Source organism: Sinohyriopsis cumingii, chromosome 19, assembly GCF_028554795.1.
Source record: "Sinohyriopsis cumingii isolate HCF-2022 chromosome 19, ASM2855479v2, whole genome shotgun sequence".
Classification (NCBI taxonomy): Eukaryota; Metazoa; Mollusca; class Bivalvia; order Unionida; family Unionidae; genus Sinohyriopsis; species Sinohyriopsis cumingii.
The window spans coordinates 37,798,188-37,942,366 of NC_142979.1; the positions used below are offsets into that span (position 1 = coordinate 37,798,188).

Below are 144,179 nucleotides of genomic sequence, written 5' to 3' on the forward strand. Positions count from 1 at the left end.
TCAGTAAAATTACACCTCGACTTCAAGACAAGATTAGTGAAATGGCCCACTGACAGGTTAAGTATCCATATGTTTGCCACAAAACGAGACCTACGAACGCGATGAGCAGAGGTGTAATGTATGATCTCATAGAACGTTATTGTTGACATTTTAAGTATGAATTTTGACACAATATAAGAGACACAACACAATGGATGTTTAATACCTTTGAATGCTTTATGTTGTACATAGATAAATATCCAGCTCTAATAGGGCGCGTACACATATTTGCCAGAATCAGTACAGAACATAAAAGCTTATTTTAACATAGCAAATATAGATGATAGATGCATGGTTAATGATGTAGAATCTGCAGTAAATATCACAACTGATCACATAGGCCATGAAAATTCTGGTTAAATAGGCTATGAAGTTCCTCACTACCCTTAGTGGCATGGACCAACGTTGTCCAAAGAGCAGAGCCTGACAAATCCTGTCACAGTCTTTAACAAATACTCGTGACGACTCTACTCAGCCCTGCACGCTAAATCAGGTCTAGGAGCATGTCGATCTCGATCGTCTGTCCCGGGACTTTCGTAATATTGAATGAGGTATCATCCTTTCTTTCCCTACACTAGTCCCTTCCCGTCAGCAACTTTTATGAAATACTGATTTTGTCTGCACACACACACACACACACACACACACACACACACACACAGCGCGTAAGTAGGTACTAACTTCACATTTCATATGAAGTTATAATCTTTAATAGTTTATAAAAAAGAAACGCAGTAAGCTTAACAAACTTTTGCATAAACACGTAGGCAACAAAATGTAAATTGTTATTCTGTCCAATAACATTAGCGTGAGAATAATTAAATATTTTTGTATGATCCTTCAGTGTGAATATTATCGTCATATTTATATTGGATGGCTTGAAAAACCTGGGCGAGATATTGCTCCAAGTCTCTCCACTGTCAGATAGTATATCCATCAACTCGTTGATAGAATAATAACTCTTTCTCATCCTTCAGCATTCCCGACATGTTTAAGACGTGGTAATAAATGGCATTTTAATTCTGAACATCAGTATATTTTCTCGCAACAGCAACCCATCTGATAAAACAGCCCAATATCGATTTACAATAATTCATTTTTTTTCTTAGTGACAACAACGTCATATTTATTAATAATCACTGCCTCTTCACTATTGAATTTGTGTCATCGGGTTTCATATTTTCCACATTATAAATAAATCGTAATGTCATTTCCTCTAGGTCTATCGTGTTATATGAAACACGATCATTGTCAGATACTAACGAGGGAGAATGAGGTGTGGATGCAAGAACCCCACCTAAGTGTTCTGCAAATATAGTTTACAATACATATTAAATAAATAAATACAAGCGACATTTAATACACTAAAAGTTTCAAGAAATATATTTTTTAAATTAAAATAAATATCACCGTGCAGTTAATGTTCCTTTTATTTTATTTAAATATGAGGTCGTCGTCATTTCCCAAAAGTCTAAACAACTTGTTTAATGTAGAGAGCCATACATTTTTGAAGTTTTCTTATTAGATAAAAAGACAATACAGATTGACATAAAATAAATTACCTGAATGTGCTCGCTAAACTACCACTTGAAGCAAAGTCTCAAAATGTTTAAAATCATGTGATCTAAAATATCTTACAGTGCATTACATAGTAACTTCAGTTTTCCTAGTAAAATATATTTTTTTGAAATTACGTCTTGCTGTTTCTTATTAATTTTATAATTAACCCTAATTTTTCTTCGGATTCAATTGACTTCCACAAGCTTTCATTGCATGAAAATCTTCATTATAAAATTTAAGTTAAGCATCTTAATCTTTTCATCTTCTATTTGTTAAAGTACACTATTTTAAATATTATATTTAGTTTAGGAAAAAAGGAAAATTGGTGGTGGAAAAGGCGACTACTGGATTTGAACCGGATTAGCTCGGATAGCCATGCAAATATATTCGTCGATCAGCGAAGAATAATCGAATTAACCAGTTTCATAGTTTAGAAATATAAATACAATATTAGGGATTACCTTACCATAAATACAACGTCATATCCGGAATCCATGACAAATTTGCAAAAGTGTCCCTGAGTCCAGTATCAGTCAATCCTGACAATGGCCAATCACATCAGCGTAAACATGACATACGAAAATTTGATGAAATACTCTGAGCTGGGTTTTCTAGCGTTTCTCGCTCTGCATCATAAGTCCTTTTCTGGCATGAGCTGGTCACATATTTTGGATCGGGCACTAAAAAATCGTATGGTTCTGATACTTGGAATGTGCGAGCAACTGTTATTCACTTGGTTTTGTCTACCCTCAAGCAATGATATAGAAAATATCCTAGCTTATTTACATTGCTTTGTTTGCCTAACGAGTAACGTTGTCCCCTGCTGGATTCCACCTTATTATCTTTTATTCTAATTTATATTTTTGAAAGATAATTTTCAGTTATTGATCATTAAGATACATACACAGAAAAATGCCGTGTCAATGTCTCATTAAGATACATAGACAGAAAAATGCCGTGTCAATGTCTAATTAAGATACATACACAGAAAAATGCCGTGTCAATGTCTCATTAAGATACATACACAGAAAAATGCCGTGTCAATGTCTCAGTAAGATACATATACAGAAAAATGCCGTGTCAATGTCTCATTAAGATACATACACAGAAAAATGCCGTGTCAATGTCTCAGTATCACATATTTTATCTGATCGCAAGGAATTGCATCTTATCGATTGTGCTGAGACAGTTCTTTCAGGTTTCAAGTTGTCTGACTTACTTCGCTCGGATGCTGGGGATTTTCTAACCATATTTTGTGTTTCCTTTCTTTTCTTGTCAAAATATATATTTTTAAGCTCGGTGGTACTGTTAAATAAAAGATCATCAAAGGGACTTTATCTTCTCTTGCTTCCAAGTTTGAATTTTGTTTCGACTAGGGTTCCTGAATAACTGCAGTTTGTTTCTAGCATGGCGAAAAACTTACTTAACTCACCCATCATAAGATGATGTTTGTGTGACTCGATAGTGATGTTGTTTCTCAGCTTCTTATACAACTGTCTTAAAACAAAGTTACAAAGTCATAAAATACTCGACCTCCACCATTAATACTGGCCGCCATGTAAAGCCTATCATGTGCTGAAAAATGGCGTTAAACCCTACAACAACAACGATTAAAACTATTCAAACTTTAAAAATAAACTTTAACTAAGGAGTGCAAAATGTTGTCCGCTCTAGGGTTGCAGTAGAGTTGGTCTTATTCTTTCATTTAATTTACAAATAAAATCCACTCATTCCTGGTATAAAAAAGTTTTATTTGATAAACTTTTATTTATATCACATATTGGTTCAGAAAACAATTGACCGATGTTTAAATAAAAGGCAAACTATTATGCACTATTTCCGAAATAAATTACTTCTATCACAGCATCAGAAGCCCGAGTCCAGCGAGAGCACCACGAATCAAGCCAAGGGAGGTGTCACGATATATGGTTCTTTCGGAACGCCAGCCTCGCACACGTCGTTTATTTCTTGGAGAAATCTCATGTCCTTCACTCGAGGGTCCAACTAGATTCCTACCAAATTGATTCCCTGAACGGGTTGCAACATTGCCACATATAGGGCTGCTTAAAAATTCTCTCCTGCTTGCCTCTGGTGTAAGTTGTCCTCCAGCTACCCCTACACCGTTATGCCTAGAGGTCCACAATCCAAAACTTCGTCATGCTCCTCCAGCCGATGAATGTTCGTAATATCGCTCATGCCCGTCTAATCGGTGATTCAAGTTTGTATCACCTGGAAAAAGTATTACGCATTGGTTCTCAAGTTGTCTTTCAGCATCAATATCAAAGCTGTCGTGTGTTCTTCCAAGTATTGGAACTCTGTGGTGATTGACTATCTAATCCACCGCTTTGATGATGTCCCTATCCTCTCTTACCCTAATTCCTTCTCTACCGAAGTTCCCGAAGGGTGATTCGTTTTGAACACCAAGATTTATGAACATTTGGTCAGGGTTAACCAATCCTTCCGTTAATGGATCTCTAAATGGACTAAAGCTCCCAGAAATTGCTTGTGAGCACATAAGGTCATTCCCGTTAATAACGTCACGTTGCCTGGTGTTGCCCACATAGTCCGCAGGAAAAATGTCCATTATTAAAACGTTGTTGTAAAAGTTTTGCAGTATATCGTTGCTTTTTATTCTTTTATAACATCCGACTGCTTTCTTTGAAAAATATCAAGAAAAATATCAAGAATCTTATGCTCTTATCCATTTTAGTCATTTGAATTTTTTAAGTTTTAGTCTGTTCATATTTCCTGTTAGTTGCTTTCTGATGGGTTTGTCCAACATAGTTCGCAATTAGCAGTTAGTGCATAGAATGTGTCCGCACTTTTGTATATCATTATAATTGATAATAATTTCACTTTGTATCCGCTTTTCTCAGTTAGCCTAGCGACCACATTTAGTTTCGTTTAATTAGGTTGCTATGTTTGTGCATATTGACCACATAAGCTACAAATGACGATTAGCCCAAATTTATCACAATATTAAGAGCATGCAACTTTTGATAACGAAACGATATTACAGCAATTATCGAATGAAGTTTCAACATCCTTGTGGAGTGCAAACCTGGAAACATAAATCAATGTTTCCAAGACAAATTTAACAATGTTGTCAAGAGCAAAAATGAATGATCTCATTAATTTCACATAAAAGAAACTTTCAGATGTAATAGATTTCAAATATCTTCGCACACATTTTTCAATATTGATTACAAAATCTGTGTATAATATTGCTGAACACGTCAAAATGATTATGCTGCATTTACTGATATTCCATGGGATGTGTAAGATTCTTTTTGATAATTAATTTTAAATTTTTATGGCGCTGCAAGTACGTATTATATTAAATTTCTGAAGAAAAATATTTGAAAAAATATGTATGGGAAATGTAATAAAATCTCTTACCTTACTGCACCAATAGCATTATCGCGATCTTGTCTCCAAGTTTTATATCAACTTCTACACGAATACAGCTTATTCACTTTTTTATGTCACTGAAAATGCCTAAGTATTGTACGCAGAGGCAAAAGAAATCGATGCATTTAGACAAAGATTGTTAGTTTCCATTGCATGTAAGTATATAAGAGATAGAATGGTTAAATTCGCAAACAGACTACCTTAACGTTTTACTAGCAGCATATGCAAGAACCTTTAAATAGGTAATATGATTGTGATGAATTACATTATTTGTTTTAATATCGAGTTATCACAACAAGGATGAAAATATTATCATGTATCTATCTAATACTTCCATAAGCACGTACATTGTAAAACACAAACGAACCAATAAAACTTTCAAACTTTTCTAAATTCGTTTCATAAAAATTTCAATTTTCTGCCCCTTCTGTAAAATTAGATTCATTACACAGATATATTTGCATTTTCAAATTAAATTTCCGTTTCTGATTTCATTTATCGTTTTTCTGTTATTGTCTAATTGTTTATATTCAAAGATGAGAGAAAATTGTTGAATTTCGAATGATCTCTCAAGCAGCAGAGGGGGCGAATCCGACATTTTGTCCAATCGTCATTTGGCTTAATTAATACTTTCTGCAACTCAACGATCTAGTGTCGTCAGCGCCTGGTAAAAAAAAAAACGACGTCGTCGTTGGGGGATCGTCCAATCGTCATTTGGTTTAATTAACACCTTCTGCGCGCTGATCCCCAGCGTCGTCAGCGTCCGGTAAGCACATCGACGACCGCGTCGATGTCATCGCCCCCTCTGCTGCTATGATCTTACAAACAGAGTGATCACTAACTCCTCCTCCTGTAGATCAATTAGGTTATTTGACTGATCGGTAATTCTAAAATTAATTCTCGTTAAAAACCGATCATGGCATCACATATAGACCGGATTAATCGGACTCTCAACGATTAAAAATCCCGGAGGGGCTGTTGGTGAAAATGAATAAAGGATATACCCCTGTTGAGCCTGATTTGATTGCTTGGTATCCACCTGGTAACTCCCTTCGATAGCATCACACACTAGATTGATCGCTATCACCGATGCGATATTTACGTTGTATGGAGCAATATGCCTACCATCATCTCCGTTATCGTGTCTGAGGATATGAGTTGATGGACTGAGAAAATCATTAAGAGACTTTCTTAGTTCTGGCGCGTTGTATCCTGGAAACCTGAAATCGGGTAAATCGGCTTCTGTGATATTATACTCGGTTAGGAATTGTTGTTTATTATCAGCTCCGCTAACGGATATTATCTCGACGATTCGTTTGTTGATATATTCCATGTCTGATATAGGTTGATTTAACACCTCAACGTGTTTTCGTGCTTTTGTTTTCTGTAGTTGTTCTAGTTGCAATTGGTAATTACGATTAATCTCGGCAAACACATCAGTGATATCATTTAAATTAAATATGGTCTCGATGAGCGATTCAGGAGTTTCCCTATGCGTAAAATGCCATTCAATGGTATTTCTGTCTTGAAATAAAAACCTGCCGTATGGGGTCGCTTTTTTCATAATAGACAATTTATCTCGATAACTGGGATTAATCTCATGATACGATTGCTCATTCGTGTACAAGTCTGCGGCGATTCCATGAGGTGGATTCTCAGGCCATCCTAGTATGGTTCTTATTGAACTGTTATAGATATCAACCATATACCCCGGTGTGCTTATTTCAATCGTCGACGATAACGTCGGTTCATGAACCGTAATAGCGATTTTTGATTCCTTTCCTGTGATCGATTTTATCCTGCGTTGAAATTCTTTATTGATTTGTTCTATTTGGTATGACCCAGTTGGTATTGTAACCTCCTCCCAGTCTGGGGTCCCATTGGGTTTATTTGTCCGTGCAAAAACCAGCGAGTTATTAGGTTGTTGTCCGTTAAATGCGTCCGCTCGAATATTAGGCCAACTGTGATATATTCGCAATTTTGCCAGCGCTATTTCCTTTACTGGAACCGGCGATGGGAAGTTCACACTGAATTCGGGTTTCGTTGACGTTATCGATATCATACTTGTTTGTACCGGAGTGGTGTTCTCCGCGATCCGCTGAAGTAATTGAAACCCTTCGGGGTTCAGCGACATTATTATTATTCGTTGTCTTTAGTGTCTAATTTCAACAACCAGAGCCCATTGAAGTGGTTCCGGCTTCCAGTTGAAAATCCTCGATTTTTGACATCGCGGAGCTATACAACTGGACCATCGTGGAGAATTCAACATCGGATACGAACAAATTATCAATCTACAACGAGATCAACCCGGATAATTTCGAGTACGCGTCGGATACTATTTGATGTTTTACTGTATACTCGTTGAGTTTTTTCTGAAAACACGATGATATCTTCCTAGTGATTGCGTTGGCGACTCCAGCAACTGTTGTCATTGCGGAGATAGCGATTGGAACAGCGATCGGGGATGTCGTGGTCACCGTGGATAAAATAACACCGGTACCGGCTACTATACCCGACACCGAGTACACGACCGCGTCGATGGCGGTTATTTTTCGGCGGTATTTTTTTATTTTTACACGGTATTGTTCGGAAAGCGTTTTCAAGTTCGCGGAAAATTCTTTTGCGGTATCGAATCGATATTGATGTGACGTCGGTGATACCTCTGATTCAATTTCCTTGGTGGTCATTTTTATTTTAAAAGAGCTAGTGTTTTTAATTACTTAGATTCGCTACAAATTCCACATACCATGTAATGTTTGCCCCGGCTAGATTTCTATCAACGGCATAAATTGTAAACCGTTCAGTTGCGCTCCTGTCTATAATTGTTGATATTGTATTGTTAAACCCGGATGAACTAAACGATAATATATTAAACTGCATCATTGAAACCAGTGTCAATCGATAAATACCCTTAACAGTTGCGGTAATATTTAATATATTCTGTGTAGGAGTCCAATCAAATGATCCATGCCGAATTGTGTATACTGTGTTGATGATGTTCTCATGAGGGTTTTTTATTTTTTCGAATTGCTCTGCTACTCTCGGTAGTCCGTCTTTAATCGCTTCAACATCAGCTCTGATTGTTCTTATTTCCTGTGCATACCCGTTTATATTAATCTCGTTCATTGTAATATCAGTTTTGATTGTTTCTATTTCCCGTGTATTCTCGGTCATACTTTTTTTGTTCGCTGCAACATCAAGTTTGATTGTTTCTATTTCATATGTATGCACGTCTATGCCTTTTTTGTTCGCTGCAACATCAGTTTTGATTAATCCTATTCCCCGCCAATACGCGTCTGCATTTTTTTTGTTCGCTTCAATATCGGTTTTGATTGTTCCTATTTCCTGTGTATGCGCGTCCACACCCTTTTTGTTCGCTTCAATATCAGTTTTGATTGTTCCTATTTCCTGTGTATGCGCGTCCATATTATTTATGATCGTTGTAACATCAGTTTTGATTGTTTCTATTTTCCGTCCATGCGAGTCTACATTATTTATGATCGTTGCAACATTAGCGCCGATTATTCCTATTTCTCGTTCATGCGCGTCTACATTCCCTTTGCTCGTTGCAACATTAGTTTTGATTGTTTCTATTTCCTGTCTATACGCAGTGATATCATTTATAGTTGTTGTAATCTCATCCAGCTTGGTATTTTTTTTACCAAAGAATTTATCAAAGTTGTCATCGATCCTGTTAACATTTTTTCGTAACGTGTAAAATTGGCCCGACAGCGTTGTAAACTCTGAAATAGTATTTTTTATTGTTGCAAGATTCGGTTCGGTTACCGTCGGGGTCCCAAAAAAACTAGCGGTAGTGAGTTGTATATCGGTGACAGATTTTTTCACCTCGGTGATAGATTTTTTCACCTGCGCGTCAAGTTCGGTCACCGATTTATCCAACCTTATAAAACCGTCTTTGACTAATGTTATCGCCGATGCATGTTCACCCGGTTTGAGTCGTCCGTCGCCGGTATACAACGCGATAGCGCCCTCGGCGGCATCACGCTGTCGTATTAAAACGTCATTCAGCGACACATTACCGGATTTCAATTTACCCTGGCGGTCTTGAAATACAACTATTTCACCTGGGTCAACACTTGTTAGATTCAACGTATCAGCGATTTCATCCTCAATTAGTTTTTTTATGTCATCGGTGGCGGGCGTTTCCGTGGACTTTTTCAGCGCCGAACCGGTCGTCCCCAGATATCAATCATTATTATCTAATGTAATTGTCTCTAAATTTCCCACTAGTGTATTCGTTTACAACCACATGAGGTGGTTTCCGCGATGATGAAATCGCCGCGAGTACGTTCAATACCTCACGGCCACATATCGGCGGGTCACTTAACTGCTGTGTTGGTAGCGTGGAATAAAAAACCCGGGCTGAACACGCCCGGGCTGAACACGCCCGGATATACCGCATAAACTCTTTCGGCGGAGCTAACCCGTATGAATCAAAATAGACGATCGCACGCGGATCAATCGCGTATGCAACCCAATGAGTTCCCGCTCCGGAGGACCCATCGAGGTTAATTATGCCGGTTTCAATATTTCTTGGCGCCGCCGGTAATTGATCCCTCATAAAAACACCTCTGAAGTTTTTTATCGCTAACGCGTTTGCGGCGTCTATTAAATCAAAATTAGACATGGGAGTCATTGACTCCTGCGTTAATAAACGGTTCCCGGTAGTCTTAGACCCTTTCCCGAGTACCATGAATACGGGGTTCCCGGTAGTCTTAGACCCTTTCCGGCCACGGATCGTTTTTCTTTATAGCCTTTCCCGGTTGCCTTCTTCAATGCCATCCCCGCCGCGGTACCAACGGCCCCCAACGCCGCCGCCTTAGCCACTGCTGGTGCGGCCGCGGCAATCAACGCTGGAATCGCAGCTAACAGCGGAAATATCCCACCGGTCTTTTCCATGTTTTTAATCGCTGCGGCCGAAAAATCTATTTGAACACCCTTTTTATTCTTCATCGCATCATTGAAATGTTTTATTTGACGCGCCGTCAACGATATCTTATGATTACCACCTGCCATCTGTGACGGCTTCAGCGTTATTGTGGTCCCGCATTGTTTAGCCGACTTTGATCGTAATTTCTTGACTTGACCATCAGTCAACTCTACACTTACGACACTATACGACATTTATTGTAAACGCGTTTTGTGCTTTCAATTACATGTTTTCCACTGGCGCATCAACGATTCTCATTCGCCCACCAACACCTTCTAGCAGCATTGATTTATCGCTGAGAATGACAGCAACCGCTCTATAATTAACACCACCCGGGGCTATACGAGCTCGGAAGTGTATATCAACGACGGATTGTCTCGTTAAATCAAGATGTTCCAGCGAAAAATAATAAATCGGATACAGGTTTTTAAAATCAAGTTGTGATATTTGCAAACCAGTGTCGACGTTTTGATCACGACCCATGTATGACAGCAATCGATGATACACACGTGCGATATGGTTGTCGCCGTAATTAAGCTGTATATCCTCGGATGGTTCCTGTTGTCCGTTTATTCTCAGCGAAACATCCCTGACTCCTAATTGATCAAATATCATATGGCTGTGTTCTTGACTGCCCAATCGTTCCCTATTCTGTAGCGCTATGAATATATGACGCGGGGCTGAAACACCCTGTTTTGATGCCAGGTGCCATGTAAACGTATCGGCGACGTTATCCTCTTTAGCATCAGTTGTTACCGCTAGCCAACTCAACAACGATTTCCCTCCCTGTTCCATAAATGATAACAATCGTGCTTCCGTGGTAACTGATGGAGTTAACACCGGCATCCACAATGCCATTTTAGTTAAAATGACTTTACCGGCAGCGACGCAAGCAGCACGCCATATTGCATTGTTATCATCACCCCTTCGCGTCAGCGCGATTGTATGCTTAGCCCCATAGATAACCTTCCTGACATTTCTGCAGAATCCAAATATGTGATGGAGTGGAATCGCGCATGAAAACTGTCGGCGTGGTCTTTTCAGCATCAATATTCGTGCTGCAAATCCCATATTGTAATTATCGTTAAGACTTTTTATAATATTGAAATTAACGTTTGGTTTTACTCTGCGGTCTGGGTTATTTGCTTCAGCCTGATCAATTGCGGTATCTTTTTCCACCAGCACGTTGACGTACTGAAGATGATCAGCGTTATCGGCGGAGTCCTTTGCGAACATCATAGATGGGCCCGCCGATCTTGTATAATCATCCGAGTATCTCGCTAACCCAATTATCGTTGTTGCAACATCAACCTCGCGTTCTATTGATTCAATTTCTCGCCCGTCAATAAGATATCTGGCGCTCTCAAATAACGCCATGATACCGTTGTTGACAAAGCCAACTCGAACACGATTGTCATCTGCGTATGGTGCATTATCGGCAGCATTTGTCACAAGTTCTCCCTCGATTTCGATAAACGCTTCACACGGCAAAAAATATTTACTGGTATCTTGGACTTGAAGTTCAATTCGCGATCGTAGGTCGGGTTGTGCTGCATAATAAGAATAAAATTGATAATCGCGGACAGAATCATCCCTGCGCACTGGGGCATCCATATCAAACGCGGGATCAGCGGTACGCGCAAACATCTTATTATTTATCATGTTGATGTTTTCAATTGCGATTTTTTCGTCGTAAATTCTTTGAATTCTGTTTAAGACCACTCCCCCGCTATTGCGTTCATGAGCGCGTTGGTTGACGCATCGGCGGATGACTGAGCCGCCAACGACTCTAGTTTTTCTTCCACGGCGTTATTTATTACTTTACTGACATTTGCAGGCATTACTGTCGTTGATGGCATCACCGGTGGTTTCTGTTTTTTTCTCCTCACCAATGACATTAGTTTGCCCCGCGCGGCTGAAAGCGCCTTTCCGGCAACATCTCCAATGGCACTAATACCCTTATCACGAATAACATCAATAGCCTTCATTCCTAATTGTTTGGCTAACGGCGCCACTTTTGGAGCCATTCTTGTAAATAACCCCGCAATGGTGCTACCGAGACCATCTCCATAGTACGCGCGGTAAACAGGCAATCGCGAGTTTACCACGTAGACGAGTACTGGTTTATCATGGTTGTAATGTATGATCATCTTTATTATAAAAACACCAGTTTTCCAATTAATCATCCACGAGTTCGTCTATGAGCGTTCGATATGCATTAATGTCCATAATACCGCCCGCAAATAAACGCTTGCAAATATCAGCGGCCTCATTGATTATTTCCGGAGAGTTATTTCCGGCTCGTTTTCCTCCGATTAGTACTTCCAGCCGTGATATATCACTGAGAACACTACCAGGACAGGTAACGCCGTAGGATTCTTTACCAACAGGGTATCCTTTTCCTTTTTTTTGTGTTCTACTCTTAACTTTCCCGAGGAATTTGTCGTAATCGGGATCACCACGATGTGGTAATGCATCTTTATGTTTACTCGCTAAATACACTATTCTTGTCCAGTTCTCCGTCGAGGTTATTTTTTTCTTGTAACCTTCATTGATATACTCATCTCGAAGGCTCTTAGGTGATGTTGTAACAACAAAATCAACTAATTCTTCATCGTCGTCGATGTCTCTAATTTGATCTATTGCGGACTTTTTAAGAACATTACGGGGTATATACCCCTCTTTCTTTTTTTCTTCCGGTGCTTCTTTTTCTGGTATTTCTTCCGGTATTTCTTCTTCTGGTTCTTTCGCAGTGGCACCTAATTCTTCTTCGTCGGCCATTGTAACATAAGGTTCTTGTGGTTCCGTTATAGCGAGTGGTGGCGGCCTCCGTGTTGTAGCAGCCGCTATTTTTGCAGGGAGTGTTTCTAAAGACCTTTTTGTTTGTTTTGTCTCTGCCGCTATCTTTTCAAGCGCACCAAGAACGGGTACAGTTGCCGCCGTAACATCCTTAGTCGCTTTGGTTACCGGGGCAAAGAGTTGTTCGCTTCCAACAGCAAAATCAGTTTGCATTTGTTGTCGCGTTTGAAGTTTCTCTCTCACTCTGTCTCGTAACGGTATGAACTTTTTAAGCGCCGCTAGCCGCTCTCTGGCTAGCCGAGTAGTAAGTGATTCGCCTACCATTATTGCAATTGCTCCGCAATTTCTAATTTCTCGCCGAGTGTGACATCGGAGGCTCCGTCTATAATCCTTCTAATGTTTTTGATCTTACTAGAAATCTCCCGGCGTCGTTCATAAACACGTCCAAGTTTTTTTCGTATTATTTCAACGGCAGTAAATAGTCCAATGAATGCATTTGCGTCATTGTGGTACAAGTTTTCATTAATCGTATGTTGTAATCGTTTTATAAAAAAATACTCGCGGGCCAGGGTAAAACGCCCCCGTTTCGATTGTTCGTTAATAATCTCATAATCGGATAATATTTTTTCACTGTCGAGACCATCAGATAATTCAATTCCTTGATTTTTTAATTTTGAAATCTCGGCTAATATATTATTGATGTCTTTGATATTCATTATTCTTATAAAACATCTTATTTTTAAATAAAAAAAAAATTATTTTACAAAATGACCCCCGTGTATCAACCCCGAGGTGTGTTAACCGTAGAATAATTCATTTTCTTTCGGAACAGACGCGTTCGCACTGTCATGGCGACTTCGTCAGCGCCATGGGCGCCGGTGGCCTTGTCACGGTGACTTCGTCACTCGCTAATTTCTGTTATATATGAAAATCGAATTCTGTGCCCAGTCTTTTTTGAGATCGCTGAATTCTGTATTCCTTCTGCAACAAATCGTACTGCGGGCATACAAATATCAAAATATCTACTGGCTTCATTCATCGACTGAAATATTTTTTCTTCGTGCGTTGTCGTATCAAATGACTTTACGGGTTTTGCTTTCTTTGGGTATTTACCAGTTTGGCCTTTTTTGACATTCTGACTTTGCGAGATAGCTTGTAGGTTTATAAGAGAATTATCAGTCTTATTATTATTAATATGATCAATCACAAGCCCATTCTCGATTAATCCGTTAAATGCTTCAAATACCATCCTATGAACATAATAATTCTTCTTTCCGGCACTAAACATCAAATACCCCTGATTATTTACGGTACCAACCGGCCTCTTCAGTCTGCGGTTTCTGACAACGCCGTCGCGAGATGCCTCGTAATTGACGAGCAAAGGGTGAGGTCTGAACTCTTGGTCCATTTGTATAATAATACTACTTGTCTAATTTATTATTTGGTTTAATTATAAATCTTTCAACATAGTCTTGGGGGGTTTTGATGACGAAGTCGGCGGTGGGGTCAATGACGGCGTTTTTAATTCGTTTGTCGTAATAACGTTTTAACTCTCTGTATCGCTTTCCGCCACAATTAATACACAACTGCGATTTTCCTCTTACACCAACGTGGCAAACCAAGCACGGGAGGGGGCCAAGAGAACCATTACGAACGCTTTGTAAATGATACCCGCAGAATTCACCTCTGCATGATTTATTGCACGGGGTTGTCGACCCAATCATCAACCATTTGCATTTATTCATTATACTATATTCTTTTATTTAAATACTTGTTTTAATTATATGGATGAGTTTGAGAGATTAGCAGCAATTAAGCCCTGGAAAAATATTAAATTCAATCTCGATAGAGTCCTCAAGGACACACCAAAAGCGTTAATAAACGATAAAACCCTGTTGAGTAAAACACGCGATTGTATCGATGAATTCAAGCGTGATGGTGCATCTCATAGTTGGTCAACATTTCGAATTGATGGCGTTGTTGATGCTACCATGAACGACAACCGCGCAGCAACGATAATATCACAACTTGACGGTAAAAGGTATTTCTTCAGAGTAAAATTCATTGTCCGGGTGGAATCAGGTGATTGGATCATACGTGATAAATTTGAACCAGTTCTCAGCGACAAGAAAACAGTCATTGTCAGCCGCGACTCCAAGCCGGGGTTGTTAACCGGAATTGACAGACCATACTATGAACGAGCGTATCCTGAAACAGCAGTTGTTTATGGAATATACCCGTTAAATAAGAAACCTGATATCGGAAAACTGAAACCAATGAAACAGTCAACTGGGATAAATTGTGTAGCAGAACGAATAATAGAGCATTTTACAAATGCATGTCGAGGAAACAAATTGACTGATTTACGACGTAGCAAAATCAACCAGTGGGAACTAACCGTAAAAGAGCGTGGAGCAACCATCAGCGACATAGCGAGATTAGAAACATCGCTGAGATTTCCAATAACCGTTACAACGATAACCGGTGAAGTATTATACGAATCGAAGTATAAATCAAATGGGGCCCCAATCAAAATTATTGATCATAACGAACACGCATGGACGCCCGCGATCACAATATTTCCACGGGATAGAACAGTAAAGTATATCCCGGGGGAATTTATACAGGATGGTTTTCTCGCGGAGAGGAAACTATTTGATGCTATTGCCTACTTGTGTAAAAACGACCCTGTATCAGTGTGGTTACTTCGCAGCGCTGAAAACGATGCGGATACCTTTGATCAGTTTGTAAGACCAAACGGTGAATTATATCGCACTGAAGCATTTCACAACAGGATGAAAAAAACCGCCATAGAATTTGAGGAGCATGATGAACAACTGCTAACAAATTGTTTTACGATTGCATCGGTTGCGGCTCATGTTGCAGCAAAGAAAAATGCGTGGAGCCCAACGCGCAGGGAATTTCTACCGGATGTACAATCCAGTTGTTTGGAATACTATCACGGTGGACTATGGAACACTGAATACAACCGCGACGCTATGATTTCCGTTGATATGGTTGCCTGTTATCCAGCGAGTTTTCTCGGGTATGGATCCGCCGCTGAGTATTTCAAACGATTTGGACACCCCAGACATGAAATGACTCGTGTTGCTATTAATGGACCACTGCCTGATTTTGATTTAACCGGATTCGCTCGCATAGTATCATTTGAATTCGCAGCAGGACTTCATCGCTGTTGTTATATTTGGATCGGTAGACACATGAATGAAAAGAAGTGGTTGCCAATAGCGCTGCTACGGTATATGATTGATTGTAAAATGCTAGTTTCGTTGATTGTCAGTGACGCGATTGTATCATATCGAGCGCAGACTGAAGTCTGGTTACCAGAACCGGAGTGTCTAGATAGCGTAATTGACGAGTCCAGAAAACAGATTGATGCCGACGAGGAATATATCATCGAATGGTCCAGGAGGATATTCAACCAACGAAACAGAGAGGCAAAGATCTCGGTAGAAGAATAATCGGTAAGTTCACACAAGGTGGAAAAAACTGCGACTACAAACGATATTGCTCACGGCTGATTATAGATGACGCAGAATATGATTTCGTAATCAAGGACGCAGTGGCAAAAAATAGATACGTGAACTGCAAAACAGCTTTCTTGTCCAATGGAACAAGGTTGGGTACAGTTGTTACCTACAGCGACGGAGACAGCCCAGCATATCCACATTTGAGGGCGTCTACGCTGGGTTACGCCGCTATCAATTTATTCTCGATGATAAATAAATTTCCCGACACCGCGGTTAGAGTAGCCGTTGATTCATTTTATATTAACGTAAAGTATAAGGGAAACATAGCCGAGTTTACTAGTCCGGACGAGAGTTGGGGTACATGGAGAATTAAAAAAGAAATACGACGCGATTATTTCCCGTCAGCGGATGTCACCGTTGAGAACGACTACTTACGCGGTGATAAATTGTCAGAATGGTCTAATGCACCACCGTGCTCTGATCCAATTTGTAGGCACAAGACGGTTTATTTAAGCGGCTGTGGCGGGTCAGGAAAGACGACTCGGGCAATTGAATTATTTCGAACGCGGGCAAGTATAATCGTGCTTACACCGACCCATAGACTAGCGCGAGAGATAAAACAACGAAATGTTGACGCCGTTACTTATTACAGCTTTTTTCGATACAGCGGCGGTGAGTGGACTTCTGATCGAATGGGGGAAAAATTTATTCCTGAGGTTATCATCTGGGATGAGATATGTACTGTTTCGTTAGATGTTTTACGAATGTTTCTTGATTGGTTGCTGCTCGCGAATACAGCGGTAATCATGTGTGGCGACCATGGCCAACCACCACCATTTGTCGGCGAGGGTCCACATGATTGGTTAAGCGGGTTCGTGGACTATTATGAAGAAACCGATACTGATTACCGGGCACTTGATGAACAACTGCGCGAGGTTAAAAAATTAATCAGATTACAGCCGGATAGAATTCAATGTGAAATAATTCGCGAGGTGATTCCGGAAACGCCGTTAAATGAATTTTGGGAAACATGGAGACCAAACGATTTGATTGTAGCGAGTAGAAAGATAGTCAGGGACACACTTCAGCGGAAGTTGTTTACGTTGCATAAGGAAAAGTTTCCAACGCGTCCAGTGCCGTTATGTTATAGACCCGCGGATACACGGCGACAGAACATTGAAGTTGAAATCCCGGCCCCGACAGCGTCAGGGACAAAAAAACAAATTCTCGTGCTGAATGATATCGTGCTCGTTGATATCAGCGTCGTTGAGGACGCGCTACGTGCTGATAAATCCCCGTGGACGCTAGGATACGCAACAACAATACATTCCTCGCAGGGACTGACTATCACGGACACAATTGTTTGGATGGTTGATAATCGCATCGAATGGTCAAATCTAGTCTATCTTGCAGTGTCCCGAGTACGAAGGATAAATCAGCTTCGAAGAATTGTTATTGACGGAGTCAGTGACGGAGTCACCAACGACAACGACATCATCGATGCAAGCGTCATTGATAGAAAACTCTCGGGTTACCGCCAACAGGATAAAAAAAAACAGCGGCGTTTTGATATTGATGCCGAATTAATAATTGCGTTACGACAACAACAGAATAATCACTGCGCGAGTTGCAATTGTATAATGAGTTGGCGCTATTCGGATAAAGACGCTCGCCAATTTACCGTGGACAGGATCGATAACAGTCTCGGTCATGTCAAAAACAATGTGAGGTTGACCTGTCTTGAGTGCAATAGACGCAACGGCGCTAGTTAAGACCACGCGGGGGTAATTGAGTATCGTCAGGTATCACTTGTAGTTGCTCGCGTGTAAACCCGCGCTGAGGAGCAGTTGAATCCAGTCTATAGATCGGTGGTCTACCAGTTGATCGTGTTATCGTTGATATGTTATGTGTGGTAACACTCCAAATAGGATCAGTAGCCCTTTTTTTACCGCCTTCAAGCTCTCCTGGTTCATACAGATATCTCACGGTGACATCGCCGAGAATCGGCCTGGAAACGCTATCTATTTTTGATCTTCCGGGTATATACTTTTCTTTAATCGCGTCGCTGGGCTTCATGTTGATTGCTCGGGTAATCTCGTTATTTAACGCGGCAATCACGCCTGGCAACCTTTTGACCCATTCACGAGATCGTTTTCCTTGGATGAATTCCTTCGCGTATTGATATCCAAATAACCGTTCAGCAAGAGTCCGATTGAATCGTTCAACAATTGCCTGATCACGATGTAGCGCAGTATGACCTCGTCGTATCGCGACGCTATGATGTTTCAGCGTTGATAAAACAGCGCCGCGAAATTCACTACTAGGATCAACTTGTAATAGATTTGGCCAGCGCAGAGGGCCTCTTCGATAAATTCTTTCAAACGCACCGGCTACTTCAGTTGCCGACTTTGTTTTTAACGGCTCCGCTTGTTTGTATCGACTCGCAACATCAACTATGGTTAACGCGTATTTGTAACCGTTGTCATGCGGCAAAATAGTATATCAGCCTGATGAACTTCATTAGGTACGCTGACATCAAAGCGCGAAAAGTTGATTTGTTTAGGCGGTGGTAGATAGATTTGCCATATAGCCTGTTTGGATAACCAATTAGCCGCAGTGGCCCTCGTTACTTTTGCAGCGCTTGCAAGCTTACCAATTGCGGCCTTCCCCTTCCAGTATCCTCTCGGAGAATAATAGATGGATTCCATGTTGTTATTATAAACGCTAGCGTTTTCAATTACCAGCGCGAGAAGCCCCGCTTCCAATCATTAATTTACCTTTCATAGCCGATTTTACCAACCATGAGGCCAATTTTTCTTTGACGGATTTATCAGGAATAGCATTTAACGCGTGAATTAATTTTACATCCGCAATATGACGCTGTTGCAGATCGCTACTTTTGTAAGCAACATCATGAGCATGACACGCCTTATCGATAGCATTTATTGGATACTCACCGGGTTTGGGTTGATTTTGATCATCGAGTCTGATATCTAATCGTGTTCCGGGGCCACAGTAGCTATATCCTGGGAGGTGCTTTTCTCCTGGATACTTTGCCCACGGGGTTCCGGGGAGTTTTGATAACTTGGCTGCAATATCACCTCCTCGCTTTTTTTTAAAACATCCCCGGGTTTAATAGAAATAAATCTAAATTTCTTTGTACCGCATTGTACACACTTACCAGTAAGGGCCGATCTGTTATTTCTTGTTGTAGCGGTTGTCATATCATTTGTGCCAGTACGTACTCTACACTTCACACAATATAGATCCATAATTTATGTATAGAGATATGAATATAATTGATTTTTCGGCAACTAAAACAAGAGAACCAGTTAAGCATGTTGCAGCGTTACCAAACTCGATCCGGATGATTATCATCGGACCATCTGGATCCGGCAAGACGCAATTGTTACTCAATTTAATAATGAGATGGATGAAGTGGGATAAATTGTATTTGGTTGCTCCTAGCGTAGATGATCAACGATGCTACGAGGTGTTGAAAGATTTCAACGAGAATGCATCAGCTATCGCTGAAAAAAATGTTATTGAGTTTATTACGGATATCAATGATGCACCAGGTATCGATGATATTGATGGCGACGTTAACAATCTAGTCGTGTACGATGATGTTATGTTAGACAATCAAAAAAACCCAGCTAGGATATTTTCCAGAGGCAGGCATAAAAACACTGACGTGATATATGTCACTCAACGATACACTCAGATTCCAAAAGTAATCAGAGACAACTGTAATATTCTTGCTGTGTTCAACGGCGTCGATACACACACGCTACGAAATATTTGGCAGACATGGTGCGGCGGTGACATGGACTTTAATATTTTTCGAAACTTTTTTAGTCATGCTCAGTCGACCCCACATGGATTTGTAACGATAAATTTACATGACCCTCGGACACGATATCGTATCGGACTCGACCAAATATTCGGTTAAATTGTAAGATCATAAAGATCTTCATTGTAAATAACCACTTAGCAGCAGAGGGGGCGATGACATCGACGCGGTCGTCGATGTGCTTACCGGACGCTGACGACGCTGGGGATCAGCGCGCAGAAGGTGTTAATTAAACCAAATGACGATTGGACGATCCCCCAACGACGACGTCGTTTTTTTTTTACCAGGCGCTGACGACACTAGATCGTTGAGTTGCAGAAAGTATTAATTAAGCCAAATGACGATTGGACAAAATGTCGGATTCGCCCCCTCTGCTGCTTCTCATGTTTGAATTGTAATTTAGGCCATTAAAATCTTTTAATATATACGTTTTTGGGGGGTTTTTCCTAGTTGTGTGAGAAACACATGAATGAGTAAAATGGAAAACATACTAAACTGTGCGTTGACTAATCCGAGAAAAAAAGTCCCACTTAAACATAAGTACAGTAGGAGAGATTGTAACCAATGAAGACAAAGAGGAGTTGGCATAAAAAAATAATAACAGACCATAAAACACTTCTAATTTATGTTTCCAGTAGCGAAAGCCAATTGCCGATACCCAAAAGAAATGTGCAATTATTTCTATGTTTGCTTCCTTTGGGTTTTCTCCGTTTTTTTTTTTAATTATTGTTTAGTTTTACTACTAAATTATTGACAAAAATGTTTCCAACGAGGCACCAAAGTCAGAACACACACACACACACACACACACACACACACACATATATATATATATATATATATATATATATATATATATATATATATATATATATATATATATATATATATATATATATATATATATATATATATATATAGTTAAAATGCCATTGGAGAAACCATGGAGCAAAGCGGCAGGCAAATTGTTCATATATTATTAGTTAAATGGGTATTTTGTAAATAGAATGTATCAAATTTGTTTTTCTTGAAGGTCGCAGACTGCTCTTATCAAACGCACAAAGAAAAGGTATGTTATTGACGGAATGTTCCATTCTGTCACTAGTTTTGAGATCCAACATATTTCTGCAAAGGAAAGTATTTGCCCAATTTACGGCCGGTTATTTTCTGGACCATATCATTGTTTTTAATTACGAGACTGTTATTGATATTATTATACGCGTATTATTTTTTTTTCCTATCATTTAACGTCGTTTTAAGTCCAATTACGTACAGGGTTCATATCAATTGATGCACCCAGGTAAAAAGTAATATTGATGAAGTCATTTCGAACCGCGTTGTAAGTGCTGATTTTACAAAACGGAGTTAGCTTAAATGTGTTACTTCCATGCCGCACAGTATGGCCAACAGCTTAATAATGTAAATATTTCTGGGAATGAATAACTTCTTTTGTATTATAAAAAAACTGAGACTAGGTCTGATAAAAGAGCTTGAAAGTAACAATATGCTGAAAGAAGAATCTTAATATCTGTAGGATAATTGAATTTGAATATAGATACGGAATACTTTTAAGAAGATATTTGTAATTAGAATAAGTTGAACAATTGTGTATCTGTAACAAAAGCTAGCCCCTCAGTCCACGTGACACTAACGGAAATTCCTGCAAAATTTACCAACGGTCAAAATAGGCAGATAGGTTTAGTCGGTCAAATGATCGAATGATTGGAGCGAGGGAAAAGAAGGAAAAAGTAAATCAGCAAGGAACGATAACTGTATAACAACAATTTATTAAAAGGTAAATTGTCGACATATATAATTTTCAACGTAGACACACGGATAAACATAGTTATTCTCGTTTTATAGCTACTTTGTCATGGATAGATAGAATTCCTACAAACATATGAATCAAGACACTCCTGATTAAGAATTTTTAATTTGTAACCATTAACGGATGAATGCAATTAAATAGATATAGATGCAAGTTTCTTTGTAGATATAGCCTGCTACGTCACTGTGTTCGCTTTGTTACTGAATATATTCCCGTTTTGCATATATTTGCAAAATGAGGCAAAAGAAAATAATCGACGAGTTGACAAAAAAATTACGTTACAAAAGTTCGAAAGAAATAACACTGAAAGGCTGTTTGAGGTTATTTAAAACAAAGCGGATCCATTGATTTGACTTTGTAAACGTTATTTCTTGGCATTGTGTTAGGACGATTTTGTCTCCTAATCCTTATGCAATCACTATTTTATTAATAGACAACAAAATATTGCCCATACACAAATTTATTGTAAAGAAATATGAAACCTCAGATAAATAGTGTCTGATCTATCATTAGCTTATCAAGGCTTTGAATTTCATTCCACATAGTTTTCGGTATCGTTTCTTTAATGATCACAGTTATTGCCATTTAGTGTCAAGAAGAGAGTTGCTCCAAATTGTCAAACTTAGGGTGAAAGAACCCATAATGCCCTTACATATCATATTTTTTGACACCATTTGTAAAAATTAAACTAATTTTTGCCAAATAAAACAAACTCATCCAGCTTCGCAATACCTAATGAATTTATTTCTGCCAGTAGATATAACTCCTGCGTAATTCATTTCATGTTGCTTCAGTAGGAATTCGAAGCCAGGGAGGATATCAATATGATTGATCAAGTTTTGTCATTGATCTTTGTCTGTCAAGTACTCTTGTATTTAGGGCCCTAGAATTATCCATCTCTTTTGAAGTTCCGTGTGATCATTTAAAAGCAAGAAGGATATATCTCTCTGAGGTGCATAGTTAGTTTAGCGTTCCATATTCTTTTGTTTTCATATGGCGAACCCGCGATGCTTCAGGGTTACCTCAAGAAAGTGAAGATCTTAATCATTACAACAAGCCAAGTTGTCACGGTAGCTGTAGTATGACTCGGGGCAAGACACTTAAAGGTGCAGAACTTAATCCTGTACAAGCCAAATGGTCTCGGTTACTGTGGTGTGACTCGGGGCAAGACACTTTTATTTCTTGATGTGTCGTTAAATGCCAATAAAACCATCAGTCAATTAACCTATCCCTTCTCTTACTGTCAATCAATTAACCTTTCCTTTCTCTGTCAATCAATTAAAATATTTTTTATTCGCTTTCGTGTTCTTTGTTTTATCCTTAGCCGCATAACGCTATCACCGAAGTCATAACTGGCATCATCGTTTTCTTCTACTTTCCCATCTGTTGCATATTTCTGTACCATTTATTTGCTAAATATTACTCCATCTGTTCTGAGTTTTTCTTTTCTGTAATTCATAGGTGATCGAAAATAAAATAGTTTTCTTTATTTCTGTCCTTATTTTGTCTCTAATTGTAATCAGATACTTTCTTGTTTCCTCTATTCCTTTCACAGCATCCAAAAGTATTCGTTACTGTATTCTTTTGACATATTTCCTTTCAGTTCTTCCTCATGCTTGTTGTTATTTTTTGTTATTGATGATGTGGTTGTTGCGCTTCTTCTTCTCATTATTATTATTATTATCATTATTATTATTATTATTCCTCTTTCAAGTTCATGAACTAGGAAAAGGTGACAATCCTTTTAGAGGATACGTGAGTATTCTTTTTATTAGATCCGGTTTTTGACGGATATGTGTTTTGGGACTGTTTTTACACTTTATGTAGTCGAGTTTTCCCTTTGTTGAACTGGCTTTCTCATACTTCCACAAAAAGATACAATGTAATAAATGCAAACAATGCCCGTCAAATACCCCGTAAATTCAACAGGGTCGCTTACAAATATAGAATACTCATCTCTCAGGGTGTGAAACAACTAGATTCCTTTTAGCTGAATGCTGACTGCTGAGAATTCAAAGGGCTGCATCTAGATAGCTGAGGTGTTTCGTTAATAGTAAAGTTAAGCTATACCAGCCAATGAAAGAGGTGTAAGTACACGTTCTTCTTTTATATTTGTGGAACAGATGTAAAGAAATAGACAAAATGATTTATTTCTCTTTAAATATGTGTGTGTGATTTGAATTTCTAACGTAGCTTTAACAATTTTTCAGTCATACCGCTACAATGTCTGAAGTGTGGCAGTTTATAGTGTTGTCTAGCACTGGGCATCATGCCGCAGACATATAGCATGATGTCCCACCCAGTTATATTATCCTGACATCCTAACATTAACCTCATAATGCTGGGCGCCAAGCGAGGCAGCTGTTAGTATCATTTTTGTAAGTCTTTGGTATGACTCGGTCGGGGATCGAACCCACGAACGCCCGCATCCGAGGCGAGCGCTTTAACCACTAGGCCACCGGAGCGGTTACCCTTTAAATATATGTAATTGATTAAATATGTTGAATCAAGTAACATTCTAAACAAATCTTTCATTAGAACTTTTTCTATATGCCAAGCGATTAATCTGCCGTCGTTCAATTTCTGAATTGATATTGAATTATGCCCTTTTATGCAATTATTGTACAAAGCTTTTTAAGATTGTCCAATTGTTTAAACAAATTTAAATTAAGAATTATTACTTTTTCAAAATTGTGATAAATTAATAGCTTTAAAAAAAATAGAACACTATAGAGATCATGGCACATTTGTAAATTGCACATTTATTGTGTATTGATTTATTCGCCACTTTTCTGCAAACACTAAATAAAATATAAACTTTCAATTCCATAGATAGATAGATAGATAGATAGATAGATAGATGCAGCAGTAAGAACAAAGAAAGGTCCAGGCTACTTCATATAGAAATAAAATTATTGCTAAGAAATATTAATGTCCAAAATCATTGCAAGCAAAATATTTTAAATCTGACTTAGCAAAACTAAGCCAGATGTTTAACGTATTTTGTACATATGGAAAACATTGGTTTTACTTTCAGTATATCTATACCATGTACATATTATTGTGGATACATTGTGTATGTAAATATGACAACAAAATGTTTTGAGGAAAATACAATCCAGATGCGTTGCTTAGGATACGGTTGAGAAGAAGAAATACCCGAATATATTGCATACAAAATACTTTTAAGTCCGGTTTAGCCAAACTAAACCATTTCATTAAGAATGTTTTTTTTTCCACCCACACCAATAATGACATACGTGATCAAATGCAACACATTTGTTATATATAGTCTTGTTGTTTAAACCTGTTGAATAGATAGTATCCGAACAGTGAATCAAATATGTTTATTTTAACAGTCGTTCCACTTCCCAATTAACAATGTCAATTACCTTTAATAAAACATCATATAAATCATTAAAGAATGTGAACATGAGCAAGATGGGTTAATAAAAGTCAATTATCTCAATTCAATCTTTGTTTATCCTGTTAGTTACTTTCTGATGGGTTTGTTTGAACATATTGCTTTATACAAGTGATCAGATAAACAACATTGGATGCTGCAATATTGGTATCATAACGCATCTTAAATGTTTCTTTGGCATTTTTGCTACTGAAAATAATAATTTTGATTAACGAAAGAACAGTGCTGTCATATGGGTCTATTATATGTAACTGACTAACCTTGACTTTTAAACCTTTGACAACCTTTACTCATTTGGTATTGCGATATGCTATACTTCAAAACTTTTGACATTATGTAATAATAATTAATTAATGTAATAATTTCAAGTTAATTTTTCAGACTTGATAGACATATTTATATTTCATATTCGCCTCCGGTTCTTAATTATGTTTCTGTAAATATGTTTAATTAATCCATTCAGCTTCAGTGCGTCATTATTTTCTTTATCGAATATGTAATGCACATAAAAGGCGGCATAGGAAATAGTTACCTATCCCTTCTGGAGTATGAATTCATCCACTCTGTGACTGTTTACCTTACCACCTAAACAGTATCGACCCACGCATGAAATATGTTCACAAAAATAAGATTTTTTTCTATTACAACGATTTTGTTGACATTGAGATATACAAACTAAATTTGTAAAATTCGCTGCCCCAAAGTTCATGTAAAAGTTAGGAAGTTCCTTTATCGATATAGTAAATGCTGCTATAGTTGCATTGGTACAGAATGGAATAGACAGCGTTTGTCTATTTTAAAAAATATATAATAAAAATCATTTTCTCCTTTGTGAGTAGATATACATAAAAACGTCATTCGTGAGTGGAAACATTTTGCGTTCTCACTTATTTATATGGAAAAAAATGAGTGAGTTTGGCCCAAACTACTACCCTCAATAATGGACAAAGTTCAATCACACAATGCAAATTAAATATACATAATATATAATCATGGACAAAACCCAATCCACAAGTAAAAAAAAAACATATCACTGTGAAGGACAGCTAAGTGACTGGAAAGGATGCAATTTGAACAGATATAAATAGTAGAATATTTACGTTTTGCCTTTGCTTAAAAGTATACACTCCATTAGTCCCTTCATGGACTAATAGATGGGAAGTTATATTATAATCTACGGACTCCATGAGAAACAGAAATTATAAACTATCCATTCATAACAGAAACATAGATTTGTTGTTGGTTACTATAATATTTCTATAAATAAATACAAGGCATTTACCAATTCAATAACAAATGGAAAAAAATGAATATTTTAAAAATGATAGTTTCGACAGCATTATGGTTTATAACAGTGACGATGTCACAGAGGGAACGACAGCAAATGGCGACAGTAAAGAAAGTATTAAAGCAGATTATGTGGAACATAATTAAAAAGTTAAAATCGCACTGAGCAGCTATTACATATTATATAATAGACAACAGTGCTAATTTGCAGGATTCAGTCCCCTATTCTAATACAATTTGTGGATTTCTGAAACACTATAATGCACACATTTACCTTGACCAAAGCAATAACGCATAAACTAGTTCAATGTTAAATAATCTACTTTATTAGAGGCCTTAGCCGAGAACAGAAAATAATTTCATGGCGCTTATAAATCATGCAGTGATATCTGCGACTAGATGCAATTACAGAACAGTACTACTAACGGATTGAGCATCAGTAGAAAAGGTGAACAAATGATTTTTACGATATGCGAGTAATATAAGGTTTTCATATCAGATGAAGAATAAAAAAGGATATATGCATACACAGGAAGTGTTCTGCCTCAGTGGGATATCACAGTCGGCGACTCGGGCTTTATCGCTGAATTAATGACAATATTTAAGGTGTCGAAGAAGCTTATTCATTAAAAATCGGACAAGAAAGGTGTCACACTATCTCAAAAAATTAACAGTCGTTTAGAATTCGACAAAAATCACGAACTTTACGCGATTCTGTTTTATTAATTGATGTAGTTACTAGTAGGTATATACAAACATGTGCTGATCAGGTAAGAATCTGATGTAACAATTTAATATATTAAAAGCATGGACAGAAACAATTGACATTAATGAACATGTAAAAACAGTGTGGATGTGGAAGAACCAATAAAATTGCAGATCTGGAGAAAACAGCATGTCAGAAACAAAAATATTTTAGATATGTTGGACTTGTTAAAGCAAACGATCGATTAATTCCATTGTCAAATGCTATTCAAACAGAGCAAGGGCCACGAAAAGTGGCAGATGAATTAATTAACATTCAACAACATTACAACCGTTAGAACATACGACAAAAGATGTTACATATGCTTTAGCCGGCGATTTATAAAAAGTGCATGTTACAAATGGTATATATGGAATTTTATATGGGATTAAAGATAAGCAATTAACATGATACTCATATAGAAATCTACAAAGCATAAGGACTAATAAACATATCGTTTTTTTAGACTGGAATGTACACTCCTGGAGAGACTATTTTTAAAAATGGCGGCATTATAAATAGGTGTTACTCTTGTAATACAGCACAACAACGTTTCGTTAAAGTAAACAATTTCTTTAAATAAATAACAACATTTGGCTGCAGCCAAAGTATTCATGGAAACCAATAGCTAATGGTGTAGTATATGCGGCAAGCAACGTCTGTTCAGTCTATGCTAATTAGATGGGGCTTTAGCAATAAAGAAATTGACACGCAAGGCATGCACACCTACTACTGAAAGCAGCATAGTTCCATGAAGACAGATCCAAGACACTAAAGCAGGTGAGTGAAAGAATGATAGAACAATGTTTGATGACTCAGTGGTTAAGAAGCCTGGATGATGTATTACTCGCTTTGCAGCTACCCATTAGGAAAATAACCCAAACAAAGTAATAAAGTCTTGAAGGGTTGTAGAACCGAGACAACCCAAAGTTAATTATTTCCATCGGCCTTGTTATTAACAGTCAAACTACGAACACATATTCATCACACTTATGATTGGTTTCAGTGTGTTTAATGTCTTCATGTTTTTTTTTTTACAACGGTCCACTCTGTAGAGGTTGATTCATAGCGCTGTTTGTTGGTAAAGAAAGGTTCATGCGTTTTATTATCATATAAATACGAAAGACTACAACGTACAGCAAATACATACCTCTTCACAAGCATGAAGATAAACTTTATTCAACCAGACACCTCCGTACTAGACTTCATTGTACAACTCGATCAATTTTAACCACGAACAAATGTTCTAATGGAACCTTTGCCATTTTCTAGACGAAGGCTAAAGTGTCAAACAAGTTAAAGGGACTTAAAGGGATATAAATTTATGTTACAGAATCGATGATTTTCCAGTTTGAATGACTATACCATATTCATGATATAACTTGTAAATATGTACGGTTATCTGATAAAATTAGAATAAATATAACTAAACACGACATTATGAGAGAAAACTGAGAAAGTTAAGTCCAAAGAAGATGAAGTACAAAGCACTGGAAAAGCAACTGTTCGATCCGTAGTCTATGCTTAAAGCCTGTCGAATACCATTTGACGTTCGCATTGAAACATAAATTTGTCATCTGTAACCGCTACCCTTCAATAGGACTTCGGAATTAGCATACATATTTCAGAAGTCTCGTACGTGTTAAAAGACTGTAACAACGACCAGAAACTGGGAAAAGTTTTTCTCCAGTACAACACGATTACGTTGGAATTTAATGTACAATCAATAGTCCTGAGAGGCGAAAACAAAAACAACTTTGCGATATAAATATGATAAAGTAGTGTGTTGCAAGAGACAGCCAGTATAATCATGCAGTAAATTTAATTGAAGCTGCTCCATGCAGTGAGGATTTAAACGATTTAATGCAATGGGACCGTTATGACCAGAAACTTTCACATCTGCAACAACAAGAAAAAAAAAAACGAATTAAAACAGCTATTACTTGTATATAAGCATTTGTTTCCAGATGTTCCAACACAACCAAAAAGGAATCTATCATGACGTTAAAATTGTATATTCCACAAATGTGAAACAGCATCCGAACAAGAGGAACCTTTACAAAAACGAATATTTGAAAAAGAAAATCAGTATTCGCTGGAGAATGATTTCATTTAACTGAATAAAGGTGACTGGAGTTCACCATGCATTCTTGTACCGAAACCAGATAATACTTCCCGCATTTGCACCGACTATAGAAAGGTGAGTTGTGTGACTAAAACAGAATCATTTCCATTGCCAAGATTCGATGACTGCATTAATAAAATTGAAAATGCAAAATATGACCTTCTAAAAGCACTCTGGCAAATTCCACTGACGGAAAGGGAAAACGAAATCTCAAAATTCGTAACTAACGATGGACTTTATTAATATAAAGTGATGCTATTTGGGATGAAAGCTTCTCCATATAATTTTCAACATGATTAAATCTGGTCTAGATAACTGTGATGCTTACATGGATGATGTCAATATCTACTACAACCCATGGAAAGATCAATTGGAGACGATTTGCAATTTTTTTGATAGATTCATTGATGCAAATTTGACAATTAATTTATCCAAAAGTGAGTTGTGCGTGTATTACATTTCTAGGACATATCGTGGGACACGGACAAGTTAAACTTATAGATGTTAAGGTAAATTTTATCTCATAATTCCCTGTGCCTATCAAAAAAAAAAGCAACTGATGCAATTTTTGGGTATGACTTGATATTATCGGAAACTTTGCTACAATTTATCTATGACTGTTGAACCCCTTGACAAAGTGGTTAAGCAGGAAAACCAAGTTTCAATGGTCTGAAAAATGTTAGGAGGTGTTTGAAAAGTTAAATATCATACTTAATAGTGCACCATTTCTTTCAGCTCAAAATCTCAGTCCATTAATTAAATTGTCTGCTGATACAAATGATGTTGAGGTTGGTGGCGTATTCATATTGTAAAGGATAAAATGGCGTAGATCAGCCAGTGTGCTATGCTTCTTAAATCTTAAATAAGCTCCAGAGAAATTATTCTACAATCGAATGTTTGGCTTTAATACTGGCTTTGCAGCACTTTCAAGAGTTCAGCTCCTTTTCGATTATTGTATTTAGTATTTAAAACCCCCTTACTTTCATTGGCAAGATGAAGAACAAAAATCATAGATTACTAAGATGGAGTACGATGTTGCAGGAATATATTGACAGACACGTCATGGGAAAAGACAATCTAACAGCAGATGCACTTTGACTGTCTAGAAATATTATTTTGTTTCGTGCATACTTTGTGTCATTCATAAGATGTCATCTTTTGTAAATATTTATTATATACATTTGAATAATAGATCACAACATTATATGAGGGAAGGTGGTGTGTATGCCTAATTTGCATTGTTTGCTTGTTAGTGTTTTTTATTGTTTTATTTCATGATATGCTGTGGGTTATCTAGAACTGTATTTTGTAGCTGACCTTGTCCAACAACAGTTACAGTTTGGTAAACAACATTGTTTAACTGTTTCTGACTGAAGAATAAATACTAGAATTATTATCCTGGTCTGAGTCAAAGACATTGTGTTTACCCTCTTCTTTATTATAATTTTAACAACGGACCATTTAATTATAGCTGCGATTTTATGATATACACATTAGAAAACTTCTAGAATGAAATTTTCCATTAGGTAATAGCTTTCTTTTAAAAATTGATAAACTATGACCCAGGTCAGGTTGAGGTGTCTACATTTTTTTACTGGAAAAAATATTTTTTCTTGCATTAATATCGGAAGCAGAAATCGGATTAATCCTGTGTCCAGTATCTCATTTGGGGATAATCATTTATTCAAATAATTTTTAACCGTAAATACAATGTATTCATGGAAATAGAGACTTGGATTTATAGTGAAATTCAAATATATATTCTTGGATTTTAATCTTGCGATTCAACAAAAGACTGCTGGCACATCATTGCTAGTCAGGCCATTAGAGGCACATCAATACTTTCAGCGTTGGAATTATTTTGAAATATCATTAAATTATATTTAGAACTTTAATCATTAGCACATGTGTTAGAAATGTTATGATGTTTTGGAGGGATTTAATTCGCAATACCGTAAGCTACTTTTTGTATATTTGTATTTTAAGGAAATAAATTATTTGTTGAATTTTACAAATTGTGTTGGTTTTCGCTCTCTTCTGTTAATTTGTGTAAGACCATAGAAACGTAACAATATGATATCCTGTTAATTCCACCTCATACTTTAACCCTTTGCAGAGTGGAAGATGTGGTATGGACCTGATGTGCTCTTCTGCATGTCGTAGGGTGTATTAATGGAGGTACTACATGTGATGGCTCAGTGGCTTTGGTGCGGGTTTGAATTCCACCACTGGATCTCGGGTCAGATACCGTGGCTTCTCGTTGAGCAAGATACTTCTCACTAAATATCCTACTTGTGTTGCTATGCCTTAGCACATCAATCGTATACTTTAATACATGTTACACCTTGACATATTCGATATCACAACAAAAAGCATAGGGTACAGTTCATTCGTTTTGATAATTTTTAGTTTATATATGAAATCCCTTTATGCCTTATGTCTACCTAATTATCCCCCCCCAATTTATCATTGAATCTGGCCTTCTGATAAATTTACTAGAGTACAGAAAGACAGAAACATTTGTTTTATAAAAACTTTTATTAATATCTTCATCGGTTCTGAATAAATATATTTGTTTTTTTGTGGTGACGCCGGTCTTAATAAAAATGTATTTTATCGTTACGACCCTTTAAATGTTAATAGTTTTTGGTGACTCCATCAACGAGGCTCCCAAAGGGGCAGCAATAAGACCGTCTTATTGAAATACGATGAACATGTCAAGATGTTTTTGTCTCCATATTTCATTTGTTCTCACTGATTTAATGTATAATATTTTCTCTGTTTCACTTCTGATATCGCCCCTTCCACTATTTCGTAATATTTACTCATGTATATCAAAAATTCATTTTCAAATATGTTCTCTATTTTTACCCGACATTATACCTTTTATGTTTCAAATCAATGACTGTATCCAAGCTGTCTTTGGTGTCCTGGGTATCTTTCGTGAAGTAATTATTTCTCCTCTACACCCAGAAAAACGTTTATATTCTGCATTTATAGAACTTTAACTCATTCAGGAGTGTGATACTACTGTGTAAATGATAAATATAAATCTTAAATATCAATTCTTCAATCCTGTCAAGTGTCATATATGTTACATTTTCGCCGTATTTTCTTTATAAATTTTTGTTAACAACGTGAACAATGCGTGTCATTATCAATTTTACTCCCACATAATATGTTAACTTATTATGTTCCAGAAAATCTTAACACACTTTCTGTATCCTCTGTGTGAAATGTTTAATAAGTTTGATCTTTGCATCTACTTGAAAATTCACGAAAGCAAATTGGTTGTTTCAAATTATCATTATTATTCCCAAATGGCTCACGATCATTAAAAATTTAAGCAGATCCATGTTGTAGCCACAATAAGATCTATACATGTTGCTATTTCTGTTTAAGGCATATCTGAGTCGTTTGCTGACAATTTTGTTGAATAACTCTAATTTCCTCTACTTTATTATTTTCTCTTTTATAACGTATTAAATGTGGTTGCAATCTTTTTAAACTTGCTTTGGTATTGGCAACATAGGTACGTAAGTTTTATTTTGATTTATTTGAATAAGAAAATGTCTAACATGTATATTTATTTAAGAAACATTTCAATATATAAATATTTTGCATTTGTTTTATCACGCTACAGTGCAGCTGTAATGTATACTACGAATCAGAAAGAAAAACGAAGGCATCTAGGAAATTTAACGTGTGCACTATATATTGATGTATGTGGCCGTTTAATGTTAAATTCTCGTCGATACTTTGGATATGAGATACGTTATAGTGGATATCTTCCTGGCATCACTATGTTTTCTATCGCCGTTGTAATAAACGTTATGCGGCAACTGTTGAAAATAAAACCAAACCGACAAACAAACGAAAATATAGAACAACTAGTAATGGTTGGTCTCGACCTCTACTCTTTACCAATGCAAAATTAGTTACAAAATATGTAAATCGTTCAGCACTTTGTAGTATAACAGTTTTCTTTGCTAATTCTAAAACGCACTGCAATATCTCCATATAGTCACGCTGTCAGTTACGCTATGAGAAGTCGGTCGGTTACGCTCGTCATAGGCTTTGCCTATAACATGTTATCAAAATTACATCAAAATTTAACTTGTCGCATAACCGGAAAGGGATAAGCTATATTACGGTAAGGTCCATTGATGCTTTCACATGTGAAGAGCTAGAAATATTCCAATATGCTATACATCGGCAAAGCCATCGATCGCGGAAAACGAGAAAGCATCCATTACAAGAGATATAATAGGAAAAAGTCGGTAGAAGCAGAAGTTTCTAACATCATACTTTGAATACTGACCGTCCCAAGCATTTCATTTTCTTTTAACTGTCATTCAATATTTTTTTTTAGAGCACCTTTATAATCGATTACAATTCTAATTAATAAGCAATTACAATAGGTTTTATACACAGTAGTCATTTAATCTTTAAGCGCATGCCCATTACATTCAGATTTATTGATTTTCAAAGATATAAAAAATATTCAGATACAACTACTGTGTCGCACCACGAAATATGAATCAATGTCTGACAGTTGGGTCATTATGTCTCGGTTAGTCCTTTAATGAGGGAATCTTTAATTTGTAGTACATGTAGTGCTCGTGATCGGAACACCACCTCCCTCCCTCTCTCTCTCTCTCTCTCTCTCTCTCTCTCTTGATCCGGTGGCCTAAGTGATTGTTAAAGCAAATTTATAAATCTAAATCACACACACACGCACACGCACACACACACACACGCACAACTAAGTGGTTAGAGCGATCGCAATGGATGCGGACTGTCCTCGCCCGAGTCATACCAGATACGTATTAAAATGATGCAAGCAGATGCCTCGCTTCGCGCTCAGCATTAAGAGGTTAGTGCTAGAACTGGTCGTCCTGGTGTCAGGATAATGTGACTAGGTAGGACATGATGCTACATGTTTACGGCAAGATGACTAGTACTTGACATCCCTATAAACTGCCATACTGCAGACAACGTTGCGAAATTATTAAAAATCCAACGATCTCTCTCTGCACTTGCCTTTTTTGTAATGAAACTGTATATGAAGTGTGTCTGTAACGGATGGCACGAGATGCATGCATATTCATCAGTTTGTGATGTGATCGTACTTGCGATCGTATCATTATATAACTGTGTACACAATATGTGTCAACTAAAGTGTCTTGGCGATCTGTGGGAAGAGAATATAGTAATGAATTGAATAGAATATGATCCAGTTTACAGTACAGTAGAGCTTTATTTTCTTTTTGAATTTCAATCTTTTGCGATAGATGTATAACACGTTATACAAAAGATCATACACACGCAAATTTTGAATTGGTTGCTACGAAGATTATGAGATAAATAAATGCATTTTAAATATCATGAATTAGATATTGCGTCGGACGGAATACATTGTTGATGACATACACAAACTACTATCGTGCATCGAATATATCAAGATCCTATTAAAATATATGCACATTGGAGTTTATAAAAAAATAACTCTGAAAGAAGTAAACGGTTACACAGGTAAATAAGTCATTTATACGAGAAATACTCAAATACGATTGCACACATATATATGAAGAAAAAAAATATGAGTAACAGATACGGCAAAATTTGAACATGCTAGTTGGGCATTGGTCACGAATCAAGGTGCGATTTAGCTCCCCTGAAATGTTCATAGTTGTCCTAAAGACAAAATCAAGTGGTGAAAACTTGGGTGTTATTTACAATTAAACACATATCAAACAGAAAGGATTGTACATTTCATTTGCCGTATGTGAAGCCTTAATTGCATTTAAAAGCCTATTCCATGGAATAACTTGAAGATAACATCAATGATCAAAGATCGCTGACTTTGTTCGTTTTTCCGGTATTAATGACATGACCGGTAATGATTTAATTTACAATCATTCGTTAATTTGAAACATGCATATTTGTTATACATACACACATGTACATGCGTAATACGGGTTCCGCAAGATTATACAAACACGATAAGTTATAGTGATTACATGAATGTTAAGTTAGATGGACCTAATCAATATAACAATCGACCAGTGAAGCAGTCAATCTCAGAGAGAGAGAGAGAGAGAGAGAGAGAGAGAGAGTGATGGTCATTTTCTTAATATACTGGACGGAATATTACACATATCACAAGCATGCCAAATAATCCATGTGCCCATCAATAAATTCATGCATCAATCAGTCAATCAATCAAGCAATCATTCAATCATTCAATCAATCAATCAATCAGAGGTTACCTATAGTCCAACAATGCTACTTCAATCTAAGTCAAGTACCGTCTGATTAACGCCAATACAGTTACAATCTTGTCATTTGGAATACGAGTCTAGATTGTTCATCAAAACAGCTCATCCACACGGATCCTGATGCTTCACTTTCTTTCATAGACTTGAATTTCTCAAAATATTCTAATGCAAACTTCCGTAATTATTAAATCGAAATGATAAGCAGATCATATACATATCTGTTTTCATACTTTCCAATGATTTTGGGACAATAAAATAAATATTTTTGTTGATTATATCGTCTTTTAAAAAATAAAAACAAATTAGTGTCCGTATCGCAGCAGTTATATTCGAACAAAGTTGCCTTTGCCTATTCTTTAGTATTTTTTGGCGTCGAAGAAGACAATGAATGTTTATTAAGGCCGACAATAAACTATTTGAAATCCAACAATTCTTCAATAATTTACAGATTATTGATTGTTTTGAAATAATACGGACAAAGCAGAATAAAAATAGAAGAAAACAAAACAACAACATTAAGTACATACTCGTAAATAACTATGCTCTAATTGTAGTGTATTACCGCACAGTAACACAAGTAACCAATGAAATTAGAATAAAGTGTCTTGTCCACGGACAAACTACAATAACCGATCAGCGCTGATTCGATGGTAGAATACAGTTTGTATAGTTTTAATCTAACTAGTCTGACATTATTCATAACGAATGTCAAAATATCTTTGGACAAAACATTTTTATAATTTTCATTGATTCATCATGATAATATGAAAACATTCAAAGCTGAAAGCAAAAAATGCAATTTTCTTCCGTGCCATACATGTATACGTATATGTATGCAGTCAGTAATTCTAATATCTTTCCCTCTTTTTGAAAATCAATAATATTTCAAATCAAACACACCTACTACGGTGTGCTTTCTTCCAGTGACATATATTCTAATTACGATGAATGTCAGGCACGTTGCCCCTATCATCACAATTGTCTTAGTCCTAGTATTTAGTTATTTATCGAGTACAGTGTATTTAACAGTACCACCATTACCAAGGTGCAGAGCCTGCAGTCAACCGGAAAACTTTCTTAGTCCCAGTGATACCCACTATTATTATTATTATTATTATTATTATTATCTTTCTTACACGAAAATATGCACAGGGACTATGAGCAGATGCATTAAACTTATGTAATATTTTTCTCGATTTATAAACTTTGCAGTCCATGCTCGACATCAGAAATATATTTCAAGTCTGTAGAAATTTATGAAATAAAAGCTATTATTTCACTTTTGTGTGTTCATATTTCTTTTGCAACCTTTGCTGTGTTCCTTTCTGCTAAAACCTACTCCAAAAACATTTTAAAATATATTTACACATAAATAGCATTCTCTCTCTCCCTCTTGGGACTAAAAATGTACGATGGCTCATGTATTTGAGAATATACCTGTCGAATACACACTTCTCATAGCCTTAGAATATTTAACATTTTCGCTGAGCTTTTTTATGTCAATGTTACATCAATGATTTTTGCTTTCCTATAAGTATGGGATTCTAAAATTGTATATTTGTTTCGAAGAAAAAATCAACACACAAACACATACATACATACATACATACATACATACATACATACATACATACATACATACATACATACATACATACATACATACATACATACATACATACATACATACATACATACATACATACATACATACATACATACATACATACATACATACATACATACATACATACATACATACATACATACATACATACATACATACATACATACATACATACATACATACATACATACATACATACATACATACATACATACATATACACACCTAATTATATGAGCCATGGAGTTTAATTCACAGTATTTAACTGATTAAAACAGGCTCCATGATATTCGGAACATTTCAGGCATTATGGATTGTTTAATTCACAGTATTTAACTGATTAAAACAGGCTCCTTGCTATTCGGAACATATCAGGCATTATGAATGGGTGGGTGGTATATATCTTCTAGACCTTCCACTTCAACATGGGCAATCTTCGGCGTGGAAATCGCATAGTGTCCTTCTGAAGTGAGCTTTGTGTTCTTCAGTATTAATTTGGATACTGTCCGATTCTGTGCGATGGCACTGGCGAGTTTCTTGCACATTTCCGTTCGAAGTTCACACTCGCTGAGGTCAAGAGACTTAATGGACTTGGTCAGTTTCAGGCAGTCAGCAAGAGCTGCAAGCCCGGGACGGTCAAGTTTCGCGCCACACAGTTTCAAATGACGTATTTTGTCGCACATTTTTAGACCCTGAAGTATTGCTACAAACTCTGTACTGTTCAGCCTGGTAAAGCTCAAGTCAAGCACCTGCAAACTTTTGCTGTTCTCCAGTTTGGCGCTAAGCTCAGAAGCACACATTAGGTTCATCACGCATCCCGTGAAATCAAGGCTCTCTATTGTTGAAGGCATGTGATGAATCACGTGGTACACAATGGCCGCGACCTTTCCACGTAGAAAAGATAGTTGTTTGAGTTTGCTCATATTCTGACATGCTGACTGCAGTGTTGCCCATGTGGCAGCGGTAATCTGCTTGACCTGACGTCGCGTCATATCTTCTAATATTATGGACTCCACACTTTTACTTTCCTTCAAGATTATATCCAAATACTTGGATATCAATTCCAGGGATAACCAGTAGCATTTCAATGAAGTGATCTGCTCACATGTACCGATCGCAACCGCCAGGGTTGTCAAGATCTTCATCTGGTGAAGAAAGAATGGATACAAGTTGATTTCAACTTCACAAACTGTGCTCGCCTTGCATTGTAAAACATACCAAAGGCCTTTAATGCAGTTATGTTGAATCATGCTTTCTCGGCGGATGATTAGCCGCTGGGGAAGGGAAGCAGCGATTACCTCACATACGTCTTCTCTACCAAGGCACTCAGCAAGGCTTTGAAGACTCTGGGAGAAATCTTGAAGTTCGCCCCGAGATGGCTTTTGTTTTAGTTCGATGTCAACAGAAGAAGCTGTTTCAGACACATCGGACGGTGCGTAGCGGATGCATCGTGCGTTTCGTGCCGCAAATTCTGTGAACAGGGTTTTGAGGAAGGGCGTGTCATAGTCTGATCGGTACAGAGCGCACAGGAAGGACATCAACTGGAAAGAAGAAAGGACTAATAGGTTAAAGGGTACGGTTACGATGTTTAAAGAGAGAGAGAGAGAGAGAGAGAGAGAGAGAGAGAGAGATTCAAACAAGATAAATAGACACTTAAAGTCTTTTGTTTTCATTAAAACCCTTTAAGATCCTTATACAAACGGTCGTCTTCGAAGTTGATTTAACTTTCCATATATTTAGTTTCCAACACTATATTGCAAACTAAGACAGCCAATGGGTATGTGAGAAAGCTGCAAGTACTTCTGTAGGTCGGTGTTTCTTACCGGGCTTATTCCCGGGTTCTTCCTCCACGAGCTTTACTAACACGTATAATGTGCTGATAATTAATTTGCGTGTAAAGTTAGTAGATTAATTCTTTTAAACATTCCAGCCTTAAACAAACACAAAATGCTTAGACATTTCTTTATAAAAATTCCTGCAGTAATGGTTTATTAAATTTTTTTATTTTTCTCCAAAAAGATAGTTTTTGCAGCATTAAAGACTTCTATTTATTTGTGACGATTTGAGCAGTACTATTTAAAATGACGGTTATTAGGAATGCATTATTCTGACCAACACCTCCATGATCCTATTTGCGTTTGTTAACGGCTAACAAATTCAGGTCTAAGGTATTCTATTGCAAATTCCTCGGTCTTGACACTGAGATTAACCTACAGTCCCTGGTATTGCGAAACGAAGTATGACCTAATAAAAAAGTCCTCGTATATCAGTTTTACTCAAGTGACAATGTGACCTATTCCTTTAACCTGTTAAAGGTTGAAGCGTCATTTTGATTGATGCAAGATCTATTTTGGCATACTATCGAAACTTCCATTTATCTTACTTTATCTAACCTTTGTAAAGCAATTAGTCATTTGAGTCATTTAATTAGCCCCCTGTCAAGGTATTATAGCCAATGTATAATTTTACGGATCAAAGAGAGAAAGAAAACGGTAACATTGAGATGTGCGTCTTGTCCCTACGATTGTCAGACATAGACCTACTCTCAATGGTCGTATATATGCGCGCAAATGGCATACACCAAGATATGCAGTCGTTTTGATTCGCCTGCAGATAAAGGAATAAATTGTTAGTTTATTCAAGATTTCAAACAAACAGCATTGGACTTGATCTGTAGAGGCATTATTCCACAGCCGATTTGGGTCTATGGCATTTTCAGGTGTAATTAAGAGGTATGTATGTGACTTTGTAAATGATACCGATCCGTTATAAGACATATTTACCCGATACTTCAGACGACAGTGGGTAGTATTTCTACAGTCATGTTTATCAATGTGTTTTGGGTAAGCATACATATTATTGATATTAATTATTTATCCAAGTGGCACGGGGAGTCATATGAAATATGGTAATAAATCTGGTTCGGTTTCAAGTTACTGGTCTAGATCTGGCCATTGAAGCGCGAACTTATTGGAACACTGCGCCTTCAATTTCGAGGAATCCCCGTGTGTGCTTGCCCATGTATTTGTATGTCTGCAGGTCTGTCGATATGTATGTATGTATGTATGTGTGTATGTATGTATGTATGTATGTATGTATGTATGTATGTATGTATGTATGTATGTATGTATGTATGTATGTATGTCTGTCTGTATGTATGTATGTATGATACAACACGAATTCCGACTGCATTTGGAATAAGCATGAGTATTTCTATACAAAAGAGTTAAATGGGACACGATGCACGTAATGCAAACACATATACAATTGACATTAGTGTAGGTAGGTTTATATAGTATATATGAACAGCTGCCAATATGGTAACGGGATCAAAGTTAGACTGACATAAGCCTAATGTACCATCATGTATAACTTTAATGTTACACTAGATTTACATTGAATCAAACTGAGTCATTTAAAGGCGTATAGAATGCACGCTAGTGTAGAAGTGTCAAAATAGACCTGATCGAGCTACTACTGTGTGACACACACACATACACACACACACAAACACACACACATAACATTGCGAAGAATTCATGATACTGTATTACTTAACTAACAAGCTCAAGTTAAAAGCAATGGAAACTACAGAAATATAGAAATATACCGAATGAATTCAAAAACATTACACACAAAAAACAAAACCAAAAAAAAAAAGATAAAGTGTACGAGAAGATTATTTTAGTTTCTTTGTTATTATCATTCTCTGTATGGCATTTACTCCACATTTTTTTGGATATACTATTCACCAAATAATATACAAATCTAACTAACTTACTATGACAGTATAATACTAAAGTTAAAATATGGGGCCAGAACTAGTGAGCCACTCACAACGTATTGTGTAGAACGTTATCACCAGAAACTGCGGCGGTCTTATGTCCGTCTCCTTGATGATGGTCTAATATCTGTCCCCTAGATGATTATCTTATGTCCGTCCCCTAGATGGTATATTGTCCGTCCCCTAGATTATTGTCTAATGTCGGTCCCCTAGATGATGGTTTAATGTCTGTCCCCAAGATAATGGTCTGATGTCTGTCCTCTAGATAATGGTCTAATGTCTGTCCCCAAGATAATGGTCTAATGTCCGTTGCCTAGATGAGTGTTTAATTTCTGTCCCCTAGATGATGGTCTTTTGTTCGTCCTCTAGATGGTATATTGTCCGTCCCCTATAGTATGGCCTAATGTCTGTCCCCTAGACAATGGTCTAATGTACGTCCCTTATATAATGGTCTAATATCCGTCCAATAGATGATAGTCAAATGTCAGTCCCCTAGATGATGGTCTAATGACCGTCCCCTAGATGATAGTCAAATGTCAGTCCCCTTGATGATGGTCTATTGTCCGCCCCTAGATTATGGCTTAGTGTATGATCCCTAGATGATAGTCATATGTCTGACCCCTAGATGATGTTCTAATGTCTGTCCCCTAGACAATGGTCTAATCTATGTCCCCTATATAATGGTCTAATGTCCGTCCAATAGATGATAGTCAAATATCAGTCCCCAAGATGATGGTCTAATGTCCGTCCCCTAGATGATAGTCAAATGTCAGTCCCCTTGTTGATGGTCTATTGTCCGTCCCCTAGATTATGGCTTAATGTCTGTCCCCTAGATGATAGTCATATGTCTGACCCCTAGATGATGGTCTAATGTCCGTCCCCTAGATTGTGGCATAATGCCCGTCCACTAGATGATAGTCATATGTCAGTCCCCTAGATGGTGGTCTAATGTCCGTCCCCTAGATTATGGCCTAATGGCTGTCCCCTAGATGATGGTCTAATGTCTGTCCCCTAGTCAATGGCCTAATGTCTGTCCCCTAGATGATAGTCATATGTCTGACCCCTAGGTGATGGTCGAATGTCTGTCCCATAGATGCTAGTCTAAGGTCCATCCCCTAGATGATAGTCAAAGTCAGTCCCCTAAATTCTGGCCTAATGTCTGTCCCCTAGATAATGGTCTAATGTTTGATCCCTAGAAGATAGTCAAATGTCCGTCCCCTAGATGATGGTCTAATTTCTGTCCCCTAGATGATGGTCTTTTGTCCGTTCCCTAGATGATCTATTGTTCTTCCCCTAGATTATGGTTTATTGTATGTCCCCTAGATGATGGTTTAATGTCTGTCCCCAAGATAATGGTCTAATATTTGTCCCCTAGATAATGATCTAATGTCTATCCCCTAGACAATGGTCCCCTAGTTGATGGTCTAATGTATGTCCCCTAGAGGATGGTCTAATGTATGTCTCCTATATAATGGTCTAAGATCCGTCCAATAGATGATAGTCAAATGTCAGTCCGCTAGATGATAGTCTAATGTCCGTCCCCTAGATGATAGTCATATGTCTGACCCCTAGATGATGGTCTAATATCTGTCCCCTAGATTATGGCCTAATGTCTGTCCCATAGATTATGGCCTAATGTATGTCCCCTAGATAATAGTCATATGTCAGTCTCCTAGGTGATGGTCTAATGTCCGTCCCCTAGATTATGGCCCAATGTCTGTCCCCTAGATGATGGTCTAATGTCTGTCCCCTAGATAATGGTCTAATGTCTGTCCCCTAGATGATAGTCATATGTCTGACCCCTAGATGATGGTCTAATGTCTGTCCCCTAGATAATATTATAAAGTCCGTGCAATACACGATGGTCTAATGTCCGTCCCCTAGATGATAGTCAAATGTTCATCCCCTAGATGATAGTCAAATGTCAGTTCCCTAGATGATGATCTAATGTCCGTCCCCTAGATTATGGCTTAATGTATCTCCCCTAGATGATGGTCTAATTTCTATCCCCTAGATGATAGTCATATGTCTGACCTCTAGATTATGTCCTAATGTCTGTCCACTAGGGGATGGTCAAATGTCAGTCCCCTAGATAATGGTCTAATATCTGTCCCCTAGATGATAATCATATGTCTGACCCCTAGATGATGGTCTAACGTCCGTCCCCTACATGATGTTCGAATGTCTGTCCCCTAGATGACAGTCTAATGTCCATCCCCTAGATGATAGTCAAATGTCAGTCCCCTAAAGTATGGCCTAATGTATGTCTCCTAGATAATGGTGTAATGTTTGATCCCTAGATGATAGTCAAATGTCCATCCCCTAGATGACAGTCAAATGTCCGTCCCCAAGATGAGTGTCTAATGTCTGTCCCCTAGATGATGGTCTAATGTCCGTCCCCTAGATGACTGGCATTATATAACATAAAATTCAAATGGAAATAACGTCATCGTTTTTCAGTCAGATGGTATGAAAATTTCAGTACAGTGTTTGTACTTAGCATTCATGCTACTTCAAATCAGTTTAATTGCCAAAACGATTAATACTACATCATTTTAGTTTAATTGCCAAAATGATTCATACCACTTCAAGTTAGTTTGCAAAACGATTCATGCTACTTCATATTAGTTTGACTGCCAAAATGATTGATACTACTTCATATTAGTTCAATTGCCAAAACGATTCATACTACTTCATATTTGCCAAAACGATTGATACTACTTCATATTAGTTCAATTGCCAAAACGATTCATACTACTTCATATTAGTTTGATTGCCAAAACGATTGATACTACTTCATATTAGTTCAATTGCCAAAACGATTCATACTATTTCATATTAGTTTGATTGCCAAAACGATTCATACTACTTTATATTAGTTCAATTGCCAAAACGATTCATACTATTTCATACTAGTCTCGTTGCCAAAATGAAGCAGATCTGATTTTGTATAAGTGCTATACTATTGATGAGGTGTGTTTATCTCTACCCTGGCGATAGAACCGTTTTTACGCAAATATACCTATGTCAAAATGGATGCGTTTAGTTTCTAATCTGGTCCCCAATATTGAATTGGTGTAGGATGCTAACTTTGAAGCAATAAAGCCCAAAATCCTAATCAAGGACCTTAGTTTATACTGAGAATCAGAGATAACGACTCAGATCGTGTGCACGTAGTGTATTTTGCACACACAAAAGAAAACACCTTTCGGTGCAACGATGAAGTACCAAAACGGATATAAATGGAGACCAGTACATTTTGTGGAGGAAGAATCCGAGTAGACCGCCGGGAAGAACCAAAGTCCAACGGGAAGATACCGGCAAGTTTTCACACATGCACACATTGACCGGCCGAAACAACTGGAACCCACGCCAACAGAGGTGATACAATGGATTCATAACAGCGAGCACATTATAGCTACTCAGCCACCGAAGGCCCTTTTGGATGAGATGGATTCGCGCGACTGACAGACATGGATAGCATCAACTGAATACCGGGAAGTGAAATGAATGCATTGTCTCCTTACCTGTGCGTATTTCGGTGATCTAATCATTCTGCGCTCCTCAAAGACCCGGAGTACGTCTTCTAGAACACAGTCAGCTAGATACTTGGCGGCGAGGAAATCTTGTACAAGGCTGCTTGTAAACCTCAAACCCTGTGGCGATTTCTTAAACGCACCAAATCTCAGAACCATGTTAGTTTTTGTCTCCTTGAGAACATCGTCTTCAGTGAACACATTTCTGTTGTTCATCATAGAAATAAATGCGAATTCATCTAAATGTACTGCCGCTTGCAACACCTCGTCGGGAAATTCGAAACCTAAGATGTCGATTTTTTGCTTTCTACAATAAAGTGTCCCCATGGCAATACCATATTTCTCCATTAGGTCAGTCAAAGTTTTCACATCTCTCAGATTTATCTCATTTCGCAGGATACTGTAAACTTGGAAAAGCAGTACACATACCTGAGGTGACGACAAAAACGGACGTAATTCCCAACTCTCGTCCGCTATCAGAGAGTACAATTTCTCAAAATTGTCATGATCCAATCGCGACAATGTAACGCAAGTCCTGATGCATCTTTTGATGTTGCTATCGTTTAATCCCATATTAAAAATTTTCGTGTCTGGGACAAAATCGTTTCGACAAGAAAATTCAGGGGTTCCGGTAACAATTACGGTACCATTCCGAAGTTTCCTTCCAGACAAAATGTCCGAGAAGTCGACACTATTTGATTGATCAATGCCGTCTAGGATCATAATAACTTCACTAGAATGTTCTTCTATCGCTGACCAAAAGTCAGCAAGGTTTAACTTAAAGTTCTCAGGGAAAAGTGATCTGTAAATTGCTTCTTCCATGCTCCCATTGAGAGTGTGTGCATCGACACATAAAAGGATATTAAACTTGTTTTTGAAGTAGTTCCCCTGTGTGGCCCAAATGTATGCCAACCATGCACACAAGGTCGATTTACCGCTTCCGCTATGACCCTCTAGCAGAAGTCGCTGACCTCGACCATTTGATGATGAGGGAGGAAGAAAATCACTGGCATGCAACCTTTTCCTGCAATAATGAACAATCAGAGAATTAATAATAATAATAATAATACTTTATTCTTATCGCTAGGTTGTGTGATATTTTGTCGCCAATCGGGAGCAACTTCTTCAATTTCTAACATAATTTTATTCTGGTATAAACCAATGACAGATAATGACTTTGTGCTTTTGTCAATAATGTCATAAAAATAATATTAGTCTTAGACTTAAATGAGCAATTTTAATCCAACATCTGCATACAATCCATTCTGTCTGTCTGTCTGTCTGTCTGTCTCTCTCTCTCTCTCTTGTTATAAAGACAATATACCCCTCCATGTCGACAATATCAAGCGGAGCGTAAATATCTCGGATGCTGGCATGGTGTTTGTCGTCCCATGGGAACGGGTAGATACGTGTCCACATGTTCTTGTAATGATCGATCAAAGCCTCTTGCATTATTCTAACAACATCTGTATAAAAAAAAATTATTTTAAATATTTTTTTCGAATATTAGAATTAAATGATAAATGTTTATTTTTTAAAAGAGTTGGTCTATGAAATACTACAACTTAATTATACTGTAACTACAATAGTACAGCAAAGTATATGGATTCTTCAGTATTCATGATGGTGTCTATTTTCACCTCATGTTGGTATGTATCTTTACCTCATGTTGGTATCTATTTTCACCTCATGTTGGTATCTATTTTTACCTCATGTTGGTATCCATTTCTCCCTCATTTGGTGTATATTTCCCCCTCGTGTTGGTATCTAGTTTTGCTTCGTGTTGGTATCTATTTACCCCATATTCGTATCTATTTCACCCTCATGGTAGTATCTATTTCACCCCTCGTGCCGGTATTTATTTCCCCCACGTGTTAGTATCTATTTCCCGGTCGTGTTGATATATATTTCCCCTTCAATAAGAAGCTATTAATTTCTTATAATCATTAAAGAAACGTTCTAATTTGTCATGATCTCCCTGTCTCATATTTTTAATCTTATATAAATCTGAAACATACTGAGCAAGATTTGCTTCACGTTTGTTTGAAACTTAACTGTCACGGAAATATTTAATGACTATTATAATTCCTCAATCGTGCGTGTACGCACGCACGCACAAACCCACATATACCACTTGTACTATCATATATTCATCTAGGGGTAGGGGACAATTCTAGGTCAAAATGATTGCTTAAAGTCAAGCGGAGAATCACTCTGTTGTACAAGAAAAAATCAACTAAATTATAAAAGCCGAATGCATTCGATGTATTTTTTCTGACCACATCTATCTGAGTACGAGTCACACCTTTCAAAACCGTACATGATACTGAAAGTCACAGCCCATTGCTTACCAATGTGATCCACGACACCTTGTTTGTACACTTGCTTTCTAATCTGCATGACTTCTTCATACGTCTTTTTGCTCTTGAATTTGATGGCGTCACATAAAGCCTTAAAGGCATAGGACAGCTTAGTGTTAATAATTTTGTCTAAAAGAAGATGCATTCTTTCCGTGTTTTTGGAGACAGCCAGAATTTCCTGTCTATCTGAGAACTTGATGACCTGGGACTGCTGCAGACGATCCAAGATGTCTTCTGCTACGATATTTTCCACAAAGAGCCGGTAAGTCTTTTGTAATGAGACTTTTTCTTCTGGAGGAAGACCTGTTAAATGGAAAAGTGAGCATTTGATCCGTGTTGTAAGGACAGTATGATTAAAAAGGTAGAAATAACGAAGGTTTTGGACTCGGCAAGGCAAACAGGACAACCACAGAAAGCGATTAATACATTTACACGACAAACGTTCCTTCATGCAAGTGATTTTTTATTTAATATTGCAATGTTGGTTGAATAATTTAGATACACAGAAATCTAAGATTTTCGTTTCATTTCAGTTATGTTAAAAATACATATTGTGAGTAACGGCACATCGGCACATGAAATATGATTAATAGCCGAGGCATTATGGATTAAGTGCCTGTCAAGGAATGCCAATGCTGCCAACCGATGCTGGTCCAGGCAAGAATCAAACCAACTAGCCGCTAATAATGAGTACGGCATACTGACCACTGTGTCACCGTGGATTTATATATGTTATTGTCTCCTGAAACATGCATCACAACATATAGTTCCTCTCAAACGCATAAACGGTGGTGTAGATAGCTGCAGCTTCAGCGACACAAGTCATTAATACACTTAAATGCACTGAGGCAAGTATAAGATTATCATCCCACGCCCAACAAAACACAAGTCATCAATACACTTAAATGCACTGAGGCAAGTATAGGATAATCATCCCACGCCCAACAAAACACAAGTCATCAATACACTTAAATGCACTGAGGCAAGTATAGGATAATCATCCCACGCCCAACAAAACACAAGTCATCAATACACTTAAATGCACTGATGCAAGTATAGGATAATCATCCCACGCCCAACAAAACACAAGTCATCAATACACTTAAATGCACTGATGCAAGTATAGGATAATCATCCCACGCCCAACAAAACACAAGTCATCAATATACTTAAATGCACTGAGGCAAGTATAGGATAATCATCCCACGCCCAACAAAACACAAGTCATCAATATACTTAAATGCACTGAGGCAAGTATAGGATAATCATCCCACGCCCAACAAAACACAAGTCATCAATACACTTAAATGCACTGATGCAAGTATAGGATAATCATCCCACTCCCAACAAAACACAAGTCATCAATACACTTAAATGCACTGATGCAAGTATAGGATAATCATCCCACGCCCAACAAAACACAAGTCATCAGTACACTTAAATGCACTGAAGCAAGTATGGGGTTTTCATCCCCCACCCTACATAAAAACATATTCTTGAGGATATAACTTATACTAGCGTACCTAAAATTCCTGGATCAAAACCCACAATCACAGATAAAAAAAGATACAGTGATCTATAGCAAACAGTACACAAAAAAATCTCATGCGCACCATCATAATCATCATGTTTGTCCTTGTAATTTCCCTTGGTCCTGTTGGGTTTAATTCTGCTGGCGTGAATTCTCATGAAAACGTTGTCTGTTGACTTGCCCCATTGTTCCATCAATTGCTGAATATAGTGCGACTGCATGTCCGGCGTAATCACCTCATGCTCGATGCGATGAATCTTCACTCTGATTGGTGGGCCGCCGAGGCGGAGTAATACATCGCAGCATTGCTTCCAGAAATTAGAGAACGCTTCTACCGGCATCGTTTCTGTTTATTACAGCAAAGGTTATAATTGTAGAATGCAATGATAGCGTGGACCTAAATGAGAACATCTTCAAGGATGGATAGATATTTATGTCATAATTTTCTATTGCTAGTTACAGGATGCCGGCGATTATTTCCTCCGTCAATAGAACTAAATCAGTTACTACACTATTACCTGATTAAGCACACTTTCGAGTTCATCCGTTTGAAATCTTCAAAAGCCTCTTTGATTTTCAAAACGGCACGCAGGTATATTAAATATGCAATATGATTACACTTAGAGGGTACACTGTTTTTTGCTCCGTAGTTTCTTAAGGATATGTTCTTTGAATAATCTTCATCCATTTTTACGCTATATTAGTTGTTTTCTCTTTCTATTGAATATTGTATTTTAATACGGGAAGCTGTCATAAATCAATTAATTCTATGTTATTTGAAGACAACTTAAGTGCAAAGAAATGTTGTCTTGACCCAGCATTTATTAATCACACAAACAAACAATACTGACCATATTTGGCCACTTCTTGGTGAAGAAGCTGAAGTCGGACGATGTCTGCACTCAGACTGCTGTCGGTAGGAAGTGGGGCTGACATCCAGCCATTGGGGTAGGGCGGACAAAGATGGCAGATGGTTTCCAGAAGCGTAATAAGAGTTTTGCTATCGTATTTCTGGGATGAGGTATGCTTCTTCTTAGGAGGGTATAGCAATTCCCACTGTGTGTCGTTTAACGCTCCTTGCTACAATAACATAAAGCTGAAACTATGTTCATTCTTAACGCTAGGAGATGCTTAGACGGCGTTATTTTAAGCAGTGAAAATGCTAATCTAGCACTTCTTATCGTGACCCTCTCTGGTGAAATTGCTCTTTGACCAATCCTGCCTACCATAGACAATGACTGGGATATGTCTTAGTCCATCACTCATATTTCTGGTTCTAAAATCAACATCCATCATAGCTATATAAATAGTAGTACGTAAGTAGGTTTATTATCGGATTCTCAATGATGAGCAAATTACTCGTCAGTGATTTACTTTGTAAACTTTGGCTTGATCTTTTTGAGCCACCTGTTGCATGCAAATAATTCACAAAAGGCTACATAAGAGAGAGAGAGAGAGAGAGAGAGAGAGAGACTTACCTGTTGAAGACGCAGCAATACGGTCTTGATGTGAGGTTGGGTCAGGTGGTCACGTAAATTCAAGGCCGGATGAATACTATCAAAAGTCGCTCTTAGAGCTGTCGTTCCAGCGTCAACAAGTAACCATGAGAGTCTAGACAGAAACTCCTTCTCCTTGTTCGTACTGATAAATCGTAAAGGCCTTCCCTGCTGATCCATTTCGGCCCTGTCAGAATAAGACAAAGAAAGCACTTGATTAGTACACTAACCCAGATAAAAAGCAGATGATAGAGTTATCCTTTTGCACTAATAAATAACGGCAACTGAAACAGGATGCCACGGATCAATATAACAATATCTTCTGTAATTAGGCAAACTCCTTTCGATAACTGAATTTAATTATTACTATCTTCGTCGATAAATCGATTTTTTTTTTCGCTGAACTGGTTCCTTTCGAATGATAAATTGCCGCAAGAATACTGACACAACGGAACAAATTAGCATATCAATCAATAGTTGTCAACAATATATGCATAGGAAAGAAACAATTGCTACAAAATTATGTTATAAAACCATAAACGAAAAATAAATAATGAATGGAATAGAAAGTTCCAAGAAAAACATGGTAGGCAATTATAAATGTTTACTTGAAAAAAGAGAACATATTTCAACAATGAAAGAAAAGAGCAAGATAAACGTAAAAAGAAAGAGAAAAAAGTTATATTAACTTCTCAGCATTGCAGATTCGAGGGGAATTAATAATCAAAACTTACAATCATCACCACCGCCCATCGAGTATTCAAGGTTCTAATAGTAAAAAGAAAATGTTAACGAGAACGATTGGATTAGTTTGGCTTTATGGGATTTAACGTCAATTGTTCAGCACATGGAGGAAGAACCAGAGATGTACAGGCATGCTTTCTCAAATATCCACTTTGGTTTAGCAGATAAAAATATAATGTCTTCTTTCAAGAAATCCGTCCATCCAAGACTTTCTGCAAGTAAACTCAGCGACTGTCGTTATTAAGAAAATAACGAGTCCTTAAAATGTCAGTGGTAATACATCAACGAGTCCTTAAAATGTCAGTGGTAATACATCAACAAGTCCCTAAAATGTCAGTGGTAATACATCAACGAGTCCCTAAAATGTCAGTGGTATTACATCAACGTGTCCCTAAAATGTCAGTGGTAATACATTAACGAGTCACTAAAATATCAGTGGTAATACATCAACGAGTCCCTAAAATGTCAATGGTAATACATCAACGAGTCCCTAAAATGTCAATGGTAATGGTTTATTTTTATATAAGGTCTAAAAAAAACATTTCCTTTAAGGCAAAACAATCGTTATATTCGGGTATAATAGTTTATCATGTCGATTCCTTGTCAAGTGATATATCAAATATTTTCATATATTTAGTATTAGACAGTCCCAAAGATAGCAGTTTAATTAAATTATCCTCATAATTTCATCCAGTGAGAGTGGATCATGTGTCTTAATGGTTGGAGTGCCTCAAATATATTTAAGACCAAACGAATGCATTTTCGAATCCTGCCGAGACAAGTTGAGTCGGCCGCAATGGTGTGGCGACAATATAGTTTGCTCCAACTGCCTGTGCACGATAAAACATTTATTATGTTAATATGCTATTAAACATCAAACAAACAAGCGAACAAATCACCCAAAAAGGCAATGCTAAACGATTATGTTTTTCAGCACAAGTAAAATGTTATAAAAGGATAAACACCAAGGAAATGGTTTCATTGCACGGACAAATGCATAATGTGGCATTCTATTTGTTAACAAGCCAGTGATGACGTAGTTAGAAAATTGCCAGGGAACTGAGTGGATGCAAGCTAGTAAAAAGCAAACGGTTCAATGGCGTATAAACGTTCCGATAACAAGAATGTTTAGATACATGTAGAATTAGCGTTCTATTTTACTGATGCAAGCAATACAATACAGTGTCTGAATTACATAAGCCAGATGGCCACTAAACTGTGCTGGGTGTGAGGACATGTATACAGAGAGACGACAATACGGACAGCCATGGAAATTACTGAAGTCCAGGTTTCCTTTACACCGATAGACTTTCAAATCGATTTTCAATCAGCTGTAAGAGCTGGAATTAGCTAAACTGTCAAACTCCACGGGGTATGTTACATGTAGATATCGCGGGGTGATAAGAAAAAAGATTTTTCTTGTTATTTCGTCATTCTGAGTTTAAGTAAGATTTACTCAGGTAAATCACATGCTATCTTATGGCTTTGCTTTGTAAACACTACTAATCTTCACTGGGATCTTCATTGGGGGAATACAAGGCAGAGTCTCCCTCCCTTTCCCTCTGTTTACAAATGAATGTCCTAAAATTGACGTTTAAAAAGAAAAGTTCAAAATGTCCATAAACTTCCGTTTTGATATGGTTTCCAAACAATAAAGTTCTAGCGTTTAATGAATTTCCAACGATACTTACCGTCCAAGAATACGAACTAATTAATGTGGAGGGATAGCCTCAACAAACAAAATAAAAAAATACATTCATGAAAAGATATCTCCCATAATCATCAAGTATCACGTGATCAACGACATGTTATCTCATATCTGTATTCATTCACAGTGAAAGCAAAGCTATTTTTCAAATGTCAGTTTAGCAGTAAGTAAAAATAATAAAATGTCTCATAGTACCAAGAAAGGTACAATACATTTTTTTACAGGTTACTCAGTGAGTTTAAATATTCAGTGTCGAATTTAATAAAAAGACCCCTGTATAGAGGTTGCCAGTATACACAAGTGTGACCAGTATTATAACGTCATTACGACACCAACAAATGTGATATGTCTCCAGTTTAAGAGGGGTCTGTTTAGGGAAGTTTCACAATATATCCGGAGTTGTTTTGTTTTGTTTTGTTTTTCTTATAAAAGAAAAGAATTTCGGTTGCCCTACTTCACGAACAGTTTTAGAGAAAATAGAATGTAATTTTGTATTAGTGATGAACCGTGTTTTATCAGAAGTTAGCTCAAATGTTTCTTTGGTTTATTCGATACACACGACTGTCCTACAGCATTATAGATTTTATATGGCCACTTTAACTGAATGTTTTCCCGTCGTCTGGAGAATTAGAATGAAACTAAATTCTTAAGTACTATTATAGCAATTCTTTTTTTTTTTTCTTTTTTTTTTTTGATGAACTTGCACAAAAAAGAGCAGGGAAGTTTTCAAAAACATGACATGAGAACTTCTGTTGCATGCTCATTATAGTTGAAATTTAAATTTCATTACTCATTTATAATTTTTTAAAACTATTTTAGTCTAACACGGAGATCAAAATAGAATGTGACACTGAGTAAACCAAATATCTCTCTTTGGTGACCATAATTTTAAAACGGATTCTGTCCCATCCAGCTCACTGAGCTGTCTATTACAACTACTCTTTGTCATTGCCGGATTACTTAAACTCCACTGTACTGCTGTATTTTCAAACTTTCTGGAAGATTACTAAATCTGACAAATAAAACGCTTGCTTCCACGGGACAACTCGTCGTTTTGTCCGCATTCGTGATTAATCTTCAAATTCTCGGGCATTTCAGTGACCGAATATACACATATATATTGTTGACGTTCCGACCATTTAGGAAAAGCGGCTGCATTGCGGTTATTTTCAGATTAGGGAATTACCAATTAGTTACAACTGTGGCACTAATTGACCCATTTCAACTAAAGGGAACTGTGCCCCATGTATAAGTTTACATCAACAAAGTGTTATGTTTAGAACCAAATACGTAAATTTACACGTATTAATTATTTCTCACACCTGAGATGTTTGGGTTGTTGTTTCAAGTGAATCATTTTTAATATAACTTTTCCTCGTTTTATTGTGATAAATCTATTTGGGGCAGACGCAGGACACCACATCTAATGGGATTAAAACGTGTATCTAACCATTATGAAATGGACACAGAAAATTCGTTTTAATTATGTGCATGGACTATAATTGTGACTACGCCAACACTGGTAGTTGTCTTCATTTAATGGAGACATTGCAAAGAGTTCGATTCATATTTCGTTGATTTAAATCATTCTCATGGAAATCAGGTGCATAGATAAAAAGAGGAATTTATATTAAAAAAATACGCAGAATAATATACGCGAAGATACACAAATATATATTTATTGACATACATATAAACTAGCTGCCTACCTGCATATCTACCTATATTGTAATCTAGTTATCTACAGAGGAACCTAGCGACCTACCTACCTACCTAAATTACTAATCGATCTTTTGACATTGAGGAAGATAAATATATACGAAATACACCTACCTTTAGTAACCAGGCGATCTTGTTATTAACAAACCGATCAGCTGGTTAGCTAGCTAGCTACCTATTTACATACCTGCCTAACTACCGTTGCTATACTAATTGGATCATTACTCCTATTTAAAGCCAAGCCGTAGTAACTAAAGCAGTTCATAGTGATACGTAATTATCAACCCCTGTTGTCCATAAATATGTACGTAACCATCAACACTACTCGCTCCCCAATGAAGACTAAACTGCGTTTTCCTCGTGAAAGTACGACAGTAAATAATTCAGTAAAACTGCATGCTGAGACCTGTATTTTATTATCAAATGTTCTGGATATTGCACAAAATGAAGGCCACGGCTCGACCCAAAACTGTTTACTTTTGGATTTAACACCGAAATTTACAAAAGTGTAACGATCATAGTGCACAAACAAATATATTATTAAGAATTCTCTTGAGAATTTATGTCATACGAAAGGATAAGAAAAGGTTTCTATCTAATCAAACTAACACACCCCCACACACGTACACACAAACACACATACACACAAAGATACACATACACAACTTAAGTAGGTCCTAACATTTATTACAATATACAAAGTGACCTACATCGTACTTACACAGACACAGAGACACACAGATACACACACACACAGATATATATATATATATATAGAGAGAGAGAGAGAGAGAGAGAGAGAGAGAGACGAAGAAGAAGAAGAAGAAGAAGAAATAAATAAAAATTTAGTAGGTAATGCCAACTGTGAACATACCGGAGATCTAACGAAAGGAGCAAAGAAACAAAGGATAATGGTTTAACTATACGTGTACTGTATCTGTGGTGAAATAGTAGAACATTATAATGTAATCAAATGAAGCAAAGATATAAAATGTGTGCACTCATTGTTTTTATAAATTACAGGCTTTAAACAGTTGTTCCATTCAAAGTCGATGCATGTCTAACTGTATTGTAAAACACACATGAGTGACAAAGCAATTTAAATACAATTATAACACAATAAACTATAATACAGCGATTCATGGATTGTTAATACGAAATGTGTTTTGACAAGATGTTAATATTTATACTACATTCGTGGTTTAGATCCTCTTTCGACACTATATAGCTGTGAATGCAACATTTGTTGGCTGGAACCAAGCGGAGCCGAAGCTGTCATAAAAACAAAACAAAACAAAAGAACAAACAACAGACAAATCGTCCTTCTATCAACAACAATGTTATTCCACAGAACTGCGTGATCCGAATATAAGCAACATGTTTATGAACCACTCACAGACCTCCGTAGCCTAAGCAGGCCACTTAGTCATCAACAGACGGAAGAATAACCCATAGACAACAACTGGCAGAAGAATAACTCACAGACCTGCATAGCCAGAGTAGTAAACGACACACAGAAGAATATCTCAGTGACCTGCCTGGCCTAGGGAAATAAAAAGTCACAACATGCAGAACTCACAGACTTGTGTAGCTCTTGTTGCCAAAATATAAGAGAGCAGACAGAAGAAAGAACCCACAAACTTTCGTAGCGCACGTAGTAGACAAATGACAGAAGAATAACTTACATCCCTGCGCAGTCATGGAAATATACTATTGACGGAACAATATCCCAAAGATCTATTTAGCTTCAAATTAAATAACAGACAAATTAATAAAACACATATATGCATCTCCCTGGAAATAAACAACAGACAAAAGAACAACTCAGACTTGCGTAGTACAAGTAGTAAACAACAGACAGGATAACAACTCACACGATGGCGTAGCTCAAGAATTACGATTTTAATGTCCTAATCTAAGTAACATAAAAGTGCGAAACCCAAGTTTTGTAAAATTCAAAACTAATTCATTTCCGTCTAATATCAAGTGAAAATTTAAAAATAACTCACATTACTGTGCATTAAATCCCAAACATTCACAAATGTTCTATGACATGTCCCAATGCATAGAGTTCCAAATGAATTCCAGTGGTGAACCGAATAAATTCCGATACTGAATGCACTGATGTATCAATATCCTGAAATGTCGTGATGTGCTAACAGTCTTGATGTATCACAATGATATAATCCAAAATGTCCTGGAATGAATTCATCTTAATCTCAAAATAGTGATATAGTCCAAGAGGTATTAATGAGTACTTTGTAGTTCCAGTTCATATTTTAAATACATTAATCTTTTCAAACAAAAACTGATTCACTTCGGTTGTTATAGTAGGATTGAGAAATTATGAAGTAAACAATGTGTATGTCAAAAGCTACGACACAATAACGGAACCAGCATGATGGGCATCAAATTTGAAAACAAAGTTCCTCTAGAACATTCCTAATTTTTAAATAACGTTAGACCTTGAACTGAAAATTAGTAAACATGTTACCTCCAGTTAATAATTATCTTAAAATATAACCTAAAATCATTGAAGGTTTTGGTTATGTAATATTTTGTTTACCAAATTAAAACAAAAAGATGCAAATAGTTATGTAGGTCCTGATTTAAATTACTGACCAAGTTCAGTCATACAATATAGATGTACCTAACATATAATCATGGAGAAAAGTCAACACAGCATATAAATTAAATATGCATAACACCAAGTAGTACAGCACAGAAGAAAGAAAGACTTCGAGCCTGCTTTGTAAAAGGAATAAGACGGAAGAACAGCATCGAGGAGTGAGTAACCCAAGTAGTATAATACGGGCAGAAGAACAATTCAAAGACTTGCTTGGTTTAGGAAGTAAACAATATACAGGAAAATAACTCATAAAATTGAGTAGTCCAAGTAGTAAACAATACACAGAAACATAACTCACGGACTTGTGTAACCCAATAAGTAAACAAGAGATAGAGGAATACCTAACACAGTTGTGTAGCCCATGTCGTAAACAACACACAAAACGATGACTCGCAAACTTTAAGGAAATAAGCAACAGGTAGGAGCACAATTCACAAACCTGCATAGCCCAAATAGTAATCAGCAGGCAGGAAAATAATGCACAGACTTTGGTAGCCAAAGTAATGAACAACAGATAGAAAAATAACCAAGAAAACTGACCTAGAAAACAACGGACAAAATAACACGTCACAGACCTAGATCGCTCTGGAATTATCAAACAAAAGAACAAACTCACATACCTGCTAAGCCCAAGTAGTAAATAACAAATAGGAAAATAACCCACAGATCTGCGTAGCCAATGTAACCCAGGTAGGAAATAACAGAAGAACAACTCACAGACTTCAGTAGCACATGTAGCCCAATTGTACACAACAGGCAGAAAAACAACTCACATACCCGCATACCCAAAAAATAAACGACAGACAGATGAACAACTCACATACCCGCATACCCAAAGCAATAAATGACAGACAGAAAAACAACTCACATACCCGCATACCCAAAGCAATAAATGACAGACAGATTAACAACTCACAGACGTGCGCAGTCCATGTAGTAAACAACAGGGCGATGAACGACTCAAATACTTGAATAGCCAAGTAGTAAACAATAGGCAGAACAACTCACAGACTTGCGTATCCGTGGAGAGAACTTAAGTTTAAAATTCCCAGTAGACGCTTATATTCCAGTTCGCCAGATTCAATGTTTTCGCCACGATTTTGAGAAGTGTGTGCATAAATTATTAAATAAAAAGACACACTTGACCAAACTGGAATTGTTCTAAATATTGTACCTATTTAAATATGTACCAATTTATTATATAGACACACTTCCCCCAATTGGAATCATTCTGAATAATGTACAAATGTATTACCATAGAACAGTTAATTTTGAAAGTTGAAATATTCCACTAAGCTGAGACGTTTACCTTGTTAAAGGGAGGAAATATGTACTCTTATTATATTCCCGGATGTTGCATGTAAAATGAAGAAAAGCTGCATTGAGAACCCGAACCCACAACTTCCGAACAAATAATTGACTCGCGGATACCAACGTTAAAGACCACTAGGCTACTGACGTTTACGTAATAAATGGACGAAAATATAATCTTATGTTTTCTGGTGGTTCAAACATTGTATACATTTTACACTTGTTTGTACACTACTTGAGTATGACGTGCTTACTATATCTTTAAGACAACTAATTCATTTCTGAAGAAAATAATATATTTTAGCAAACTATTGAATCTCCAAAAATCAAATACTGCATCTGGAAACCATGTGTGGCTCTTTTTGTATTTAATCTCCTAAAATCAAATATTGCATCTGGAAACCATGTGTGGCTCTTTTTGTATTTAATCTCCTAAAATCAAATATTCATAGGAAACAATGTGCGTCTCTTTCTGTAACAACTGCTGTGTAATGTTCCACGTTGAAATGCATGTACCTCTTTTTGTTTTCTTATTAATCTTTATTAAAAAAATTTGCACCTTATATTTCTATTCTTTTTCAGACTTGCCATTTTAGCAAACAAGATATGACGGAAAGGTAATAGCAGGTCTCCAAAATGATAATTAATGAGGAGCGTTTACAAAACAATTTTTTTCCTACGTGTAGGTGGTTAATTGCCCTCTAATAAAGACGAACAAAACCAAAGCAACTTCGTATCTTAATTACACAGACTAGTCAAATTATCCGAGTTTTCCCCGCCCCAATAAAAGATTGTTGTTGTTGTTGTTGGGTTTAACGCCATTTTGCAGCACACGATAGGCTATACATGGCGGCCCGTAACGGAGAACGCTTTAGACCACTCGGCCACTCTGCCCCCAATAAAAGAAAAGCATTGTTTAATTCGTAGAAGAATTAGCAGGGGGAACATTATTTACAAGCAAAATTTAAGGTCTTCAGAGCAAAACTTACTTGTACTAATATATGTACTAATGTATGTATGTATGTATGTATGTATGTATGTATGTATGTATGTATGTATGCATGTATGTGTGTATGTGTGTGTGCGTGCGTGCGTGCGTGCATGTATTTATTTATTTATTTTTTAGTTATTTATTACTCACAGCCCCGGTTATGTTCTCTTCGTTTTTTTAATGTATTTCTTAACTTCGTTTTTCCATCTTTCTTCCTGAATTATTTCATTTTATTGAATTTAGGTCCCCTAACCACTTAATTGTGGCATAATTTACTCTTCCGTTGCTTTATTTTAAATATCTTTAATTTTAATTGGTAGCTTATCAATCTAAGACTAAGTTCTTTTCAATCAGTTCCACGAATTCTTATTCTTGCCGTGTTTGTGTGAATTCAGTGCATATTTATGTGATTTCTATGATCGTTAAATGTGAATCCGGACCAAAAAGTACTCTTATGATCGTTAAATGTGAATTAGGGACTATACAGTACTCTTATGATCGTTAAAAGTGAATCCGAACAAAAAGTACTCTCGTGATCGTTAAATGTGAATTAGGGACTATAAAGTACTCTTATAATCGTTAACAGTGAATCAGGGTCTAACAGGTACTCTTTTGATCGTTAAATGTGAATTAGGGACTATACAGTACTCTTATGATCGTTAACAGTGATTCAGGGTCAAACAGGTACTCTTTTGATCGTTAAATGTGAGTCGGGAGACTAAAAAGTACACTTTTGATCGTTATATATGAATCAGGGACATTCAAATTACTCTTATGGTTATTAAAGTAAATCATAGATGAAGAGAAGAAAAAGTATTGAAACTGTTTTTGAATTCATGCATTTACAAACGAAGTTCCATTTATCTTAAAATCGTTGATAATGTCAATACTGATTAATAATATAGAGGTTTATACTATCAATTCTAATTACAGTATTTATGGAGGCATCTGCTAGCGAATCTATTTACAGTATTCATGGAGCGGTTTTTATTATCACAACTGATTACGATATTTGTGGAAATGTTTATATTATTAAAATCTGATGACAATATTTAAGGAGAGGTTTATATTATCAATATTTATGACAATATTTACGCAGATGTTATATTGTCAATAATGATTACTATATTTACGCAGATGTTCTATTGTCAATACTGATGACAATGGTTATGGAGAGATTTTTATTATCAATACTGATTACAACATTTATGGAGTGGTTTATATTATCAATACTGATTACAATATTTTTGGAGGTTTATATTATCAATACTGATTACAATATTTATAGCGAGGTTTGTGTTATCAATGCTGATTACAATATTTATATCGAGGTTTGTGTTATCAATACTGATTACAATATTTACGGAGAGGTTATATTGTCAATACTGATTACAATATTTATGGAGAGGTTTATATTAACAATACTGATGAAAATATTTATGGAGAGGTTTACAGTATCAATAATGATTACAATATTTATGCCGAGGTTTATGTTATCAAGATTGATGACAATATGTATGGAGGGGATTATACAATTAATACTGATTACAGTATTAATGGAGAACTGTCAATACTAAGTACAGAATTTATGGAGAATTTATATTATCAATACTGATTACGTGATCTACGAGAGGTTTATACTACTAATAATGATGGCAACACTAGAAAAGATGTTTGAAAATGTATGATAATCTATGAATAAAATATCTAACAGCCTTTAATATCAACAAAGAAAACTTCATCACTAATTTCCCAAATATAGTACAGAAAAAGTCATAAATGATTTATACAAAGTACAGATAAATTTCAATTCAGAATGACTTTCTATATATTAAAATACATGCAAATCTATCACTTCGTTGCCTTTTTCCCTTTTATTTTAAACAATTTATATCTTAATTCCCACGCCTTTTGGTATACTAAATGTGTAATGGTTGGTTTTATTAGCCTTTTACTGTTGTATTTTATGAAGAAGAAAAAATATTTAAAAATTCTCATTCCTTGGTTTATGAGCGACGAAAAAAAAGCCAACATAGTTCTCGCATTATGCATGCTCTCTGCATTTTTAAAGTAAGAAAATGTAATACAAAAACACTTACAATACATATTGACCTGTAGATTGTCCTGGAAATCGCATATATATCATCTGTACATTCGGCTGACTTTTCTCTTCCAACCTGGCACGTGATCCCTGAGTACGAACAGGCCCAAGTGGACCCTTTGGGGTCGGGGCCGCATTTTCTGAGGTTGGGGCCGAATTCCCTGCAGTCGTATTCGCGTTTTCTGAGGACATGTCATCTGTGGTAATCCTTCAGACCCGGACTGTTTATCGTTATATGTTGAATATATATTGGGATATCATATCAGTCGGGTAGCGAGGCACCGCTCATGTTTCATTGTATGCTAGATGTATAAATGAAGTCTAAATTTACACTGCTCCCCACTCCGTGGGGTCTAAATTAATGAACAAGCAGTTGGCATTATATTATCTAAAGTACCATCCCTGAGGCACAATAGAAACAGGACAATTCACCACAAACAGGGCTGACCTTGATCAAATGCCAACTACCGTTACTATTCGACACGACTTATGTAAAATTGATTTAATTTGTTTAAACCAACATTCCTAAATCCTCGTGTTTGCCTGAAAAGACTTTTTTCCTAGTGTGCATTTTTGAAGGTGTTTTTAGCTTGTATTATAATTCTCCCGTTAATCACCCCCCGCACTATCGGTACGGATTAGCGCGAGAGGTGGCCCCGCGAAGAGAATTTACCTCCGCGAAGCTCTATCGTGTGAGCGGCAAATTATTCATCACAATATGCATCTACCACTTCCACGTTTAACAATTAAAGACACACGGATAAGGAAACAAGAGAGGTTGACCTTCTCTCTCTCTCTCTCTCATACAGTTGCACAACCAGAAAATATTAGCCGTTTACTGGCTTTCTGTCTGGGTGTACACACACACACACACACACATATCTATCTATCTATCTATCTATCTATCTATCTATCTATCTATCTATATATATATATATATATATATATATATATATATATAGCTTGATAGAGAAATATATATATACACATACATAATACATACGGGGCACCGAATGGTCTAAAGCGCTCACCGTTACGGATCATTGTCATCTCACCTCTGCCTCCGTGGGTTCGAGTCTCGGGTTCGACCAGTGCGGGTATGTGAGAAAGCGTGCCACTAGCTTCTCGTGGGTCGGTGGTTTTTTCCGGGGGTTTCCCGGGATCTTCCTCCACCATTGATACTGGCCGCCATGTATAGCCTATGCTGAAAAATGGCGTTAAACCCTACAACTACGTGCATACATAAAACATGGGAGACTAGTGACTAGAGGCGAGTAATCGTTTATTCATATTGAGTTTGTAACAATACATGTACTGATGAACGAATTTACATGGCTGATTGTCACTGTACGAAACATTTAGAGCAGGTGTTGATTTGTTAGGCGATTGTTACACAACACGAATTTGACCATATTCGAGGCGTGTGCGGTTTATTCTGCTTGCTTTCGTATCTATTCAACGTAATAAGGACCTCTTGACACGCACATTTCTCAAATAGTTTTTCTCGTAGGAGCATGTACTCAGAGACTGAACAAATACTTTATTACGTGAGTAGCGTCCCTTACAAAGACAGGTTTCTGGGATCAACAAATACAGGTCGTTTATGATAAAGCTGTAATCGTTACATCCTTTGTAAGGTATACATTTACGTTAATTTACATATGTAATATGATTATTACTTATATCCAAAGACTAGTTCAAATAAAACAGTTAAGTTATGGGTCAGTTTAGTGAAGTACCAGTGAAAAATCCAACAGTGCATCATCTTGCACGAAACGTTATTATTAAGTATATTACTACTCCAAGTTTAAGTTACAGCTTTCCTAAAAATGAGCCTACCAAAGTGCACATGTTCCTCTGGGACACAGGACTTAATTTCTTAATTTCTAGCTGAGGAAAACAAATAACGAGATTTTAAAAAATGGTTAAGAGATCGAGCATTAGAAAGGTGTTTGTATAAATGCAAAGTAGCATGCAACGTTTCTAATTTTATGGTAGTTATAACAACAACAACAAAAATGATTTTGAGTGGTTTGGATGTTATAAAAGCTGGACTGGATGTTGCTGGAATATCTATCGGTGGAATGGTTCCTGTGACTAGAGGGTTTGGTGTAACAAGGTTAGAATGTGTTGCGAAATCTATCCACGAGAGTGTTGGTATGCAACCATATCTCAAAGCTTGATAAAACAGTACCATTTGTCAGTAGTAACTTCTATGCAAGATAGAAGACGACATACAGCATAAAAAGTAAATTAAAATCAGCATGAGGATGTTTCTTTTAACTGTAGGAGCCACGGTGGCTCATTGACCAGCGTGTCGGACTCGCAATTGAAAGGGTGCGGGTTCGAATCCTACCATATGATCCTTTGGAAATGGCATTTTATTCAAACTGCATCGGTAGTAAATAACTTACTTGCTTTGTTGTGAAGTAACACACTAAACCAAATCATTATTTAAATTATCTGGCGTGTCGAGATTGTTATGCCGACACTGTGGTAGGTGTGGAGTGGGGTGCTTCCAATATTTAGTAAAATTATTATAGAAGTCCCACCCAGGCTCGATTTTGGTTGGTAGTATAATTAGTGAAATATAAAGCTCCGAGCCCCCAGTCAGGAATTCCGACGGTTAAATGACTGCATATACAAAAAGTGAAATTCAGCTAATAATAATTTAATGACAATTCAATAATCAAATGATTACAATTTCCCAAGTACTCTCCTTCCGCTCGACCATGTGATAGCCAATTATTGCATAATTTGGTTTGTAGTGTGCAATAGCTCTCCTTGTGTTCTACTCATATGTGTGTTATTCTCTCCTATCCCTCAAATTTCTCCTCTTCCTCCGACTTTCTCCAAATTACTTCTCTCCACCGACTCATCGATACTCCATTTTCTGATCCTCGACTCTTTTTCTTCCTTCCTGCTCGACTCTATACGGACAAGACTTGTCGACTCAGACGGATCTGCTAGTTTCACTCCCGTCTCCACTCTTAGAGACTCAGGACATAACTGAACCGGAAGTTCTATCCCCCCAAAAGCTTCCTGTGAAAACGCAAGGACAGTACAATCTTTACCTAAGCCCTCTCATCTCACACTACACCCAGCCTATCATCAGATAACGGGTACTAACATCGAAATAATCAAACGTCCTTGTAAGGTAAAACAACGTTGTAATAAAAGCATGGTATCACTTACGTCACGTACACACATCAATAAATTGGTCACATCTCTACATATTCCTAATTCAGTTACACTATACAATATCACAACACTCTGACGTACTTCTTTACATTGCAGTTCATACAAAGTAGGCAAACATTAAAATGTCCATGCTCTGTTATATACGTCCATATTAACTAACCTTACACACTTCAAATATTTTTCCAAATTCAAAATTCAAGCATGTGCAAATTCTACCATATCACATGAATAAATGCATTAGTTTAATACGAAATAACCTATTAGCGAATAACCTTGTTTTTAGGTTCCAAAAATCTACAAAATGTACAAGATTCTAACCTTGCGTAAGAGATTAACTCTAGCCTGCGGCATGTTGAGACATCAAACATGGCTTGTAATAATAATAGCTTAGTTTATACACGACTTACGAACCGGTGTGAGCAAACTTGAAAGTATCACTCAGTATAAGATGTATGTAGAGACAAGCAACGGAACCAGAAATAATCGAAATAATACAAACTATCAAGATACAGAGGATAAATATTTCCGTGGAACTATGAAAAAAGATGTTTTAATAAAACAAGATGTTCCAATACATAACTGAAAATAATGAAATATGAGTTGTTTAAAAAGGAAATATTGCAAGTAGTTCATGTAACAACAACTAAGGTAAAGATTTTGAATGTTAGAAGAATACAGTTCAAAATGTTCTCGTTACTCCGATTAACAATTACTTGGCGTGTTTGACCAGCTACAGCTTAACATTGCTATGCTTCCTATGCCAGAGATCTGTAAAAGACGTTTAATGAATCTTGTACATTTTGTAGAGTTTTGAAACCTAAAAACAAATTCTGTATTTTCCACCGTTATGTCAACCAGCGATTACTCGAACGACAACTGGCCATACCTGTAAGAATCTCTGCCTCTTTAAAAACTTATCATGAAAACATTGTTTCGTTAGGATGTTGTTTCATGCGATTTTAATGGTTGTTAAACGTAAGTGGTTTTAAATGACAGCTTTAATATCACTAATAAAAATGGAACAGTGATAGACTTACACGGTCCGAGTTTAATTTATGTTTAATCACGCAAAGTAAATAATCGAAATGATTACGATTTCGCTTAGAGGATCCAGTGTTTTACCTTTGAATATTGAGATGAAATCAGAGACGAAAGATGCAACACATGTTTAAGCAATTATCACTGACATGAACCTGAATAATAACCGTATCAAAAATGTACGTGTTTCTGTTATATTAACTGATGAAGCTATCAGTAAATTATTAGCTTTTTAATACGGAAGAAATTAATGAACTAACACATTCTCAAACCTGCAAAAACAGATTCAAGAAAAGAAGCAAAACGACGTACATAGACTGTTTAGACAGAGATCCAGAAACGTGTATAGAGCACAAAAAACCCCATAGCAAACCGTAAGAGAAAGAGTAGACGCTCATTCGTCAGAGCCTAATTTTTCAACGAAATTTACAGTTAATCAAGGAGAGAATAAACAGCGATATAGATACGTTGCAGATTGGCCTCAGAAGAAGACTATGATACTCTCAAATCGGAAACAGAATGACGTGAAAGAATAAATCTTACACAGCCATCGACAGATCGTAAAGCTAATGTGTTGTTATGACACGACACTCATCAACTTGAATAACAAGACACCAGATAATGCTGGTATCCTTTCAGCGCTGCATAGCATGAATGATTTAACAGACAGCCCGAACAATCTTAATGCTGCACGACGTATTTCAGTCTGAAACAATCAAGGATTTTACTTTGGTTCGACACATTTTGCTGAATTCAAGCTACACACAATATATGTAATAGAACAATTTGTTATTCAAATAAATATGTCAAGCTTAGACATAATTTGTTTAAACATTATTAATCTTGTAGAATTGAATATATATTTACTTTCGTTGAATTTGTGTAGGATTAATGGTAAACAATCAACGTCGAGATTAAATCTAATCGTCACGGTACATAAGTGTCATATACAAACTATACTCTAAGGTGCATAGATCTAGGATTCTTGCGACTCCATAAACTGTAAATAATGGCATTATGTTGTAAAACAAGCACCCACCCATCATACCAAAAAACAAAACAAAACATAAAAACAACATATAAATGCATAAAATGTTCTACTTTGGTTCGTTATTAATAAATAAATCTACTGAATGTATTATCAGAGTAAATACATGTACTGGTTATTTTCCTTGCGATTAAATATTCATTTTTGCACATGACGGGATGTGTTGTATCGTAGTCTTTCATAGAGCTTCTTTGGATTTATATACATAATTAATGGCCTTGAACTTTCGTCATCATCATAATTTTTATCTTATCATCATTACTCAAGCAGTATTGAGCATTTATGGTTTGGCATATCTATGTAGTACCTATCTTGTAGCACTATAAAAACATGTGTGGGTGTGGATTGTATTTGTTGACACAGACGTTTCGAAACTTTCAAAACATGTCACACAACATTAAAATATCCGTCGTAATATACTAGTTATGTATTTCTCAAACGCTTTGAAGGTTTAAATATTTTGTGACACCTTTTACGTTTTGGTAATCATAATTTACTGACTTAAATGAAGAATAAAAATATTTCTTTAGGTGATATATAAGCTTTTACAAATCTTTCATAGCTAGTCAATGTAATATTTACGTAACACCGTTTCTTTAAATTTTTTAATAGTTCATGCATTTGGGGTGGGGGAGCTTTGTTTTGATTATTTGGGTTAATTGGTCTATTGACTGTCACATGAATTTAAATTGATCTACAAACTATATTATCCTTCGGTCTATTATTTATTTCCATTTTTCCACAAAGACAGCTCCAGTGGCCAAGTGGTTAAAGTGTCCACCTCGTATGCGAGAAGTAGCGGGTTCTAACCCCGTTCGAGTAATACCAAAGACTTATAAAAATTGTACTAACAGCTGCCTCGCTAGGCGCTCCGATTTATGAGATTAGTGTTAGGACTGGTCGGCCCGGTGTCAGGACAAACTGACTGGGTGGGACATCATGCTACTTGTCTGTGACACGATGCCCCAGTGTTAGATAGACATCCCTCTAAACTACCACACTGCAGCGTCCAAGCGATATGACTGAATAATTTTTAAAGCTGTGTTAAAAATCCACACACACACACACACACACACACACACACATTTTGTTGTTCAGTACGATGTTTACCTGCATCACCTTCAGCTAATATCTAAATTAACACCTGGCTATCATAACCAGGTAATCAGACAAATTATTTTAGAAAAAACAAATGTACGTGTTTCTGACATTCGTAATTCAAATTGCATTATTTATGTTCTGGTTTTGTGTCGTTCTCTGTTCAAACGCTCTCTATAAACTTTTCATTCAAGCAGACATGTTAGGTATTTGTTGAAAGAAACATACATTGATTTTCTTTTGTGAACGCTATAGCTTTTTCTCATATACTAACCTAATTACTTACAAACTGGTCCTGATAATATTTGTGTATACTTATGTTTCTTTATGTCATATCTGTTTTTCAGTGGTGACACCAATATCCTGAGGCGTACGAGTTTCTTCTCAGAGTCTGTCATATATATATATATATATATATATATATATATATATATATATATGTGTGTGTGTGTGTGTGTGTGTGTGTGTGTGTGTGGATATATATATATGATCAATGTTAAAAGATTAAATCCAGTCATAATTTCTATTTCGTTTATTTCATATCAAAATCTGGTATGCAAATTATAGAAAAAATGATCAACAATATTATTTGTGCTGTTTATTTTTCAATATGTTATTAGGTCTAGTTCCGTTGTAATAATATCTACTCTCAATTTGTTCACCTTCGTGACTCTCTACACTCCAGTCTAATCTTTATGTCTAACTTTACAGAACGATCTGGTCCATATTTCCTACAAATACCCTTTGCAAATATCGTTCATAGTAGCCGAATACGATGTATTCAAATCTTGATTTTTGTCGCCGTTAAATCTATATTCATTTCAAGTTCTTAACTGAATACATGTCATTTAATGATCATGTATCTTTACATTTAGCGTGTTTCTCATATGCAATATTTTCCTAGCTGGACCACATATTTAAATGGAACTGCACTTTTTTACGTAGCTGCAATTTCCATGTTACCTTTTCTCTGATTGGCGTATACTATATGTATGTGATCATTCTCGTTTAATTGGTAATATTTCAATATATCTGACTACTTTATGTGAATAAATAATCCAAATTCAACAAAACAGGACAAAGCAAGACTATAAAGAATGAAAACCATATGCACGCGGAACCCTATGCAACTATAAATATACATTAATATACACTTAAACAGAAAAAAGTGACTGTGTTTGCAGTTGTCTAACATGGACCGTGTTCTAAAGAGAGGCTTTATAGAAGTACTGTTTTGAGTTGTTGAACTGCTTCATATTATATAGATTTAAAACTCACAAACATTTATGCGTTCAGAGAGTGGGCTTAATGTACATGTATTTTATGTCCTTATACTTTCGTAAGTTTGCGAGCATTTATGCGTTCATATATTGGATTCATTGTACATGTGTGGTATGTCCTTAAACGTTCATACGTTTGCGAGTATTTATGCGTTCAGATAGTGTATTCATTGTACATGCACATTACTTTTCATAATTCTGTCGAAATATAACATTATTGTTATTAACGGAGCCATCATTTCTTACTCAATAAGTGATGGAGTGGGGTGGAGTAATTGCGAATAATTTCGATTAGAAGTGAAATCATTCTGTGAATATATTACGCAAAGTAGCACTCTCTATCATAGGTTCCCAGCCTTTTTTTTATAGCCGCGACGCTAATAATTAGTTTTCTTGAACCTCACGACCCGTTTTCGCAGTTTGATAAGTTGTGCGACCCTCAAAAAAAATCCTAGCCACCCTCCAGAGCGTCATCGCAACCCTAATTTGTGTCGCGACCTGTGTATCGGTAACCACTGTCTTTATCATTAGATTAAACAATGCAAAGCATTTTAAATTTCTTGTTGAAGAAAAATACGAATGTTTAGTGCGCGTACCTATGCACAAATTACACAACCCATCTCCTGTAATCATTGATCACCGCCTACATATCATGAATGAACCAATATCTAACAGTCAAAAATAAGGTTATCTTTTCATGTTTTTCTCAAAAGATTACTTTCCAAGATGACTCAATGTTCTATGATGAATAAAACACCCATTGGAACCCCAGCTTTACATACCTATATGACAGCATAACACTCTTAAGGTAGACTGAAATATTTCATGTACGCCTACGTGGGGGTGGATTTTAATAGTTATCTCTTGTCATAGCATGTCCCAGTCCACAATTATCATAATAACTTTGCTCGGATGATGTATTTTGAATAGTCGGTATTATTAGTTCTTGGGGAAGACTGGTGAATTTGTTTAGCAAGAAGGGATTGCATGGTAAGCTTCGTCATGCTCTACATAGAGTTGTGGATGTTGTGATATCCTACATCTATCCGTCTGGCAGTCAGTCACTCCATTCTGAACTGCTTGGTAGAAATTCATTGAACTTGGGACGTAACCTATCCATATGGGTACGAAACTTGTCCATGTGGTATCCATTTACAAAACAAAAAGGGTAAAATTAGGGTCCCCTCCCTAGGATCCCTTGGAAACCTGATAGAGCCAACGCCAAATGTAAAACCAAAAATAAATTAATGAAACATTTTGAAATTACTTTTAGCATTAAACCTTATTCATGCAGTCCTAGCTGAAAGAAATGTGGTGTCTATTGAAAAGATGTCGGCCCAGTGGAGGGGTGGGTGTATGGCATGAAAATATGATGTTTAGCATTGGTGAGTGTTCAAAGTAGATCAAATTCTTTAATGTTATATTTAAAGAAATTATCAATGAAATGGGACACTGTGTGTGCCGATTTGTCTCGCTTATAAGTCACGATTAACTTCAACAAGATATACCCTCAAATGCCGTCGCCTAGTGTGTTGGCATATAAGGATATATGTTGTTTTGTTCTACAGATGTTTCCTCACAAACTGCATAGACCCAAATCTGCAGACACATTATGTGACAATAAATATGGGTCTATACTGTTTGCAGATCGATGCGAAGTATAAGCGAGTACAGAGAATATAGCAATTGGGTATGACTAGGTCGACAACAGCTGATTTTAGTTGCAATACCTGCCTGAAACGAGGTTTATATTTGTCGATATGGGTATGGTCTCATTCTTCGGTATCTGGAAGATGGTCCAACATTTTAAAATAAAACATATATTCCAGGCTTTAAAAGAGCATCTACTTTCTTTACAGGCTTGATTTATCTCGTAAGACCATTTCGTTTGCTATGTATGTCTCGGGTTCTGCGATGCTGTCTGAAAGGTGGTTTTCTGTTTCAAAGCAACTTTCTATATAACAGAGTGACAAAACGAAATAGAAAACCAAGATTTCTAGCGGACCCTGCTAACTAACTACTCATTTTCTGGAAATGTTAGTTATTCCTTTCCCTTACATAGCGCGTATTCAAATGGTTGAAATAACCTGCTAATTGACGCAGTTCACCCTTCTTCTTTCTTGTCATTACTCTCTTCTTTCAATTACCGTGATTCATCCCTATCAACGCATGCAACATATCATCTGTACAGTTCTGAGTAATGGAGCGAATTGAACTCTTTAGGATATGATGAAATATTTATACTAAATTATTCCTGTATATTGGTATGTTTTATGAATGTGCATCTACATATATATATATATATATATATATATATATATATATATATATATATATATATATATCAGTGTATAGCCAATAATTATATGCATTATAGGGATACGAAATCTTAGTAATGGTCACTCGTCATATACAGTCACTTCTACCGAATACTGTAAATAGCTTTCATTAAATTATCTAATATATTTCCGATATGTCATTAATGTTTATGCAATAGCGATCGTATGGCTCCGGGCAGGAAAAAGGAGATACGTCACATTATCATGTCTCCTAATAAAGGAATAGGAAATTTGTGTAAGAACTAAATGAGTTGGGCAGGGTTATCTAGAATATAATGTACCTTTCAGGCAAAGAAATCTGGACTGAATGAATTGCATACGCCTGATATAATGTATTAAATTTTTCACGGTAATTACATATTATATTGATTTTTTTTTCAGCTGAAGTCCTAATATAAGTTACAAAAATGTCCCAGGTCAGCATGTCAAATCAGGAGAGGATCCAGAAATATCGCGTAGAGGGGCGTACAGGGAGAGAAGAGTCTACGAGACAGACAACATGCTGGAAACCAAGGGCAAAGTTTCCGATGGTCATGCATATTAAGTGTTTCCAGTCAGTTTTAACTATTTCACTTTAAAGAAATCACACCCTTGGAAATGTTCCTATTATTTCCCGATCATTTTTGTTGAGTGGTTGCGGAGGCTCTAGCTCCACTCCCAAAGCCCCCGTCCGTCCCTGAAAATATTAAAGCTTACTGTGAGCGAGTATCTAAAAAATCTGGATCTAGTGTTAAAAGTTTTATTTTTGGGATCTAGTGTTAAAAGTCCTATTTTTCCATTAACATAGAAAAGTCGATTAAAGACAGATTGTTATCAAAACCTTGGGTGCCTTTAATGAATATAGTAGAATGTACAAACCGTGATTGAACAATTGTATGTGATCATTCCTATAAAGTACAATATATTAAGGTGATATCCTAGTTTTGTGAAAGTAGTCCATTTGTTTTATAAATCCAAAGATAATCGGTACAGTATTTCTAGAATGAATATTGTTACCTGCTACAACCATTCGCAAATTATGAAACTAAAAACATAACTTTCTGTAGCAAAATAAATTGTTTTTTTTTTTTTTTTTTTTTTTTTTCACTCCTAAGCATTTGAGCTTTTCATAAGGCCTTCATCAGGGAAATTATATCTGGACATGAGTCACGTGTTCAGCTTAACGCTGTCTCGTTATCAACGTTTAGTTGATCATGTGACTTCAGTCCAGACGTCTTTCTTCTGATGAAGGCCTTGTGAAAAGCTCAAAAGCTTGGAAGGCGAAACGTATTTTGTTACAGAAAGGTATCTATTTTTAGTTTCATAAAGGTTCAATATTGTTTATAAATTCTGTGATTTTCTTATGTATTGTCTATATTTTTCGGTAGCTCCCGGTACATCATTTCATCTACTTTTTAATTTTATTAATGGCTTAAAATTGTTACGATTATCATTAATTAGATTTTGCCCGCGTGACTAGTATCTGTTTTAGGAATATAAAGAGCGTAAAATTACATATGATCCATAAATAGATACTTACGTATGTCTTAACAATTACTAATTATAATCGTAATAATAAGATTGCTGACGACTTTAGGCAAATTTGTCATTGACTGGTTGGATTTGAACAGTTCAAAAAGAATTAAGCAATTTTCATTTGGATGGGTCAGGTCATGTGAATAGGTATTTCGAAATATTTATTGAGTAGTATGATCTATCACGTGGGGATGTGTTGCAAAGGATAGTCGTAATGTATTACCCAGGAAGGTTTGACATGTCTCGTGTAAGGTCTTTAAAATGTATTACCCAGGAAGGTTTGACATGTCTCGTGTAAGGCCTTTAACATGTATTACCCAGGAAGGTTTGACATGTCTCGTGTAAGGTCTTTAAAATGTATTACCCAGGAAGGTTTGACATGTCTCATGTAAGGCCATTAACATGTAATACCCATGATGTTGTGACATTTTTATGAAAGGCCTTTAAAATGTATTATCAAAAATACATTAATTTATTGTAAAACCGGTGTGTTTTACTTGTAAGCCTAGTAATAGGACAATAAAGAGAAGTCAACTTGTCTACATTTATAATTGCTACACACGTCAGTAACAGGACATTGCAGTGAGGTCAGTTTCTATCATATATTAGTGTATACGCCAGGACAAAGACAAAGCAGATAGGCCAATTTATCTATATTTATTAATATAGATCATTTTCAGATACAATTTTTAGCTGGCCAAACCTATCCCATAGCTGCATCCGGTACTGTCATGCGCATTTGACGTAGGGCAATTCGAGTGACCTACACTTCTTACATGAATAGAACATTTGTCATTATTGATCGCCGCAGATAATAATAAACAATAATATGCCATCCTACAAGTATAAGAGTTCTACTGCACGTTTACATCAAGTATTTTTAACAATAAATGAATATCTATTGCTTTATGTTACTGCATCGTGACTCTCATCTTAACTCTCCCTCCCCCCCTTATGACTGCATGATAATGAATAATCCGAAAATAAACAAGTTAACTTGTCTAATTAGCAGCAAACAATGAACACCAAAGGCGGCACATGAAATATTAAGCAGATTCCTCAAAGATTTGCCATTTAGTTAATAAATTGAATGGGAATGAATGTGAAGGAATTCTCTCTCTCTCTCTCTCTCTCTCTCTCCTTAGTTTGCTAACTCCTTGAACACATATGGATAATAATGACGAGGTAACTCATCCTGCGATACATTGGCAATGGCCAGTTGCTACAGTACTATCAGCTATGTGTAACTCGTGTGGCTTCTCGGATTGGGCTTGGGATCTGATTACGTTTGCATTGATGATGCTGTGGTCTCCTGTATGCATCCATCCACTATGAAATTAATTATATGCAACAAAGAGATTTGTAAGTCCTCATGGTTTTGCGAGTATTTGGTCTTGAAGAGTCTCTAAATACATGTAGATATGTACAATTTGTAATTCTGGTCACATAGGAAAATCGTCCACCGGCCCCTGTCCTTTCAGAAATGGATCATCCAACTTTGCAAGTCCTATCCAGGACCGCGGACAGAGTAGAACAAATTCCGGGGGACCAAACCGGTCAGGAGGTCCAACGTTGTTTTAATTTGTGATTCGTTGGGGCCTACTGGATAATATTTCCTAGTCCAAAGGCCTACAAATCCTGTCCGCTGTTCTGGTCATCTTTGATGCCTTTTGTGATCATCTCTACTTTTCTCTTTTAGGCAGATTACTGAACTATTCACTCATGATTTTTATACACACTGTTCCTGTGAAGGATGTACAGATGTAATGACAATCGATTAAAAGTTGCCTTACGTTGATTGCGCATGCGTTAAATATTGGAGTGGAAAAAGCCACATTCGACTTCCTGAAAAAGGTATATAGCACCATTAACAGGACAACGGAGATAAGTCAATTTGTCTATATTTATTAGTACAAGATCATTAACAGGACAAAGCAGATAGGTCAGTATATATATATATGTCATTAGTATAACACCATTAACAGGACAAAGGAGATCGATCAGTTTGTCTACATTGGTCAATAGTATAGCACCATTAACAGGACAACGGAGATAGGTCAATATGTCTATATATGTCATTAGTAAAGCACCATTAATAGGACAAAGGCGATAGGTCAGTATGTTTACATATGTCATTAGTATAGCACTATTAACAGGACAAAGTAGATAGGTCAATTTGCCTACATATGTCAGCAGTAAAGCACCATCAAAAGGTCAGCGGAGATAGGTCAGTATGTCTAAATATGTCATTAGTATAGCACCAGTAACAGGACAAAGGAGGTATGTCAGTTTGCCTCCATATGTCATTAGTATAGCCCCATAACAGGACAATGGAGATAGGTCAATTTGCCTACATGTGTTTTTGTATGGCACCATTAATAGGACAAAGGAGATAGGTCAGTATGTCTACATATGTCATTAGTATATCACCATTAACAGGACAAAGGAGATAGGTCAACATGTCTACATATGTCATTAGTATATCATCATTAGCAGGACTACGGATATAGGTCAATATGTCTACATATGTCATTAGTATATCACCATTAACAGGACAAAGGAGATATGTCAACATGTCTACATATGTCATTAGTATATCACCATTAGCAGGACAACGGATATAGGTCAATATGTCTACATATGTCATTAGTATATCACCATTAACATGACAAAGGAGATAGGTCAACATGTCTACATATGTCATTAGTATATCACCATTAGCAGGACTACGGATATAGGTCAACATGTCTACATATGTCATTAGTATATCACCATTAGCAGGACAACGGATATAGGTCAATATGTCTACATATGTCATTAGTATATCACCATTAACAGGACTACGGAGATAGGTCAGTATGTCTACATATGTCATTAGTATATCACCATTAACAGGACAAAGGAGAAATGTCAGTATGTCTACATATGTCATTAGTATATCACCATTAACAGGACAAAGGAGATATGTCAACATGTCTACATATGTCATTAGTATATCACCATTAGCAGGACAACGGATATAGGTCAATATGTCTACATATGTCATTAGTATATCACCATTAACAGGACAAAGGAGATAGGTCAGTATGTCTACATATGTCATTAGTATATCACCATTAACAGGACAAAGGAGATAGGTCAACATGTCTACATATGTCATTAGTAAGACAACAGTAATAGGACAACGAAGATAGGTCAATTTGCCTACATGTGTTTTAGTATAGCACCATTAAGAGGACAGCGGAGACATGTCAATATGTCTACATATGTTATGAATTTAGCACCATTAACAGGACAAATGAAATAGATCCATTTGTCTACATAGGTCATTAGTATAGCACCATTACCAGGACAAAGGAGATAGGTCAATATGTCTATATATGTTATGACTTTAGCACCATTACCAGGACAAAGGAGATAGGTCAGTATGTCTACATATGTCATTAGTATAGCACCATTAAGAGGACAGCGGAAATAGGTCAATATGTCTATATATGTCATTAGTATATCACCATTAACAGGACAAAGGAGATAGGTCAACATGTCTACATATGTCATTAGTATATCACCATTAGCAGGACTACGGATATAGGTCAACATGTCTACATATGTCATTAGTATATCACCACTAACAGGACAAAGGAGATAGGTCAGTATGTCTACATATGTCATTAGTATATCACCATTAACAGGACTACGGAGATAGGTCAGTATGTCTACATATGTCATTAGTATATCACCATTAACAGGACAAAGGAGAAATGTCAGTATGTCTACATATGTCATTAGTATATCACCATTAACAGGACAAAGGAGATATGTCAACATGTCTACATATGTCATTAGTATATCACCATTAGCAGGACAACGGATATAGGTCAATATGTCTACATATGTCATTAGTATATCACCATTAACAGGACAAAGGAGATAGGTCAGTATGTCTACATATGTCATTAGTATATCACCATTAACAGGACAAAGGAGATAGGTCAACATGTCTACATATGTCATTAGTAACACAACAGTAATAGGACAACGAAGATAGGTCAATTTGCCTACATGTGTTTTAGTATAGCACCATTAAGAGGACAGCGGAGACATGTCAATATGTCTACATATGTTATGAATTTAGCACCATTAACAGGACAAATGAAATAGATCCATTTGTCTACATAGGTCATTAGTATAGCACCATTACCAGGACAAAGGAGATAGGTCAATATGTCTACATATGTTATGAATTTAGCACCATTAACAGGACAAATGAAATAGATCCATTTGTCTACATAGGTCATTAGTATAGCACCATTACCAGGACAAAGGAGATAGGTCAATATGTCTATATATGTTATGACTTTAGCGCCATTACCAGGACAAAGGAGATAGGTCAGTATGTCTACATATGTCATTAGTATAGCACCATTAAGGGGACAGCGGAAATAGGTCAATATGTCTATATATGTCATTAGTATATCACCATTAACAGGACAAAGGAGATATGTCAACATGTCTACATATGTCATTAGTATATCACCATTAGCAGGACTACGGATATAGGTCAACATGTCTACATATGTCATTAGTATATCACCATTAGCAGGACAACGGATATAGGTCAATATGTCTACATATGTCATTAGTATATCACCATTAACAGGACTACGGAGATAGGTCAGTATGTCTACATATGTCATTAGTATATCACCATTAACAGGACAAAGGAGATAGGTCAACATGTCTACATATGTCATTAGTAAGACAACAGTAATAGGACAACGAAGATAGGTCAATTTGCCTACATGTGTTTTAGTATAGCACCACCAAGAGGACAGCGGAGACATGTCAATATGTCTACATATGTTATGAATTTAGCACCATTGACAGGACAAATGAAATAGATCCATTTGTCTACATAGGTCATTAGTATAGCACCATTACCAGGACAAAGGAGATAGGTCAATATGTCTACATATGTTATGAATTTAGCACCATTAACAGGACAAATGAAATAGATCCATTTGTCTACATATGTCATTAGTATGGCACCATTAACAGGACAACGGAGATATTTCAGTATGTCTACATATTACATTAGTATAGCACTTTTAACAGGACAAAGGAGATAAGTCAATAAGTCATCACATGTCATTAGAATAGCACCATTAACAGGACAAAGAATATGGGTCAATTTGTCTATATATGTCATTAGTATAGCACCATTAACAGGACACAGGACAACGGAGATAGGTCAATATATATATTTATGTCGATAGTAAAGTGCCATTAACAAGACAACGGAGATAGGTCAGTAGGTCGACACATGTCATTAGTATTGCACTATTAACAGAAAATCGGTGATAGGTCAATTTGTTTACATTTTGCCATTAGTACTACACCATTAACAGGACAAAGGATATAGGTCAGTTTGTTTATATATGGCATTAGTTTATAAACAATAACAGGACAAATGAGATGGGTCAATTTGTCTACATATGTCATTTGTATAGCACCATTAACAGCACAAAGGACATAGGTCAATTTCTCTACATATATCATTAGTATAGCACCATTAACAGGACGAACGAGATAGGTCAATATATATATATATATATATATATATATATATATATATATATATATATATATATATATATCGTTAGTAAAGCATCAATAACAAGACAACGGAGATATATCATTTTGTCAACATTGGGCATTAGTACAGAGCCATTTATAAGACAACGGAGATAGGTCAATATGTCTACACATGTCATTAGTATTGCACTATTAACAGGACAACGGAGATATGTGAATTTGTCTACGCGTCATTAGTATAGCACCATTAACAGGACAAAGGAGATACGTCATTATGCCTTCATATGTCATTAATAAAGCATCGTTAACAGGACAACGGAGATAGGTCAGGATGTCTAAATTTGTCATTAAAATAGCACTATTAATTCAGGCCAACGCAGATAGGTTTATTTGTACATATATGTCATTAGTATAGCACCATTAACAGGACAACGGAGATATGTCTATTTGTCTACATATGTCATTTGTATAGCACCATTAACATGACAACGATAATAGGTCAATTTGCCTACATGTGTTTTAGTATAGCATCATTAACAGGACAACGGATATAGGTCAATGTGTCTACATATGTTATTAATTTAGCCCATCAACAGGACAACGAAAACAGGTCAAATTGTCTATATAGGCCATTAGTATAGCACCAGTAACAGGACAAAGGAGATAGGTCAGTTTGTCTAGATATGTCATTAGTATAGCACCAGCAACAGGACAAATGAGATAGGTCAATATGTCTACATATGTCATTAGTATAGCACCAGTAACAGGACAAAGGAGATAGGTCAGTATGTCTAAATATGTCATTAGTATAGCACCATTAATAAGACAACGGAGATAGGTCATATATCTACATATGTCATTAATATTGCACTATTAACAGGAAATCGGTGATAGGTCAATTTGTCTACATATCTCATTAGTATAGCACCATTAACATGACAAAGGAGATAGGTCATATATCTACATATGTAATTAACAATGCACCATTAACATGACAACAGAGATAGGTCAGGATGTCTACATTTTTCATTAGTATTGCACTATTAACAGGACAACGGAGATAGGTCATATATCTATATATGTAATTATTAATGCACCATTAACATTTCAACAGAGATAGGTCAGGATGTCTACATTTTTCATTAGTATATAACTATTAATACAGGCCAATGTAGATAGGTCAGTTTGCCTACATGTGTTTTAGTATAGCACCATTAACAGGACAACGGATATAGGTCAATTTGTCTACATATGTTATTAATTTAGCCCATCAATAGGACAACTAAAATAGGTGAAATTGTCTATATCGATCAATAGTATAGCACCATCAACAGGATAAAGGAGATAGGTCAAATTGTCTATATAGGTCATTAGTATAGCACCATTAACAGGACAACTGAGATAGGTCAATATGTCTACATATATCACTATGTATCATTAGTATAGCACTATTAACAAGACAGCTGAGATAGGTCAGGATGTCTACATATGTCAATAGTATAGCACCATTAGCACTATTAACAAGACAGCGGAGATAGGTCAGGATGTCTACATATGTCAATAGTATAGCACCATTAGCAGGACAACGGATATAGGTCAATATGTCTATACATGTCATTAGTATTGCACTATTAGGAAAATGGAGCAAGGTCAATTTTTCTACATATGTCATTAGTATAGCACCATTAACAGGACAACGGAGTTAGGTCAATATGTCTACATAGATCATTAGTATAGCATCATTAACAGGACAAAGGAGATAGGTCAATTTGCCTACATGTGTCATTAGTGTATACTTCACCATGACTATCAGATGCATACTCGATATAAACTTTATGATTAATTAGAATGTCGTCTGTTCTCGTTTGATTTGGTATTCATTTATATTTTGCCTTTTACAATATTACGGTTTTGTTGGCATGTATCCCCTAATATTTAGAATTCACTAAACGTGATTGCTTTCCAAAATGGAAACAAAACAAGGCTTTAAAAGGAAATATGGTAATTTTCCCAAAAATCTACTTTTCTGTTAATCACCTTGAGGTATTTACAAATGTTATGACAGAAGTATATTTATTTAATTGTTGTTGTTTTGTTTTCTTCTTCATAATGTCTTTGCATCGTTTACGGCGACAGCATTTGTTTGGTCTGTAATCTGACAAAATAAACAGGGATGTAAACGTTTGTATATGACTATTAGATCGCCTGTCTGAAAGGTTCTGTCAAAACTGAAAGAAAGGTAACGTCTTAAAGAAGACAAGCTGTAGCATCAAATTTCGCCTAAATATTTCAGGTAACTCATTCATGTTTCGTGACGTTGATGACAGCATTGTAATATTCTCCTATAATGTAATATTTAATTATTAAACGTTTTTATACAACGGGTGGAAATTCGCGAATTCTACCATGAAAAATGAAAACATAGAGGTATAAAAATGTCTATATTTTGTCTAAGTTTTTTTCCCCAAAATAGTTAAAGTAATTAAAAATGTCTCTGATTTTGTCTTCCAAGAGATTTGCAAAAGCAGAAAAATATGCTATTGTAAAAAGAAGACTTTATCTACAGAAGAGAACTTTGCAGTCATTATTATGTATAATTTTGCAAAGTTTTAATTTTATGCAACGATTTCAATAAATCATTAACAATTTACGTTATCACAAATTATGCCATATCACAATAGACAAATTTGTAATATATAAAAAAATGTGTCGCTTTTCACTTTGGTTAATCTTAGTTTTTAAATTTAAATCCGTTATGTCTTTCGCGTACTGGCATATACTGAACTAACTTTTGAAGCTGAATGTTTACAAAACAGGATTGAAACCATGGCAAAAGTGATTGAAGGCTGGTTTTTAAAAGTTGGGTAAAGGGAGATAACTCCTCCAGACATATCCCGAAGTCGAGAAATTGTCTAAGATTGCATTTCACAATATTGTTTAAATAACATGTTTGGAAAAGCCATTGGTGTAGCTAGTGTAAATGTGATGTGTACTTCCCTGAAGCCTGTCATTCACGCGACTACATGAGTATCCTAAGACCCTGACGTTTGTCCCTCACAAGGGCACATGAGTATCCCAGCTACATCCATGAAGTCTGTCATTCACACGGGTACATGAGTATCCTATAACCCTGACGTATGTCGCTCACAAGGGTATATGAGTAACCTAACTGCATCCCTGACGTCTGTCATTCACAAAGGTACATGAGTATCCTAACTACGTCCCTGGGGCCTGTCATTCACAGGGGTACATCAGTATGCTAACTACTTCCCTGACGTCTGTCAAGATCAGTTTTTAATAACAGGTAAAGTGATGGGTGTAATAGGGAATTCAATAAATTAATTGGCTTGAAATAAATCATAAATATAATTATCATGTTTTTGTCTAAAACCTAATCGGATGGAAAAAGAGAAATGTAGCGAAATATGGTACTCTAAATGCAATCATGATTTCTTTTACTGATCAGCGGTTTACTCTATCTCAACCACTCTATATACACTGAATTAGAAGTATAAATAAAGTAAGCGTAACAAGATATTCCCCGCCTTCAATGAAGCCTTCTCAAAGTAATTTAGAATAAAGTATGTTAAAGGCAATTACAGGTTTTAAAAAGGAGGAATGAATGGATTTATTGAAATTCTCATACAAAACAGAAGAAAAGTCAGCCAACTGTGCGGTCGAATAAAATTGCAAAGCACATTTTCAAAGGACAATACAAACATAATATTTTCAAGGCTCACTCCCCCTTTTTTAAGGTCCTCTCCCATCCTCCCACACCCTAAATTTGTGAGGAATATTGAAATATGTTTATTTTTGTTTTCCTTGCTAGGTTTATATTTTCTAAAAATTACTAAATGTACGTATGTTTAATGTGATAATGAAGTTACATCCTCGCATATTTTCAGCAAAGCATGAGCTTAGATCCTAACAAATTTAGACCAAAGCAATGTAATAATGAGGTGAGAACCTCACAAATTTAGACCAAGACAATGTAATAATGAGGCGAGAACCTCAAAACTTTAGACCAAAACAATGAAATAATGAGGTGAGAACGTCACAAATTTGGACCTAAGCAATGTAATAATGAGGTGCAAACCTCACAAATTTAGACCATAACAATGTACTAATCAGGTGCAGACCTAACAAATTTAGACCATAGCAATGTACTAATGAGGTTAGGTCCTCACAAATTTATTTTAAAGCAATGTGAAAGTGAGGCATGATCCTCCCAAGTTTAGAAAGAAAGCAATGCAATAATGGAGGTAGGTCCTGACATATTTAGACCAAAGCAGTGTAATAATAATGTTAGATCATCACAAATTTAGACCAAAGCTATGTAATAATTGGGTTCGGTCCTGACAAATTTAGACCAAAGCAAAGGGATTTCGTTGAATCAAAAGAGTCAGGGACAAAGTTTACGTGAATGTATAAACTCAAAAGTGGCATTAAATTTTAATCGAAACTGTCTTATTTCAATCTTCAAAAGTTTGTCTTGAATCCAAATACTCTCAACATATTAAAATAATTAAAATAGTTGAAAGCTTTTTATATTTTTCTAAATGTGTGACTTAAGTGAAAACTTTGAAACTTGACCAAGAATACGGTCTTAGTACTTCACTGTTTACATTACGATTTTTTTCAATAGTATCTCATTTCATCGTCACACTAATCCGTGAACCGCCATTTTGTTTTATTACTGCGATCCTACCCGTTTGATACCTATTTACCTTCTTTGTCCGCATCAAGCGCTATATCACTACGAATTGGGTAGACCCTGACCTGTAGTTTCATAATGTGCTGTCCTACCAGGGTTCGCGTTCTTCATTCTATACATGAAAAGAAACGTAGACCCGGAGCTGACGGCGCTTTATGTGACAGACAATTCTGGATCCACATTATTCTCGTATGAACATTATTAATAGACAAGAACTGAAAACGGTCCATATGGTGTACACCACGAATTGAATTATGACGTTCAAAAATCTGCCTTTTAATGCCCTTACTATTGATCAAATATATTGATCCTTTGAACTGAAAGAGTCAATAAAATCAGGGTTTTAGAATTCTATCAATGTACACAGCACTAAAATCAATGAATGGCACTTCAAAGGTCAAAAGCTCGGGTACTATAAATACTTGACATTCTTTGAAAGAAACAGGGTGACGTACACACCCTTTATCATACAAGTTGTGATCTTACACCCGAAATGATGACATGGTGTGCCATAACCCGTATCTAAGGGTACGCACGATTTGAAAATCTCTAGATTTTTAACATACAGAGTTACAATCAAGTATATGGTAACTTGACTGTAATATAAATTGACTTTTTATATTTAATATGGCGACGAAGAAGAAGATAACGTTAACGATAATTTTAATGGTAATTGATGATGATATTATTGGTGTAGTTGTTGCAGGTGGTGGTGGGGATGGTGATGGTGGTGATGATAGTGATGATGAAAATAATGATGTTGTTGGTGATAGTGATGAAGAACAAAAAAAACTAAGAAGGAAACGATAATAATAATAATAATAATAATAATAATAACAAGGACAGAGAAGAGTAGAGTACTTTGATATCATTCCGTGTGAGAGAAAAAAGAAATGCAGGAGATAGTCTGAAAGATGCTGCACATGATGAAAATGCAAGCTTGGCGACAATATTATTATTATTATTATTATTATTATTATTATTATTATTATTATTATTTTCTGTATATTTATGACTTCAGTAACTTCAGCATTGAACGTATAATTCAAGTGTGCATCAGTTCTATGCTTAAAATTGTTTCTACACGCATCATCATAGAGAGAAACTGCCTTTAATTCGGTCTGGGCTTTAAATTTTGAATTCTAAATTTCGAGCAGCATTTTCTCTATAAAAAGTGTAATTCTCTTTACTGTTGGATATTTAATGGATTAATTAGTTTGTATTTTCATTTTCAATTGTACTTAGTGATAACTTTAGGAAAGTAATATTAAGCTTGGGTAATGGTTGTGCAAATGAAAGAAGAGCACGTCACTGTTTTATCCGTACTGACCCCCACCCCGACCTCTTTCTCCGTTCGTCTCAAACCCATATTCTCGAGATTCACGGGTCGAACTTGTTAAACCCCCAAAGAAATTTATAAATAAGGTTTAGTCACACCGATTCGGCCAATGTGGGTATGTAAGAAAGCTTGCAAGTAGCTCCTCGTGGGTCGGTGGTTCTTCGCGGGGTTTTCCGGGGTTCTTCCTCCACCATTAATACTGGCCGCCATGCAGAGCCTATCGTGTGCTGAAAAATGGCGTTAAACCCCACAACAACAACAACAACAACAATAATAGTAACACCGAAAGGTTTCATGTTCTCTATCATAAAGGGGCAGCACAGCATTAAACGCGCACGCACATATGCACATACGGACCGGGTGATTGAGTTCTTCGAAATACCTGCGAACGTTGATATATCACGTGATCAGAAGCGGCAGCAACTGAAAAAGGAGGAAACAAACAAGAAGAAAAAGAAGAAGAAAAGAAAGAGGAGAAAGATTGATTTATATCGAATCCACATAACTTGTTGCTGTTTGGTATTTTTACACACAACATGATAATATTGACACATTTTGTGTGTTTAGTCTTCTCTTTAAGTTGGCGTTTTGTCGCTAACAGATGGATAAATAGTTTAAGTGTCTCCATTAAACGGAAATTATTGTTTAGATATACAATCTTGCCGTAACATGCCTTTATACGAAAATCACTATTTCAGATATCTAATCTAGCCATAACATGCCAACTTTGCATGACTTGAGGTTTTAAATTCGAATGGGAGTGATACGTGCATTGAACACTGCTGTCATTGTAAATGTTCAAATCAAAATACTGGTAAATTATGGCAGTTTGAAAATGACCTTACTACGGCACGCGTTTCAAAGCGTTCATCGACACCTTGATATATTACAGTAATATCATAATCAACTCTCTCTCTCTCTCTCTCTCTCTCTCTCTCTCTCTCTCTCTCACACACACACACACACACACACATCCACATATACATACATACACGCACAAATGCAGACACAAACATAACACAGATAAACACGTCCTAACACATACACATAATTTGTCATGCAACTTAATGCAGTGTGTGGCAGAAACTTGTAAACAGTAAAATGGCTAGTATTTTTTATGGTTAATTAAGAAACTATATACGCCTCATGGTTATCCTCTATGCAAATCAACAAATCAAAGTACTCCCGTTGTACATATCATGGTTATTATCTGAATATATCAACAAATCATAGTACTCCTGCTGTACGTATCGTGGTTATTATCTGAATATATCAACAAATCATAGTACTCCTGCTGTACGTATCGTGGTTATTATCTGAATATATCAACAAATCATAATAATAATGCTGTACATATCGTGGTTATTATCTGAATATATCAACAAATCATAGCACTTCTGATGTACATATCATGGTTATTATCTGAATATATCAACAAATCATAGTACTCCTGCTGCACATATCATGGTTATTATCTGAATATATAAACTAATCACAGTACTCTTGCTGAACATATCATGGTTATTATCTGAATATATCAATGAATCATAGTACTCCTGCTGAACATATTATAGTGCTCTTGCTGAACATATCATGGTTATTATCTGAATATATCAACAAATCATAGTACTCCTGTTGTACATATCGTGGTTATTATCCGAACATATCAACAAATCATAGTACTCCTGCTGCACATATCATGGTTATTATCTGAATATATCAACAAATCAAAGTAATCCTGCTGTACATATCGTGGTTATTATCTGACTATATCAACAAATCATAGTACTCCTGATGTACATATCGTGGTTGTTATCTAAATATATCAACAAATCATAGTACTCCTGCAGTACATATCCTGGTAATTATATGAATATATCAACAAATCATAGTACTCCTGCTGTACATATCGTGGTTATTATCTGAATATATCAACAAATCATAGTACTCCTGCTGTACGTATCGTGGTTATTATCTGATTATATCAACAAATCACAATACTCCTACTGTACATATCATGGTCATCATTTGAGCATATCAACAAATCACAGTACATCTGCTCGATATATCATAGTTATATGCTGAGAATATCAATAAATTTCAGTATTCCTGATGTACATGTCATGGTTCACATCCGGGCATATCAACAGATCATAGTACTCCTGATATCTTCAATATATGTTTATTGATATTTTTGACTTGGAATCTGATATAGAATATAACGGATCATAGTAAAAATGCAAGTACTCTCGCCTAGTTTGGTGCATCACGTTGACCGGTAATTAAACGTCATTTTCAGTAGAGTTATACTCTTCGATAAATATCGTCTCGTGTCCAGGTAGAGGTGGGATGCATGACGGGTCTGGCTACATTTACTCAAACATGTTGATCACTATTTAATCATGTCTATTGTTTATTTTCCTTTCTTTAAGAAATTTCTTTTAATCCACAAGCGAGAATGTTTGCAAAATGAAATCATATATACAGTGTGTGTGTGTGTGTGTGTGTGTGTGTGTGTGTGTGTGTGTGTGTCTACATATTTAGATCGAGATTTTGTTTTGAGTAATTCGACCGCAAACAAGATAATGCTTTAAACAGGGGTGGGTTATCGACTTCCTTGAGTTATGCCGAGTATTTTGAGTGAATGACGTTTGAGCTTTCGGAAGTCCCACTGTGTGTGTGTATTAAATACAAGATAAACAGCACAAATTCCGATCTAGCTAAACGCTAGACTTTAATAATGATACTGGTGAGGTTTCAATTGAATCTTGGAGACCACGTCTATGTGTACATATGGCAATCGTCAGTCTTCAGTATTCAGTAAACGTAATCGATATACATTATGTAATTTTATTGCATGAATCAACATTATAAAGCTCTATCAAACATCAACAATGGACGGACTCTAGACTTATACAGAGCAACCTAAAGAAGACCTACACAAAGAGTAAACATACAGTATACACCTTTCTCTATCCCAATGATTACATTAAGAACTGTGTAAACTAAACGTGTGCGCAGTTCAATATGGTTTCCAGCAATATAAAGTCCCAATTACAAACAATGCTTAGTATATTAAATACGGAGAAAGTTCAACCCTTTCGGCTCCCATACACAAGGTTCCTCAATAACTAAAATTGATTATCAAATATATTGGATGATATGGATACATTATTATTATTATTATTACGTTTACTGTTACTTTCGTGTCATCTCCTTTTCATTACTGTCATATTTCATGTACAATTTTCCTATGATACTATAATGAAAACATTTCAAATACCTCTTATATATCAATGACACGATTTATTCTCTTTTAACATTTCCTGGCAAAGGATCACCAATCTTAAAGCTTCATTCAGAATATAACTTATATGAGCTACTGGAAGATGCAGTGGACCATGCGTAACGACATTCACTATCGATTTAATGCTGGTTGGAAGCTAGTGTGAGTACACTTAATACGGTCAACGCGGCTGGTATTTGCTACATACAGTTAAAGACACAATCGAAAGCTGAGTCTATTTTAAACGTCCGGATAACTTACGATTAAAACAACTAAGGAAACCTCTGTAAATGTTGACCGTGATCATTATTCAAACTGCATATTGATAAAGAATTCTCGAGAGGAAGTAGTAATGCAATTCGACCTCCAAACAAATAGAACCCTTGTTGTATGAGAGGTTTTGGTGTGGTCTTATTTTCATCGTTTTATTTGGTGAAAAAAATGGCGAAAACAACAGGAAGCTGCAAACTATTGCCTGTACATAGTGGATACCGTGTTTCAGAGTTTCTGTGAGGGAAATGGAATTCTTTATGTCGTCTTTATAGCGATCACGGGCCCTGGGGTAAGAAACACCCAGGCCTCCCCTAGTTCTTGTTCAAACAAAAAATTTCTTTTATAAAATTAAAAAGTGTTGGTTGGCCAGGACCCCCTTACACCCCCAGGCTCCTGGGGATATATTCCAGGTTACCCCCTTCCCCTTCGGCCCTGGCAATACAACAAAAACAACAACAGCGACAATAATAATAATAATTAAAATAATAATAATAATAATGCTTACCTTAAAATGGTCTCATCCTTGAGATCTATTATTACAGGAAAACGTAACATTTTCCCACTGTTCATTTCATTTTTATCGTCAGAAGCATCCATAATCATTACATGTAAAAAGTTACATACAAGTGTTTTCTTCGTTTTGAGACCTCTTATAGAGAACCGATGTACTGATTTGTCCTTTTTGTATTTATTAGGTCTTATTCACTGCAATTCTAATATGATATGATACCAGTTTTACATGCACATGATATTTATCTTTGCCAGTCGTACTAGAAATGACAGAGTTTTAATTTACCAGCAATGAATCCTTAAGTCTAAGTTCATATTTACCAATGCTTTGCTTGCGATCTTACCAATACAAAAATGCAAATAAGCAAGTGGTACATTTCAGACCACGTAAGCAGAGTAGAAGTGGTGAATTACACCCATTGATTTACCTACACAAAGACGTATCCATTTAAATGACAGTTGATTTTTCGTTTGAAATTTATAAATTTTATTAACTATATATATATATATATATATATATGCTGTATACACAGTCGATTTTTGAATCATATTCTCTTCAAATTATAAGAGGCTGTTATATGTTGACTCTGATATTATAAACTGCCATACAACCGAATGTTAAGATCACTTGTCAATCACAATCACTAGTTTTAAAATGTTCGTCAATCTCCTTGGCTGACTCTTTCGACCGGTTTTATATTATATACACCAGAAGGTCACTGGGCATTTCCAGAATATCCAGTTCAATTCCATTAAATTCATTTCAATAATTTATTCTGTTGTCATAAACATTACGTGTTTATTGATCAGTATTTCCAATATACACTGAGCTTTTGACGTAATTGTTAACAACCCTATATAATAAGATAATTTATAGAACCAAAAATTAGACACATATTGCAAACAATTCATGAACTAAAGAAAATGATTGCAAAAACACATTAACCGGGACATGAAAGTTTTATGACACGAAAGTAATAGATCCCTGCTGTTAGTTGTTATTCATACAAAGAACGCGTCAGTTATTTTGGCCTAAACATACAAACGCATTGTTGTTTCGGAACGAAGATCCACGGACAAGAAATGGAAATGTGTTCTATCAACTTGCATAAGCAACGCACATGACTAGTCTGTGTCAAAATAAATTTTGATGAACGAACCAACGCAAAATAAAAACCCAATGACACTCGCTCAGGTGTGCAATCTTTGAAAAGTAGACGGGTTACAAAGCAACAATAGCATAGATAAAGAAAAGCAAAAACACACACACACACACACACACACACACACATCAGTTTTAGTAGAAATGTGTACATATTAAATGTTCACATTTACACGTTTGACGGAGTATATGCATCATGCGTCAGGTATGTTACATTGTCGGCCTCCACACAGGTAACTATTTGAAAACTGATGCTCAACAATCACACTGAACACGATATAGTGATTAAACCTCTATTCAAAATTTCGCCTTTATTATACAATTTTATTGACACGAGACCCAAAAGCGATTAGGTTCTGCCAGTTAATACAAGCGAACAGTGCGCTTTACCATTTCATTTACATCATACAATATCCAGTCTGAAATCCTCTATTACTTGCGAAATCACCCTCTTTGCTCGGATCTAACTGCTCTTTAAAATCACTTAAAGTCATGGAAATGAATGGTAATATGTTTTGTGAGACAGTGGTGGTTCTAAGACTCATTCGGCACTCTGGAAGGATTGTATTTATCATAGGACCTGACAAGATCAACATGGACTAATAACATCTTCAACCAAACAAGCGATTTCAATTAGCAGCTTTTAATCGGCTGAATGCCAGCGATGAAGTAATGGTAAAATATCACTTAACCAGCACGCTTCTGTTCCTATAGTTTAACTTCATTACCCTACGAATTTTGTCTCTCAATAAAACTGTCGAAAAAAGAAACGTTTGAGCTAAAGTCCAATAAGACAACATTGTCAAATACCATAAGCAATACGTAATGTTGTCCTACAGGGAAACTAAACCTCCGAAGTAGGATATGTTTTCAATATCGAGAGTATTATGTTATGTGCGCGCTTGCTGCTAGGCTTTTCAACATGTGTACCGTTCCTACTCGCTTGTAAGAAGAGTCCAACTGCAAACTGCACAGACACAGATCTGCCGTTACATAATGCGTCGATAAATCTGGGTCAGTGCAGATTGTTAAAAATAATCAGTAGAACAATAAAAAGACCATGATCTGCGGGCGCATTATGTTGCGGCAGATCTGGATCTTTGTTGGTTGCAGTTTGATTCGTCTTATAAGCGAGGACATACGCTACTTTGAAGACAACACACAGAAAATCTTGATCAAAGTGTACTATACGTCGAATAAGCCATCTCGTTACAAATGTATTTACAATGGAATGCTTTATGTAAATAATGTAAATATGAACCTAATCCAGACGACTAAAAAGGTTTCTTTTAGTATTGATTAGATACTAAAAAACCTATCAGTGTGAATTTGCGTTATATTGAATGTAATAAGAGGATAAAGTACGGTACATTATAAGTGTTCATTTTGTTAAGCTTCGTTTTGACTACCCCATGGTTCGGCTCGAACAACGTGTCAACAATATTATTAATGACCTAACCCTTTCTGACCTATCGTAATACACATGCCCCCGTGCCCAGGTCTGATAATTAATATTAGACACAACATTTTGTTATTGAACCGATTGAGAGCCCTTAAGCACCGAGAACATTGTAATACACTCCAGAACCGTTTGTCTGTCAGTCTGTTCATCCACTGTCCGTTTGCCCGCTTCTCTATTTCCTGAAACTCCAACACAAACGGGCCCCGAGTGGCAGAGTGGTCTAAAGCGCTCTTCGTTACGGATCACTGCCATCTCACCTCTGTCTGCGGCGGTTCGAGTCTAAGATTCAGCCAATGTGGGCATGTGAGAAAGCTTGCCAGTAGCTTCTCGTGGGTCGGTGGTTCTTCCCGGGGTTTTCCGGGTTCTTCCTCCACCATTAATACTGGCCGCCATGTATAGCCCATCGTGCTGAAAAATGGCGTTAAACCCCACAACAACAACAACCAACACAAACAATGGGCACGACGGTGATTATTTTCTGTTCCATCCTCTAGGGCCCATATGGGGGTGGGGATGTCAATGGAGATCATTTGTATTACAATTTCGATTAATATCAGTAAGAGTCGGTGTTGTTATTTTTATGCTGCAATCGTAATACATAGAGTCATAGTAAGATCAGATATGACATATGTTACTGATTTCTGGTCAGAATTTGATGACGGTTGGGACGTTTGCACGGGGGTGTCATAAAGGAGTTAAATGGTACAATTTCAAACTGATCAATACATGTTGCCATTATATCAAAATTAAAATTGGGAAGAATTTATTTCCTTACTTCTTCCTTTCTTCTTTTTCCGTTGCTTCTTCTTTTATGGTGCGGCTTTCCACGATAAATTTAGAATAATATACAAACATCTGACTGGACGTTAGAAAATAAAATATGTCAAGCAATATTTAGAACGTTATTCATTTCATGAAGCTTCATTGTAATAATTTAAGTATCATGCCGCTTTAAAAGTATGATGTAAGTGTGATATTTAGATCTTAACAAACCAAAATAATAATCTGGTATTTATGCGATAGAAAATGGTAGTGTGTGTGTGTGTGTGTGTGTGTGTGTGTGTGTGAGTGAGTGTGTGTGTGTGTGTGTGTGATTTAGATTTTTAATATAGCTTTAACAGTTTTCCAGACATATAGCTACGACGTCTGCAGTGTGTCAGTTTAAAGTGATGTCTAGCACTGGGGCATCATGCCGCAGACATGTAGCATAATGTCCCACCCAGTCTCACTATCCTGACACCAGGCCGACCAGTCCTAACACTAACCTTTTAATGCTGAGCGCCTAGCGAGGCAACTGTTGGTACCATTTTTGTAAGTCTTTGGTATGCCTCGGCCAGGGTTCGAACCCACGACCTCCCGCATCCGAAGCGGACGCTCTAACCACTAGAGAACCGGAACAGTCAAATGGCAGAGAGAGAGAGAGAGAGAGAGAGAGAGAGAGAACGGACAGACAGACAGATGGTTTTGTATATTACATTATTTAGGGGAACAAACATGCGAGAGTAAAATCGAGTTAAATTACAAGGAAAAGACTGGATACTAATCTAAAATATACTGTTGTAAGCCCAGGTTGCACAAAACACGGCTTGTTCTCTTCACTGAACACTAATGACAGGTCTTTTTAAATAACTATAATTATAACCAGATGCTATCTGACTAAAAACTACCAAATTAACAAGAAACTTGTGAATGAGGGTGTGGAAATTTGCAAACCAGCTAAATATAATAGGTGAACTTGTTACTTCTTTCATTTTTAGATGGTATCGCATCCTAATATTTGTGTTGAACAGGGGGTACGTAGTACACTCGTTCTTATTCAAAGCTTGACTAGCAAATTGCTAGCGAGAGACAAGACCAAACATATTAGGGTTTGTAAACCTCTGAGAAACGGCTTAGTCGATATACGAGTTTTTCCCGAATTTCATATGATGGCCGTTAAATGGTAACTATTATATTCCATTACACCTTGGTTGTCCGCGTTGTGTACATGTAATAATGCAATACAATACAACAAAATTATGCATTGGTCACATTAGTGATCATGACCCTGACTGGAAAGGGCACTTGCCAATACTTCCAAAGTGGGTGCATGATAGAAAAGATAGAATCATTTTGTATTATTTTTAATGCAAAAGTAACCTCATTGAGAATAATTCTATTGAATTAAAATTTATTTACGTAAGATACAATATCCATTTAGACGGAGCTGAAGTAATACACGTAAGATACAGTAATATATACAGTCTGTTTTGAAAGAAACCCAAATGAATAGATAAGGTATGTCTCCAAATACATTAAAGAAATATCCTTTTAAAAAAGCTTCCGTGCTGCATTGTGAAATGTTTCTCCTAAGAAAGACTTGCTGCATAAAAGATTGACAAGCATGACACCTGAATTTAGAAATAATTGTACAGGATACAATCCCACCTTTAACTGGGTTTTGTAAAAGTACTCACGGAAATACATTTACACCACAGTAACTCGAAAATATTTGCCCCGAACTAGGGTTTACTCGCCGTGTCGAAACAGTTCTTGCAAATTTTCAATGAATTATAAATAAAACTGTGTAGTGCCTCTGATAGCTCAAACGTTTGAACTTTATTAGTTATTTCTAGCATTGAAATACTTGCTTACAGAAATAAGTGTATTATAGAGTCTCGAACTGAGAACATATCTGATATTCGGACTCTGTTCGAGTAGTAGATCGCAAGCAAGCTGAATCGAGCTCTTGTTTATCGATTGTTTAAAACGAAGCAATTATTCCAACGAATGAATGTTTATTAGTCCTATCCTCCAGGCACTGTTTCGATAACTCGAGTAATCCATATTTCCCGTCGAATGTTTGCGAGTCACTGCGGTGCAACTGTAGTTTCATTAGTACTTTGACAAAACCCAGTTGTTCTAGTCAAATGTGTTTGAGACATTAAGGCAGGATTGTATTTATATAACTATTTCCAGATTCAGGTTTCATAAGAATGTGTATATTATCTCGGAGCTACATATTTATTACCAATAGGGCGTCTAAACTATCAAACCTTATCAGAAATGGCATATAGGCATATCAAAGTCACTTATACTGCTAACTGCATTATTCAAGTCCCTTAAATAGTTAAGCTCGCGTATTCAAAATTTGACTGTATTTGTTGGATTCTTAATGACCCGGTGGTGAAGCAGTTGCTGAAATTCTGGTTCCTGGGTTGGAATTGTAGTGTCAGCATATAATGGGTTAGTGGTTCTCTGTCTATTTGGATGGCTTTTTGATGTTACTCAAATTTCAACCCAAAGGACTAACAACTTTTAATTTATGCCTTTGTCCTTACATTTTCCGGGAGTCATTAACTGACTGTTATGACTATACGTTGTTTAATAGGCTGTACATTGAAACGCGTTGACCTGACACAGGATCTATTTCTCTCTTAGTCAACATGAATTTGTGGACTGGCACCAAATATGGCAGAATGGATTAATCATATTTTAATTACTCCATATATTAAATGGGTATTTCGCGGTAGATGGTACCCCAAGTGTAAATGAATGATAAATCCTTCCCATGTTAGTGTGCATTTGGTGTTAACGGTATATTCAATACACCTTTGTTGTTATTAGACATACCTGACAGGTATGTAATTATTATAAAGAAGGCGTTAGGCGGTACTTGACCCAGATTTTAGTACAAAAAGATCACAAATAAACAACGAGTACCTATTCTTCAGAAGAAACAAAATTGTAAATGTTTACGCGAAATTACGAACATTCCAAGTTTTCAAGTTTAACCACTATGTATTAGTGGAAACACATTATCTAATGAATGCTATGACCCTGAGTATATCTTAGTTCCAACTGTCAAAAATAATGTATATTTTTTGACACTCAAATCTTTCTTATGAACAACTAATAAAAATGACTAAAAGGTGCAAAATCAATGCATCACCCTAAGCGGTGTTTAAAAAAAATTACGTCGCAGATAAAATCGGTCCAAAATGGAACTGCACATTTTTCAAGTTATGTCTTTCTCTGTTTATTTATTTACTTACGCGATCGAGAAAATTAGACTGGATAAGAAATATGGATTACAACTTTTTGTAATGTAGGAACACCTATTTATTATAGTATTTGTTGTCTTGAAGGCAATGATTTTTCGAGCAGTCATGTCATGTGGCATATGATGCCACAGACACCTTTTGGTCGAAAAATGTATGTACATGTCGTAAATTACTGGTTGATCTCTCTGATCTCTCTCTCTCTCTCTCTCTCTCCTAACGGACCATTCGAAACAATATTTGGTTTTTGAGACTCTTTAAAGAAAATGAGTAATTTTTTTAAAATGGAGGATTTCAAATTATCAAGAGACAACTAAAGATCAATCCCTGAACGTAACACTACTTAGTACCTGAATATGGTGGCAACGAACTTTGAATTCCGCTTTGCTGAGGAATGAAACTAGTGCTTTACCAATCTGCAATACATTTCTACTAACAGTTCGAAAACGGTGAGTGTTTTTGCTAGTTTGTATCAAGGTAACTGTTAGATACGCTAATCCATCACTCATAGAAAGCGGGCTGACTTGCTATTCCTATCTTGCAAGACCACAAATTAAAACATTAATATGGTACAGAAAATATGACAACATTGCTTGCTCAGTGCTGCACGCATCTTCCTGGTTGAAGAAAAAAGAAACAACCATTTATTAGAAACGAAATGACTTACTCAGTTTCTGCCTGTTCATACTGTTCGGCTTGATCGTCCGTTTGTGCGACTGATTTATCAGGGCTGGATTCCGTCGCATCGTTAGACTGATCCAAATCTTTGAAGTTTCCATCTCCTTGTTGTGTTTCCATGGTAAAAACGTCAAACTAACTCTGGTTCTTTCCTATCTTCTAATTCGTTTTCCAGTCTGTTTTTCATACCGCATAAAGTCTCTAAAATATGGTCTCTCTGTCCTGAATAGAAAGTTAATATAATTCTTAGATCGCCGATCAGGCGAAAAGCCTTGATGACATGAATGCTAATATTTTCTTTAATACAAGTCTTTATATTACACGGTTTATCAATGGTCTTTTCAATAAATTGAGTCCGACCGTGATTGGTGACTTGCGGCACGAATTGCAAAGCGCAATCAAAATTTGAAATGATTGAACTCAATATATCAGTATATTTCTTTCGATAGAGTATTTCACCCAATGTAGGGTGAACTGAACTCGACTCCATCAAGAAAACAAACAGCGCTATATGTTATGGTCATCACACAGAGTAATTTTACACAAAGCTTCTTTTGATCGCGTTCTGTAACCGCCCCTTTATTTGATAATGCAACATTGAAGGTATACACGAAAACAACGTCGGCAGGGTAAAATTAATTTGCCCTACGTATCACCACATGAGTTTAACGTCGCACCAAATTAAATTGCAAATAAATTATTTCATTTGGTACCCATTCCACTGGATTCTGTCATGTTTAGTACCAAGGGTATCCGAACTAGTCATGATACAAGTACCATCCAATCAACTGTTATGTAAGAAAATCTTATTCTACTTTCACAAATGGATACATCATGCATGTTTTATATACGGCAATATCCAGTCTGGTACCTTACCGATTGTGTATCCATGATCAATTTACACTACCTGCTTTAAAAGCAAGTTATATGGTTTTTACCTAATTACTTAAATAGGAAAGAAATAAACCTTGTTTTCCTCGTTTGTTTTCTGAATTACTTTTGTATCGTGGTACACCTTTTCCCTCCTCGTTTCCCTTTGAGTAAATAGCGGGCCTCTTAGATGTGTCTGATTTGGTTTACGTACCATTCTGACAGGTAGTATTATATAGTTTGAAGTACAATATGATTCCACTAAGTGTGTATCAAAATCGTCTTTGGACTGTCAGCTCTAAATGTCTCCTCAAATGAAATTTACATAAAACAAATATATAAAGCCATTAAGGAGACCGTTGTAGCTCTTACACGACGTTATGCGCAAAAACAAACGTGTGGTCCTGATATATAAATTTCATATGATTTCGAAGCAAGATCTTGATATTCGTTAACTTGAAAGTAATCTTTGTTCGATTCGAATGTTTGCCTCAACGTAATGATTACACTCGATATAAAATTTCAAAGTCATGATATATTTATGCACTGTGTTCTCTTTCAAGAGAAGCATATTACAATGAACAATGGTGTTTACAGAACTACTTGTGATTCTTTCAATGAACAGGGGACGTGATTCTTTCAATGAACAGGGGACAGGTTAAAAGGGCCAAATGTAGCCCCCGATTAAATGAAAATCAACTTATACAGATGAAATGGGTGCCTTTTCTGCCTTAAATATAGTGAAATTATTATATTAACATAACAAGTGCTCTTACAAACACTTTATTTTATCGTTAATTTGAGGGGGAGTGGGGCGCAAAATTCGCCTTCAGCCAACCTTGTCCTTTAAAATCTCCTAGGCTATGTAACCTGGCGTAATCTTAGTTCTTAAACGATTTAGGAAAAGATCCTAAATTGAACATTTCACTACACTGGTCGAAATGAATTTATATTTGTAAGAGATTAACTCCAATAAGGTATATTTCTTCTATCGTATTATACAAAATATAATTGGTATTATGAAATATTGCAAGAGTGGTTTAACTTTTAAAATTTGGCGGTAGTGAAATGAATTACCGATGCTGTAAAAAGACAAAACGAAGAGATGATATACCTGGATTCGTGAATCCAAATCGGTAAAGAAAATTGTGTTTTATCCCCAACCAATTCCAAAATTGATAATAAAAATACGAAGAAAGAAAGAAAGAAAGAAAGAAATGCCCATTAAAAAAAAAAAACAAAAAAACGCCGAATTTGTGCGACTGGTGGGCAATTAAAACAAAAACTTTGGTAAATTGGCAGTCACACGTGTCAGTTCCCATTCCTTCACCCCCTCCCCTTGCACACACACCACAGCGGCTAAATCAGCACAGGGTTGAACCAGCTCCTATTTGATCTTGAATCTGGCTCAAATGTGACTCATTTTCCAAACGCTAAATACGAGAAGCTGTTACATCCTTAGAGACTCGACAAGATATAATATCCATCTTCATTTTATTGCCCGTTAAGTGTGATCGATTTATTATTATATAATCCATAATTGGTTCCCTTAGTTTTGCAAAAGTGTTTACCTTACATATTTGTTTTGTATATTTTAACATATCAGACCCTCTAAATTATATCATGTAATAAATTCTCTCTTTCTCTCTACACACACACACACACACACACACACACATATATATATATATATATATATATATATATATATATATATATATATATATATATATATATATATAGAGAGAGAGAGAGAGAGAGAGAGAGAGAGAGAGAGAGATGTGGGCCTATATGAGTCTATATGTGTCAAATATTTCACACGGTCTATTTTAAGGGCGTTTCTTCTTCTATTGACAAATTTGGTTTCAGTTATGCCTGAAATTAATGGCAAATTTCATATTCACTCATCCATACACTACGACACACTACGCTGAATAAATAAATAAATATCCAATCCGGTTAGAAAGATACCCACCTTGCCTCACGATAACTTCCTTTTTTTTTCCCCTGTCTAAATACTTTCGCACGTTTAATTTTGTTAAGTAATGGCGTGATGTTATACAAAATATAATGTTGATAATAGTTAAGTTTGTCAAATAACCTGAGATATATTCACCAAAAATAAATCACTTACTTGTGGTCCAATGTTCATTAAGCCAAGCTGAATGAACAATCACAAACTTGCTCGATACTGCGAGGATGGTTATTCGATAAATAATCAATCACAGTTTGAAATCCTTATAGATAAGTTTCGGCACGTTATTCTTGCTGTGTCCATACTCATATGAGAGAGATAATTGAATTTCCTGAAGAGTTGAAAGTGCTTCATCACCCATGAATTATAGATGATGTAGCTCAACAGTCCTAGCATATCCTGGTTAACTCCGAAATCCTATTTTATTTATATACTCAGGGTCTACGTATGTACCAAGCTTTGAGTCCCCACTCAAACTCAATAGACTAATTCCTTCATATACTCTTATGAACCGTATATGCCTTACCGTGTCTCCATGCGCTCTACATTGGTTATAGTCAGTGTTGTGATCAATAAATTTGAAATACTGAACATATACCAGGTACAAAAAAATAAAACCCTATAGAAACAAGCATTGACACCCATTCTTAGCTTTTATTTAATTTAGTTCATAGAGTCAGACGGAAAAGTATTTGAATTACAACCCTCCATGTCACGCATTAATTAACAGTTCAGTTAGTGAAAATAAGTTAGTAAAGTTAATTTTTATATTCTCTGAATCCGGGTATACATTACTGCAAACCAAAGAAAACATTTTCTCAGCACTTTGCTGTAATCAAACACATCCGTTGCGTGACACGCTTCATTGTTATGGCAAATAATATATTGCAAAGGAAAAGTACATTTTTGTTACATTGATCTAGAAAATGATCTGAATTCTTTAAGTAAAACTGACTATATAAGCATGTCAGGTATTTTTCTATGGGGGCGTCAATGATTCATCTTTTGACACTAAACATCTTAGATAGATATATACTTACGTACGCACATACACACATACATACATGCATACATACATGCATGCATACATACATACATACATACATACATACATACATGCAGACAGACAGACAGACAGACAGTCAGTCAGTCAGACTGATAGACATAGATGGGTGAAATGAAGCATGAATTCACTGATCAATAGTCATATATTCATTAATACATTTTCATTATTTTTTTATTTTCGTTTCCACGGTCCGTAACAAACTGAATAATAACTCCCACATTGGTACTGAGATAAAACATCCCTGTGAAACAGAGCGATTTCCTCTTTGCATCTTTCCTTATATCTACTCGAACATGTATGTATGTGTGCACGGTAGTACAAACGGATTGAAAAGTAGGCTCCTTCAGTTTTGTTATGTACAGCAGGAAATCGAGACTATTACATGTTAAATCGCACACTCCAGACGACAAATGAAATTTTATTGCTCACTTTCAGCGGTGAATGTGAGCATTAACTATACTTAAGTCTATTCTAACATTGTTTGTTGCTACGAGATTCAAGATTTTCCCCTCTAGAATTCATGGGAAAATTAATATGTCTCTCAAGATAGCGGCATGAGATCCTTCAGTAAAATACAATGTGTCCTAAATCTAAGCCTTTAAATCTATAATACATAGCTAAAGATCAAGTGAGATTTTTTTTCCCGTCAAAACGGTGGAAAGGGAAATATTGGCAAAGAAACGCATGAGTCATCGCGCATATGTCGAAGTTGAATGAAAGGCACACTATCGTATAATTAATCTCAGTAAATAATATAATTAACATTATACTGATCTTGCCAGACATATTTGTTTCATTTGTCTTTTTGTTCCGCTTATAGCAACTATAATCCATATTTTCTAATCACTGGAAGTTAAGGATTTGGTACACCAATTTACAATTACGCACTGCGCATGTCTGACTCCAGTTGATATGACACTAGAAAACTTAGTTTGCCTAAGAGTTAATATAGCTTCGTTTTTTATTGACATATATCCTGTTTCGGATATGTGCAGTAAATAGTGGTTACATAAATGAAATCGGAAAGTCAGTTTTATTTTCCAAAAGTGTTTTCCAATGTTCATTGCGATAATCGTAATAGAAACAGTATCTCGTTTTGAATTTTGGGAGAAATTAAAAATTAAATTATTCCAACATTCTTGATTTTTTCTGGAGCGTGATAAACATAGCCAAGTCTGGAAGGGAGACTTATAAGAGATTGGTGCATGGTTCTACCATCCTGTCCTACGGGTGTTACTCATGGGCGCTCGCGCATAAAGGCATGGGACGAGACACTCGACGCCCCCCCCCCCTCCCCATTTCATTCAAAACATGTTTTGGCTTACATCTGTAAAACGTAAACGCTGACTACTACATGTCTTTTTCACCTGAATTTCAAGTGATTTGTAAACCGTAACGAAAAATATAGAAATGATATACCTTGAACAATGAACTTCACCACAGTCATTGTTAATTTGTTGCGGCAAATTCAACGGACAACTAACTGAAATGACGTTTCACACCCATGTTGACCCTGGGGTGACATGTATAGACAGTGATGTTGTTTAGGTAAATTACTATAAAGCAGTTTCAAGTTCATCCTCTATTAATCTTGAATCTTTCCAATAAGTGCATATAAATGGGTAGTCAGTGCGGGTGAACGCGCTGCATGCTGAAGTCCAGTCAGAGCAAAATCAATTTTTTTGTGAAACAAAAAGTGTGAAAAAGCGTAGAATCATTATTACAACAAAGAGACATTCGGACTTACGCCATATCGGATTAGCTTTACAATAGTTACATATATATCAAACTCAAGCTCTCTCATGGTATGTTGCAGATATTGGATCACTCTAACTGTTCCCTCTATGACAAAAAACATGACAACAACTTTAAAGAACGCTACTGGAACCTCAATTCGCTCGGCTGGGGTCAGCATTGTCGTTCTCGTTTAAGTCATGGTGTTCAATTTTCAAAGGAAAAGAAGATGATAAATAAATAGTGAAAGATCTGCTGGCCTTAAAATAACTACCTGTTGCGAATTTATTTAAAAATGAGGCGCAAACAAGAAAATGTGTTTCTGCAGAAATCAATTTGTGGTGGCAGTGACGTTTCGAGAGAATTGAGAAAACCACATGGGGAAGAGTTTGGATTGAGCATGTTCATCTCTCACATTGAAAGGGACGAGGTGTTTCAAATAATATCTTCCTAATAGATGCAACTATCTGAACACGTACGACGACTACAAATTAAACTCAAGATAACGACACCTTCCCTAAGCAATGATAACAAATGTGTATAATGCCGTATCTAAAAGTCTATTATGAAAATGGTATTAATGTGTCACCCCATTCCCCCCTCCTCGAAGCTGACCTACCCAACATATAGAATTTCGCAATCATTTTCCCGAGAAATGTCTATTGCACATCTTGGTACCGCCGTGACGATGACTAGTTTTCATTTGTGTAAAAGGTTGCGAACTGTTGTTCATATTAACTTCCGAGCTTTAACTTTTATTTCATTTGTTATGTATATTTGACTTAATTATATCTCATTTAATATATATTTATTTCAGTTTAATTGTTTGTTTGTCATTTTAATTTTTTTTTTCAATATATGCTATTGTAATTTAAGGTTTTTCACTGGAGATGATACTTTTTCCAGAAAATAGTTTGACCATGACTGTTTTAGTAAGCACCAGGTGTTGATCTAGATCCTGACCCTGATTCAAAATTAGTAGCAACCACGTAAATAAGTTTTTTTTTAATTTTAAAATGATTGGTTGCTGTCGAAGTCATGATGGGACTACGTGTTTAAGATGTGAAGAATGTTTCAAATTTTTATTTCTTAGAGTAAAATGATTGGTTTTCGTCAAGGCCACACTGGGTGTATGTGATCTTTAACAAATACACAATTTCTACGAGGTTCAGTAACATGATCACGTGACCCCCTTTTTGCGTTTTAGAATACGATATAGCCTTTGTTTTGGATAGATATTCCCAGTGTTAGTTGGGCTGTTACACCGGAAGTTGTGTGTTGTGCTGTTTTGAGTTATTTCAAATTACTTGGATTTAAACTGATTAATTCTTTTTTCCTGGAAAATACGTGTGCTCATATAAAATTCCTGGGCAAAGGCAGCTCTTTTCAAAATTTATTCAGATTTCCAAAACTGGAGTGATAATTCTTATTTCTATAAAGGAACTGTAGACTTCAACACTACATATTACAGCACACGTCATCGTCTTCCATCTTGGAATCTTTGTCGGGACTCGAACTTTAAATTATTATAACATATTGTTATTAGGACTTCAAAAATTTTATTTGTGGATTATTCTTAGATTATTTTTGGATTTGATTCTAAAAAACCTTAAGTTCATATTTTTTCATTTTTACAGAATTTTCCATGGAATAAATTATTACATTTTGTTTTTTAAAACGTGTTGTTTTCATTCTTTCTTGTGTTACTGTTTATTCTAGCCTAGACACGTAACATGAGATATTTTGTAGAAAATAAACATCTCTAATGCAAGAAAATTAACAGACCATGGAAATTAATTGGCGACATTAACTGCCTCGCAATCTGTTTATAAAGACGTTACACAAAGTTGCGATTAGCCGATACAAGTCGAATGCAACAAAAAGCAAAAGGGTGAAGTGGACACAGTATCTGGCCATTGATCGGTGTATCGATCACATAACTTTCAATCTTACCTTGGCTCAAACTATATATATATATATATATATATATATATATATATATATATATATATATATATATATATATATATATATATACATACATACATACATACATACATACATACATACATACATACATACAACACTATTATCTCAATGATTCAGTTGAATACAGCAAATTCATGCAGAAAATATACCTACTACAAATAGTTTAGCACTGTACCTTGGCATTGTTCACAAAAATATACACCAATCATTGACTACCTTTTCGCTTGCTTGTTGTACAAAACAATCGACAGTTAAATAATAAATACACAAGGCTACTGGCTGATTACACGAGAGCAGTCGCGACTTTCACTCAAAGCTCTTAACTATCGTATGATGTGTAGTAATACAAGTAATTATACGTGATAGTAGCAGCAAAAACAGCAACAGAAATAGTGTTACATTAGTGCTATCCATGAGTACTAGTGGTAAAAACAGCACCAGGAGAAAGTGTAGAAGTAGCTAGTGCTATCCATGAGTACTAGTGGTAACAACAGCCCCAGGAGAAAGTGTAGAAATAGCTAGTGCTATCTATAAGTACTAGGGGTAACAACAGCCCCAGGTGAAAGTGTAGAAGTAGCTAGTGCTATCCATGAGTGCTAGTGGTAACAACAGCCCCAGGTGAAAGTGTAGAAGTAGCTAGTGGTATTCATGTTCAGCACTAGTAGTATCCTAATGTCATGGCCTCTCATGATGCTCCGCACACGAGGCCTGGCACGCACTGGCCGACACCTGTGGAGAAATTCAAGATAGCACAAGTAATACAAAATTGCGTCTGCAAAAGCAAAGCATTAAATCATTTATCTACCGCGGTGTCACCACCAGTGTTTCGTTGTATTAGTCGCAACTATATCAACTAAGTAAGCACAGAGTGTTTCAAGTATCATTATGCAGCACTGGCGTACCGAACAGGGGGCAATGGGGGCTAATCGCCACCGGCGGCACTTCTGCACGGGCGGCTAAAAAGGTGAAAAAAGATATATAAAAAAGAAGAAATAGGAAAAAGAAAGGTAAAAAGAAAAAGAAAAAAATATGAAAGAGAGAGCTGGGTGTAAAGGAGGATACTATTTTGAAACTTTGGTGATGCCGCCGCCCTAAAACATTCGCCCCTGGCGGCATTTTAGCTCCGTACGCAACTGCTATACAGTGCTACCATTTGCAGCCATTATGTATAACGGGGGAGAGGGCTGGGCGAGGTACGGTGAGAGAGTGTGTAATGGTATGTTAGAATTTATATTGCATTAGAGATGCTTTGTTTAAATGAAAGTTGAATCAGTTCTGTTTTAGCGTCACTCTACATTAAGTTCTAACATTTTCTAATGTACCGACTTGGCGTGCAGCCTAGTTGTATTTTAAAATATATTAATCGAAAGATAATTGGGTGGGGGTGGGTGGGATTAGGTTGGTAATGCATCCGATATATATTTATTCCATGCACGTTTTGGAGCTTTACTATTTTGCGATTTGTAGGTATCTTATTTTGACAAATAATATTTTGCTAGTTATGATGTAACAGTCTGGACGTCTTGAACGGTTAAGTATTAATATTAGTACGACAAGTAATACGTGCTCAGAGAATAGATCTGTATCTTAAATCATCGATTCGTTTTGACACAGATATTATTAGATTTATATAGCTGTTAAATGGGTAATCCTATCATGAGAAATTTTGCTCTGCTGTAAGGTAGATGCATGACTTACCCGGTGGCTGTTAAACACTGATGATGTTAACAAGTTGTTTTTATGAAAAAAAAATATCTCATCTTTGAACTCAGTAATATTTTCGCTTTGATATTAGTCAGAAATTGATGATATTTTGAGTTCAGAATATATATTAATTTATATACAATAAGAGCGACAGTTTAGCTTTCTGTTTCTATACAACTTAAAATGTATAACTGGTCAAATATTTAGGAATCTTAGGGATGTATATGATCTATTACAACTGCTTATAAAATGTAACAGTGCAAGAGTATATCACATTACTAATCATGCAGCTCTGAGAATTTTCAAAGACGTTAAGTCAATATCTGATGCTAAATTCACTAACAGGAGATTGATTGCTGTTGTGTCCATTGTCTTCATGGAACTACTGCTAAATATATTTTCAAAAAAAAAAAACAAAATGAAAGAAAGAAAGAAAAATGCCGATGGCTACCAATGCATCAATCTCTCACCGATTCTCCCCCCCCCCCCTCCGCTCACATTGGCTGAAAATGACAGTACTGCATGGTGACACTTGTAAACATAAACTAGTGTTACGTGTCTGAGCTCTTACAGTAAGTAACAGAACAGAGTGAAGACAACAAGCTTTGTAAAATTTAACAATAATTTAATTCGATATAATATCAAGTAAAAAAATGAAAAAAAAGAACTTGGTTTTACGAATCAAATTCAAAAATAATCAAAGTATTAAAGAATAGAAGTCCTAGTAATAAAAAGTCCTGAATGAAACTGAGTTCGAATCCCGATGAAATCCAAAATGGAAGACGATGACGTATGTTGTAACCTGCGGAGTGCTGCAGTGTCAACTGTCTCTTGTTGAATCACAGAAAATATTATTCCAATTTTTGAATTCTGTATAAATTTCAATAAATGTACTTGTCCAAGAATTAATTTAGATCACTAGTATTTCCAGGGAAAACAATCATTTGAAATTCGAATAATTTGAAGAAAATAAAATAATTAGCTCGAAACTGGTCACAACATAAAACAACTTGACTTCTTAAGTGTTAAGGCACGAGTGACTATTCTTTCTCAAAACATCAGCAATACGTCTAACTACGACGCAGAACAGATGCCTAGATGGGGGTCAACCTTCTAGAAATGGAAGTTTGTTACAAGGTGAACATCACTTAATCCAGGTATGGCCTTGGCTTGACTTAATAATTCTTACTCTGAGAAAGAATTTGAAAAATTTTTAAAAGTTGTTTACTAAAACTATCACTTGTTTTGAATTAAGGTCAGAAACTAGATACAATGTTTCTATTATTATTTGTTTACGTCGTATTGTTTTTAGTCATAACTGAACTCTATTTTAGACAATATCAAATCCAGGTGGCAATAACGAAACAGCATTAAATCATTTATTTCAGCATTGTTGCCGCCGGGGTTTCTTTGCATTAGTCACAACTAGATCAATTAAAGAAGCGCTAAGTTTATGTATATTTAATTTAATTATTTGTTTGTTATTTTTTAAAATTTTTAAATTATATAAAAGCGACCAGAATATGACAATAAATCATTGACAATATAAAAGCAACCAGACCGTAACGCTAACGCATTGACAATATAAAAAGCGACCAGACTGTGACACTATATGATTGACAATATAAAAGCAACCAGACCGTAACACTAACGCATTGACAATATAAAAAGCGACCAGACTGTGACACTATATGATTGACAATATAAAAGCAACCAGACCGTAACACTAACGCATTGACAATATAAAAAGCGACCAGACTGTGACACTATATGATTGACAATATAAAAGCGACTACTCATTATTCATCTTTGTACAGATACATTCGAATTTATCTGGACAATTATCATTACAAATATATTTACAGTCTTCGCTTATGCACAACAAACGTTGATGGACTTTAAGTTTTAGACAGCGCAATGTTGGACAAAATAAAAAAGGAAGAGATAAAAAAAAAACGATAAAAGAAGTAGTATCAGTAGAGGCAACAACAGCAACAGAGACAGTACGAGTAATTGCGTTAACAGTATTTAGAGTAGTAGGGTTACCCATGCCCAGTAGTAATAGTAGCAGCATCAACAACATTTTCGTTTTACTTGGTGCTTTATGGCACAAGAACACAAGTAGGCTAATTAGTTCATAATGGAGTAAATTGCCTTTTCCAATGACACACCACGGTAGCTGACGCAGGTTGTTCCATGGTAAGATTTGAATATGCACCCTTTTGGTCGTGCGCCACCACAGCTGCCAGCTCATCAGTAGCAGAGAAAGTAAGAACAGTAGTAGTAGCAGCAGCAGTAGTAGTAGTAGTAGTGATATTTAAGCCCAGTGATAGTAGTAGTAGTAGTGTTATCTAAGCACAGTGGTAGTAGTAGTAGTAGTGTTATCTAAGCACAGTGGTAGTAGTAGCAGTGTTATGTAAGCTCAGTGGCAGCAGTAGTAGTAGTGTTATCTAAGCACAGTGGTAGTAGTAGTGGTGTTATCTAAGCTCAGTGGTAGCAGTAGTAGTAGTGTTATCTAAGCACAGTGGTAGTAGTAGTGTTATCTAAGCACAGTGGTAGTAGTAGTAGTAGTGTTATCTAAGCACAGTGGTAGTAGTAGCAGTGTTATGTAAGCCCAGTGGTAGTAGTAGTAGTGTTATGTATGCTCAGTGGTAGCAGTAGTAGTAGTGTTATCTAAGCACAGTAGTAGTAGTAGTAGTAGTGTTATCTAAGCACAGTGGTAGTAGTAGTAGTGTTATCTTAGCACAGTAGTAGTAGTAGAGTTATCTAAGCACAGTGGTAGCAGTAGTAGTAGTGTTATCTAAGCACAGTGGTAGTAGTAGTGGTGTTATCTAAGCTCAGTGGTAGCAGTAGTAGTAGGGTTATCTAAGCACAGTGGTAGTAGTAGTAGTAGTGTTATCTAAGCACAGTGGTAGTAGTAGTAGTAGTGTTATCTAAGCACAGTGGTAGTAGTAGCAGTGTTATGTAAGCCCAGTGGTAGTAGTAGTAGTGTTATGTATGCTCAGTGGTAGTGGTAGTAGTAGTGTTATCTAAGCACAGTGGTAGTAGTAGTAGTGTTATCTTAGCACAGTGGTAGTAGTAGTAGTAGAGTTATCTAAGCACAGTGGTAGCAGTAGTAGTAGTGTTATCTAAGCACAGTGGTAGTAGTAGTGGCGTTATCTAAGCTCAGTGGTAGCAGTAGTAGTAGTGTTATCTAAGAACAATGGTAGTAGTAGTAGTGTTATCTAAGCAGAGTGGTAGTAGTAGTAGTGTTATGTAAGCCCAGTGGTAGTAGTAGTAGTAGTGCTATCTAAGCTCAGTGGTAGTAGTAGTAGTAGTAGTGTTCTCTAAGCACAGTGGTAGTAGTAGTGGTGTTATCTAAGCTCAGTGGTAGCAGTAGTAGTAGTGTTATCTAAGCACAGTGGTAGTAGTAGTGGTGTTATCTAAGCTCAGTGGTAGCAGTAGTAGTAGTGTTATCTAAGCACAGTGGTAGTAGTAGTAGTAGTGTTATCTAAGCACAGTGGTAGTAGTAGTAGTAGTGTTGCCTAAGCACAGTGGTAGTAGTAGCAGTGTTATGTAAGCCCAGTGGTACTAGTAGTAGTGATATGTATGCTCAGTGGTAGCAGTAGTAGTAGTGTTATCTAAGCACAGTAGTAGTAGTAGTAGTGTTATCTAAGCACAGTGGTAGTAGTAGTAGTAGTGTTATCTTAGCACAGTGGTAGTAGTAGTAGTAGTGTTATCTAAGCCCAGTGGTAGCAGTAGTAGTAGTGTTATCTAAGCACAGTGGTAGTAGTAGTAGTAGTAGTGTTATGTAAGCCCAGTGGTAGTAGTAGTGGTGTTATCTAAGCTCAGTGGTAGCAGTAGTAGTAGTGTTACCTAAGCACACGGGTAGGAGTAGTAGTGTTATCTAAGCACAGTGGTAGTAGTAGTAGTAGTGTTATCTAAGCACAATGGTAGTAGTAGTAGTAGTGTTATCTAAGCACAGTGGTAGTAGTAGTGGCGTTATCTAAGCTCAGTGGTAGCAGTAGTAGTAGTGTTATCTAAGAACAATGGTAGTAGTAGTAGTGTTATCTAAGCACAGTGGTAGTAGTAGTAGTGTTATGTAAGCCCAGTGGTAGTAGTAGTAGTGTTATCTAAGCTCAGTGGTAGTAGTAGTAGTAGTGTTCTCTAAGCACAGTGGTAGTAGTAGTGGTGTTATCTAAGCTCAGTGGTAGCAGTAGTAGTAGTGTTATCTAAGCACAGTGGTACTAGTAGTGGTGTTATATAAGCTCAGTGGTAGCAGTAGTAGTAATGTTACCTAAGCACAGTGGTGGTAGTAGTGGTGTTATCTAAGCCCAGTGGTAGCAGTAGTAGTAGTGTTATCTAAGCACAGTGGTAGTAGTAGTGGTGTTATCTAAGCACAGTGGTATTAGTAGTGGTGTTATCTAAGCCCAGTGGTGGTAGTAGTAGTAGTGTTATCTAAGCTCAGTGGTAGTAGTAGTAGTAGTAGTGTTATCTAAGCTCAGTGGTAGTAGTAGTAGGAGTGTTATCTAAGCCCAGTGGTAGTAGTAGTAGTAGTGTTATCTAAGCACAGTGGTAGTAGTAGTGGTGTTATCTAAGCCCAGTGATAGTAGTAGTAGTAGTGTTATCTAAGCACAGTGGTAGTAGTAGTGGTGTTATCTAAGCACAGTGGTATTAGTAGTGGTGTTATCTAAGCCCAGTGGTGGTAGTAGTAGTAGTGTTATCTAAGCTCAGTGGTAGTAGTAGTAGTAGTAGTGTTATCTAAGCTCAGTGGTAGTAGTAGTAGTAGTGTTATCTAAGCCCAGTGGTAGTAGTAGTAGTAGTGTTATCTAAGCACAGTGGTAGTAGTAGTGGTGTTATCTAAGCCCAGTGATAGTAGTAGTAGTAGTGTTATCTAAGCACAGTGGTAGTAGTAGTGGTGTTATCTAAGCACAGTGGTAGTAGTAGTGGTGTTATCTAAGCACAGTGGTAGTAGTAGTAGTAGTAGTGTTATCTAAGCTCAGTGGTAGTAGTAGTAGTAGTGTTATCTAAGCTCAGTGGTAGTAGTAGTAGTGTTATCTAAGCTCAGTGGTAGTAGTAATAGCAGTAGTGTTAGCTAAGCTTAGTGGTGGTAGAAGTAGTGTTATCTAAGCCCAGTGGTAGTAGTAGTAATGTTATCTAAGCACAGTGGTAGTAGTAGTAGTTTTATCTTAGCACAGTGGTAGTAGTAGTAGTAGTGTTATCTAAGCTCAGTGGTAGTAGTAGTAGTGTTATCTAAGCACAGTGGTAGTAGTAGTGGTGTTATCTAAGCTCAGTGGTAGCAGTAGTAGTAGTGTTATCTCAGCACAGTGGTAGTAGTAGTAGTAGTGTTATCTAAGCACAGTGGTAGTAGTAGCACTGTTACCTAAGCTCAGTGGTAGCAGTAGTAGTAGTGTTATCTAAGCACAGTGGTAGTAGTAGTGGTGTTCTCTAAGCCCAGTGGTAGTAATAGTAGTAGTGTTATCTAAGCACAGTGGTAGTAGTAGTAGTGTTATCCAAGCCCAGAAGTAGTAGTAGTAGTAGTGTTATCTTAGCACAGTGGTAGTAGTAGCAGTGTTATCTAAGCACAGTGGTAGTAGTAGTAGTAGTGTTATCTAAGCACAGTGGTAGTAGTAGTAGTAGTGTTATCTAAGCCCAGTGGTACTGGTAGTAGTGTTATCTAAGCATAGTGGTAGTAGTAGCAGTGTTATGTAAGCTCAGTGGTAGCAGTAGTAGTGTTATCTTAGCACAGTGGTTGTAGTAGTAGTAGTGTTATCTAAGCCCAGTGGTAGTAGTAGTAGTGTTATCTAAGCACAGTGGTAGTAGTAGTAGTAGTGTTTTCTAAGCCCAGTGGTAGTAGTAGCGGTGTTATCTAAGCACAGTGGTAGTAGCAGTAGTGTTATGTAAGCCCAGTGGTAATAGTAGGAGTAGTGTTATCTAAGCACAGTGGTAGTAGTAGTAGTGTTATCTAAGCACAGTGGTAGTAGCAGTAGTGTTATGTAAGCCCAGTGGTAGTAGTAGTAGTAGTTTTATCTAAGCACAGTGGTAGTAGTAGTAGTAGTGTTATCTATGCCCAGTGGTAGTAGTAGTAGTAGTGTTATCTAAGGACAGTGGTAGTAGTAGTAGTAGTGTTATCTAAGCCCAGTGGTAGTAGTAGTAGTAGTGTTATCTAAGCACAGTTGTAGTAGTAGTGTTATCTAAGCACAGTGGTAGTAGTAGCAGTTTATCTAGGCACAGTGGTAGTAGTAGTAGTGTTATGTAAGCCCAGTGATAGTAGTAGTAGTAGTGTTATCTAAGCACAGTGGTAGTAGTAGTAGTAGTGTTATCTAAGCCCAGTGGTAGTAGTAGTAGTAGTGTTATCTAAACACAGTGGTAATAGTAGTAGTAGTGTTATCTAAGCCCAGTGGTAGCAGTTACAGTGTCATCTAAGCACAGTGGTAGTAGTAGTAGTGTTATCCAAGCACAGTGGTAGTAGTAGTAGTAGTGCTATCTAAGCACAGTGGTAGTAGTAGCAGTTTTATCTAAGCACAGTGGTAGTAGTAGTAGTGTTATGTAAGCCCAGTGGTAGTAGTAGTAGTAGTGTTATCTAAGCACAGTGGTAGTAGTAGTAGTAGTGTTATCTAAGCCCAGTGGTAGTAGTAGTAGTAGTGTTATCTAAACACAGTGGTAATAGTAGTAGTAGTGTTATCTAAGCCCAGTGGTAGCAGTTACAGTGTTATCTAAGCACAGTGGTAGTAGTAGTAGTGTTATCCAAGCACAGTGGTAGTAGTAGTAGTAGTGCTATCTAAGCCCAGTGGTAGTAGTAGTAGTAGTGTTATCTAAGCACAGTGGTAGTAGTAGTGGCGTTATCTAAGCTCAGTGGTAGTAGTAGTAGCAGTGTTATCTAAGCACAGTTGTAGTAGTAGTAGTGTTATTTAAGCCCAGTGGTAGTAGTAGTAGTAGTGTTATCTAAGTACAGTGGTAGTAGTAGTAGTAGTAGTGTTATCTAAGCCCAGTGGTAGTAGTAGTAGTGTTATCTAAGCACAGTGGTAGTAGTAGTAGTAGTGTTATCTAAGCACAGTGTTAGTAGTAGTAGTAGTGTTATCTAAGCACAGTGGTAGTAGTAGCAGTGTTATGGAAGCTCAGTGCTAGCAGTAGTAGTAGTGTTATCTTAGCACAGTGGTAGTAGTAGTAGTAGTGTTATCTAAGCCCAGTGGTTGCAGTAGTAGTGGTTTTATCTAAACACAGTGATAGTAGTAGTATTAGTGTTATCTATGCACAGTGGTAGTAGTAGTGTTATCTAAGCACACTGGTATTAGTAGTAGTAGTGTTATCTAAGCACAGTGGTAGTAGTAGCAATGTTATGTATGCTCAGTGGTAGCAGTAGTAGTAGTGTTATCTTAGCACAGTGGTAGTAGTAGTAGCAGTGTTATCTAAGCACAGTGGTAGTAGTAGTAGTGTTATGTAAGCCCAGTGGTAGTAGTAGTAGCAGTGTTATCTAAGCACAGTGGTAGTAGTAGTAGTAGTAGTAGTGTTATCTAAGCCCAGTGGTAGTAGTAGTAGTGTTGTGTAAGCCCAGTGGTAGTGGTAGTAGTAGTGTTATCTAAGCACAGTGGTAGGAGTAGTAGTAGTGTTATCTAAGCACAGTGGTAGGAGTAGTAGTAGTGTTATCTAAGCACAGTGGTAGTAGTGGTAGTTTTATCTAAGCACAGTGGTAGTAGTAGTAGTAGTGTTATCTAAGCACAGTGGTAGGAGTAGTAGTAGTGTTATCTAAGCACAGTGGTAGTAGTAGCAGTGTTATGTAAGCTCAGTGGTAGCAGTAGTAGTAGTGTTATCTTAGCTCAGTGGTATTATTAGTAATGTTTTCTAACCTCAGTGTTAGCAGTAGTAGTAGCAGTAGTGTTACCTAAGCTTAGTGGTAGTAGTAGCTGTAGTGTTGTTATCTAAACTCAGTGGTAGTAGTAGTAGTAGTAGCGTTATCTAAGCTCAGTGGTAGTAGTAGTAGTAGTAGTTTTATCTAAGCTCAGTGGTAGTAGTAGCAGTAGTGTTGTTATCTAAACTCAGTGGTAGTAGTAGTAGTAGTAGCGTTATCTAAGCTCAGTGGTAGTAGTAGTAGTGTTATCTGAGATCAGTGATAGCAGTAGTAGTGTTATCTAATCTCAGTGGTAGTAGTAGTAGTAGTAGTGTTAGCTAAGCTTAGTGTGGTAGTAGTAGTAGTTTTATCCAAGCTCAGTGGTAGTAGTAATAGTGGTGTTATCTAAGCTCAGTGGTAGTAGTAGTAGTAGTAGTAGTAGTAGTAGTAGTAGCGTTATCTAAGCTCAGTGGTCTTAGTAGTAGTAGCGTTATCTAAGCTCAGTAGTAGTAGTGTTATCTAAGCTCAACAGAAGTAGTAGTTATAGTAGAATTAGTAGTGGTAGTTATTATTATTCTTGTTGTTCTAGTTGTAATGGTAACAGTGGCAGTAGTAGTAGCATCATCACCACCAGCACGTTAGTTCTATTACATTATTACCGAGCTGTTGGTGATGGCACCACGGTCGTAGTTACGGCACTATTAAAACTGGCGTTATTTAGCAGTTCCTCAATTGATGGACGTGACGCAATGATTATGTACACAACAAAGTGGGCCTTTTTTGTGAAGAAGGAATCCTCCTCCTTCGCCCTTTTGAAATTGCATGTGTTTCAAGGGTTTTATCTTATCACTGAAGCGGTAGTAGTAGTAGTAGTAGTAGTAGTAGTAGTAGTTGTTGTTGTCTTTGTAACAGTAGCTTTGATGTTATTGCAGTAGTTGTTTTCAACTTATGAATGTGACGCAATTATTATAATCAAAGTATTGATATATTTAGGAACGATGCAATCAAGCCTCAGTTGCCCTAGTTGCAATATCTGTGTTTTTAAGGCTGTATATATCGTACTCCTACTTGAAATTTCTTTCCATTAAATTGTAAATATAAGTCCCATATAAGTTCAAGAGCCCAATAAAATTAATATATATATAAAACTCACTCTTTCGAGAGCGAAACAATATTTCACTCACTTAAGTGCCTTCTTGGAGTTAACTAAAATCACAAGGGCAGATTCGAGCCACGGAGAATCGAAGTTTGTGCGGATTGCTCGGGTAATGTTTCACTCGGATAACCGTACTTCATCCTCATTTACTCACGACGTAAACAAATTAAATATTAAATATTCACACATTTTTTCCATTAAGCCCGTGAACCTTTTATTACTTGTCACAAAGGTTCTACAACACACACACACACACACACACACACACACACACATTTAATTCGTGCTCAGTTATAAAAATGATCATCTATAAATTCACGATGAGTGAAGTTGGAATCAAGGAAATGATAAAATTGCCTCGCGCAATACTTGTGTCTGTGTGTGTCTCTATAACTATCTATCTAGTCTCTCTCTCTCTCTCTCTCTCTCTCTCTCTCTCTCTCTCTATATATATATATATATATATATATATATATATATATATATCGCGAGAGAGAGAGAGTTAGTAAATATGTGTCATTGTCGGGAGATGAGTGGCTAGGCGGGGTTGCATGGGAAGGGGGTAATAGAGGTATCTAATTGTTGTTCCAAATAAGGTAATGTTTAAAAAGATGAGTTGCGAATTAACGAGTTGTACTAGTTTCAATTTCCTTGCCGAAGCTCACACCCAGACACACTAAGACTTATGGTCAATCTTCGTGTATTTATATTTACTTTATTAGTTTTTTTGAGACATTTCATGAAACAGCGACTGTCAGACAAAAATCGTGCATTGGTTTGCTGATCTTTTTAGCAGGATGGTATACCATCTGTAACACATCAAATGCCAAATGATTCCCTCATCCCATGCACAATCTCTTTTCAAGCACTAAGTTACAAATATTGATATTTTATCAGCAACTAAAATATGAAATATTTATGACTGACACAGTGTCTATCAGAAACGAAAGAGTGAGTATGTTTACTTTTCTTCTTCTGTAATTTTTTTTTTGTAAACTGCTGAATTTCCCACTTGAACACTTCTTTAACAAATCCATACTGATTCTTAAATTTTATTTTCCAGATGAATGTTTTGCTGAAATACACAACTTGAACAAAACTTAAATTACAAAAATGACACAGTCCTAATTCAGTAAAATTATCGTATTAATGAGTAAGAAGACGGGAATCCGTTTATCTGGTCGTATTACTAAATAAGAAGACAGATTCTTGTCGTATTACTAAATAAGAAGACAGATTCTTGTCAAATTACTAATAAAACAAAACAGATCATGTCAAACTACTTAAAAAATAAGACAGATTCTTGTCGAATTACTAAATAAGAAGACAGATTGTTGTCGAATGACTAAAACAAGACAGTTCTTCTCTAATTACTAAAGAGAAAGACAGGTTCTTGTCGAATTACTAAAAAAGAAGACAGATTCTTGTCGAATTACTAAATAAGAAGACAGTTTCTTGTCCATTTACAAAAAAGTAAGACAGATTGTTGTCGAATTACTAAATAAGAAGACATATTGTTGTCGAACTACTAAACAAGAAGACATATTTTTGTCTAATTACTAAAAAGAAAACAGATTTTTGTCGAATTACTAAATACATATTCTTGTTGAGTTACTAACTAAGAATACATATTCTTGTCGTATTACTAAATTATAAGAAAGATTCGTATCGAACTACTGAAAACAAGACCGATTCTTGTCGAATTACAAAAAAAAGGAAGAGATTCTTGTCGAATTACTAAAAATAAGACAGATTCTTGTCGAATTACTAAAACGTAAGACAGATTCTTATCGAATTACAAAAAAGGAAGAGATTCTTGTCGAATTACTAAATAAGACAGATTCTTGTCGAATTACTAAAGAGAATGACAGATTCTTGTCGAATTACTAAAAAGAAGACAGATTATTGTCGAATTACTAAATAAGATGGCAGATTCTTGTCGAACTACTAAAAAAGAAGACAGATTCTTGTCAAATTACTAAATAAGAGGACAGATTCTTGTCCATTTACTAAAAAGTAAGACAGATTTTTGTCGAATTACTTAAAAAGAAGACATATTGTTGTAGAATAACTAAATAAGTAAACATTGTTGTTGAATTACTAATAAGAAGACAGATTTTTGTCGAATTACTAAAAAAGAAGACAAATTCTTGTCCAAGTACTAAATAAGAAGACATATTCTTGTCGAATTACTAAATAAGAAGATATATTCTTGTCATATTACTAAAATATAAGAAAGATTTGTATCGAATTACTGAAAACAAGACAGATTCTTATCGAATTACTAAAAGATTGGACAGATTCTTGTCGAAGTACTAAAAAAGAAGACAGGATCTTTTCGAATTACTAAAAGATAAGACAGATTCTAACTGTGTAGCTATGAACAGGGAATGATAAATACATGAACTATGCTAGACTCATTAAACTTCCTTGCGTCATAAACACTTCCCATATCTTTAAAAAAAAACAATTCAGCATGCACTTTCGTGAAGTTAACCACGTAATCAGGCCCAAAACGTTTAGGACGAATTGTTTAAATAGAAATGAACGATTTCGAGTATGCTTGGTTGCATCGAGTAATAAGGTTGTTGAAAAGGCTAATACAAACTTATATAAGTAAAATCATAAATTTGTGACCAAACAATTCGCCAATACCTTTGATCAGTACAGTTATCATGTTGACTAATGATTTCATCACCGATATATCGTGCTTAAACAGGTCCCTAATTTCACATATATAATTATTTGTTTATAAAAGTTATTTGCATAGGCCCCAATTGTTGTCTTTGTGCTTCATATGTTATATGTTTTGGTGTATGGTATTGTAATTGTGTTTCATGTGTGATGTGTATCAAAGTGTAGTATTGTCATTATGCTTTATGCGTGATATGTATTAATGTGTATTATAGTCATTGTGCTTCATGTGTGATATGTATCAATGTGTAGTGTAGACATTGTGCTTCATGTGTGATATGTATCAATGTGTAGTATAGTCATTATGCTTTATGTGTGATATGTATCAATGTGTAGTATTGTCATTGTGCCTTATCTGTGATATGTATCATTGTGTAGTACAGTCATTGAGCTTTATGTGTGATATGTATCAATGTGTAGTATAGGCAGTGAGCATTATGCGTGATATGTATCAATATGAGTAGTGAATGGGGATACTTTAGCGACAATGGGACTTACCATTAAAAACACCCCTGGGAACACATAGCGACTATGGAAATTTAACATGGAGAAAAACCCTGGGAACATATAGCGACAAGGGAAATTGAACATGGGAATATGGGACTGTTGAGCGTCAAATAGTATATGGGGCCACCCTAGCGACAAGGGGACTTTACCATGCAAAAACGGTCCATGCACTCTGGCGACAATGGGAATTTAACATGGGGTATTTTAACATGGATGGGACTGTAGAGCGTCAAGGGGAATTGAACATGGTGGGACTGTCTAGGGACAATGATGGTAGAGGGCCAAATACAACAGAGACGGAGACAGACATGCACTAGTAAAAGCCTGAGAGTTATATATAAAGCATTACTAAACCTGAAATTTTGTTGGGGTGTTCAAAAATTTGCATAATTGTAATGATGCTATAAATAGCTATAATCAAGGAAATGCTCAACGACAAAATGGATGTGACTAAAAGTAACGCTAAAATGACGAAATTGTCCCAGAATTTAAAGGAAAATAAACATATCCCCGAAAATTAAGTTACAATGGTTTAGACTAAAATGGATAAAATTAGTAACTACTTACAATATCAACTTGTGTGACGATCGTGGATAAACACCCATGTATCTATTTATAGCTATAATCAGCTGAAATTCCTATGAAATTCCACTATCTATTTATAGCTCCAACTTGTGGGTTATTCCTTTGGAAAATCCCACTATCTTTTTATATCCTCAGCTTGAGTGACGTTCCTGTTTATGAACTCTAGCACATATGTATAGCTACAACCTGTGGAAAACCCCAAGTCCATATTTATAGTCTCAAAATTTCCAGCGTCAGTGACGTCACTGTACTGGACACTAAGGGATAAATGTCAACAGTGTTGCAAGTGGCTGATCTGAATACGCGCTACTGTAGGTAGGTAGGTAGAATGTATTTGATAGGGATAAAGGGAGTTTTATAGGGACAAACAGACACCAATACACACACACACACACACACAAATACACACACACACACAACGTACGCGCGCAGACATACTCACACACACACACACACTATAAAATAGATAAAATTAGTAACTACTTACAATATCAACTTGTGTGACGATCGTGGATAAATACCTATGTATCTATAATCAGCTGAAATTCCTATGAAATTCCACTATCTATTTATAGCTCCAACTTGTGGGTTATTCCTTTGGAAAATCCCACTATCTTTTTATAGCCTCAGCTTGAGTGACGTTCCTGTTTATGAACTCTAGTACATATGTATAGCTACAACCTGTGGAAAACCCCAAGTCCATATTTATAGCCTCAAAATTTCCAGCGTCAGTGACGTCACTGTACTGGACACTAGGGGATAAATGGCAACAGTGTTGCAAGTGGCTGATCTGAATACGCGCTACTGTAGGTAGGTAGGTAGAATGTATTTGATAGGGAAAAGGGAGTTTTATAGGGACAAACAGACACCAATACACACACACACACACACACACACACACACACACACACACACAGAGAGAGAGAGAGAGAGAAGAAGAAACAATAAACCCAAAATAAACTATTTACACAGGGAACAGGAAAAAAACCAACAAATATACTATCCAGACGTTCTTACACTAACACACACACACACACACACACATACACACAGATCGAAGAATAAAACCAAAATTAAAATATACTATCCATACAAACGTACGCTAACGCGTACAAACCCCAAATATACTATCCACACAAACGTACGCGAACTCATACAAACCCAAAATATACTATCCACACAACGTCGCTAACGCGTACAAACCCCAAATATACTATCTACACAAAAGTACGCGAACGCACACAAACCCCAAATATACTATCCACACAACGCCGCTAACGCATACAAACCCAAAATATACTATCCACACGGAAGGGAGGGAAAACAAACCCCAAATATACTATCCACACAAACGTACGCGAACGCATACAAACCCCAAATATACTATCCACACAACGTCCCTAACTCATACAAACCCCAAATATACTATCCAAACTCGAGAGGAAGAAGAAAAAATACAACCAAATATACGATCTACACAACGTACGCGAACACACACACACACACACACACACACACACCACACAGAGGGAAGAAGAAAACCATTATACACTATCCACACGGAGTGAAGAAATAACCCTTTATATATACTATCAACAGAGAGTGAAGAAAATAACCCATTATATTCCATCAACACAGAGTGAAGAAGAAAAAGTTTTTTGAAAGTACCTAAGCCCTCACCTGCAATGACCAACTCTGCCAAACACCTACACCCCACACCCCACCCCCAACACTACAAAACCCATTTAACCCGTTATTTTATGGCTTCAGTGTGTGATTTAGGAAACATCAAGACACAAAATGATGGATGAATAGACTGACTATTGTTTACCGACTTGCATGCCTAAAGAGCGTGCGTGAAGGAAAACATCCTTCCATTTCAATTCTAACTAAAACATGATCCAGAGGGATAGAGAGAGGTGAAAAAGAACAATTTCATAAAGTGTGAGTAAAAACAAAACACGCCATCCTTATTATACAATGTCAAGACCAAGAGACACTTACGTTTCCTTTCTGGTCTATTCTCTTTTAGAAGGTAGTATGAAATTTCACATCAGGGCCAACGCATCGGCTCACATTGTCAATTTTTCCATTTCCATGTCTTCACTGGCACAAGTTCTTCCTCATCTTCAATTTCTTCTTCTTCTGAATCCCTCTTCTCGTTTTCGTCTTGTTTCTGTTTCTTCTCTTTTCTCTTAGGGCACTCTGATTCCCAGTGTCCTTTCTCCTGACAACGATATTAGGTATCTTGACTTTTGTCTCTCTTTCTTAGACGAAGCAGGTATTCTGGAGACAAATACCCATTTATCTTTGCAGATATAGCAAACTTCATCAGCACTTACACATTTTCGCATGACTCTCATCAAATCAACGACCAAAAGAGTAAGTTTTGTTGCCACTTTCGCCTGTGAATTATGCTTTCGTATGACTTTTAGCATATATTTGACCAGCAGGTCGATCTGTGCTGACTCTTCCATCTTCTTGATCGTTTGAGAGTGGAATGAATACTCTGACGCTAAGACACTCTCCCTATATACAGGGACCTGCTGCGTACGAAACCTAGTCAAATGTAATTTTGCAATAAGATGAAACGATTTCATTGAGAAAGTAAAAGGCAATGGCGTGCCGTGTCGCCTCACACAAGACCTGAAGTGTTAGCTCAAATCGTGTCAGCGATTTCGAAGACGACATAACTGAACTTTAATCAATGCTCTCCATTTATGCCACAAAACCACGAGTCCTGTTTCACGCCAAAAGAAATTTCTTTCGGTCCATAAAAAATAGTATCACATCGGAGAAACGCAAAAACGAACTTCTAGAAAACTGAGAACGACGGCTTACACCTACAACCTGAAATGCATGAGTTCAAGTAGTGCGTAAAACTTAATCAAATTAAATTTTTATAGTCAAGACGAAACGATCTCATTTCGAAGAAGAAAGCAGACACCAAGCGACAATGGCGATCCGTGTCACACAACACTTTTCAAAATGTGTATTATTAGAGGTTTGTTCTAGCGATCTGCACGGTTAAATTAAATGTTGATGTATTTTGCAATAAGACGGACACAGTTTCCATGGGATCGCCCATGGTACCATTGTTCGTGCATTAGTTTATTTTTTTTAAATATTTTTTTATATAAATCGCCTATAGGATAGACCCAGTAAAGCATGGCCATTCTCGTCACTGTGTGAATAGCTACTCAAGTCAATTCGAAGTGAACGCGGTAAGAAAATAAGTATAGCCAATGAAATGGCTTACAACGGGTGATGCATTGTTTTGTTCTAGGACTGTGTGGCATAATAATCCCTACGCTCTTGCGTTGTTACCATTACAGTGCAGACAGACTGGAATGTGAACTTACAACCCCTCTTTGTGTATTGTACCATTTCTTCTTACCACATCAAAATACTGAGCGTCACAGTATTGGTTTGCGTTTTCAAGCTGACCATTTTTTTATATCTTACTTAAATACTTTAACATAAACACTCACACTCACATCGGTAGAGTCAGAACAGACGTGTTACAGTATTGAGGGGCATGTTATCTTTCTTTTCTTCAAACTAATAGATTTGGGGTTTGCATGAAGTAAAGAACCGAAAGTACAGTGAACCTCAAGGATGATGACCCAATCTGTCTGTCTATTGATGCGTGTATTTACTTAAGAAGAAATATGACCTCTAAAACACAAAGAGATACGGCAAGCATAATTAGAATGAACACAACGATGTTTTCCTTCACGCACGTGTAATTTAGTTTCAATCCTCTTTCAAGACAAACTTGGTCTCCTTTTGTAGGGCTTGAAATAAAAAAAAAAACTGAAAAATCTTAAGCACTTTGCTATAGATAATTTCATCAACAGACTAAACAACATAAATACCGTTACAACACCAGAAAGCCCTTAAATTTTCTATCAAAAAGAAATGCATCAAAAAATTAAAGATTAACGATAACTAACCAGTGAAACCGAATTTAACAAAGGCAATGACATGTGAAGAAATGTCTCTCACTTTGGAAAGGTAGGCGAATGTAATCTGTCATGCACCATAAACTTGAAAAAATTATAAACAGAGAAAAATCTGAATTCAAAATTCATTTTTTTTTAAAACAATTGTTTCGTTTCTTTTTTTTTTTTTTTTGGAACAAATCTAAGCACTAATATAGAGTGGAAAAGGGAAAATGCACATAAAAGCTTTGATATTTCTGAAAAAATGAGGGGATATTCCTAACGTTCATAATCACCTATATATGCTTGGACTTGTCTGTGACTTATCCACAACAAGATGTACATATTTCTGGTCAAGCTGCAAGTGTGTGCGTGTTTTGGAAAATGGTAAAAATTGGATATACAATTTTCTCGTGACACTTCTAAAGTGAAGAGTCTGTGCAAGTGTCAAAAGCCAAAGTCATATAAGTTTTGTATTTTGTACGGCTTGTAAAGATTTCCACTTTAGAAAATGTGAAGTATCACAAGTTATTATCACAAACAGAAGTGGAACATAGGGGCTTGCAAGAAAGAAAATAACCCAGACAGTTGGTGTCATCAAGAGTGCTAGAGACGGTACCCGAACTTGCTTGCTTGCCTACTTGAATTAAAGTGATTTTCGCTCCAGTGGAGCATGTATCACTGGTTTAATCACGTACCGCGTGATTTTTAATTACTCCTGGGGAAGGAAAGAGATCCTCATCCCCGCAGGCTTTTATGTACTCACAGACTACTTTTAAATTTAGCCACTCAAGGTGTAGGACTAACTAGTCCTTAACAACCTGACGGAAAGGCTTTAAACATGAGTGGGAATAGTCTCACCACACACTCATTTTTCTTAGTTGGTTTGAAATGCCTCAGGTGTCAACCCAAGCAGTATGTAAAGCCCGCTACGATTGGTCGGTAGCGATGACGTCACATTAGGACACATGGGCGTGTGGCAGGTGGAAATCGTTCCACATTCTGCCATGTGTATGATGTCCGAGCGTGGTAAAGGAGGATAAAAGGTACTCAGCAAGCCAGCGATGGATGTTAAGTACTCCCCAAAACGCCAGCCCGTACTTATTTCAAATCAAGTCCCGTTTTTGCTAATGGACAATAAAAAGTACCAATAATGTGTTTTCCACCTGTGCAATTAGTTCAAATCTAACGAGTCTGTTAAATTTCCTACTTCCTAACGTATCTATCTAATATAAGTACTTAGTATACAGAAAAATAACCATACTGGTCTTATTTAAATTAATATGTCTAAGCGACATATACAAGTTTTGTCACTGTTAGGTTTAGCAGTGGTTTAGGGAACCATATTTGTTTGGTATCCCTCCTTGACTAAACTATTCTCGAAACAAACTTGACCCATTGGAGCACCACAACAAATTTAACTTGTTAAACCTAACAGTGACAAAACTTGTATATGTCGCTTAGACATATTAATTTAAATAAGACCAGTATGGTTATTTTTCTGTATACTAAGTACTTATATTAGATAGATACGTTAGGAAGTAGGAAATTTAACAGACTCGTTAGATTTGAACTAATTGCACAGGTGGAAAACACATTATTGGTACTTTTTATTGTCCATTAGCAAAAACGGGACTTGATTTGAAATAAGTACGGGCTGGCGTTTTGGGGAGTACTTAACATCCATCGCTGGCTTGCTGAGTACCTTTTATCCTCCTTTACCACGCTCGGACATCATACACATGGCAGAATGTGGAACGATTTCCACCTGCCACACGCCCATGTGTCCTAATGTGACGTCATCGCTACCGACCAATCGTAGCGGGCTTTACATACTGCTTGGGTTGACACCTGAGGCATTTCAAACCAACTAAGAAAAATGAGTGTGTGGTGAGACTATTCCCACTCATGTTTAAAGCCTTTCCGTCAGGTTGTTAAGGACTAGTTAGTCCTACACCTTGAGTGGCTAAATTTAAAAGTAGTCTGTGAGTACATAAAAGCCTGCGGGGATGAGGATCTCTTTCCTTCCCCAGGAGTAATTAAAAATCACGCGGTACGTGATTAAACCAGTGATACATGCTCCACTGGAGCGAAAATCACTTTAATTCAAGTAGGCAAGCAAGCAAGTTCGGGTACCGTCTCTAGCACTCTTGATGACACCAACTGTCTGGGTTATTTTCTTTCTTGCAAGCCCCTATGTTCCACTTCTGTTTGTGATAATAACTTGTGATACTTCACATTTTCTAAAGTGGAAATCTTTACAAGCCGTACAAAATACAAAACTTATATGACTTTGGCTTTTGACACTTGCACAGACTCTTCACTTTAGAAGTGTCACGAGAAAATTGTATATCCAATTTTTACCATTTTCCAAAACACGCACACACTTGCAGCTTGACCAGAAATATGTACATCTTGTTGTGGATAAGTCACAGACAAGTCCAAGCATATATAGGTGATTATGAACGTTAGGAATATCCCCTCATTTTTTCAGAAATATCAAAGCTTTTATGTGCATTTTCCCTTTTCCACTCTATATTAGTGCTTAGATTTGTTCCAAAAAAAAAAAAAGAAACGAAACAATTGTTTTAAAAAAAATGAATTTTAAATTCAGATTTTTCTCTGTTTATAATTTTTTCAAGTTTATGGTGCATGACAGATTACATTCGCCTACCTTTCCAAAGTGAGAGACATTTCTTCACATGTCATTGCCTTTGTTAAATTCGGTTTCACTGGTTAGTTATCGTTAATCTTTAATTTTTTGATGCATTTCTTTTTGATAGAAAATTTAAGGCTTTCTGGTGTTGTAACGGTATTTATGTTGTTTAGTCTGTTGATGAAATTATCTATAGCAAAGTGCTTAAGATTTTTCAGTTTTTTTTTTTTATTTCAAGCCCTACAAAAGGAGACCAAGTTTGTCTTGAAAGAGGATTGAAACTCTAAATTACACGTGCGTGAAGGAAAACATCGTTGTGTTCATTCTAATTATGCTTGCCGTATCTCTTTGTGTTTTAGAGGTCATATTTCTTCTTAAGTAAATACACGCATCAATAGACAGACAGATTGGGTCATCATCCTTGAGGTTCACTGTACTTTCGGTTCTTTACTTCATGCAAACCCCAAATCTATTAGTTTGAAGAAAAGAAAGATAACATGCCCCTCAATACTGTAACACGTCTGTTCTGACTCTACCGATGTGAGTGTGAGTGTTTATGTTAAAGTATTTAAGTAAGATATAAAAAAATGGTCAGCTTGAAAACGCAAACCAATACTGTGACGCTCAGTATTTTGATGTGGTAAGAAGAAATGGTACAATACACAAAGAGGGGTTGTAAGTTCACATTCCAGTCTGTCTGCACTGTAATGGTAACAACGCAAGAGCGTAGGGATTATTATGCCACACAGTCCTAGAACAAAACAATGCATCACCCGTTGTAAGCCATTTCATTGGCTATACTTATTTTCTTACCGCGTTCACTTCGAATTGACTTGAGTAGCTATTCACACAGTGACGAGAATGGCCATGCTTTACTGGGTCTATCCTATAGGCGATTTATATAAAAAAATATTTAAAAAAAATAAACTAATGCACGAACAATGGTACCATGGGCGATCCCATGGAAACTGTGTCCGTCTTATTGCAAAATACATCAACATTTAATTTAACCGTGCAGATCGCTAGAACAAACCTCTAATAATACACATTTTGAAAAGTGTTGTGTGACACGGATCGCCATTGTCGCTTGGTGTCTGCTTTCTTCTTCGAAATGAGATCGTTTCGTCTTGACTATAAAAATTTAATTTGATTAAGTTTTACGCACTACTTGAACTCATGCATTTCAGGTTGTAGGTGTAAGCCGTCGTTCTCAGTTTTCTAGAAGTTCGTTTTTGCGTTTCTCCGATGTGATACTATTTTTTATGGACCGAAAGAAATTTTTTTGGCGTGAAACAGGACTCGTGGTTTTGTGGCATAAATGGAGAGCATTGATTAAAGTTCAGTTATGTCGTCTTCGAAATCGCTGACACGGATTTGAGCTAACACTTCAGGTCTTGTGTGAGGCGACACGGCACGCCATTGCCTTTTACTTTCTCAATGAAATCGTTTCATCTTATTGCAAAATTACATTTGACTAGGTTTCGTACGCAGCAGGTCCCTGTATATAGGGAGAGTGTCTTAGCGTCAGAGTATTCATTCCACTCTCAAACGATCAAGAAGATGGAAGAGTCAGCACAGATCGACCTGCTGGTTAAATATATGCTAAAAGTCATACGAAAGCATAATTCACAGGCGAAAGTGGCAACAAAACTTACTCTTTTGGTCGTTGATTTGATGAGAGTCATGCGAAAATGTGTAAGTGCTGATGAAGTTTGCTATATCTGCAAAGGTAAATGGGTATTTGTCTCCGGAATACCTGCTTCGTCTAAGAAAGAGAGACAAAAGTCAAGATACCTAATATCGTTGTCAGGAGAAAGGATACTGGGAATCAGAGTGCCCTAAGAGAAAAGAGAAGAAACAGAAACAAGACGAAAACGAGAAGAGGGATTCAGAAGAAGAAGAAATTGAAGATGAGGAAGAACTTGTGCCAGTGAAGACATGGAAATGGAAAAATTGACAATGTGAGCCGATGCGTTGGCCCTGATGTGAAATTTCATACTACCTTCTAAAAGAGAATAGACCAGAAAGGAAACGTAAGTGTCTCTTGGTCTTGACATTGTATAATAAGGATGGCGTGTTTTGTTTTTACTCACACTTTATGAAATTGTTCTCTTTCACCTCTCTCTATCCCTCTGGATCATGTTTTAGTTAGAATTGAAATGGAAGGATGTTTTCCTTCACGCACGCTCTTTAGGCATGCAAGTCGGTAAACAATAGTCAGTCTATTCATCCATCATTTTGTGTCTTGATGTTTCCTAAATCACACACTGAAGCCATAAAATAACGGGTTAAATGGGTTTTGTAGTGTTGGGGGTGGGGTGTGGGGTGTAGGTGTTTGGCAGAGTTGGTCATTGCAGGTGAGGGCTTAGGTACTTTCAAAAAACCTTTTCTTCTTCACTCTGTGTTGATGGAATATAATGGGTTATTTTCTTCACTCTCTGTTGATAGTATATATAAAGGGTTATTTCTTCACTCCGTGTGGATAGTGTATAATGGTTTTCTTCTTCCCTCTCTGTGTGTGTGTGTGTGTGTGTGTGTGTGTGTGTGTGTGTGTGTGTGTGTTCGCGTACGTTGTGTAGATCGTATATTTGGTAGTTTTTTTTCTTCTTCCTCCCGAGTTTGGATAGTATATTTGGGGTTTGTATGAGTTAGGGACGTTGTGTGGATAGTATATTTGGGGTTTGTATGCGTTCGCGTACGTTTGTGTGGATAGTAAATTTGGGGTTTGTTTTCCCTCCCTTCCGTGTGGATAGTATATTTTGGGTTTGTATGCGTTAGCGGCGTTGTGTGGATAGTTTATTTTGGGTTTGCATGCGTTCGCGTACTTTTGTGTAGATAATATATTTGGGGTTTGTAGGCGTTAGCGACGTTGTGTGGATAGTATATTTGGGGTTTGTATGCGTTTGCGTACGTTTGTGTGGATAGTATATTTGGGGTTTGTACGCGTTAGCGTACGTTTGTATGGATATTATATTTTAATTTTGGTTTTATTCTTCAATCTGTGTGTGTGTGTGTGTGTGTTAGTGTAAGAACGTCTGGATAGTATATTTGTTGGATTTTTTCCTCTTCCCTGTGTGAATTGTTTATTTTGGGTTTATTTTTTCTTCTTCTCTCTGTGGTGTGTGTGTGTGTGTGTGTGTGTGTGCATTGGTCTCTGTTTGTCTCTATAAAACTCCCTTTATCCCTATCAAATACATTCTACCTACCTACCTACAGTAGCGCGTATTCAGGTCAGCCACTTGCAACACTGTTGCCATTTATCCCCTAGTGTCCAGTACAGTGACGTCACTGACGCTGGAAATTTTGAGACTATAAATATGGACTTGGGGTTTTCCACAGGTTGTAGCTATACATATGTACTAGAGTTCATAAACAGGAACGTCACTCAAGCTGAGGCTATAAAAAGATAGTGGGATTTTCCAAAGGAATAACCCACAAGTTGGAGCTATAAATAGATAGTGGAATTTCATAGGAATTTCAGCTGATTATAGATACATAGGTATTTATCCACGATCGTCACACAAGTTGATATTGTAAATAGTTAGTAATTTTATGTATTGTATAGTGTGTGTGAGTATGTCTGCGCGCGTACGTTGTGTTTTTGTGTGTGTGTGTGTGTGTTTGTGTGTGTGTGTGTGTGTATTGGTCTCTGTTTGTCCCTATAAAACTCCCTTTATCCCTATCAAATACATTCTACCTACCTACCTACAGTAGCGCGTATTCAGGTCAGCCACTTTCAACACTGTTGACATTTATCCCCTAGTGTTCAGTACAGTGACGTCACTGACGCTGGAAATTTTAAGACTATAAATATGGACTTGGGGATTTCCACAGGTTGTAGATATACATATGTACTAGAGTTCATAAACAGGAACGTCACTCAAGCTGAGGATATAAAAAGATAGTGGGATTTTCCAAAGGAATAACCCACAAGTTGGAGCTATAAATAGATAGTGGAATTTCATAGGAATTTCAGCTGATTATAGCTATAAATAGATACATGGGTGTTTATCCACGATCGTCACACAAGCTGATATTGTAAGTAGTTACTAATTTTATCCATTTTAGTCTAAACCATTGTAACTTAATTTTCGGGGATATGTTTATTTTCCTTTAAATTCTGGGACAATTTCGTCATTTTAGCGTTACTTTTAGTCACATCCATTTTGCCGTTGAGCATTTCCTTGATTATAGCTATTTATAGCATCATTACAATTATGCAAATTTTTGAACACCGCAGCAAAATTTCAGGTCTTAGTAATGCTTTATATATAAGTCTCAGGCTTTTACTAGTGCACGTCTGTCTCTGTCTCTGTTGTGTTTGGCCCTCTACCATCATTGTCCCTAGACAGTCCCACCATGTTCAATTCCCCTTGACGCTCTACAGTCCCATCCATGTTAAAATACCCCATGTTAAATTCCCATTGTCGCCAGAGTGCATGGACCGTTTTTGCATGGTAAAGTCCCCTTGTCGCTAGGGTGGCCCCATATACTATTTGACGCTCAACAGTCCCATATTCCCATGTTCAATTTCCCTTGTCACTATATGTTCCCAGGATTTTTCTCCATGTTAAATTTCCATAGTCGCTATATGTTCCCAGGGGTGTTTTTAATGGTAAGTCCCATTGTCGCTAAGGTATCCCCATTCACTACTAATATGTAGTATAGTCAGTGAGCATTATGTGCGATATGTATCAATGTGTAGTATAGTCAGCGAGCAGTATGTGTGATATGTATCAATGCGTAATATAGTCATTGTGCTTTATGTGTTGTTGTTATAGGGTTTAACGCAATTTGTCAGCACAAGATAGACTATACATGGCGGCCAGTATTAATGGTGGAGGAAGAACCCGGGAAAACCCGGAAAGAACCACCGACCCACGTGATTGATGTGTGATATATAACAATGTGTTGGAAAGTCAATATGCATTATGTGATATATATATATATATACATATATATATATATATATATATATATATATATATATATATATATATATATATATATATATATATATATATATATATATATATATATATAATGCTATATCTTTACGTCTAAAGTACTAATCTTTTTCAATCTGTATCTAATTTTTGTTCATTGTTTGTCGGAGGAATAGTTATTCAGAACAAATATTATTTGTTGATCAGAGCTAACACTATTTGTTGCAATACCTGACTTTAAATGAAACTTATTATGTCTTATGTATCACGGTGCTCAGGATGTATTGCAAAAAAAGTAACAACTTTTCAACTATGACTATTTGAATCCTGAACGTGTATCCTTGCGTGGAACGATATGTCCTCTGGTTGAAACGCAGAGCCAAGACTGACTAACTCGATCAGACACGCGTAAGTTGCCTCTCCTTATGTTCGTGAAAGGGACTGGTTACATATATATATATATATATATATATATATATATATATATATATATATATATATATATATATATGTGTGTGTGTGTGTGTGTGTGTGTGTGTGTGTGTGTGTTAATTATACATGAGGCTAGGTCCAGATTATAACATGGTAAAGATCACAGCAAAGGTCTGGTATGAAAAGGAATGGACTTGCATGGACCGAAATGTAATCTACGTTTGTCTCATTTTGCTGAAAATGTAAATGAATAATGCACGCATATTAGATCGGGGGAAAGGTGAGAGAAAAGAGTATAATTGATATGCACGCTGAACCTTGAAAACAACTGGCTTGAGGGTTTACATGTATAGTGCACATAATGTTCGTGTTATCTTCACAGCCAGTTTGGATTGCGCATAATGATTTTGTTTGCCCAGCTGTTGTTCAATATCCGTCGAAATTATTTATTTTTTTCAGGTAAGAAGCTCTGCTCATTTTCGTCTGATACAGGTAAATGGTAATATCGTTTAATCTCACAATCACACGTGCTGTTTTTTTTTTCTTCACCCCCACAACACTCAGGGTAACCATGCACGTACCAATATTTACATTTGGTATAAGCCGCAACTAAAGTTTGTCAGTTTTCAAATCATCAAATCACTATAACTTTTCTGTAGTACACCTCACAAATGTACGATTCACATAGATCATAACTGTATATGATATATGAACGGATGAGTTGTTTCCGTTTGATGTTCAATGTAAAATTTGTTAGAATAAGTAATCGGTTCCGTTAAAGGATTTGTTAGATTTATTTGCAATTCGACTTGACTGAAGCACACCTACCTTCGGGATTCTGAAAAGCCTAATGATGCTTTTTAAAATTGAAAAGTAGCTCTTAGCAAACAAAACAATCGTTTGGACAATCTAAGAGAAGTTCCAAATTTCAGCGATATTCGGAGACTAAGAATTAACATTAACTATTTTATTTTGACTTTTCCCGAAATCGAAAGCATCGATTGTTGTTGATATCATGGATTCAACATCAGTTCTCATCACATGATGTGCTATTCATGGCGGCCAGTATATCTTGCAGAGAAAGAACCTGAGAAAACCCCGGGAAGAACCACCGACCCAATGGAAGCTACCGGCAATCATTTGCACATACCCACGTTGACCAAGCCCGAGACTCAAACCGTCGATGTAGTTTAAACCAGCATGAACACGAAAAACTGTAGTGACAGCTATGAACGAACGGCATCATAAAAGAGGAAATTTAAATATAATTTTAATTTTCATAACGATGTTATGCTTCATAGCGCCATACTTTTCATAAAATCCTAAATATTTTTCAAAACATTAAGAAATTATCAATGCATTTTAATTCGTTCTTTCCTTTTTATACTTGTACACATACTTCTCTGAAGGGTAGCACGATAGTTTTACTTAGACTTTGTTAAGAAAAAAGACATTTTTGGAATAATTCTTTTGTAACGTTTGATTCAACCGCAATATCTATGGAGGGGGCGTATAGTATTAACCAGGTTCGTACGTTGCGTCCTCTTACGTCCCATCCGTTTTCTCTCCGTGGCTTTTGAAATACTGCATGCACTTAACTGAAATTAGTATGATGTATTACATCTATCTAGAAGGTCCAGGTCAAGTTCAGTTTTAACTGCTTTACAACAACAAAGAAAGACGTTTTGGCCCCTGGTTCATTCATCACTTTAATGTTGACGGGGTCATCAGTGCAGTCAAGACGCATTAGTAGTTCAGGAAGAAAAAGGCAGAACTTGTTTTGTATTTCATTCACTAATCATCGGTAATTTGTTGAATCAAGGTGATTCCAAAATACAAATTTCTCTCAGTTTACACTTTATATTTCTACGGGCGCAAACACTTTTGTTAGTGACCATGTGATGGAGGATAATCTAAACCCAAGGGTCATTTCTGTGACGGAAAATATACTTCAAATGGATGAACAATAAAACCATTTGGAAAATATTGAGACACAATATGGAAGAAAGAATCGCGAACTACGTCTTTGTTAGTTGGAACGCTACAGTTATCCAAATCAGTCTGACAGAAAACCTAAAGGAATTTCGATTTTGTTTTGCGCAATCTCACACACCAAAGAGGATATTCGGAATGATCGGTATCATAGCTGACTTGGCAGTAGTATGCATTTAGTAAGTGTTGGCTAATACAGTTTCGTCTTACATCAACCCGTTTGTCATATGACAACACCAAAATTACCCAGCATAACGCACTTGTGCAGTTTAGTTGCTTGCACCAACCAATTGGTGCAGAGAGGTAAAACAACATCAACATAAACCGAATCATATTCACAGCGTACTAGAGCAGTATAAATTGTTGCATTAAACTAGATATGCAGAGATATAATAAGCAATGAAAAAACAAACAATACTGGTGAGCAAGCTCCGCCAACACAAAATATTAATCCGTTGTTTTCTTACACAACATTTTGTTCCATTGATTTTAAAGGCATTTTAACACATTATTGGCAACGTTATGCCAAAGGAATGGGGGTAAGTGCCTTTCTTAAGGACAAAACGAGGCAGCCGACCCTGGCTGGCTTGGGCCGTGTTTCGAACCCATGACCCTTGGATTACGAGTCTGACGTTCAACCATCTCAGCTTCCGTGGTTTTATTCATACACAACATAAACAATGACAATATAGAAAGCGAGATGTCCAAGGAAGACAAATATGTTAGTGTGCTGTTTTACTAGTAAGGGCCACTTATCTTGGCTTATGCATTGTTTTTGGCGTGATGTTGTTATTTTGATTAGGTTTTAGAAAAATCGGATAAGCAAGAAATGATACTTAAAAGAAAAAGACCAAAACAACACATAAAACCAAAACAGAAACCCCAAACAAACAAGAAAACTCAAAACAAACATCTATTGGATATTTAATTGACTTTACGATCTTAAAGAAAGAATCTCAAAACGGGTTTGTGCTCTTCTAAAATATTTGACGCAAATTGCATGTTTAAATATTCCACATACCACTGAAATGTTATCAATGACAGTAGTGAATAGGGATACCCTAGCTTCAAGGGGACTTTAATGCTAAAATAGGAGGGTTGTACCCTAGCCTCAGTGGAAATTTAACATGGGAGCACAGAGTTTGTACCCTAGCCTCAATGGAAATTTAACATGGGAGCACAGAGTTTGTACCCTAGCCTCAAGGGAAATTTAACATGGGAATATGGGATACCCTGGCCTCAGTGGAAATTTAACATGGGACAAAGTGAGTTTGTACCCTAGCCTCAAGGGAATTTAACATGGTGGGACTGTATAGCGTCAAGGGAAATTGAACATGGTGGACTGTATAGTGTCATTGAACATGGCAGAGGGATAGAACACAGACAATAGACATTTTTAAAGAAAGGAAATTTAGGCATGAAAGTTAATGTCTTTTCGAGGCATAGGAGTGGCCCTGAAAAGGGCCTTTGGGTTTCTTCTTCTTTTTCTATTTCCTCCTCTTCTTCATCCACCCCCTTATCTTTCCCAAAATTCCTTTCTTCTTCTTTATTTCTGACTCTGGTAACCAGTCAGGATGACCCATAGACCTGAACTTCTCCTGTATCTTTATCCAATTATTATTCAACCTCTCAAACTCTGCCTGTTTCTGTAAGTTTTGCTTATCCTTTCTTTCTTTACTCCATTTCTCTTTGATCTTCTTGACTTTTTCCTCCATCACTTTTCTCATAAGATCTTCCGCTTTCTTCAGCTTGTCCAACCCCCATTTTACGTTCCGCCACTCCGTCCAATACAATAAGATTTCTAGGAAGCACCTGACTTGGATGACATGATCCAGTGCTTCCTTCAAACTTCCCACTCTGACATAAGGTGGGTCAATGAATCCTCTTGACTTACTGACTTCTTCTATCATCCTTGCTATCAGATTACTGGCTACCTTTAGACCTTTAACTTGACTGGTTACCAAGTCTTTGGTATCTCCATTCCTCCATTCCTTTTCTATCCTCTCTATCACATATTCTAAATCCATCATCCAGAAATAGATGTCTCTCAGTAGATTGAATAAACCAGACACTTGCGCCATTTTGTATCGGTCTTTCCGTAGAATCACAATAGGAAATGAGTCAGTGTTTATATTCACACTACTCCACATTCACACATTGGCAAATTGATTACTATTTCTTTTCTAGAGTTTTGGTTAGCCCTGAAAAGGGCTTTTTTTTAGAACTCCAGGGCAGCGATCTAATGCTGCCACCTTCCAGGCCTGGCACCGCAGACACAACGTCTACTCCAATCCCCTTCCCAATTTAGAGTTGTGGTTGTGAGTGCAGAGGGAGGATGATTCGCTTTAGCACCCCATTCCTCAGTCTCTGGAATATTGTAGACCCGCCTTTCTCTTCTTCTATTCCGCACTCTTGGATGCTGAATGTGCGGTGCCACTATTGGTTGTAGCATCCTTACTGGTATTGGTTGTGGTGCTGGTTGAGGCTGCGGTGCTGGTAGTGGCTGTGGTGCAGCTACTGGCTGGAGAAATGTCCTCACCATGGGTTTGACCTCATACTTAGGTATCATCATTGGGTGGGGCCTGATCTCTCTTTTCTTTTCCTCCTCTTCTTTCTTTTTCTTCTTCTCCTCGTCTTCCTCAATTCTTGCTGCCTCTTCTACAGCTTCCATGACCAGCTCGTCCAGGATGCGCCTGGCATATTCCAGATGCATCTGGAGTTCCATTACTTTTTGAAGTCTGGTGTTCATTCTGTAGTGTTGATCAATCAACAAAGGTAACCAGACTGCCGAGCGTTTTTCAATTTATATAAAAAGCGCGGACGTGAAGGAAAACATCCCCTAAGAAACAAAACTTACTTACTTACTTACTTGGATTAAAGTGATTTTCGCTCCAATGGAGCATGTATCACTGTTTCATGCACGCACAGCGTGCTATTTAATTACTCCTGGGGGAAGGAATGAGAGCCACATCCCCCAGGAACACTTATTAATTAGGCCGTCAGATCGATATAAAAAAAGCGGGCCACTTCGTCAATGCCACAAGACCAGGTGTCCTAATGTGACGTCATCGCTGCCGACCAATCGTAGCGGGAGTCACATACTGCTTGGTTTGACACCTGGGGCATTTCAATCCTACTAAGAAACACGAGTGTGTGGTGTGACTATTCCCACTCATGTTTATTAGCCTTTCAGTCAGGTTGTTAAGGACTAGTTAGTCCTACACCTGAGTGGCTAAATTAAAAAGTACTCTTTGAGTACATAAAAGCCTGTGGGATGAGGCTCCTTTTCTTCCCCTAGGAGTAATTAAAAATCACGCAGTGCGTGAATAAGCAAGTGGTACATGTTCAAAAGAACGAAAACCACTATAATCCAACTAACTAACTAACTAACCGTCAGATCGAGGTACTATTTAGTTCCTAGCGATCTGGATGTATGGCCGAGGTGAGTGGGATTGGACCCAGCACGCACTCATTGCTTAGGTTGCATTGCTTTGTTGATTGAGACGAGTGGGATTGGACCCAACGCGCACTCGTGTATATTGCTATGGGGCGTGCACTGTACGCGTGATGTTTTGATGTCCGGTCGTGGTAGAGGAGGAAGAGGCTTATGGATCGGGAGTCGGTTCATGGCACATTTTTGGCGTTTCTAAGTTCCAGGGTATAGTTTCTAAAAGTGTCGTCCTGCATAATTTGGAGGATAACTCTGTGCTGTTTTTAGAGTAGGTTAAGGACAGATACCCAGGTTGACAACCATGGGTTTTGATGTTGCCACCTTTTAACATTCTAACATTCTCTATCTCTTCCGGCTTCGGTATCAGACTTTGTCTGACACGATGCAAATTCACGTAGGCTTCGTTCAGCTTAGCTGGTCTTGAGCACATCTTCGTAGGAGGATGAGTCGACAATGGATGGTCAGACTTTTTGTTTGTTTACTTGAATTATAGAGGTGTTCGTCTGCAATAGACATGTACCTCTTGTTTATGGTGCCACAGGCACCTTTTTGATTACTCCAGGGGGAAGGAATGGTGACACATCCCCCAGGCATTTATGTACTCACAGAGTACTTCTTGATTGTAGCCGTTAGATTGTAGAACATTTTGTTCTTAGCAACCTAAATGTAAGGTTCTTACATGAGTGGGAACAGTGAAAGCACGCACTCATGTTAGTATAGATTCAGTTTGCATTAAGTTCGCCCCAGGTGTCAAACCAAGAAGTATGTAACGTCCGCTGCGATTGGTCAGAAGCGATGGCGTCACATTAGGACACCTGGTCATGTGGCAAGTGGAAATCGTTCCACATCTTGCCACGTGTACGAAATCCGAGCGTGGTAAAGGAGGAAAGGTGCTCGACAAGCCAGCCATGGATGTTGTGTACTTCCCGAAACGCCAGCCCGTACTTATTTCAGATCAAGTCCAGTTGTACTAATGGACAATAAAAATACCAATAATGTGTAAGCCACCTCTGCAATTTATCAAATAAAATGAGTTTTCAATTTTGAATAAAAAATTTTTTTCGGACAAGTTTGAATTTGGTGTACAAAGTGTACATATTTGTATAAATAAAATACCAATCGGTAAGTCAAAATGACTTACTGTATCAGTTTTTTCACGCATAGGTAAAAGTTTAGTCATGAATTTTGACGGCGGTACCAATATGATCCAATTTGTTTGTTGTATAAGTTAACCAAGAAGGGACCCTAGTCAAAATGGGTCCCTATAAAAAATTATAGGCAATCTTTGAGCCCTAAGAAGGGCTTTTTTTACTCCCGAAATGTGCCACACCTCTCTTCCAACCGCACGATTTGTTCTGCTGTTCGCTTTTCATGTTTGATGATATCCGGAAACAGGTAACCGTGGTGGGTGGCGATATATGCAGCGGCTTCGGTCAGTTGGCTGAGTGGGTATCCGGTATAGGCCCGTTTATAGTGCTGAGGGAGAACTCTGGTTCCGAAGCCCCATTGTGATGGTCTAGGTTGGAAGGAATCTAAGGACCGGAATGCTACATATTGAATTGCTCTGACAAACTGTCCAGCAATTTTTGTGTTATGTAGCGGTAGACCAAGTCCTATTTCCGTATATTTTTCAACCAAGGGGTCAGTATCGTCTTCCATTGTTTCTGCTACCTCCGCTGCCCATTCTTCGATCGGTGAGCTTTGTTCATCTTCGGTCGATGTTGATACCTCGAGGTCAGCTGCAATGTCGTCGGCCGTTGTAGTGGTTTCTTGCCTGGGGGGTCGGGGTGGTTGAGCCTAACATGTCATTAAGCTTTTGTAACAGTACCGACAAGGTTATTGATGAGACTTCAGCTGGGTCAGAGTCCTGGGCCCTGTTAATGTTAACCGTGGGTATGGGTTGAACATTCAAGACTGTCGGCTGCTGTCTTATGTTGGTTGTGGTACTCGTTGTGGTAGGACTGCTAACATTCTGGGTCTGCAATTGCAGCTCCCTCTGTTGCTGCTGCTTTTTCTTCCGTCCACGACGAGACATTGGCCTAATTCTTTGTTCTTCTATTTCTTTTTCTTCGCATATCAATAAGAGTGTTGTTCTCTTATGTTGAGCTCGTAAGCTTCAGCCGGAGGCTATCTTCAGACCTAGTCCGTGGATTGCGCTCAACGCCTGTTGTGGGATAAGTATTTCCGCCGCTAGCTCCATTGTTAGGTGTTGCTCCTTCTGTGTTCGCTGCAGACTCAATGGTCAGACTGCAGACTGTCAGACTGGAGACTGTCCCGGTTTTATAGTCGAGGCGCGGACGTGAACGAAAACATCCATACTCGGTTTTCGAGTCGGAATGTTCAAATAGTGTCATGGGAGGGATAGAGAGAAGTCAAAGAGCATGAAACATGATACCTATAGCAAAACAAACGACAAAGGCATTTTTTTCTTCAAAACACAACATTTTTATTCAAAATCACTTAACACTAACAAATAACAATAAAATTTAAACATTAACCATTCAATTTAATATTAAATATTTTGTCAAAAAACAAACATTTTTTTCTCAAATAACTCTTATTTTGGACAGGGCTGACAACGTTGTGAATGAAATTGTGATTTCCTCTGTTGGAAGTCATTAGGCCATTGATGGACACTACGTTTCCTAGCTAAAGACAAAAGATAAGTATAATGGTCACAAAACCACCTATCTACTTTCTCATCGTTTCTAGAAGAATGACGATCAAAACAAGTCACTAAATGTTCTAAAGAATATCCCAGGCTGCGATGATGCAGAAAAAGCACACAATATTGTCCACACATCAAGGAATTTGTGCCTTGTAATTTCACATTATTGAATCGTGTGGTCTGAGCATTTCTTCTCATAAAGTCAATGATATCGTCTTCCAAAGGGGGCAATCCATACGAATCAAAATATTCCATACATCCTTCTTGAGGAAAGTAGACGACTACCCAGTGGGTTCCTGGGAGATGACTGTCGTCCGTGTTGATCACATAAGCTTGATGGTCTTGAGGTTTGCGATGAGGGAGTTCATCTTTAGCACATACGACAGGATTCCAAGAAGCAGTATAGGAACTGTGGTTCAAAAGATAATAAAGTTCCCAGGTATCCATGTTTGTGTTGTTTTTTCTTCACAGGTAATGATAAGTGATCAATTCGATCCGGATTTTCTCTTGGAAAATGTCTGACAAGTAAACGGGTACGAGCTCCGACTTCGGACCCTGGTTCACGAGAGTTTCGATGCGACGGATCTACAGAGGCGTTAATGGAGGACAAGAATGTTCACGCAAGTCTTTATACCACTGATGAAACACGTCTTCTATCTCGATGAGACTCCAAGCTTTTTCCAGATACTCGTCCAATTTTTCTTCTTGACTCAGCATCAGACATTTATCGTGTTGAATTTGACTGGGATGATCGTTTTGACATCCATAACAATCTTTCTTGATCAGTTCCTTAATTTTATCTCCCAGGACTGTAGCAAAACAGGAGACTAAATGGGTTTCTTGTTCTGGACATCTCGACTTCATCATGACTTCTTCGTCTTTGTCTTGGGATTCTTCTTCCTTGGTCTCCTCACATTCCATGTCCAAAGTTTCTCCACTAGGTAAAGAGGGATAACAGTCTTCCATGGCTTCTAATAGTCTAGAATGACTTCTCTCAAACTGTTGATTTCTATCGTATTGTCGAATTCTGCATACAGGATGACGTTCACTGTCTCTTTCAGCTTTTCTGCAAACTGAAGTTCCACACGAATCTGGCCGGATTTTATAGGGTGGAAATGTCCTCGTCGCTGCCTTGGTCTGCAGTGAAATCAAAAGCCCACAAAACATTGCCTCCTGCATAATCTTCGCATGTAATACCGTGACTGGTGTTGGTTCCTAACTGTCCGGTGGCTTCGTACAGAGACAAGTACGATCTCAAGTAATTCTTCTTGTCAAAGTTAGGTTCGAAGGGTCTGGTACACAAGGTTTTGCCATCGCGACTGACTTCGATTTTCTTCACGTCGAAGTGTTGAAAGTTGAAAGGATTTTCAGTGAAGGCTCCGTTGAAGGCTGAATTCTCGACCATACCAAGGATTAAACGCTTGGGTAACTGTCCTTGGAACAGATGATCTTCGATCATGGAATGATGGTTAGCGGGAATGGTGAATGTTTTCACTTCCACGCGTCGTATCGAATATTTGGCGGTCGTTCTGCTCAAAGTGTGACTGATGTCATTTCCCACTTTAGGTAAAATTTCCACACGTTGTTTGACGTCCTCGATTTTGCTTTTGGGATTGCCACCAGTCGTAGCATCAGTATCAGCCAACAAATCGAAAGCGGTACTGCTGAGATTCAGTCTCAAGCGAACATTTACACCGTTCAGCAAATATTTCTCTTGCAACCACATGTCCAAATGCAAACGATTCATCAGTTCTAACTCTGTCCGTTTAATATTTTCTCTCTTCGTTCTACAAATCCCTCATTGGTGTCTGCTTTTTTTTGTGTGGCTCCTCACTAAGTCCTGTTTTTTCAGAATCGCCCGCTTCGTCAGGTTCCCATAGCACGCAAGCATTGAGATGGGTGTTCTTGGCGTCTATTCCATACGTCAAGAGATTTTCAAGGTAGGCACGGTAAGGATAAGTATCCATGCTACTGCTGACTAGTTTGTTATTCAAGTACAAGTCCACTGAGTTGAACAAGGAATGCATGAAATTGTTGACGGGAGTTATTTTCTCATCGCCGCTTATAGGATCTCCTCCGTTATTTAGAACCTTGACTTTCAAGTACAAGTAACTGCAATTCAGATCGAAGTAATCTTTGGGCTGTCCTTTGATTTCAAACTCGATGGCAGCGGAATCCGTCAAAGAGGAGACGGGATGAAATTCCACCCATTGGGATTCTTGCATCGTCATCATGGTAGGTGGCATGGCAAACAGATCCAGTTCCGACTTGGAACAGGCGCATGACTCTCGGTGCATCATTTTTCTGTTTCTCAATAACTTAATAATCAAAAACGTCTAAGTCTCGGACGGTTCTTCTTTTCTTAGTCTTTCTAGCTTTAGAAGTGTGAAGTCTGGTGAAAGGGTGTTTTCTTCTTCGTCTTTTTCTGCCTTGTCCTTGCTGTGGCTTCAGGGAAGCGGGAATCTCTGACTCGGTAGCGTTCAGGGCATTTATAGGTGTTTATCGTCGAGCCAGAAGGTCTTTTCCCGTGTGCAGCAAGACATTTTTGCCTGCTCTTAAGAAGGCTTCTTTGGGGTTTTGTTTGTCAATGATGACATTTTGGAGAAATTCTTTGCCGTGCGTCAACGCGGCATCTTTCAAAGCGTTTAATCCGCGTGTCACCATCGGTTCAACACCGGGGCCACCGAACGAAAGGCCGATTTCAACATATCTCCTAAACCGTGTCCTCGCTGTCGAGCAACGCCTCGGTACACTGAATACATGACTTAAGAGTCATTAGAGAACCGTTTTCGAACATGGAGCTTCACCGTGACTTTCCCTTTGGTGAATGGAATATTTTGTCCCAGATCTCCTTTTATAGCAATGTTGACAGTGTCCAAATAAGACTTACTGACGGGCAAATAATGAGGATATACAAATTCGCGGTGAACGTGATAAGAGTTTCCACCTTCCTGGTCATTGGTCGTGGCAGAATCCACTTTGAAAGGAATGACACGCAGTAACGGTACGGAGGTGTGTCCCACCACGTTATACTCCACCACATCGGAGTACACAAAGATCAAATTCAGTCCTTGGTTCAGTTCTACCGGGAAACGAAAATACCTCCCAAAATGCCCGTTGTTGTCAATGTCTGCTATGTTAATCCTTTTGGTCTGCTTATCCGTGACCATATTGAGGTCTCCACCCAAAATGTCATACAATTCAGGGCAAAATTTAATACGTATACTTTTTTTCTCACTTTCAAATTTGATCAGTAGACGATGAGACGCTTTATGGTACTCGATGGTGACACGTTTTTTTAGTGTGGTCAGAACTTTGTGAAATGCTGCATGGAATTTGTCAGCGATTGCCTCCACCAGATGTTGACCACTAAAATAATGGCCTGGGTTAATTTTAAAGTGATAAATTTACAAAGGCGGAGAAGTGTCACTGCTGCTGCGGGGTACTGTGTCCTTCGGAAGTGATTTATGTTGATTAGTGGTAATCATGGTTTGTTGCACTGTTTGGTCTAGAATTTCGACGTCAAAAGTGTTTTGAATTTCAGTGATGTTTTTGATTTGTGTTGGGTAAATCATTTCTACCAAAGCCACTTCCCAATGGTCTTCCTGATCTCATTGGATGGCCTGAGGTAATTTGGCTGTGTAACAGCACAACGTGTTATTGGGAAACACCTCCATGGAACTGTCACTGGGTAAGGTTAAGTAAAATTGGTTAGGGTGACTCATAATTCCAGAGGTCTGTGGCTGTCCTAGGGATTACTGGAAGTCAGAGGAGTGTCTCCGCCCAAAATAGGGTTGCTGTTGTTGGAGCAGTGACTGACACCGGCACTGGACGCAAGGTTCCCGTTGTTCCCGTTCGAGGAGAATTTCAGGGAGGTATTGGGAAGCAGGTAACCGATGCAACTGCTTAATAAAATGATCCACAAGGAGGAGTGGACATCGTCTTTTTAACCCAAGCTTTCATTTCTTCTCGTTATGGTGTGGGGGAAGGGGTCAACAAGGATGCTGCAATCTTACTTGAAATGGGAGCTGCCGACGGTGTTTGAAAAAACTTCTCGTATCTCTTCTTCCTCAGACCTTCGTGGGGTAGCGTCTTTGGTGACCCCTGGGATGGTAGTGGTGGCGGTGGTGGTGGTGTGGGCGATGGACTTTTCATCAAGGTCTTAAAATCTTTTAGAGTGGGTAAAGCTGTTTCGTCTAAAGCTTTTTGGAGAAAGAGTTGCAGTCGTTGCAAGAGTTGACAGTACTTTTGCGATTTTTCTGTTTCGGACAAATTTTGGCGATCCATCAAGGTTAGCAATTCGTGCTGTAACTGGGACATCTCGCTCAAATTGGGATTGGGAGGTAAATACGGGGTCCGTTGTTCTTGCCAAAGATGGTATTCCATCCATCGTTTGTAAGGCACTAAAGCTAGTTTTCGTCATTCTATTCAATGTCAAGGGTTACGTCTGAGATCTTGGGATTTAAGAGGTCCTTTTTATCTTGCTCCCACGAGTCCTCCCAACATGGTTCCCGGGACTCCTTTGAGCAATGGGCCTAACAAGAGGGATAAAATTCCTCCACGTTGGACCAATATCTTCTTCTTTTGACGAATGGGGATTTTCTTTTGAACCATTTGGCGAAGAACGTGACGATGTTTGCCTAAGCATTGTTTCTGGTGCTTGGATAAAGGGATCGTGCCTTTCAAAACGTTCAAACAACATTCGCACACGGTATCGATGTCCTCTTTTGGAGGCCGTTTGAATGAGTTTTTTCGCATGGGTAGAGAAGCTTTGGACAGGACAGATAACATTTCCCCATGTTTGACTAAACGAGAAGGCAGTCCTTTCCTTTTCTTTCCTTGGGGATTAGAAGAGGGATGTTTTCTGGAAGGTGACATCTTTGGTTGTTGGTTCCGTGACATTCACCAAAAATACTCTAACGTCGATGTCTTTTTTCTGTTTTTGGGACTATCGCTTTGTCATAAAGGTGACTGTGTTTTCCAAAATCGCCAAAGAATCCTCCCCTTTGGCGACTCCTCTTTTTCTTTGAATGACTGTGTCTTTTCTTAGGGTAACGTCGATGCTTGGCTAAGCGCTTTGTCGGATGATGAGCCTGTCTTTGTCTCTTTCTTTTTTGACGATAGTGACGGTGTGCACTTCTTTGAGGTGACATCTTTTGGGAGTTAACTGATACCCCTACTTTTATCGCAGCTTTTTTTATATTGGAACGCGCGGCACTGATTGTCTTTGCGTCGTATCAACATGAGGACAGGCATGACACGTCGTGCAAGGGTACGTAACAGACTAAATCGAGCCAGTTCTTGCTTGGACAAATCCAGTAAACTCTGTAACATGCCCGATCTCTCTTGGACTTTGATTTTGGGAGAAGGTACTTTGTGAGCAGCTGCCACTGCCACTAAAGAGGAGGGTCCTACCACTGGAGAAGTTCTTGGTGTCATCAACGTCTCCAAGTACTTCTCAGTTCTTTGTGTCATCAACGGAGAAGTGGATGAACCTGAGGCTACCGGAGACGCGGTCACCGCCGTTGCAGGTCGTGGTTTGCAAATGTAAGGTTGCGTCCTGGCCGAAGTGCCTCTCTTGCGACTAGTTTTCTGTGGGGTTTTCTTTTTCGGAGGACTTCTCTGTTTCTTTTTCTGGGGGTTTTTCTTTTTCCGGGGTGGTGACTTGGTCTTGACACCGTTGCTCTTTTTCATCTTGGGGCTTAGTTTGACTTTTTTCTTGGGGAGAACTTTGGGAGGATTAGGATCCCATCTTAAGAGAGAGCGAATGATGACACCTCCTAGAGTACCGCTCCCTCCAGGTTTCAAAATGATTTGTTTTTTGGCTTGAGTGTCGATGCGGGGATCGGCCAGTTGGGTCAAAGCGACTTTGTTTCGATCAAAAAAGCGTTTGGTTTGATGAGGAATCTGAATGATCCCTTGCAGTAATTGACGTGCTGTCACCGTGAACCACCGCAAGACTTCTTTGAGACTGGCTTCTAAGACACGAGCACGTATTTGTGGATTTATTTCGCGACTGATGCCATACAAGGCACGAATCAATTTGACGGGAAGATGCGACTGAAGGGACGTCATGTTCAAACTGTGTGAGACA

At 37.0% G+C, this 144,179-nt stretch overlaps 1 protein-coding gene and 1 long non-coding RNA gene across 4 annotated transcripts; both read right to left on the bottom strand.

Annotated features, from left to right (window-relative positions):
• Positions 1-34,753: 34,753 nt before the first annotated feature.
• LOC149775498 (uncharacterized) lies at positions 34,754-99,166 on the bottom strand. Of its 3 annotated transcripts, XM_089944390.1 has the most exons (9): positions 98,914-99,166; positions 95,899-96,131; positions 50,111-50,315; positions 49,484-49,712; positions 48,715-48,978; positions 47,093-47,404; positions 46,066-46,207; positions 44,733-45,765; positions 34,754-38,962 (listed from the first exon to the last, which is right to left on the bottom strand). In XM_089944390.1, the coding sequence occupies exons 2-9, from the start codon at positions 96,027-96,029 to the stop codon at positions 37,793-37,795; spliced, it is 3,486 nt and encodes a 1,161-aa protein (XP_089800516.1). In that variant the 5' UTR covers positions 96,030-96,131; positions 98,914-99,166; the 3' UTR covers positions 34,754-37,792. The 3 variants fall into 3 exon arrangements, with proteins under 3 accessions (XP_089800516.1, XP_089800518.1, XP_089800515.1); XM_089944392.1 differs by lacking the exons at positions 95,899-96,131; positions 98,914-99,166 and adding an exon at positions 88,563-88,720; XM_089944389.1 differs by lacking the exons at positions 95,899-96,131; positions 98,914-99,166 and adding an exon at positions 61,330-61,710.
• Positions 63,997-64,889, bottom strand: LOC149775499 (uncharacterized). Its single transcript, XR_016416626.1, has 2 exons — positions 64,851-64,889; positions 63,997-64,373 (listed from the first exon to the last, which is right to left on the bottom strand). It is a non-coding gene; the product is annotated as an uncharacterized LOC149775499 (long non-coding RNA).
• Positions 99,167-144,179: the final 45,013 nt, after the last annotated feature.

Coding starts and splice junctions, on each gene's coding strand:
- LOC149775498 (XM_089944389.1), bottom strand. CDS start 61,523: ATGTCCTCAGAAAACGCGAATACGACTGCAGGGAATTCGGCCCCAACC. Junction 48,979..49,483: donor CCAAGAAGTGGCCAAATATG/GTCAGTATTGTT, acceptor TGTAATAAACAG/AAACGATGCCGGTAGAAGCG. Junction 38,963..44,732: donor GATCACCGAAATACGCACAG/GTAAGGAGACAA, acceptor TCTTCTTTCCAG/TTGATGTCCTTCCTGTGCGC.